At 34.1% G+C, this 110,520-nt stretch overlaps 14 protein-coding genes across 19 annotated transcripts; 6 read left to right on the top strand and 8 right to left on the bottom strand.

Annotated features, from left to right (window-relative positions):
• The first annotated feature begins 7,037 nt into the window (after nt 1–7,037).
• Nucleotides 7,038–10,224, top strand: LOC7481478 (vacuolar cation/proton exchanger 3). Its single transcript, XM_006378986.3, has 11 exons — nt 7,038–7,482; nt 7,720–7,787; nt 7,914–7,942; nt 8,027–8,223; nt 8,346–8,558; nt 8,743–8,859; nt 8,956–9,072; nt 9,164–9,217; nt 9,323–9,439; nt 9,552–9,642; nt 9,741–10,224. The coding sequence occupies exons 1-11, from the start codon at nt 7,171–7,173 to the stop codon at nt 9,785–9,787; spliced, it is 1,362 nt and encodes a 453-aa protein (XP_006379048.2). The 5' UTR covers nt 7,038–7,170; the 3' UTR covers nt 9,788–10,224.
• A 1,372-nt stretch (nt 10,225–11,596) lies between these two features.
• On the top strand, nt 11,597–13,384 carry LOC7481479 ((S)-8-oxocitronellyl enol synthase CYC2). The gene has a single exon (XM_002313346.4). The coding sequence runs from the start codon at nt 11,763–11,765 to the stop codon at nt 12,897–12,899; it is 1,137 nt and encodes a 378-aa protein (XP_002313382.3). The 5' UTR covers nt 11,597–11,762; the 3' UTR covers nt 12,900–13,384.
• Nucleotides 13,385–17,022: 3,638 nt separating this feature from the next.
• LOC7468564 (dehydrodolichyl diphosphate synthase 2) lies at nt 17,023–19,154 on the top strand. Of its 2 annotated transcripts, none has more exons than XM_024608923.2 (3): nt 17,023–17,532; nt 17,641–17,713; nt 18,447–19,154. In XM_024608923.2, exons 1-3 carry the CDS (start codon nt 17,097–17,099, stop codon nt 18,892–18,894), a joined length of 957 nt encoding a protein of 318 aa, XP_024464691.2. In that variant the 5' UTR covers nt 17,023–17,096; the 3' UTR covers nt 18,895–19,154. The 2 variants fall into 2 exon arrangements, with proteins under 2 accessions (XP_024464691.2, XP_002313383.4); XM_002313347.4 differs by having other exon boundaries at nt 17,026–17,498; nt 17,646–17,713.
• A 6,838-nt stretch (nt 19,155–25,992) lies between these two features.
• On the top strand, nt 25,993–29,135 carry LOC7481481 (E3 ubiquitin-protein ligase AIRP2). The gene is made up of 5 exons (XM_002313348.4): nt 25,993–26,263; nt 27,431–27,581; nt 27,802–27,868; nt 27,991–28,225; nt 28,741–29,135. Exons 1-5 carry the CDS (start codon nt 26,196–26,198, stop codon nt 28,949–28,951), a joined length of 732 nt encoding a protein of 243 aa, XP_002313384.1. The 5' UTR covers nt 25,993–26,195; the 3' UTR covers nt 28,952–29,135.
• Nucleotides 29,136–36,303: 7,168 nt separating this feature from the next.
• On the top strand, nt 36,304–41,351 carry LOC18102018 (DEAD-box ATP-dependent RNA helicase 51-like). Its single transcript, XM_006378982.3, has 12 exons — nt 36,304–36,782; nt 37,099–37,284; nt 37,971–38,156; nt 38,387–38,470; nt 38,975–39,016; nt 39,227–39,298; nt 39,410–39,709; nt 40,143–40,181; nt 40,276–40,380; nt 40,589–40,657; nt 40,745–40,870; nt 40,968–41,351. The coding sequence occupies exons 1-12, from the start codon at nt 36,399–36,401 to the stop codon at nt 41,142–41,144; spliced, it is 1,770 nt and encodes a 589-aa protein (XP_006379044.3). The 5' UTR covers nt 36,304–36,398; the 3' UTR covers nt 41,145–41,351.
• Nucleotides 41,352–41,699: 348 nt separating this feature from the next.
• On the bottom strand, nt 41,700–46,778 carry LOC7468565 (non-specific phospholipase C1). Its single transcript, XM_002314071.4, has 4 exons — nt 45,519–46,778; nt 45,184–45,360; nt 43,958–44,277; nt 41,700–43,327 (listed from the first exon to the last, which is right to left on the bottom strand). Exons 1-4 carry the CDS (start codon nt 46,624–46,626, stop codon nt 41,858–41,860), a joined length of 3,075 nt encoding a protein of 1,024 aa, XP_002314107.4. The 5' UTR covers nt 46,627–46,778; the 3' UTR covers nt 41,700–41,857.
• Nucleotides 46,779–48,639: 1,861 nt separating this feature from the next.
• On the bottom strand, nt 48,640–58,105 carry LOC7468566 (villin-1). Of its 3 annotated transcripts, none has more exons than XM_024608918.2 (23): nt 57,950–58,105; nt 57,786–57,858; nt 57,554–57,656; nt 57,386–57,454; nt 56,712–56,948; nt 56,144–56,321; nt 55,936–56,065; nt 55,374–55,539; nt 55,123–55,273; nt 54,914–55,002; nt 54,673–54,828; nt 54,005–54,073; nt 53,832–53,900; nt 53,551–53,688; nt 53,008–53,136; nt 52,206–52,511; nt 51,694–51,834; nt 51,207–51,332; nt 50,722–50,784; nt 50,030–50,243; nt 49,465–49,622; nt 49,057–49,182; nt 48,640–48,844 (listed from the first exon to the last, which is right to left on the bottom strand). In XM_024608918.2, the coding sequence occupies exons 2-22, from the start codon at nt 57,830–57,832 to the stop codon at nt 49,069–49,071; spliced, it is 2,853 nt and encodes a 950-aa protein (XP_024464686.1). In that variant the 5' UTR covers nt 57,833–57,858; nt 57,950–58,105; the 3' UTR covers nt 48,640–48,844; nt 49,057–49,068. The 3 variants fall into 3 exon arrangements, with proteins under 3 accessions (XP_024464686.1, XP_024464688.1, XP_024464684.1); XM_024608920.2 differs by having other exon boundaries at nt 48,640–49,182; nt 52,206–52,216; nt 52,364–52,511; XM_024608916.2 differs by having other exon boundaries at nt 48,640–49,182.
• Nucleotides 58,106–64,932: 6,827 nt separating this feature from the next.
• LOC7468567 (zinc finger CCCH domain-containing protein 25) lies at nt 64,933–67,912 on the top strand. The gene is made up of 4 exons (XM_002313349.4): nt 64,933–65,205; nt 65,449–65,558; nt 65,668–65,855; nt 66,884–67,912. Exons 1-4 carry the CDS (start codon nt 65,033–65,035, stop codon nt 67,463–67,465), a joined length of 1,053 nt encoding a protein of 350 aa, XP_002313385.4. The 5' UTR covers nt 64,933–65,032; the 3' UTR covers nt 67,466–67,912.
• A 1,036-nt stretch (nt 67,913–68,948) lies between these two features.
• On the bottom strand, nt 68,949–71,593 carry LOC7481484 (uncharacterized). Its single transcript, XM_002314073.4, has 4 exons — nt 70,776–71,593; nt 70,103–70,148; nt 69,853–70,013; nt 68,949–69,775 (listed from the first exon to the last, which is right to left on the bottom strand). The coding sequence occupies exons 1-4, from the start codon at nt 71,154–71,156 to the stop codon at nt 69,221–69,223; spliced, it is 1,143 nt and encodes a 380-aa protein (XP_002314109.4). The 5' UTR covers nt 71,157–71,593; the 3' UTR covers nt 68,949–69,220.
• A 139-nt stretch (nt 71,594–71,732) lies between these two features.
• Nucleotides 71,733–74,843, bottom strand: LOC7468568 (pentatricopeptide repeat-containing protein At2g29760, chloroplastic). Its single transcript, XM_002314074.4, has one exon. The coding sequence runs from the start codon at nt 74,672–74,674 to the stop codon at nt 72,458–72,460; it is 2,217 nt and encodes a 738-aa protein (XP_002314110.3). The 5' UTR covers nt 74,675–74,843; the 3' UTR covers nt 71,733–72,457.
• Nucleotides 74,844–76,156: 1,313 nt separating this feature from the next.
• Nucleotides 76,157–77,959, bottom strand: LOC7468569 (UDP-glycosyltransferase 71K1). Its single transcript, XM_002314075.4, has one exon. It carries the CDS (start codon nt 77,836–77,838, stop codon nt 76,423–76,425), a length of 1,416 nt encoding a protein of 471 aa, XP_002314111.2. The 5' UTR covers nt 77,839–77,959; the 3' UTR covers nt 76,157–76,422.
• Nucleotides 77,960–81,491: 3,532 nt separating this feature from the next.
• LOC7468570 (pleckstrin homology domain-containing protein 1) lies at nt 81,492–82,130 on the bottom strand. The gene has a single exon (XM_002314076.4). It carries the CDS (start codon nt 82,069–82,071, stop codon nt 81,640–81,642), a length of 432 nt encoding a protein of 143 aa, XP_002314112.1. The 5' UTR covers nt 82,072–82,130; the 3' UTR covers nt 81,492–81,639.
• Nucleotides 82,131–83,927: 1,797 nt separating this feature from the next.
• On the bottom strand, nt 83,928–87,242 carry LOC7468571 (probable NAD(P)H dehydrogenase (quinone) FQR1-like 3). Its single transcript, XM_002314077.4, has 5 exons — nt 87,082–87,242; nt 86,071–86,156; nt 85,905–85,998; nt 85,466–85,731; nt 83,928–84,262 (listed from the first exon to the last, which is right to left on the bottom strand). The coding sequence occupies exons 2-5, from the start codon at nt 86,094–86,096 to the stop codon at nt 84,037–84,039; spliced, it is 612 nt and encodes a 203-aa protein (XP_002314113.1). The 5' UTR covers nt 86,097–86,156; nt 87,082–87,242; the 3' UTR covers nt 83,928–84,036.
• A 1,980-nt stretch (nt 87,243–89,222) lies between these two features.
• LOC7468572 (anthranilate synthase alpha subunit 2, chloroplastic) lies at nt 89,223–95,885 on the bottom strand. Of its 3 annotated transcripts, none has more exons than XM_024609096.2 (11): nt 95,538–95,885; nt 93,078–93,262; nt 92,809–92,998; nt 92,269–92,420; nt 91,735–91,850; nt 91,392–91,638; nt 91,250–91,306; nt 91,009–91,161; nt 90,732–90,812; nt 90,395–90,481; nt 89,223–89,997 (listed from the first exon to the last, which is right to left on the bottom strand). In XM_024609096.2, the coding sequence occupies exons 1-11, from the start codon at nt 95,764–95,766 to the stop codon at nt 89,674–89,676; spliced, it is 1,821 nt and encodes a 606-aa protein (XP_024464864.1). In that variant the 5' UTR covers nt 95,767–95,885; the 3' UTR covers nt 89,223–89,673. The 3 variants fall into 3 exon arrangements, with proteins under 3 accessions (XP_024464864.1, XP_024464865.1, XP_024464866.1); XM_024609097.2 differs by having other exon boundaries at nt 92,809–92,987; nt 95,538–95,687; XM_024609098.2 differs by lacking the exon at nt 95,538–95,885 and adding an exon at nt 93,379–93,605 and having other exon boundaries at nt 92,809–92,987.
• Between the last annotated feature and the right edge of the window lie 14,635 nt (nt 95,886–110,520).

The following is a 110,520-nucleotide window of genomic DNA, read 5'->3' as shown; positions in this document are numbered from 1 at the left end:
TACCTTGAACCCTGTTCAAAGAGAAATTTATTAAATTCTTTTGAATACATTAGATAGATATTGTAGAGCATGCATGTATCTTAATTCATATGTATATAAACTGGTCAGAAAATATTTTTATGGTGGAATAAAAAAAATTATATGCATTAAAAGAAATGTATTTATAACTACGAAATTTATTGTCTTGAATATAAATGTTTTTTTATATGTTCAACCATCATTTTACCAAATTAAGAAAGAGATTAAATAATTAATATAATTCTTAAAATATATATAAAAAAAGCTTCTTGAATCACTCTTAACCCATTTTTTACCTTAGTAGCACTTCATGTTGACTATTAAGGCTCTAAAATTGCTATAAAAAAAAACATATCAACAAAAACCAATAAATAAAACTACACTGGAATTTGTGAAGTTAGTTTATATTTGTTTTCATTATATAATATAATATTTAGGAGGCGCTGTGCATGGATCAATTCGGTGGCGTTTAACAGATTAGCGTGGTCCTTTCTTAATTTATTTTTGGACAAAAAATTTAAATCACAGTCTAAAATCACTCTTACAGTAACAGAAAATGGATATATACGGACAAAACCCAGGTCAGAATTGGTACGAGGGCTGTAAGAAAATCTGTTCTTCTCTTTCAATCTCTGGGTAAAAATAGCTAAAAACCCGACAAGTGTAATTCAAGACCCGCAACCCCACGTAAGAATTATGCGATTTTCACGCAAGACAATTTCCCGTTTATAACGTTACCTTGACACTCCACGGATTAACTCCTGTCGTTAAGAAAGCCCCTTAAACGGAAGTGGAATTCAATGACAATTACGAAATCTCAATACTGCCCTCCAAAGCGCCACCTCACAACCCAAATTTATCCTCTGTCAACCAGTCGTTGACTTTTTTGATTTTGAGACCTCGTTTAGCTAGCTTCTGTTCATACGTTTTCTGGCATCAGGAAGATTCTTGATTTTGAACTGTGAACTAATAAAAATAAATCGAGAATTATAATTAATTAAAGATTAAATTGATAAATTGAGAGGTACAGATAGATTAATAACATGCTTCGCCGTGTGGTAGTGGTTGCTTTTGAAATAATTTTTTGTGTTGAAATACATACCAATGATGTTTTTTTTATTTTTTAAAAATTATTTTTAATATCAGCACATTAAAACGATTCAAAACATACAAATCATATTAATTTTTTTAAAAAAAAATTAATTTTTTTAGTAACGCGGTTTGCACCGCGTTCCCAAACGGTTTCTAAAACATATATGATCTTGTGTTGAATTTTTTATATTTTTTATTTAATATTATCTGTCAATGTTTGTTTTTATAAGAAAAGTACTAATTTAATACATTGAAACAAGATTATTTCCTAGCATAATTCCCTTTTTTTTTTTATTAACCATTCTGAAAAATATATGTAGTTTTTTAATTTTTTTGCTATGTTTTTTATTTGATAAAAAAAAATCAATTAGAATAAGTAAAAAAATGGATGATTTGAAATAAAGGTGAAAAAGATGTCTTTCTAATTAAAACACATCTATCTTATTAATGAGCTTCCTTGTTTTTTTTTATATATAAAAATACATTTTTTTAAACAACAACTTATAAGAATTATAAAAGCAAATTGTAAAAGAAAAGATTATAAGAATAACACACCTATCACGCATTGTTGCAGGGAATTTTATGGAATTTTTTTATTTAATTATAAAATAATAAAAATAGACATGAATATGAAAGTCTACAAATAAAATTTAACAAAAGAAATGACATGAAAGCCAACAAAAATAATAATTGCTAATATTGAAAAAAGAATGCCATATTCTTATTAAAAAAAGTGATTGATATTTAATAAAATAATATCCTTAATATATATTTAATTAATTTTTTAATGAATTTTAATTAAATCTATAGAAAAACATTGTCATATAATGCTTAACGAAAAGAGATTAGACACTTGAGATTGAATGCGTCAATGTGCCTGGTCCTTAACAAACAAAAAAAAAAAAAAAACAAAAAGGCCATGGGCACCCCCTTGAACATTTTTTTTTTTTTAAAAAAAAAGCTAACATCGTGTCATATACTAGTAAACTTTAGCCATATTAGAAGTCTAGAGAGTAGAATTCAGATCTCATGGACTTCAAAAAATATTTTCAATCTTTTTTTCATCTAAAAACATTCAAGAAATACCTTATAAAACCTCAACAACCCCATATCCAACCTTAAATAAGTTTTTAATCAATTAAAAAAACTAAAAAAATTCACCCCAAATAAAAAAATTCTTAAATCCCAATCTACTTCTTTAGGTAAGATGGGGGATAAAAAACACTTCAATGACACTCTTCTGATCATTAAATGAAATACATTGTCAACAAAATCAAATTTTTTTATTATTAAAATTTGGATAATTAACAACTTTCTCTCTCAGCTCTCAACCTCAAGAATTAAAACATGAATAAAACTCAAGAATTAAAACATAAATAAAATAAATTTATGGACCAAAACTAACAATCCTAAAACAAAAGGAACCAAAGGAGGAGTCAACATAAAAAACATGGATAAAAATACATTTTTTCCCACAAAATTGAGTAAAGCCATATTTTTTTATGGTTTTCAATTTGATTTTTTTTCTTTTAATTATATTTTCATGCTATGAATTAAAATAATATCTTATTAAATATTGACATCTAATCAATTTTTGAAATCTATTCAAAACTTTTATATCTCAAGAATATGCAAATAGAAGAGAATATCAACTCACAAAAGATTAAAAAAAAAACACACAAAAAATGAGTGATCAAAATTAAAAAAAGCACTACTATAATCAATAATGAAGTGTGAAAGTATGCATAACGCAAACATATATAGTAAAACCACAGGCTATTTTTTTTTTTATTAAAAAAAACTACAATTATAATTATAATAAAAGGCCAATTACTGGGCCTCATTTTAGCCCATATTCAATGCCCTGAAAAATTGCGTATAGCAAGAACCCAATGAGGTTATATGCAATTTCTTCTTAATTTAAAGAAAATGCTTAAATTAATTAGAGACATGTTTTAAAATAAAACAGAGTTAGAGATTAAGTATCTATTTATCATTTATTCTAACTCTTCATTCTCAGAGAAAAAAAATATAATTTTCTTTAATAACATAATTAGACGAGTCAAATCATGCAAGATGTCGAGGTTTGTACCCCATACGGGCACTCATGAACTATACAAAGAAAGGAACAAAAACGCACAAACCTCAAGTGGTAATGCCGCCTGCGGCCATCAAAAGATAAGGCAAAAATATCATAACTCGATCATGGAGAAAAAAACTAAAATACTCGTACTTGTCATAATAACAAGTGCCTCCTTCCTAACACGTAGCTATCAGGTGTTAATACAGGGATGCACGACATTTACGTAAGATAATATTGGATGGGAGGAAGAAGAGATCAGTGGTTGTTTTGGACGGTAGGGATGCGAAATTTCGACCAAATTTCATTACTTGTTGAGAATCTGACCAATCAAATGGCGTTTATGCATGCTCTTGTTCTTGTTTTACTTCATCAGCACTCGAAGACAGGTGAAAAAACCACAGCCATCTGATTGTTCTTGGGGAGGCCTTGAAAATTCCAGGAAGGTTCTAAACTTTCCTGGGTACGGATACTGCTGCTCCCTTCTTTAATATAAGACTTGGAAGATTAAACATTAAGTGATTTGGAAGGATTTAATTTACTTGTGCTAAGAAACTGGTTCGATGGATTTATTGTTTCAGTTCATTAATTCTTCGAAATTTCGTATATATCCTAGTACGACCATATTAATTCATTAAATGAGCTAATTATTTATATATAGTACATGTGCTTTTGCAAACATATATGTCTCAATTTTAACATATATTGTGGATGATTAAATTCTAGAAATTAGCAATGCAATTGGATGATAACAAGCACATGACATCCTCTCATGTTTGATGATCTATACTTCAAATCTTAGCAATAATTTTGAAATAATTAAATGGTTTCAATTAGGAGAGAGGATAGAAGGTAGTTAATTTGTTGTTGTGACTTGTATTTGCATTAAATCATGCTCATTTTTTTTTTAATTAAAAGAGAGACTATTTATATTCATGAATAATGTTCTATATTGTATGTACTAAAATTAAGTTAATTGTATTTCGAGTATTCATCGGATATTCATAATCAAAACTTAAAACTTGAATACTATAATTTAATATATAATTAGCTTAATATACATGTATTTTTAAAAATCTTTAAGTTTGTTTATTTATCTATTTCGGGTTAAATTCAGGGGTTAGATTGGATTGGGATCGAACAGACCAATATTCAACTTAAAACCTGCCTTTTTACTTTCAAATTCTACCGATCGAAAACTATCGATTTGTTTTTTTGACCATGGATATCCTTTGAATTCGGGGAAAATTGTCAGTGTAATATAAAAAAACATGAGATAAGAAGAGAAGATGAAGAAATATTTGATTCATACCCTTATTTTGGGATTTCTGAGCTTATTGATTAAATTTCATCATCATTTGAGTCTCCACGCACTCTATGATCTGTCCATAAGATTCCACGCTGCAGTTGACGTGTCTGTTTGTAAAACACATGTCTTTACTTTGTTCACCCATGTTTTGTTTTAGGTTCTTCTAACCTTAATTAGATATGGGTCAAACCGGTTCCAGGAGTTTTCCGACTTGTTCTTTCGAGTTTTGGTCTTGGTACTGGGTATCTTTCTAGGTCTACTAATTTGTTTGTTTTTTACTTGGCCTTTTTTACTGGCTTCTAGGGTTTTCAAAAAAAGTTCTTTTCAGTTGCGAGACTTGATTTTTGCTAACTCTACTTCTACAATGTCGCCTGACTTTGAGTTTCTTTCTGGTTAAACAAATTCCTAAATCTTAGATTTTACGGCTGAGATTTATTCTTGGCATGCATGCCTGTTGTTTTATCACCTTTTTCTATATCATTTGCTGTCTGCGTTTCACCATGCATGTATTGGCCATAACACTTGTGATGTTCTTCCAAACATAGCAGAATTCGACAAGAGGTGCCACGTGCTAGTTTAACCTAGCTAGCACATTTCAACGAAGCACACGTACGTAGTTCTCCATTCTCGATGATCCATCTTCTCCTTGCTATCATCGTCAAGTTATTCACACGCCACTGTAAGACTGTTTATTGGGAATGATAGATTTTGGGGGAGCTGGGTTGGATTAAGTGAAGGGATGGGTAGGGGAGATGATGGATGGCTTATTATCCCTCTAATTATTTGGCTAACTGGAAGGATAAGAGTCAATCTATCCAAAGCAAAAGAATTGAAAATTATGAAGAAATGGAAGGATAGAAATCAATCTACCTAATTCGAGTAAATTAGGAAGGATAATTTGAGGGATCTCTCCAATCCCTTCTTGATCTTTATCTTTCTAATTACCAGATGAAAGACGCATCCAGTCCCTTTTCTTAATTCCTCACGTCACTGTTCAAACTCGGGCTGAGTTGACATACATGTTGTGACTGAGTTTGAGTGAGATGTTAGAATATATGCATTCGCTGGTGGCTGTTCAATCATTAGTTAGGTTAACTGTAGCAATATCAATTGCTTCATTCAGACTACACGCTACAAGATCTTCACTGTGCATGCAGTTCTAAAATCAACAGGTTTGCAATAAAGCAAAGCAACATTTCTACAGTAGCTTAATTTGGCCTACCCAACGTGGTCAAGGAATTTCTTCTCCTTACTGCTCTCTTTTCCCTCTTTTAGTTCGCTTAAGAGAGAAAAACCATGGCCGTCGTCAATGAAAGAATCACCTCACTTTTCACTTCTCTATTTTTTCTTCTTCCTTTTTACCAAATCTTGATCTAGTTCCATACATATGGTTCTGGATCTGGTTTTGTTTTTAGTTTTTTTTATATCGTTATAATCTGATTTATATTTTCTCTGAACAAATGGTTTGCTATTAATTAAATCTTATGATTTAGAAGAGATTAATGACGATCATATAAAAAAGTGAAGTTTTCCATCAATGGAGTCTGATGTTGTAACCCGGTTCCTTCAGAAGTACTTGATGACAACTTGAGATTGTTCCACGTATATAAGCTGCAACAACATTCTTATTTTAGAAAGCTCTTGATAGAGAAGATTAGAGAATTCTATTTAATGTTCATAAGGGCGTGGCCAGGAAATCTTTTTACTGAGGGCAAGATTATAAAAGACTTTCTAGAGGACCATAACTTAATTAATTTTAATAGTTTTTATTCTAGAATTTAAAACTGTTTGGTTTTTTTTTTTCCAGAGACCCAGGCCCTGTCAGCCCCCTGCGTACATAGATGGATTAATATTAACCTGAAAGTTCATGTTTTCATATTATTGTTGGTTGTTTTATTTAATTCTTTTTAATTGGTAAGCTTTAATTATCATTGAATTTTAAAAATAGCCATGTATTTTATATTTTGTCGTGTTTAATGAAATTACTATATTCAATAATATATTGTTTTTTCATGATTCATATAAAATTAATATGATCAGCTAAACAACCATTTGGCTTATTCTCAAGTGTAATAATGGTTGTTTTTTAAAGTGTTTTTTACATATAAATATATTAAAATAATTTTTTTATTTTTAAAATTTATTTTTAATATCAACATATCAAAACAATCTAAAAACATAAAAAAATAATTAATTTTAAATAAAAAATATTAAGTTTTTATAAAATTATATTTGGAAAGGCAATTAGAAATTAAGGTGTACTAATCCTGTTATATATACAGCTATGGATGCAATTCCATTCCTATCTTTGCACTCTGTCTGATAGCTAGTAATGTATAACACATTACATGTGAAACCTCAGTATATAGTCCCAGGAGTGCAACACCTAGACAATTTCATTAGCAAGTACGTGGACTCCCATGCAAGAATGGCAACAAGCAGGGGAAAATTCCAGGAAGCTACACTAATTATAAAGAAACTGCACTCTCGGGTCTTTCTGCCTCAGAAACATTTAGCTTCTCTTGTCCTATATATATATATAACCTCCTCTTTATGATATCAGCCCAGGAATTAAAGCTAAAGGTAGCAGGGATCGCTTGGATTTTCACGTAGAAGTGAAAACAAACTAGGTGTATACTGGGGTGGTAGCTATACAATATTTTACCATAATATGGACCAGTACCACTCACAGGTTCATCAACAGGTCTCATCAGAATTGGAAAATGGAGATGTTAACTATAAGGAAGGCTTGAACAGCAATGACATTAAGGGGGGTTTTGTCAATGGGAAGACACCACAGAATGTTTCATCTTCAATTATTCGAAAGAAATCCGATCCAATGCTTGTTTCATCAAATGTTCGGTTTGAAATGCTTGGCTATTTCTTGACCAATCTTCAAGAAGTGATTCTTGGAACTAAGCTGGCTGTTCTCTTCCCAGCCATTCCTCTAGCAATTGCTGCTGACTATTATAAGTTCGGAAGAGTAAGTTGATTAGTTTCTTTTCGGAAGAATCATGGAACCTTTTTTTTGGTTACACAACCATGTCATTGATTTTTCTTTGTATATTTGCAATTGATTTTGTTACATTTAGCAACTCCTGTATACATATTTAATTACCAAATTAACGAAGATGATCATATATAGATATTGATTAAATAAATATATTATGATATTTCTTGTTGTATATCTTTTTAATTTGCATTATTCTGCCACACGTAGTCTTGGATATTTGCTTTGAGCTTGCTTGGACTCACCCCACTAGCAGAACGTGTCAGCTTCCTCACTGAGTAAGTCTGTAACCAAGCATAGTCATATAATTTTATACGCTTACTTGTGGAATATTTTATCCATTGATTGTTCTGATATTAATCTTTATTTTCAACTTTTGTTGTTCTTGCTGTTATTAATCCCAGACAAATTGCATACTTCACTGGTCCAACAGGTAATTTAAATTTGCCCACAGATTACTTCTAATTCTGGTTTTACACCATCATTTGAAAATTGAAGATGATTCGATCATTTGCAGTTGGAGGACTCCTTAATGCAACATGTGGCAATGCAACCGAGCTGATAATAGCAATTCTTGCTCTTTACCAGAACAAAATACATGTCTTGAAGTATTCTCTTTTGGGTTCCATTTTGTCAAATCTCCTTCTAGTTCTTGGGACTTCCCTCCTATGCGGAGGCTTAGCCAACCTAAAAAAGGAACAGAAATACGATAGAGTAAGACACAAACTCAAAATTCAAGAACAAATCCAATTAATTTTACAACTTGGGTAAGTAATTATTATATACGATCTAATACATTTCATAATCTTTTTTTCTTCTTTTTTTGGCTTTAACAGAAGCAGGCTGATGTGAACTCATTACTTTTATTACTGGGGTTGTTGTGCCACATGTTGCCACTGATGTTCAGATATGCCATAGGGGAAGGAACTGCCACTGCCTTCTCTACCCTTGAGTTGTCCAGAGTGAGCAGCATTATTATGCTTATAGCATATGTTGCTTACATCTTCTTCCAGCTAAAAACTCACAGGCAACTGTTTGATGCTCAAGAGGTGATTAATTAACTCTAGATGCAAAAAAGTTTTAAGATAAAAACTATATGAGGGCTCATTATAATTGCAGCACTTAAAAATGTTTTATTCAATTAGATCAGTATTCTATTAGGTCAAAAGGAAATAATTATAATCCAAAGTTGATATTAATGCATAGAACTTACTGGTTCAAGTTGAATGACAGGAAGATGACGAGGAGGAAGAAAAGGCAGTGATAGGATTTTGGAGTGCATTTACTTGGTTGGCTGGCATGACAATTATCATAGCTTTGTTATCTGAGTATGTTGTGGGCACAATTGAGGTACATTACACTTGAGAACTTCTAAAATATTATTTGTTAGCAATATTAAAGCATCTTCTAATATGCGGATTTCAAATTTTAATGTATCTCAATCAGGCTGCATCAGATTCTTGGGGCATTTCTGTCAGTTTCCTCAGCATAATTTTGCTGCCAATAGTGGGGAATGCTGCAGAACATGCTGGATCGGTCATATTTGCTTTCAAGAACAAGCTGGTATGATATGTTCGAACATGACAGTAGTCTTACTCCTATATTTTGTTGCCTGCTAAGTTTCAATAACACCAATTATCTGGCTGTTATGCAGGACATATCTTTAGGTGTTGCTCTAGGTTCTGCCACTCAAATTTCAATGTTTGTGGTAAGATTAAAGAATCCCAGGCAAACAAAATCCTTTGCCAAATTAACCTTGGAAAGAAATCATGATAACTTCTTCTTTTTTTTCTTCTTTTTTTGTGGGCTTCAGGTCCCTTTATGTGTTGTTGTTGCGTGGACAATGAACATCCATATGGACCTTGATTTCAGTCTCCTTGAAACCGGTTCTCTTGCTTTCACAATAATTATCACGGCCTTCACTTTACAGGTTTTGTCATCTGATATTTTCTTAATTACCAGTGTTGATGCATGTTATATTGGCTATTAATTATTTAGTTGGTTTGTAAATTCTCTTATGGTAGTATTTTAATTACTTACAGGATGGAACTTCACACTACATGAAAGGACTACTTCTTTTCCTTTGCTACATTGTGATTGCTGCGTGCTTTTTTGTTCACAAAATCCCTCAGAGTAAGTTCCTAGCTAGCGAAAATCTATGTTATAGAATGATCCAAGTTTCTTCATTCATTGACTGATCACTGCTAATGTTTCCTACAACTCTGATTTAGATCAAATCTCGCAAGGCAAACCATTCAATGGACTCTTTGCAGCTTAGCTGCATTTACATGCGGGGCTTGATCCCCAGCAAAGAATGGTCCACAGATCAATTTATGTTCTTCAATTCATCTGTGAACCACCTGCATTGGCATTCTGGTAAGAGAGGATGGTGTGGTAAACGAGAGCTTTCGAGTTACAAGGCCATCAAAAGTTGAGACAGGTTTTTTCGGATTTAGAAGGGAGCTCTGGAGAAGAAACAGAACTTCTCATGGAACAAGTTTGTTTATAGCTCTGTCTTTATGTCTTCCTAATAATGTTTTGGTACTGAGTTGAAGTACAAAGCAGTGTCAAAATGCATATAGTTTTTTACCTAGTAGCTGTGATTTTCCATGTATTTGATTTAATTCACTGTATCATGTTGCTTACGAGAATAATCTGTCTTCACTTCTTGCAATGTAATAATCAAGTTAATAAAGAAAACAACTTTGAATATCAGAGTAATTGTGCCTCAAAAAACTCAAGTTATTTTTTAATCGGGGAAGAGGAAGAGAAATGGTGTTATAAAATCATTTTGGCATTAAATTAATTATAATAGAATTTTTATAATATTTTTAAACTTTTTGTTAAACGAGTTCACGTGCGGCTGACTCAGTATAAGTGTTATCTATACAGTATGTAATTTTTAAGAATACAGGGGCAAAAGTATTATGAGAGGGAATAATTTTCTCAAAATTTAACTATCATGGCTATCTCTGGCTTTGTCCGACTCTTGTCTCTAGTTCTGTCCCGTATTCTATTAATTAATTAACGAGACACTCTAGGAATCAAAATTCAAGTGGCTGGCATAAACTTGGCAGGACAGCTTGACTGTTTACTCATGGAACAAATTGATGCTGCACCCCAAGTTGCACATAAATAACAGCAATATCAGGGTTGACAATAGATTAGTGGATTGATTACTCATATGTCATGATTCATGCATCCAACTGTATCTGCATTTTGCTTGGAGTAAACTAGCATTACAAGTTTTTGGATGCAGATTCCCCATACACTGACAGAATTAGCACCCTTTTCGTTGTTTATGGAGTATGAACCTGGTCTGGTTTTGTACCATTCAGTTCTTCATGCAAATCCAAAGCTCATGAATCTTAACCCACAATTCCAGCTTGTTGTAGCTTTCATTTGGGACATCCAGTTAAAGTGTAGTAGAAACATCTTGGGAAATTGTGGACAAGAATGTAAGATGACTGTTTCTTTCGTTTCTCTCATTCTTCTAATCCCTTGCCAGAGAAGGCATGAGATTAGACATGTTAGGTGCACTAAGTAACCCAGATGGGCCTGCCTGATATTTTTTTAATGTATCTCAGCTTTATGCCCAGCCTAAATTCAGGATGACTAGCAGCTCAACCATCAAATCAAACTCCAATTCTTCCGGACCTGGTGACAGAGATTCAAGGTGTTTCATGTGTTGTTGAAAATTAATTGAGGGAAAAAAATAGTAAGCTGCATCAATCAAGAAGATGGGGTCCTAAACCGTTCATGTCTCAGTACCAAATATAGTGCCAGGGCTACTTTAACCATGTGTGGACAAACTTGGAAATGATACTATAAGCTCTTATTGCAACCACAATGCCAGCATATTAACGGCCAAAGGTCACAATCTGCCGGCAAGCAAGGCGGTCTAGAAGCATTGACGCCGCAACTATTTGCCACTCGCCATGTGATCTTGGTTGATTTAAAACATAAAGTATTCTTGACATGAAAAGGAAGCTATTTAAATAATGATTTTGCTTTTCTTGATTTTGAGTAGCAATATATTATAAACCAATTATTGAGTCTTAATGGGCAAGCTTGAAACCTTGCCAGATATCCTCCCTCAAAAGAATAGGACAACTTGTTTGATTCGGATTAGGTGTCAGGCCCTTCTAAAACACTGTTAGAGGGTCATTAACTACCATGCGGGAGGACACAAGAAATCCTTTATTTATAGATGCTGCAAGGTTCTAAAATCTGAGCTAACTATACAATATCAAATGGCAGCTGAGGAATCCAATAATGGAGCTGAAGCTGCTGCTGATTGTGTTGCCATCATTTTTGGGGTCACCGGGCTTGTTGGGAGAGAAATAGCCAGAAGGCTAATCTCAAAAAACAAATGGAAGGTTTATGGCGTTGCTAGAAGGTATGAGAGTTTTCCTATCCTAAGTCCCAACTACCATTTCATCTCATGTGACTTGCTAAACCCTCAAGAGACAGAAATCAAGCTCTCTATGGTGCAAGATGTGACTCATATGTTTTGGGTCACTTGGACAGGCGAATTTCCTCTAGATAGCAGAGAATGCTGTGAACAGAACGAGGCCATGGTGTCCAATGCCTTGAATGTCATCCTCGCCAAATCTAAGGCGTTGAAGCACGTTTCACTCCAAACAGGAATGAAGCATTATTTATCATTGAGAGGTCCTTTTGATGTGAAACAAGTCTCTGTCTACGATGAAAAATGCCCAAGAACAAGTGAAGGTTATAACTTCTATTATGCTCTCGAGGACTTGCTCAAGAAGAGACTAGCTGGTAAAGTGGCATGGTCTGTGCTAAGGCCTGGTTTGTTGACGGGGAGCTCCAACACGGCTTTGTATAACATCATGGGTTGTTTAGCTATCTATGGTGCTATTTGCAAACATCTGAACCTCCCTTTTGTGTTTGGAGGGACTAGGGAGTGTTGGGAGGAAGTGTTCATTGATGGTTCTGATGCTCGGCTAGTCGCTGAACAACACATTTGGGCAGCTACCGATGATGGAATATCTTCCACAGACGGCCAAGCTTTCAACGCAATTAATGGCCCAAGTTTCACATGGAAGGAGATCTGGCCGGTCCTCGGAAAGAAGTTTGGAGCGGAAGTGCCTGAAGAAATGTTTTCAAACGACTTTTGGTTTGCAAAAGCAATGAGTGACAAGAAGGAGGCCTGGCAAGAAATTGTAGTGAAGGAAGGCCTGGTACACACAGAGATGGAAGATTTGGCTAACTGGGAATTCTTGGATATCTTGTTCCGCTTTCCGATGAAAATGCTAGGAACCCGAGGGAAAGCTGACCGATTGGGTTTTACGATGAGATGCAAGACATTGGAATCAATCTTGTATTGGGTTGATTTCATGAGAGAGGAAAAGATGATCCCTTGACTTGACTTCATTTGGATTGAACAATGGACGAGAGAATGCGGTGCACCACTAGTTGGCTCTCTCAGCAAATAAAAATTATAGTGCCTTTATAAGTGCTAGCTGTTTGGCTGACTGACTTAAATAGTTCTCTCTTATGAACACGAAATATATCGATAATACCATATGATATGAGTTGATTAAATTATGCAGATGTCCACCTGTTTTTACTCATTTTGCATGCCTTAAGAGTTAAGAGCCAGCTGCATTATAGATGCCATTGTTCATTTCTCATGTTCAATCCCACTCTTACGGAGCAAGCAGGGGGGTGCGCCGGCTTGGCTTCTCCATGTTTTAGGGACATGGAGCAATCTGGGTAGAAGTACCATGTACGGCTGTTTTATTTTGTACATGACATCTACGTATATCTTTTGTCATAGTTCTCTATTTTTGGAGAAAAAATTGTCCAAAGTAAGACAGCCGCTGCCCGTTTCTATGGCTAGTTTGAACTTGGATTTGTGAAACATGAAGAATGATTTCCATATCTTCTTATATGTCGACCTGTTACTAGAACAGAAGACAATTATTTTAGAACCGGGGATAACATCCTTGATAGATTCATGTCATAAAATTCCCAGGTCAGGTAGTCTGGTGGGATCGAGCACTAAAGAGAAATCTTCCTGTAGGTATTTTGCCCCTTTGGCATGCATACCCCATGATCTGAACTTGAAGTCTCCTGCACATTGTCTTCTGTTATGATTTTGATGCTTGCCTATGCAATCCATAAAAGCTCCTGGATTGTAAAGTCCTCATCGTTTCTGGAAGTTGAGGCCTTCTATGGAGACGGCAAAGATAATAAAGAAGAAGAGACAAAAGCCAACAAGTACTGCTACCGACACTCCGATCATACTGGGACCATAGCCGAAAGTAACATCCAAATACTTTTTCACAGGGCCTTCAAACCCTGCTCCAACAATTATTATGTTTTTTTTATTAATATTATGTCCGTAAAAGTTTATAAATATTTTAATTAATTTTATAGATTTTAAAGTTAATAAGTATATAAATCTTCAATAATCCTAATATTTGTATAACTTAAACTAGTAATTTTTATAAAATAAATTTAAAACATAATCAATTGAGCTATTCCCCAATATTTCTACCGCTAACAATTATTATTTTTTAGTTTAACGTGGGTGTCCGGGCCAGCTTGCGTGTATCTCGACTAATCCCACGGGCCCTGAAGTTAACGACCATGTAAGCTTCCAGTGGCCATCATGTGAGCAACCACATGGCTTGAATCTGAAATCACAGAAAGAGCAAACCTCTTGGTCCCAAACTCTTATCACTGAACCACCATGGTTACCGCTAACAATAATTGATTCCCATCACCTAGCTGAGAAGTAATAATACCCCCCCTGGAATACTCTGAAAAGGGGCAGACAGCAACCATAAAAGGTGGCTGAAAGGAAACAGGTACACCGTGCACTTTTCATGGATACGGGAATTTATCCCAAATCCTTCAACCTCCTTTCCCCTCATGTATGTGAAGTCAAATTATTTCCCAGTCCCTTAACTATCTGTCCTTTCTACCGTGTAACTGTGCTTCACTTTGGAGATGTTATGTGATTGGTCTTTACGAAAATATATTTATATATATAAAAGTATCTGGTCTTGAGGAGAAATCAAAAGTTGTTTATCTTATCGAGGAAAAGAGGCAAACTATATATCCACGAAACAAAATAGAATATTATACAAATATGTGGTCTTGAGCGAAGTACGTAACAAACCTCATCAAATGAACATTGAATTGTAAATTTTTTCATCAACTGCTCTTTTCCAAAAGAAGCTGCTATTTCTTCAGCACAGTGACAGTCACCTGGGCCATTGCATAGGATAATGGAGAGTACATTCCGGCTGCTTTCTCTCTGTAGAAAACAGTTCTCTCAATTGAAACTATTGGCTGTACTGTGGAAGCATTACTGACCCCGAGAAACATGCATGAAGAACATAGTGCTCCCATAACCAGAAACAAAGCTTGAGCTGAGTCCCTATCAAAAGTATCAGCATCGTGTGATTTAATAACATTCTGAGAGTCTCAACAGAAGGGAAATGAGACATCTTAAGCGCTATGATTACTTGCATAACGAACACCAGCAGATGTCAAATAACTAAACAAGTAAAAGAACGGCAGTCTTCTCTTTTTTTCGGCCTTCTCTTTTCTTTCCAATTCTCTCTTATGGTATCGAGATAGAAGTATTAACCATTGTCCGAGTTATCTAGAATTACAGCTACGGTTTTGTATCCAAAAACCAAAGTTATTTTTGCCAAAAAGCATGCTAAAAATATTAAAAAATGAGCTGATATGTCATGTGTCAGGGGTTTAAATTTTAGCACAAGAAAGATTGGCATTAGCCAAGAAAATTTTCTGTAGTTCGAGCTGACTTAACATTTTCATTCAATATGGCAAAGCAGTGATCAAAAGGACTAGAAGGGTAGAGGAAGGTATTCATAATAATAAAACAAATAAGATAAACACATAACTGAGTGGATCACAACAACGCATATCCATATGAAAACGACAGAAAAAGATTACACTATAAGGACGGGAATTTACCTTTCTGAACCAATATCCCAGAATACCGAGCCTAATAGAAATGCAGCTAATACAGTAAAAAATAGCCTCACACCATTGTATTGTGGACTTCTCCAGTATACAAGATTTTGTTTCCAAAGGCAAATAAAAAAACTGAGCCTGCGAGCCTTGAGCATATGTTGAGGCAAACTTCAAAGGTTCTGAACCAGCAGGCGGATTACTGAAATGGATAATAATTGAAGCTTCCACCTCCCCGAGGCAATAAAACAAAAAATGGTTCACTGGTGCAAATTAACGCTCTGATCAGTAGATAAACAAGAGAGTATTTTGCAAGATCTTCCTGGTGTAAACAAGACCTCAATTGGGAAACCTGTATTGATTAGATTCTCTGTATAATTCAGCAAAATCTTCACCGATTTTCTCTTCAATAGTAGGTATAGTAGCCACAAGCATCCAAGTTGCTGGGTTGTAACCATCGGGACATGAGGACTACAGAATCATCATGGTTAATTACCTCAATATGAGGAAATGAATAAAGAATATCTGCAGCTGACATGGGAATGCCAAATGATGATTACTTCTTCTCCTTTTTCTCTTCAAACAACAGAGCATGCGGTATCAAGTATAATGATAAAGGTAAAACAGGAAGGCATAAGCGTAACTGACTGAAGCTTTGCTCCAAGTAGCAAGCTAAAGAAAGCTAAGCCATGGCCCTTGAATTCATGCCAGTTAAAAAAAAAGGACTCTTTAGAAGAAATCATGAGTTGAAAGGGTTATCTTGATTTTCATTAGAAGTATTCTTCTTTCAACAACAATGAACCGTATAATCAGAAATATAACGTTACATGCATAGAAAATCTAACGCAGACTGTTTGTCATGAATCTAACTGGCATTTTCTACAACTTTGAAAAGATAATAGTGAGAGTTTGGACCTTATCTTCTCAATTTCCTTTTCTTTTTATTTTTTTTCCAAGAAAAAATAAGTATTCTTTCCTTTCTTTTTTAATAAAAACTATAATTATTAAACTTACCCTGATTTTGTGGGTTCGTGAGTTGTATTTTTTAAAAAATCAACTTAAATTGATTTATTTTCACTTGGTTAATCAAGTGAATTAAAACCTATTTAATTTTTTTTAAAAAAAATTAATAACTTTGTTTTGATCCATTAAATAAACCTGTCATGACCTGAGCTTCAAGTTAAGTCATGAATTGAAAATCACATCATTATTCATGAGAGAGACCACGTTTAATCCATTGTTGTAATTGAAAGGTACTGAACATGTAAAAGATCTTCCCTTATCAGAATAATTTTAAGAAAAGACAGAAAGGGAGAAATCCATCTCACATCCACACCAATCATAGAGCTAGCAGCTAACTGATGTTTGGACTCGACTTCCACTTGACTTAACTTGAATGAATAGAATTCTTTTTATTTATAAAAGATATAAATATTGTGAAATTCAACTTGAAATTAACCATAAAAATATATATTTATATTATATAAATATATTTATAGAATATTTAAATATTTTTAATGCAATATATATATATAGCAAGCACGCAGGGGGCGATGGAGCAACGAAGAGGTGCTTAAATACTGCTAATTCTAAACTTAGACCGGATAATGCAATCCTTGAACCTCCCAATACCAATTTACAACAACAATCTAGCTCCTCGAAAAGCTGACAAGCATTCTCTCTTTAGAAACACAAGAGACCAAACGCACCGTTTCCCTACTTTGCTTCTCGCGGCCAAACATGACTTGGATCTCAAAGAGGAAGAAGATAAAGGAGTGGCGGCTGTGCCTTTGCCGGAGGGGCTACTGAGGGAGGCGATGCCCCGTCACGTGGCGGTGATAATGGATGGCAATGCGAGATGGGCCAGGCAGCGTGGGTTTATAGCATTATCCGCTGGGCATGAAGCTGGTGCACGGTCACTTAGGGAGCTTGTGGAGTTGTGTTGTGACTGGGGGGTTAGAGTTCTCACTGTTTTTGCCTTCTCTTATGATAATTGGATTAGGCCTAAGGTCAGTAGCCTTCCCTCTCTCTTCCTTTCTTTTGGTAAGTATTTTAGTAGCGATGGAGTTCACAAATTCTTGAAGTAAAAGACTTAAACTAATTCACTTCCATGTTTCTTTACTTTAATTGTGATTGGAGCGTGTAATATAGTGCAGGTGGAGGTTGATTTCTTGATGAGTTTATTTGAAAGGATGTTGAAGTCCGAGTTGGATAATTTTGTCAGGTAGCAATCTATCTGCTAGAATTCTTTCTCTTACCACCGATCCAGTGTCTTCATTTTTTTGTGTAGTTTTCTTTCTTTGCATAAACAAGGGGAATTGCTGTAAAACTCAAATGATCTTGGTATGCAATGGCAATTAGAGTAGATTCTTTGGCTAATTTTAATCACATCAGATCAGAAACCACGTAAGATGAGATTACTGGTTTGGAGACCAAAATAGAGGACTAAAATTGCTGGAAAATCCCTATCAAATTTGTTGGTTTCAGAAAGTCCAAAACATTTGCGTGTGAGACTTTTATCAAGCTTGATTCGTGGGAATATCCCTTTTCTAAATTACTTCCGTCTACACTTTCTACAATGTTTTGCTAAAAAAACATGCTTCTTTTGTATATAAAATGCTCTTGAGCGTGTCTGTGTGAGCCTTTATATATATGATCAAACCAGCATGTTTTAATGCTAACCTGATCCTAGATCCGTTCTGGTTGTCAATAGTTTACTTGATTTGTGCGAGCGCAGTGTAATGAATGTTTACAAATTTGAACATCAAAATGTTAGAGAAGTCATCACATGGTAACCAGTGGAATATTATTTATCATGTATGGCATCAGTGCATCACTGCTGCGAAATGCAATACAATCGTGGCTATTTGAAAATATACAAACATTAAAATGTATGCAGTAGTTTGATTTATTGCCATCGCTTTTATTGGTCCTGATGCTTCTTATGCCACTCGCAGGCAGGGCGCTCGAGTCTCTACAATTGGAGACTCGTCCAGGCTCTCGGAATCTCTGAAGAAACTGATAAGTGACGTAGAGGAGAAGACGAAAGACAACTCCAGACTTCATCTTATCGTGGCAGTCAGCTATAGTGGGAAATATGATGTTACACAGGCATGCAAAAGCATTGCTCAAAAGGTAAAGGATGGTACTGTTCAACTAGAAGACATCGATGAAAGCCTACTTGAACAGGAATTGGAAACAAATTGTGCCGAGTATCCATGCCCTGATTTATTGATACGAACCAGTGGAGAACTTAGAATCAGCAATTTCTTACTGTGGCAGCTGGCCTACACTGAACTCTTCTTCGCAGAAGCACTCTGGCCTGATTTTGGAAAAGCTGAGTTTATAGAGGCCTTGACTTCCTACCAGCAAAGACAGAGACGCTATGGTGGACGACGTTCATAACTGCATGCTATTTGAACTTCAAGAATTATTGACACAAATTAATGCCTTCTGTGTCAGGCAAAGCTCTGTTCGCAATTTATTTAGCCTCGGCTCTGAAGCCCAGTGTTCGAGGATAGCTAGTCGAGTATGCACCTGGTCAGAGACGTGTGTGTATATAGCAGAGCAAGGGTATTCCTTGTATTCAATGCCCTTATATGATTCAGGGCACCGTATACAATACTCATTGATATATAGAAAACTTTATTTCAGACTTCTTCCTATCTAAAGCTCGACGACTTCAAACTCTGTTATTTTCTCGCGTTACTGATATAAAACCATGATTTTGTCTTTGAAATTCCTAACATTAAGTATTTCCATCTTTTTGCAGGTAATTTTGCAGCATTTCTATATTTCTTTTACCTTTTCTTTTTCTTTTTATTTATTTATCTGGTTTGATTTGGATGAGTTTTAGTTAGATTATTCATATTATTTAGATCAACCAAATTTGCTAGTGTTAAAGTCTTGGTTAGAAGCTCAACTCAAGCTTGGGGATCTAATTGCTTAAATCAATCCACTAAATCAAGTTGAATTTAACAATTATGATAACAAGGGGTAAAAAATTTAGTTTTTTTATTTGCTTTAAATTAATATTTTTTATATATTTTTAGATTATTTTATTGCGCTAATGTCAAAAATAACTTTTTAAAAATAAAAAAATTATTTTAATACATTTTCGAGTGAAAACACTTTGAAAAGTAACCGCAACCACACTCATAAACACCTCAATCTTATATAATAAGACAATCATTAAAAAAATAAAAAAATAAAATATGTTGAGTATACTGTATTTTGGTAATTTTATTTTTTTATTTTTTATTTTTATTTTATAAATTACAATTTATATTCTGGATCAGTGCAATTTTAAATTTCAATGAAAATATAAATTTACTCTCGTTTATAATATAATGTAAACACTAATACTATTCCCATTTCATCAATTTTCTTCTATCAATTCTCTTCTACGATTCCCTCTCATCTGCTAACGAGGACGACGGATGATCATTTCAAATTTAATTTCTCCGTATCCAGATTATTACAACACCAATACTGATAAGTATTTTCCTTCCCTGGCCTAGAATTAAATCTCCACCATGCCAATTTTTCTTTTTTAAAAAAAAGAAATTGAATCGATTGAGCAAGAACAGGTAATGTTTGCAAGAGAAGATGATTGGTCGGAGTCATTTATGGGCAGCAAGATCTGGGGGGTTTAATTGAGCTACAATGGACTGATGGAGAATGTCGTTTTGTGTTAAGTGGAAAACGTGAGATTTCGTAGCCCTAAAAAAAGGGAAACGCGAGTTCGCTTATTATTATTATGAAAAAAGAAAGGAAGACAGGTAGGGGGGAGGATGGTCGAATGAAGATTATTTTTAATGTTTATTATTATTATGAATTGTTCAAAAGAATTTCTCCCTGTGTTGCTTTTGATTGATCTTCCTGGTGATTATAGATGGGTGGTGTTTGAATTTTGTTATTACGGTGTGGAAAATATGGAGATGGAGAAACTCGAATTTCTGGTAATGGAGTTCAATAGGGCTTTGGATGATGGGGTTCAACAAGGCTTCCAAATTTATATAATTTTTAAATAGATCTTCAAGTTAGGGAATCTTTTCAAAATCAATTAAAAATAAGAATCTATTTGTTTGAAAGCTTGGTTGTAATTAGTTTTTAAATTATTTTTTATATTAAAATATATTAAAATAATATTTTTTAATTTTTTAAAAATATTTTTAAAATCAGCATATCAAAACAAAACAAAATATTAAACAAATCCAAACTCGCTATAAATCTATTCATACAAATTAGGGGTTGTGTCGGAAAATGTTGATAGAAATTTTTTTGTGAGGGTAACAATTTCTAGTTTTGATTTTGCCATCCTAATGAATAACACGAAATCTTCAATGATTAGTATATAACTCAATGTTTAATATTTATCTTAATAATGTTTAGATGCTTACAAGATTGTTGGTCTTTGTTATGTTGCAAGGTAAATTATTTTTTTAATGTAAAAAAATAAATGTTGTTAAAGTGTTTTTTAATAAAAAAATAATTTAAATTATATATAGGTTAACTTGAAGTGTTTGGTCAACTCGGTAATTTTAAAAATAACTTAGATGATCATAAAAAATAATAATAAAAATATATGCTTATAAAATTAAATATCAACAAATAACGAAATATTTATTTGAGATCTTGATAACTTTATAAAAAAATCGATTAAGTCACAACAAGTTTATTTCTATCAGGTTTAATTTGGAACTTGGGTAAGGTAAGAAGCAAGAGTATTTTACACCCCTAAAAATCAATTTTCAACCAATTTTTACTAAAAAACACACACAAAAAAACTTTTTAAATCTAAATGAACTTATTTATGGTTTCAAATAGCCTAAAAATAATATGAAAATAGAATTCATCTCATCGAATGAAACTTGTTCGCACCAATATTGATCATTTTTTATAATATAATCGGTGTGAATTAACATTTTCTCTATTTATCATCAAAATTTGTTGATTTTCTTTCTATCACCTCAAATTAAAGACCGAAAAATAAAGTTTTTTATCAAAAATAAATTTAAAAGATACTAAAAGTACTCAAAATAAATGATTTGCAAAGTAAGACGATAAAAGTCAATGTTTTGAGTTGATTTTAAAATAATCTTCTAGTTTCTCATTATTTTTTATTTTGATTCCTTGTTGTTCAATTTTTTTCTTGGTTGACAAATTAGAAGCACTTGGCCTCCAATCTTATCATAAAAGGATCATATCGCACGAAAAAAATGAAAAAAATATTCCATTACTTTGAATGCACGGTAGAAACACCAAGCCTCTTAATTTTTATTATTATTTTTTTAATTATATCATGTCATGGACTGATGTGGACAAATAAGAGGACTGTTCAAGATGAACATTCCTCATCCACCAACTACTAGTTGGTGGATAACTTTTTCCATAACAACAGTTGTTGAACGACAATCCCCACTTGACAATATGTAAAATGTCCTCAAGCATATATTTATTGCACGGGTAGTGTAGTCTTTTCCATCATATTCAAAAGCCGCCGGTTTATTATTAAACGTGAAAAGAATAATTGAAATAGAAATTATGAAAAATAAAATAGAAACGTTAGTTTCCTTTTTTTTAAATCATAACAATGATGGTTTTTTAAAATATTTTATATACATATATTAAAATAATATTTTTTTTTATTTTTTTAAATTTATTTTTAACATCACCATCTCAAAATAATTTATTTTAAATAGTTTTTTTTCAAAAAAAAAAATTATTTTTTATTTTGTTTTTTTCCAACCGTATCCCTCTCAGCTTCATAATTATCAAAGCAAAAGCATATTTAACATGCCAACACATCAGCATTGGAAAACACTCAGTGACTGGAAAAGCACCATTCTTCAACTATGAAAAAAAAAATCACATCAATCATCTAGTAAGTAGGTATAATAATAAAAGTTTAAGATAAAAAGATTTATTTTTCTTGTGTTCTGAAGTTCGAGCCATGTAGTTACTAATATAATGATTATAGTCGTTAACTTTAAGGTCTGTAGAATTAATTAAAATACACCCAAACTAACCCGAATATTCACATTAAAAAAATAAAAATCACATAGTTTTAGCACTCCAGTCCGTGAGTGCATAGTAATTGAAATAGTGAAACCAACAGTTGTTTTAGTTTTAGTTCTAGTTTCATTCGTAATTTACAATTGTAATTTAAATTTGTAATTTGTAGTTGTAATAAATAGTATAAAAATAAAATAGAAAAGCTTTAAAATGTTTTTTTTATTTAAAAAAAGTTAACTTGCCAGTCCCATATTCTAGGTTGACTTCGTATTTATAATAAGCTGAAAACCGAGGAAGCCATCTCTGCGTTAGAACCAAACGGCCAATACATCACCCCTTCCCATCTTCCTTTTTTTTTCCGGCCCCGTGTGGCCGTGTCCCTGTCAGCTTACAGTTATCAGAGCAATAACATATTTAAAATGCCAACACGTCAGCATGGAGCATTTTTGCTTTATACTTATCAAGAACAAATGCAATTTCATTTTCCAAAAATACCCTCTGCTTGTCTAATTATATGTATGTCCATGTATGTATTGTATTATATGTATGTACATGTATGTATGTATTAAGCTAAGAATTGATCAAGTAAAAGAAAAAAAACTAAAACGCCTAGATTTCACTGTAGACTCCCTCGTTATGCACCATTGAATGAACAGTGCCGTTATTTTCTTTGTTTTTCTTTTGTACTTTGAGTTTTTTTTCGTTCACTGATTTTTTTTTTTATAAATCTCATCAAATAAGATTTTGGGTTCATGATTTATTTTAATTATTTTTTTATAGGGTTATTGAGATATGAAAAAAGAATTGCTATTAAATTAGTATTTGATTTTGTAAGATAGAAATCGATTTTATTGGTTAAAGTAAATTGAGAATTTAGGGATCAAAACTGATAATAAAAAAAATTCAGCCAATCAAGATGAATTATTTGTTTTTCAACCAATTAAATGTGTTTTGAGATTAGATGCATGTCCATGTAGGGGAATGTTTGTGAACGCGGTTGCGGCTGCGTTTTTAAATTTTTTTTTACTAAAATTTAATATGATTTGTATGTTTTGGATCGTTTTGATGTGCTGATATCAAAAATAATTTTAAAAAAATAAAAAAACATCATTAACATGCATTTTAACACGAAAAATTATTTAAAAAACACCCGCAACTACACTGTCAAACACGCTCTTAGAAGTTTATAAGGTGTCTTCCGGTGAAAAGGGGATTGGAAACAATTGTTTTAAGCCAAGGGGCAGAATTTAACTTTTTGTCCACTTTCTAGCCACTCGAGGTGGTTAGAAAGTATCTAGTAGAAGACAATGAATCATTTGTTTTTTTTAAAAAGGACACAAAATAAAAATAAAACAAAACCAGACCCTAAGCTTGACATCACAAGCACACACGCCTAACATACTTGAAAATGGGCCAAGCATGCTTACCCAACCAGGCTCAACTGCCTGCCCTTCTACGTGGCTTTGGTTTTTTTAAAATTAAAAAAAAATCTATAAAATAAAATAAATTATAAAAAATATATTTTGCAGCATAGTTTTAAGACCTGGCCTTGTGGCCAGCCCGGTCCAAGACCCGGGTTCCAGGTTTTGACTGGGTTATCGGGTCTTGACTGGATCAGTTTTTTTAAAAAAAAATCAAAACAACGTCGTTTTAGTAAAAAAACAAAAAAAATAAAAGTCAACGGATTTGCAACCGGGTCTTGCCGGGTCGCCAGGTCACACCGGGTTTTTCCTTCCCCCGTTTTTTCTTCAACCCGGCCCGGTTCCAGTCCCGGATCGGCCGGGCCGGGCTTCAAAACTATGTTTTGCAGTGTTACTTTATTAAATATCATTAAGTTTTTACTTTGTTTTCAAATAAACTTATATATTATTTTTAATATTACCATGTGCCTATTTTATACAAAGTAATTTTTTTTAAAATAATTTAGTAGCTTTTCTTGCATGTGACTAATTTTATTATAATATAAATAAATAAATAAAAAATTTATAAATAAAGTTATTAAATTCGGTCGGGTTCATAACTCGGATCATAATTTTAGCGGATTAACATCTGGCGATCTGAAATGTTGTTTTATAATATTTTAAAGAAAAATAAAACGATTGATTTTGATATGGTTAGCTAGATCGTGTCTAGACTCCAGGGCCGAACACTTACCAACCCCTATCTCCACCCTTGATCATTAGTTATTTAGGGAGGTATGGATAATTGAATAGTGCTAATTATTCAATAAAAAATACATCGCTTATTATATAATAGGAAATAACTACTAACCAAAGTCCAACACTAACATGCACAGACCAAAAAATGATAACAAGTGTGATGACATGAAAAACAAAACAAAAGATAATCAGTTATGTTGCCATGCATGGATATCATTAATTATTCAATAAAAAATAGGTTGTGATTAAGAAACAAAAGAGTTTTGTAATAAAAAAATAATAAGAGGTATGATATTTAATAACTTCATTGCATGCTTTACAATTAATATTTTTTAAAAAAATTTATCACTAAATCAGCGAAAACAAATACTACTCCAGTAGTTATTATCAATAATTACTTTATAGTTCAGAGAGAGAATAGATATAAAGAAAAAAGAAAAAAATTACATGTTACCTAAGTTTTATAATAAAATTTTTGCTCCCCTCTCCCCTTTATTGTTTATTGCATAGTTTTCAGACCTGATCTGGTGGCTGGCCTGGTCCAAGGTCCGGGTTTCGGGTTTTGACCAGGTCGCCCGGGTCAAATTTTTTTAAAATCAAAACGACGTCGTTTTAGTAAAAAAAAAGTCAACGGGTTGCAACCGAATTTTTAACCGGGTCTTGCTGGGTCATCGAGTTACACCGGATTTTTCTTTTCCCTATTTTTTCTTCAATCCGGCCCGGTTCTAGCCCGGGTCCCGGGTTAACCCGTCAGGCTGGGTTTCAAAACTATGGTTTATTGTACTCTCTCTTCTTATATCTATTATTTTTTTATAATGTAATTATTAGTTATTATTTCTCAATACTTTAATATTTAAAAGTGTAATGATAATTGTTTTTTAAAGTAATTTTTATTTAAAAATATATTATATTAATATTTTTATTTTTTAAAAATTATTTTTTAATATTAATATATCAAAACATTCTAAAAAAAAATTAAATAAAAACAATTAAATTTTTAAAAACACAACAGCCTTATTTCTGTTAGAGCAACCATTCTTATCCCGAGTAGCAGTGAATTTTTTCTGTCCTTGACATGTCACCTCATGTAAAGCTTTTGCTGTAAATGTTAGTAATTATTTTTTCTCAAAAATGCCCTCTGCTTGTCTCTAAAAGCAACCGTGCACCTTGATAAATTATGCTTATATACACAGTACTAACAAAATAATAAAAGCGATACCGTACATTATAACGATCTAAATAAAAAAAAGGACAAACTTATCAGTATTTGTCGAGAGAGGGTAAAGTGGTAAAACGAGAAATATAACGGAGCTGCGTCTAGTTTTAAGGAGTTCGTAACCGACAAGAGCGGGGGTGTGTGTCTTAACTACGTGCAGGAGAGAGGGTTTATGATAGGCAATTTCTTTTTCTAATTTATCTGATTCTGGAGATAGAATTCTAGTTATCGAGGGGAGTGTTTTTTATTGATTGATTTTTCTGTTTGTTTGATGGGAATTGGTTTCCGAGAAATAATAATAGCAAGCCGAAGCCATGGGAAAGTTGTCTTTCAAGGATTCTCTCAAAGCTCTCGAAGCTGATATCCAGCACGCCAATACTCTGTACTCTCTCTCTATCTCGTACTTTTAAATTTTTTTTCTTTTAAAAAAATCTGGTATGGTTTAAGTGTAAGTTTTTGAATGCGTAATTGTTCTATATTAGTTATCAATCACTAATGCATGAATGATGCGTGTACTGTGATTTTGATCCAGTTTTGTTGCCTTTGCTTTATTTTAAAATAGCCAAACTAAGAAATTTCTGAATTATAAGAAGTCACAATGATTCTTGAATTTATTTAATTGGTGAATTGATTTATGGTCTTGAAGTTGATTTTAGAGGGACTGTGTTTCAATGAGAAAGCAATTGTTTTTTCTCTCCTAGTTTTCTGCTGGGAAAATCCTTTAAACTTGTGATCATGTTCTGAAACAAAGGAATAAGATTGTTGTTTTTACATGATTTTAAAAGACTATAGGCAAGTAGCTATTGTTGTTAAAACAGCAAGATGAATCAATGTCTGTACTTATGGCATTTTGATTAACTTGTGTTCAATTATTAAAGATGAAACTTTATCACTCACTTGGTTTTCTTCTCTTTTGCAAACTTGGGTCCCCCAAATTCTGCAATCAATATTGCTTTTTTTAGTTCTATGTCTTTAAGCTAGTTTGTTCATTAGAAACCTCAAGATTGGTAAAGCAGACCCTGTTACTGTTCATTGATTCAAAGTGTCTAGAAATTATATATTGCCAACCACAATGCTAGCAAAATTATACATGTGGCCCTGAGTAAAGCTAATGTGAACTTCTGGTTAGATACCAGTTATTAGCAACTTGTTTCTCATACTCTCTCTTAACAGCGCCTGTTTTAGAATTTTCTTTCATGCTACAAAACTGTCCTGTTAATAGAAAAATAGAAAAAAAGAAGGCAATGTTATTTATAATTCTGGAAGTATTTGCTTTTAAATAAAACTTGCAGTCATAAGTTTAACCCCAATACTACTGTTATTGCGTTTTTCAACTTTTACTGTATCATCGGTTAGAGTTGGACCTGATTTTTCTTAAGGGTTTATTCTGATAAGACTTTCTTATCTTAATTAGAGAGCAATGTCGATTGTTGTTGGTGCTAACAATTTCTTGTCCGTGATCATTGCTTCTCTCCTTTTTCAATGCAAGGGAAGAAAGAGTGAACAAGTTCTGTCATTGTGTGTCTTACATTGTATCTTGTTAATGCAGTGCTTTAGATCATCCAAGGGAGAACGACGGAGCTCGCCTTCAGATGCGATTATCCTATAGCCCAGCAGCCCAATTTTTTCTCTTTCTTGTGCAGTGGACTGATTGTAACCTTGCTGGTGCCCTTGGTTTGCTAAGAATTCTTATTTATCTTGTATGTTTCTTTCCACGTTTCTCATTTCAGTTTTCTTGTTTTAGATTTGCACTGTTTTCTGTCAGTTTCCCCCTTGTTATGTGCCCTTCAGTTTTCATTGCCAAGTTATTTATCCATTTAATTTGTCTGTTGTGACTCTTCATCACTCCATCACCTTCAAAAATGTAGTAATAATATTACAACTTCTTGTTGGGGTGTGACGGTGTGCTGATTGGTGCAGACCTATGCAGATGGGAAAACTACTATGTCTGTTCAGGAAAGAAAAGCTAGCATTAGAGAATTTTATGGTGAGTGATACTCTGAGAAGACTGAATCTTTTTCCTTTTTACCCAGACTCAAATTTTGGAGGAAACATCTTCAGTTTGTAGGGGTGAAATTCAAGCTTACAAATTTTGTTTTCTATAAACAGCGGTGATATTTCCTTCTTTACTGCAACTTCAAGGAGGAATCACGGATGTGGATGACAGGAAACAGAAAGAAGTATGTACTATGAGATATAGAAGAAAGGATGAGTTGGAGAAGGGGAAACTCTCAGAAGTCGATATAGAAAGAGAAGAAGAGTGTGGGATTTGCATGGAAATGAACAACAAGGTTGTGTTGCCTACTTGCAGTCATTCTTTGTGTTTGAGGTGCTATCGGGATTGGTGAGCTTACTGTCTTCTTTCTATGGGTCCTAGCGCAATTTCTGATTATCTCATCTTTACTGCAACCAAAAAATAAAAATATGTGGATGTGTCTTTAGTCTTTGCCCTGAAATTGAAGATTGGATTGGACAGTCACTTTATGCACTTGGTGATTGCTACTCCTTTCACATTCTTATGAAACTCACTTGTAATACCTATCTAATCCCACATTGATGTAAAGAGGACAGAGCTACTTCTTCGTGCATAATTTTCTGTTGCTCATGCATCCCCATGCTTGGAATTTTTGTCTGGTATCTTTTACCTCTGAACTTTTGAATCGTCCCAAAGCTGTTAGGCCAACCCTTCAGCCTCAGGAATGGAGGTCCTTGACTGGTTTGCTACATTTTTGAAGGGTTTGTTGGCCTATGGTTTCTCAATTTGAAAGAGTCCTCTCAATTAATGCTATCGTGGGCCTATGGTTTCGTCCTTTCCTAACTTCTATAGTGCCTTGATATGTTGTTTCGCTTTCATCACAGGCGTGGGCGGTCTCAATCATGCCCCTTTTGTCGCGGTAGTCTTAAAAGGGTCAATTCTGGCGACCTTTGGATCTATGCAGAGAAGTCTGACGTTGTCGATTTAGCCTTGATTACGAGACAGAATTGCAAGAGGCTGTTCATGTACATTGATAAGCTGCCCCTTATTATTCCAGATACTGTATATATGCCCTATGATTCTCATGTGAAGTAGCGGTTTATGCACTGGCGTGAGCAAGACTGTACATTTATTTAACTGTGACTTTTGAAAATGTAAATGTCATTTAGTTACCTACTTCACTGGTTAAAACTGAGTTTTCGAAAATGTAACTCAGGTTTAACTTGCATGTTGATTTTGTTAATGGTGAATGATGTGCTGGAAGTGGCTGCAATTTGTGGAGGCTGCGTGATGTTAATATTGAAGCCTTTCTTTCATTTATATATATATATATATATATATATATATATATATATAACTTTATTTTACCTTAACCGAAACTTATTTTCCTTAATTCTATTGATTTGGTGAGGTCGCTTCCCTGCCTTCCGTTTTTCACCTAAATATTCCCTTTATAATACGATGTTCAAAACGATAAAAAGCAGGGGCGGAGCAAGAAAAAATAGTTGGGGGGGGGGGGGGGGGGGGGGATTATAAATTAGAGGGGGCAAAGAAAAAAATTATTTAGGTAACTTTTGGATTTCACAATGTCAAATAGCATTTCTTCGCAAAATGAAAGATAAACTTCCAAGTCATTTTGAGTGCTGAGATAAACTTTAAATATGAGTGCGAAAAATGCAGTCTTTCATACCAGATTTATAATCAGCCTCTTCGCGTACACTACACGCGCGCATGTTAGGTAACTTCCCATGTTATGGGTCAAATTGATTTATTCTTTTTTAATATAAAAAATAAATATTCATATTGCAGGAAATTTTATTTCATTATCATTAAATCCAGTCTAATAAATTAAATTTAAAAATTCTTAATTAGACTTTTAGCACAGTCCTTGTTTCAAGTTAAATTATATAAAAATTATTTTAATATAACTCAATCCACTTAATATGCTAAAAAAAAATCAAGTCATAAGACACACCAAAAAAAAAAAAGAGGCTAGATGTAAGATTCAAATGCAACATGCATGCCTAGTAAAAAGTTGTTTGACTTTTTTTTAAAAAAAATAAGACCTTTTTTATTTTAAACATTAAAATGACGTATTATAGTAGATCATGTCAAGCCCAGTTAGCTTACTAAATTTATGACTCGAGTTATGAACTCTAATGGGTCAAGTGAGATTTCTTATTTAATTATATGATGAAAATGAAGACTAATCAACAAAAAATTCAACAAAAACTCAATGTTGAAGAATGAAATTGAAAAAAAATACAGGCCAAGCCAAGTGTGCGGGCCTTAAAAAAAGCCAGGCTCGAGTGCCTAGCTGAACTAGCTTACCAAACTTGTGACCTAAGTTATGGACCCCAATGGGTCAACTGAGATTTTTTTTATTTAATTATATGATGAAAAAATAAAAGCCAATTAAAAAACAATCAAATATTAAAGAAAAAAATTAAAGAAAAAAAATAGTACAAAAATTCAACAAAAACTCAATGCTGAAAAAAAGAAGTCAAGCCAGGAAAGCGAGTTTTAAATAAAGTCCACACACATGAGCCCATGTCAAACATGCGTGTCTAGGCTATATTTATTTATTTTTCTTTTATAAGGGGCATATGACATTTCATACGCCTCTTGTTTAAAAAAAAAAAGAAACAGGCTACGCATTGTGCGTTGCCTATTGTTGCCCAACCTAAAAACCTACCACCGTTGTGATGGCTGAAAAATCTAGGGTGTGATTTTTTGGGTTGAAAATCCATTGTTCAACCCGTTTTCACCCAAAATAACACTATGAAAACTTCCATAAACCACCCAGCAGCCCAAAAACACACACACAAAAATTAGCTCAATAAAAAAAAATCAAAACTAAACTCAATCTCTCGTTTCAGGCATGTTTATACAAAAAACTCACAATCATTGACCACTTGTTGAATGGAACTTGTTAACACCAATAATTGTAAGTTTCGTCGTTAAAAAATGGTCAAATTGTCAATTTTATACCTCCTTGCCATTTTTAGATAGGCTTTCTCTCTCATATCTCAAAGACATGGACCGGAAAAACAAATCTGGACCAAAATAAAAACTATCGAGAATTTGAGATTATACACATTTTATTTGTATTTTATATTTCAGTCCTGTTTTTTTTTTTTTAATTTAACAGTTGTATCATAATTTCAAAACTAGTTTCATTTAATTATGCTATAAAAAGGTTAAATTAAAGGGGAAAAAATAAAAAGAAAAAACGAGTTGCTTCACTATTAATAGGAGCTAAATCACAAGGAGATTCACTGTACTTTTACACACAGATTACTGTGGATTACAACAGTAAAATTACACTTTTACCCTTGAGTGACTTAAATTTAAGCCTATGATCTAGGGGTGTTTTGGTCTTTTCCCCTGGCTCAGTGGTCATTAAAAGATTTGTTTGGGGGTGTATGCATCTTTTCAATTTTTTAAACACAGTACAAAAACTTTTTTACCTCTAAAGTCAACAAAATTTAGAATTGTTGATCAGGGACTTTATTGGCTTTTCACAATATTCATAACAGTAAAAATACTCCTTTGCCTCCAAGATAAAAAAAAAAAAAAAGATGAGCTATTGACAAGGGTATTTCAGGTTTTTCTAATTTTCATGTACAGTAAAATAATGTTTTTAGCTTTAGAAAAAGTTAAAAAAAAAAAAAGCTTTGCCTTTGGAGGTATTTTGGTATTTTCACATAGGTATTTTATGTGATTAAGAGGATTATGAGGGGTGTAATGGCATTTTCACGCTTTATTTTTTAATCGATAAGTTGTTGGCACGTGTTCTACACGCACCAACAAGTGGGTGGTGTCCGCGTCATTCAGGTGGCGCGTGTGATGCCGCCTGGTAGCCAAATCTAGCAATCCACCGTCTCTTTGGATGCGCAGTCGTGCCCTCTTCCATATAGTGTGGAGCGTGTAGGCTTATAACGGTTGGATTGCCGTCGGTGATCGATTTTTTTTGTTTTTTCTTTTTTTTCTCTCTCTTGAGAATTAAAGTGCACAATTATCCTCTTTGTTTGTTGTTTTTCAATTTCAGTCCTCATTCTTTAAATTTCTTATTTCGTCCTTATTTCTTTTATAGAAGTTTTGTTTTTTTCAATTTTATCCTTCAATTACAGTTTCTTATATGTTTTGTTTTTCATTTTAATTCTCATTCTTTTAATTTCTTATTTTTTTTATTCATTTTATAGTTTCAATCCTCCTAAATCCGTCTCTATTTTTTGTTGGTGTTTCGGATTCCATCCTCTTTGTTTTGATTTTTGATTTTGGTCATTTTCTCTTTTGATTGAGTTTTATTTGTTTACAATTTAGCCCTTCAATTCTAATTTGTATATATTATGTTTTTCAATTTGGTCTTTCTACTTTTGATTTTTGATTTTTTCTCTTGGCTCCTTTTTCAAAGTTCTTATAGTTTTTAATTTTACCCTTCAAATCAAATGTGGTTTTTTTCAATAGTAATAATTTTTTTTCAAATTTATTAATAATTATATTAATAACAACAACAACAACAATATAGTAATAGTTAATAGTAATCGTGATTGTGATAATAATAGTAGTAGTAGTAGTAGTAGTAATAATAATAATAATAATTGAGGTTATAACAATAACAATAATAGTAATAGTAATAGTAATAAGAATAAAATGATGATAATATTAGTTATAATGGCGGTGATAATAATTATAACAATAGTATAAACAGTAATAATAATAGCAATAATAATAACAACGATAATAATGATAATGATAATGATAATGATTACGATAATAATACTAATAACAATTATGATATTATTTATTGATAATAGCAATAATGATGGTAGCTATAATGACAGTGATAATATTAATAATGATAATAATAACGATGAGAATAATAATAATTATTATAATAATAATAACAATAATGATAGTGGATATGTATCATTGCTAATAACGATGAGAATCAGGGGTGAGCAAAAAAATCGAAAAACCAATTTAATCGAGAAAACATAAAAAAAAATTAACCAAAAAAACCGAACCGGTAAAAAAAACCGATTGAAGCGATTAAAATATTTAGAAAAATGTCCGGTCCGGTTTCTTGTTTTGATGTGCCTGAACCGGCCAACCCGAACCAAACCGAACCGGTTCGGTTTAAAAATGAAAAAAAAATAAAGTAATAAACCAAGCGCGGGCCACCCCTCCCTCCCATTAGCCAACAACCCTAGCAGGCCTTTATCATTTCTTTCCCTTTCACACAGCCGCCCTCTCCCCTCCCATTAAGTCTTTGAATGCTTTCATATTGAAGGGTCCCTTCATTCACAGCCCCATGCTCTCTTTGTCTCTCATCTCTCAACGTGAAGGAAAAGTAAAGATTACAGATAAAGCTTTAATATTTCCTTTCAGCATTTGAGTAAAATTTGTCTTCTTCTCTTCCAATCTTCGATGCTTTCTGTCTCTCATCTCTCAAACTTGCCATGTCAGAGATGAATTGCTGATGATTCTTCCATTGATTTACTTGATTCTCCTTCATGGGTCACGACATAAAAAGATCCCACCTTGATTGCCAGAGAGGGATTATTTCGGATCTAGAAGCTGAAGAGTGTCCATAAAAATCAAAGCAGTGATTGCTAAGAACTGATACTGTTTTTTTGCAATTATTTTTTCCTTTGCAAGAAGTTGTAACAACGAGAACAACGTTGTTGATTCTTAGAGGATGGCATCTTGGCATTGCAGTTTGGTTTGAAAGGGGAAAAAACCGAACCGAAATTAATCGGTTTGAACCGGTTTTCGGTTCGATTCAAAAACTAAAAAAAAAAACGGTTTAGTTGTTTATTTTGGTCCAAAACTGAACCGAACTGAAAATGCTCAGCCCTAATGAGAATAGCATAACCGAATTCTGCTAAGGATTTGTGCATTATTTTTCTAAAAAAGAGGCATTGTAAAACAAATTTCACTGTAATATTAAAATACAAAGAATTGCCAATTTCATTACATTACAAGATTAGTGGATATACCATATTTATTCCTGAACTGTATTATGATCTTTCATTTACTTTTTATGTTGAGATTTAGATCTAATGAGATGACTTGCCCGCGCGCTGCCGCGGACTTATAAAACAAATGCACTTGATGGTGTTATAATTGTGAACCAATGCTAGATAAGTAATAAAAATTAAAGGTATGATGGAGCAAATATTTCATGAAGGAAAAAAAAGTTGTGTTGGTGATTAAAAACATAGAGACTGAACAAAATAATTTGTAGCAATCTACAGTGTTTTGTGAGGAAAGATACAGTGCTTTCGCCACATGATTTAGCTTTTCAGTTAATAAAAAGCAAAAAAAAAAAAAACAAAACTAAATTCTCTACCAACTTAATATTAAAAAAAATCAATAAAGATAATTTTGGAAGGAAAAAAACCCATGAGAAAAAATATTGCAGTAATTGACAATGTTTTGTGAGGAAAACTATAGCGTTTTTCCCAATAAAATAAACTAAAAAACGATTTAGAGAAATATTATAGCAATCCACAGTGTTTTGTGAGAAAAACTACAACGCTTTCCTCATATGATTTAGTTTTATTGTAATTATAATTCTTAACCAACTCAATATTAAAAAAAAATTGACAAATATAATTTTGGAAAAAATTATAAAAAAATCACATGAGAAAACATTGCAACAATTCACAGTGTTTTTTTAAAAAAATAAAGCTAAATTCTTAATCGACTTAATATTAAAAAAAATCAACAGAGATAATTTTTTAAAAAAATAACAAAACCAACACTAAAAAGAGGGAAAAAATCATGTTGGAAACACTATAGCAATTCACAGTGTTTTGTGATGAAGCTACAGTGCTTCCCCACATGATTTAGCCTTATTTGTAATGACTTGTAATTGTAATTCACAAACAACTCAATATTAAAAAAATAAAAATGAAAAAGATAATTTGAAAAAAATTATAACAGCAAAAAACTATGCGGAGAGACACTGTAGCAATCCACAATGTTTTATGAGCAAAGCTACAATACTTTCCCCACATGATTAAGTTTTATTACAAAGTTAAATTTTAACCAACTCAATATTTAAAAAAATAAAATCGATGAAAATAATTTTGGAAAAAAATATTATAAAAAAAGAAAACACAAAAGAAACTGGAAAAAAACCATGTGAGGAAAAACTATATCAATCCATAGTGTTTTTTGAGGAAAAACTTGTATTTACTTGTAATTACAATTCTTAACCAGCTTAATATTTAAAAAATAAAATTGACAAAGATAATTTTAGGGAAAAACATAACGAAAACAAAAAAGAAAAACGATGTGGGAAAAAACACTGTAGCAACCAGCAGTAATTTTCGAGGAAAGTTAAAGTGTTTTCCTCACATATTGTAACTGTAATTTTTAACCAGCTCAATATTAAAAAATAAAATAAAAAAAGATAATTTCAGAGAAAATCATTAAGAAAAATCATGCGGAGAAACATTGTAGTAATAAACAATGTTTTAAAGAAAAAAAATTACAAAACTAAATTTTCAATCAGCTCCATATTAAAAAAAATAAAAAATATGATTTTGAAAAATAAAGAAATAAAATAGAAAAACTATGTGGAAAAACATTAAAGCAATCCACAGTATTTTCAAGAAAAAATTACAAAGTAAAAATTTTAACCAGGTCAATATTTAAAAAGTAAAATCAACAAAAATAATTTTGGAAAAAAAAAGAAAAAAAAAGAAAATTAGAAAAGTTGAAAAAAAAAAGTAATTTTGAAAAAAAAAACAAAAAAAACAAAAAAAAATTGAAAAAAAAAATTAAAAAAAACAAAAAAAAAAGTGGGAAAAAATCACTGTGGATTACTGTTGTAATCCACAGTAAAATGTGTGTGGGGGAACAGTAATTCCCCCACACCATTTAGATTATGTTTTAATGACTCTTTTGATATACCGTATTATGAAATTATAAATTATAATTCATAGAAATAACACCATCCAAAACTAATTACAAGTAAATATTTTCATAGAAACTTTTTTGGAAAAAACACTTATAATATTAGAAAGGTAAGATTGATTTGGAGAAATTATTTGTAATTTTTTAATTGTTGCATGTATTTCTAATTTAAATTCGTATCATATATAATTAAAAAAAATTTAAATTAAAAAAAAGATTCATAATATTGAAATTTTAAGTGAAAATTATCTAGTAATTATTATTTCAAAGAGTCAAGCGTATCTAAATTTTAAAATCTTATTCAATTTATGTCACTGATACCTACTTAAAAATTATTTTATACTGTTAAAAAATTAATTAAAATTATTTTAAATTCAAACATATTTATCTAATAACTCTAAACAATATATTAAAATTTTAATAAATAAGCCAAGAAATCAGTGATCCCAAAAGCCCAAAGCATTCTCATATCTCTCTTATTGGGCCCTATTAGATTTGTATTTAGAGGGTTTAAGCGTTTGACATACGAAGTAACAAAAACCCCAAGCTCATTCATCGTCTCAATCCAAACAAAACCCTAGCTAGCTAGGATCAGAAATCAGTGGCCGCCATGGCGGAAGAGAAGCACAACAGATCAGCAGAAGAGGAAGAGATGAAGAAGAAGAGAAAGCGTAAGAGAAACAAAAATAAAAAGGAAGGAAAAGAAGCAGAAGAGAAGAACTCCAATGAAATCGAAGGAGGAGAAGAGGAGGAGGAGGAGGAGGAGGAGGAGGAGCTTAGGCAAGTTGAGGAGGTAAAAGAGAAGAAGAAGAAAAAGAAGAAGAGTAAGAAGGAAGGTGAAGACATGAGTGAAGAGGAAGATAAAGAGAAAGAGACGGTGAAGAAGGTGAAAAGTGGAGGTGGGATTATGAGCACAGAGTCTTTTGACTCTTTGGGATTATCTGAACCCACTCGCAAGGCTATTCAAGAAATAGGGTTTGAGTATATGACTCAGGTATATTGTTTTTTTTTTTTTTTTCCGGTTTTTGCCAAGGAACCTGATAGTTTTTGTTGCTTTTGTCTGCATCAATGTCCTATGCATTAGGTTTTTTTAGAACTTCAAGCTTTCTAAATTCTTGGCGAGATTTTTTTCTAACTTTGCAATGTTGCTGTCTTGTTGGGACTCCTACATAAAAAAAGTTCATATAGCTCTGCCTAGAGGAAGACCATAATGTCCACAGTAATTTCTATACAATGTAGGATAGCATACCTATTTTCTCCTTTTTATGCGATAAACGTGTCCTATAACTGATGTATCATTGCAAATACAGATTCAAGCCAGGGCAATCCCACCACTTCTAGTAGGAAAAAATGTTCTTGGTGCTGCAAGGACGGGTTCTGGGAAAACTCTTGCATTTCTAATACCAGCTGTAGAGTTACTATATAATGTTCATTTTGCCCCTCGCAATGGAACAGGCGTGGTTGTTATTTGCCCGACAAGAGAACTTGCTATACAGGTAAAGGAATCCTTGCACTGCAGATGTATCCTTGTGAAGCGGCATATCAATCCTCTTTTAGATAGTGTTAGACAAACCTGACTTCATCTTCAATTAGGAAGCCTATAGAAATTATCTGTGAGCCAGCAGTAGGGTTTCATGGACTAGTAGTTGTTACCTCTTTTCTCCCCATGTAATTATGAGATGATGCCAAGAAAAAAAGGAATTTATTCATGTACTTTCCTTCTTGTAAATTGATTTCCCCCCTTTGTACGACTTATAAATTATGCTTGCTGATAAATTCTAATTTTGATGGTTGAGTTGAAGCTTCTGTGATATTTTGAAGTTAGATGCTAAGTGTTTGATGTTTTTGACATGGAAATGTGTGATTTAATCCTGTACTTTGTGTTGACATACCCATGCTTCTTACCGTGTGTGATTACCATCTTATATTTGAATTGTAAATTAGTTGGCAGTATGTCACTTTGCTAATGGACTTTGCTTTGATGGCTTTTGCATTTTGAATTTACTTTTTTTAGCTTTAGAGGAAAGTGATGTGATTTTATATTGGTAGTGTGCTATAATTTGTTATCAACTTGCCACAGATTGAAAAGAGAAAAAAAATGTGTTTGTAAAAGAGAAAATTTCATGGCTCTGGATAGTTCACTTGCTGTTTTCCTTGACTAATTCAACAATCAACTCTGCAGACTCATGCTGTGGCAAAAGACCTTCTCAAGTATCACTCCCAGACTCTTGGCTTGGTTATTGGTGGTTCCGCAAGAAGAGGAGAAGCAGAACGCATTGTTAAAGGGGTAAATTTACTGGTGGCAACACCTGGTCGACTTCTTGATCATCTTCAAAATACAAAGGGATTTATTTATAAGAACCTAAAGGTAACTTCTATTAAGCTTTAACCGTGTTATAGAAGATGTTTTACTTGTTTTATTTTCAAACTAATTACATTGGTCGAATATCTTATGACTATATTAGCTATAATGTTTAGCAGATGCAGTATAAGACTCAAGTCAAATCTTAGTAATCAAATGCTGCTCCCTGTAGCTAAATTAGTTGTTTGGCGCTTAGAAGTCTGACCTAATTTGTAAACAACCTTTCAAACTTGTAGTGCCTCGTGATTGATGAAGCAGACAGGATATTGGAGGCAAACTTTGAGGAAGAAATGAAGCAAATTATCAAGCTTTTACCAAAGGTAAATTAGTTGTGGTAATTATATATGATTTTTTTTATTTAGAAGTAAAAAAGATATGTTCATAATGCAGAGGCATCTCTGAAAGTTGTGTAAAACTGGCAAAATCTACTTTCTTTGGATAAAATCTACATTCTTTGGATAAAATCTACTTCATGAAACAATGTATGTTAACCATGCTGATCCAACCTGTGTTTTCCAAACAGTATTAACAGCAGCACTTTGAAGTGAGTTGATTGGCTGCTCTTACAGTATTTGGTAGATTTGCACTAAATAAGTCTCATCAATCTCTTCTTGTTTTCAGTGCTGAGTGTTATCCTGAATTTTCTTGATTATGTTCCTTTGCTAAAACTTGAGCTCAAATGCTGATATTTGATAATATTCAGTGATATGGTCACTTTCAATGAGCCATGCTCACTCCCATCTGTGGTTGTAATGGCATTTTTTATTTCTTTTTGGCAATAGTTAATGCTTTTTAGCTGATGTGGTTTACTAATCAATGTGCAGGCTAGGCAAACTGCCCTATTTTCGGCTACCCAAACTAAAAAGGTATGTTTCCCAAGGCATCGCATTTTGATGTTGGTGTTGGTTCTGTTTACTCATGCTTTTCCTTTCAATATTTGAACCAGTTTTTTCTCTTTAACCAGAATTTCAATGATTAAGCTTGTAACACAAATTCAGCCTTTTTTCCTTTTTTGATAGTGAAATTCAGTATTTTGTTTTCTGGTTGATCCAACTAATGCTGGATTTCAATCTCAGGTGGAGGACCTTGCTCGCTTGTCATTTCAGACAGCTCCTGTCTATATTGACGTGGATGATGGTAGAACCAAGGTAGACATGCTGTTGCTTCTATGTCTCTAAATGTTTTCATACATATAAACATATGTACATACTAGCACAAGTTACCTGCCTTTAAACCTGACAAGATTTCGGGTATTGTAGGTCACAAATGAAGGTCTGCAGCAAGGCTATTGTGTAGTGCCAAGTGCCAAGAGATTTATTCTCTTGTACTCCTTTTTGAAGAGAAATTTGTCAAAGAAAGTGATGGTCTTCTTCTCTTCATGTAACTCTGTTAAGTTCCATTCTGACCTTCTGAGGTACATCCATGTGGAATGCTTTGATATCCATGGAAAACAAAAGCAACAGAAAAGAACCTCTACCTTTTTTGATTTCTGCAAAGCCGAGAAGGGCATCTTGCTTTGTACTGATGTTGCTGCTCGTGGACTTGATATTCCTGCTGTGGTATGTTTCTTTCTTAAAGTGACTTGCTAATATTTACCAGGATCTTACCCCTAGAAGTGAGTTGTGTTTGTGGGTGAGGGACACTGAAAATTTGAAAATGACTCCTGGACATCTGGGAGTATAGTTAGAATTCTGTTTTGCTTGAGATATTATATTTTGGTTGGCCTATCACAAGAACTAAATGATCTTCTTAGAAAAAAAAGAGTGAAAAATAATTTGGGTCATTAACGCGGTCAACTATTAGAGATGTTATACATTTGGATTTGTTTGAACTCGCCATGGTTTTTTGGGATTTTTGAAAGTCAAAATTTGAAAATTGCTCACTTAAAGGCTTCCACATAAAATAACAGCTTATCATTCAGACCATGGAAGCTGCATTTTCTTTTTAAGTCAGCTGATATTTGTTCCTTCTTTCTTTTTTTTCTGCTTCTAGGACTGGATTGTGCAGTTTGATCCTCCTGATGAACCTAAGGTGCTCATTTTTTGGCTAGCATGTTTCAGTTAAGAGCTCAATGTTCTTGTTCATGCATGCTTAGTAACATGTGCCCTGAAATTACTGCTTTCAGGAATACATTCACAGGGTTGGTCGAACAGCCCGAGGGGAAGGTGCAAAAGGAAATGCCTTGCTTTTCCTGATTCCGGAAGAGCTGCAATTTTTGCGCTATCTGAAGGTATATAGCAAATTCATCATGGCTGCTTATCTTACACATCCCCAATTCTTTTGTTTTATGAAGAGGGCACCACCTTAATGCAATAAATAGTTGGTTTCATTTCATCACGCAGTAGGATGTGCAGCATTAGGGTTTTGAAAAGCAAGAATACTTGAAAGAGTATGAATTTGCCTTTTGTGCACTCTAAAACTTATTGTCTCTTTTATAGGCAGCAAAAGTCCCTGTCAAAGAGTATGAATTTGATCAGAAGAAGCTGGCAAATGTTCAATCACATCTGGTACTTTCCTACTTCCTCGCTGTTGGATGTTTCATCCTAGTAACTAAAGTTACACTGAACTTAAAGAGAACTACTGGATTGTTTCAGGAGAAGTTGGTGGCCAACAACTACTATTTGAACCAGTCAGCTAAAGATGCATATAGATCTTACATATTGGCCTATAATTCACATTCTATGAAGGACATCTTTAATGTCCACCGACTAGATCTGCAGGTACCATTGTTGTTGCTTGCATTCTAGAAGGCGATTACATGTGAATGATTATATTTATTTTCTGAGCAATGAAATGGCTAATATTGGATATATGTAGGCTGTTGCTGCGTCATTTTGCTTTTCTTCTCCACCAAAGATGAATCTGAATATGGACAGCAGTGCTTCCAAGTTTAGGAAGAAAGCAAATCAAGGAAGCCGAAATGGTTTCAGTGAGATCAATCCGTATGGAAGGCAGAGTGATGGAGATGAAAAGCGACAATTTGTAAGGTATTAGCCAAGATCAATATCAGCATGTGACACAAATTTTGGTGGAGCGAAATGTAATATCAGCAATCTTATGATTTTGTTTATTGACTTGTGGCCTCGCCCAAAAGTTTTGCTTAAATGTTTCTATATCTGCTTCCAGTTTATGCAACTCCGAGGTGTAATGTTAAAGGAATACTTGTATCAATTCAGAGCTCTGAAGTCAGATTTTTTGTAATCTTTTACGGTAGGTCAGATCGCCACACCAGTGTGGTCTATGTCGAATCCCTTCACGGGCCATCTTCTAAACACTTCCTCTGCCCACCATTGCAACGTTACTAGCCATTAATAACAACCCGCTTTGCAAGGAAAAAACATGATCCACAGAGAATTTAAGCGAGATGGAATTGACTACATATTTCGGATATCAAGCCATTTTGGCCGAATTGGAGCGGTGTTAATAACCAAGTCTTGGTTACTACTAGCGTCCAGTGTCAGGACTCAGGAAGCATGCACATGGCGCGGCTGATTGATTGTCAAGTAATAGGTAGGTGGGTGCTTGGGAAAGTTTCGGCAGAGCTATCTATTTACAGCAGAAAGAACATGCAGGTTCTCTTTCTTAAAGAAGGAACAACAAATTAATGGGAAAGGAATCAACGAGCAGAAATACTTGAATTCACCAGAAAGAAAAAGGAAAAAAAACAAACCAAAGCGCCAATGATACAGTGGAGAAATGCTGTTGAATCATGAATGATTTCGACCTTGGATAGGCATATAATCTGCGTAGAAGCGAGGATGGTTCTCTTCAGGATGCGTAGTATAGGCATAGCCTCCATGGCTAGAGATATCAAGGCCTGCTACTTCTTCATCAATTGATATTCTCAACATCTTAAGCTTATCAAGTGCAAAGAAAACTGGTCCCATTGTTATGCTAACCCAGGCTACTATTGCCAACAACTCAACCACTTGGCATCCGATCAGACCCCATCCACCGCCCAATAAAAGGCCATAGGGTCTCACCACTCCCGCCTCACCTGAATTATAAACTTGGATCACAAATTCCTTTTTGGCAAATAATCCAGTGAATATCAAACCCCAAGCACCACACCCACCATGCAGCTGAGTTGCCTCTAATGGGTCATCAAATTGCAGCTTTAGAGCCAAGACGTTGAGCCCAATCAAGACCCAAGCTGCACAAAACCCACATACAATCGCGGCCCATGGCTCCACGACAGAACATCCTGAAGTAATGGCCACAAAACCACCAAGCAATCCATTGCAAGCATCTAATGCATCCCAGTGGCCTACTAGTAATCGCCGGCCAAATAGGGTTGTGAGTCCGGCGGTCGAACCAGCCAATGTAGTTGTTACCGCAGTCCGGCCAATACCGGTCCAGTTCCCTTGATAGGTTGTATTGGGGTAGGCGACAAGAATCTTACCAAATGAACCAGGATTAAACCCAAACCAGCCAAACCACAACAAGAATGTCCCAAGCACCACAAGAGTTGCATTGTGCCCACGCATAGGCACGGGCTTGCCAAACGCATCAAACCTGCCCACTCGAGGACCTTGTATGAAAGAGCCCCAAAGTCCAGCAATCCCTCCCACCAAATGAACCACGCCACTGCCAGCAAAGTCAATAGCACCAGAGCCGAACAACATATCAGAACTAGGAGACAGCCAACCATTTGATGACCAAACCCAGTGAACCACAATTGGGTACACAAATCCAGAAAGGAAAAATGAGAAAACAAGATAAGCACTGAATTGGGTTCTTTCGGCTATTGAGCCACTGGTGATTCCAGCAACTGCTATAGCAAAAGCCCATTGGTAAAGAAAGTAACTATAGTCGTAAGAGGTGTTGGGAATATCTTTGAGAGCAAAGAAGGTTGTACCTATGAAAGGGTTAGAATTGGTGCAATCACCAAATGCAAAAGCAAAGCCGAAGAGGTAATAAGAGATGCTCCCAACAACAGCATCAACAACATTTGTAAGCATAATGTTCATGGCATTCTTGGCCCTGACTGAGCCAGCACATAGCATGGCAAAGCCAAGTTGCATCACAAAGACCAAGTAAGCTGAGAAGAGCAAGTAAATGGTATTGATAGAGTCTGTCACACTTTGTTCCCATGAGACCTCCATTCGTATCGTAGGAGAGAGGGTTGGTTGTTGCAAGCGGGAGATGGGAGATACAGACTGGTTTGCTACAACTTGCTATTGTGTATAGATAGTACGTTGAATGGTAGGTGCTCCTGTGGCCAGTTATTCATTTCGATTTTTGGTAGGACCATCTAGAGGAGATTATTGACTGGCTGCTCGTTCTCCTTCAAAGACTCGTCTACAGAGTAGATAGGCCTAAAACTTGGTCGTTTTAACTTTTAATTCAGCTACATGGATGTTGAATAACATGAGATGACGCAAATCCGTTGATGGAGGAAATTGAAGCGAACGATATAATATGATGCTCTATTTCCGTAACACAAGTTATTTTGGTAGCTCGCCATCACCTCAGTTGTTAATACCACATGATAAGGCTAAACCACCGGCAATTTTTCCAACAGCAACTCAGTATAAAATGGCTACGAGGCCTCTTATTTCTGTGGTTCTCGCAAGAACAAGATGCAAGGTACACAATCTCCACTCTTGAGAATCTGACAATCAGATTAACTACTGCATATACCTGATAATACAAGCACCACTTGCACATGTAAATAGGAACAGTACTAGTATTCATTGTAACAAATAGCAGATTCATTTGCAATTTTACATTATATATTTACGGACACAGTAATTTTATATTTGTATTTAAATTCATATCTAAACTGGTGGTTTTGTGAGGAATCAATAGGCTTTCTGGTAGTTACCAGGACCCCCCACTGGAATTCGGCTAGTGAGTGAAGGTCGCATTGTAACAATAGCTGATTCATTTGCTCCAGCTCTTAGAGCAGCCCTGCCGGCTTCAAGGAACCTCCTAACTGCATCCTCGGCATATCTGTTGGCTTCACCCACTGTCATGCTTTTGCCAATATCTGGGTAAGCATTCAGTACATAATCACCATTGAGCTGTGACGCAAGCTGGATCATCTCAACCTGGAATTCTGAGAGGCTTGCATCTTCTTTTGGTCCCCATGGCCTCATTAATGTTGTCACCTCTGGCAGGGTTTCTGTATACAGATTTCAGGATGAATTTCAAATCATATGGTGTGGGACAACATATCAATATTTCTAAATAATGTTTGGTCAGAAGAGATTTATGTATGAACCAACGGTTCCTGCAATGCCATGGAAGATATGTGTCAACATATATCATGCACGACACCCGTGGACCATCATTCACATAGACTGAAACAAAAAATAGGGTCTCCTCACTCTTGACCGGCTTCTACATCTAAATTTCCAGATGCAGATAACTTAAAGGCTTAAATCTTGTCTCCAATCTCCATTATGGCTATAGACATACGTTCAAAGGAAGTCCATAAAAAGATGAAGAAAACAACGGACAAACTAATTATGTCTTCCTGCTCTTCTACCAGCAAAGAGACGCCAAGAAAATACCAATAAAGGTCTGGCATGTTGCCACAGAAACCAGCACCCAGGGCATAACATGCAGAAGACTCTATGTGCTCCCACATTTTGCACAGATTTAAGTCTCTCTGTCAGTTAGAAAAATATTACCTATGGATTTGAAGGCAGGTAACCTATTGGCGGATGCAATAAATTTTTCAAAGATTCAAGTCTCTGTCAGTTAGAAAAATGTAACCTACGAATTTGAAGGCAGGCAACCAATTGGCGGATGCAATAAAATCTATCTCGGGACAAGAAGGTGATCCCATTAAAGGTTGAAATTATAGGTAAATCAAACAAGAGCATTACAGGTCGAAATCAAATATAAATACCACCCAATTAAACAGGGGTCCCTGTGCACGACCATATCCTACTTTAATCCTCAAGCAATCAACAAAGTTCAGTAACATTTCATAAACTACAAGACAATGTAACTTAGTTGTTCAAAAGAAAGGCTAAATATAACTTAATATTTATGGTTGATGATCAGGATATTGATGCCAAACCTGGACAATCATCACGAGGAGTGTCACGTAGGTAAAAGTAATTCTCAAAACTACCAGCCCATGCATCCCTCCTTGTTAAGAAATTCGATTTCAAGTTAAAGAGCTTCTTCACCGTTGCAGGGATTGAAGAGTGCTCAAATTGAGAAGATGGTCTTGGCCCAGCTGGCTCATGTATCACTGCAGTGCAAAACACATTCACATCCACAATCATTTCCTAATCAATCCCCTTCCACACCACCCCCTCCTATTTACTTGTGCAAAAACGTTTTCTACACAGCGTGATCCTTAAGCAACCAAATAAACACTTACAAAACAACAAAGATTCAAACACTTACCAGTACCCTTGTCAATCCAAGGAGAGATCAAAAGAGTAGGAACCCGAACACCCAACCGGTTAAACTGGAAATAATACGGGTCACGTCCAACAATCCCATCAGGATTCGGCACCCCGCGCACGGGTGTAGGCACGTGATCATAAAACCCGCCATGTTCATCATAAGTAATCAAAAGCGCCATTTCTTTCCACTGCGGACTACTCCTCAGTGTCTCGTACACCTCCTTCACAAACCTCTGTCCTCTCGCCATGTCATGTGATGGGTGATCATCATTGGCTGGAAATAACTCCACATCGAAATACCTCTGCTCCACCACCACATAATTAGGTAACTTCCCTAGCTTCGCGTGCAATTTGAACTTCAATTGGTAGCTGTGAAACTTCATTGCGTGCTTTAATTTCCTCAACGACTTTAAGAAAAGGGTCGCGGGGATGTTTTGGTAATAAACTCCAAAACTGAGGCCGTTCTCGTCAAGTGAGTCGAAGATCGTTTTTTGAGGGAATCCATGGATGAGGTCTTTCCGCACGTTACTCATGGCTCCGTGTGAGGTTGCTGAGTGAACATAGAGCCGGTTCGGCTGAGTTGACGCGGGAACCGACGCGAACCACCGGTCAAAAACTGCGAACTCGTTCGCTAACTCGGTGTACACCGGTACCCGACTCGGTTTGAACCCGCTCATGACGACTTTCGACATGGTTTCACTCATGCTCTTCGCTTGTTGCGCAAACCCGCTCATTGGAGCCGGGTCAGCGAGGCTATCGTTTGAACCGAAAATCTGTTCTCGGATAGCTTGGAATGAGTGGCCAGGGTCCGAGTCGATGAAGACCGCGTCGTCGGAGACGAAGATTTCATCGGCGTTGGGGTCGGAGACAGAGATTCGATTCGATTCGGATCCAGTCAAGCCGTCGATTTCGGGTCGGGTTGATTTGAGCCAGCCGAGGACGTGATCGAAAGAGCGATTCTCCATGACTAGAATCACTAGGGTTTTGATGGGACCTTTGATTTTGGATTTGTGCTTTTTGTGTAAATCATCAAAGTCCAGGGAGTGAGAGGAAATTACCAAATATAGAAAGAACAAAAAGGCGAGCGGGAGTCGACGACAAGTCATTTCCGGTGACCGAGAACTGGGAAATTGCAGTGATTCGTTCGGGAAGGGAAAGGGTGGTATAATAATGGAGTAGGCGACGACAGGAAAGTAAAGTGCTCCTTGATTTATTTATAAATAAATGTGGAAGCAAGGAGGGTATGTATCTTGGAAGAAAGAGTATTAAAATGCTTGACTTTGACTTTTATTTATAATTATTATCAGGAAGGCGGGATTTAATTAACTTAAATTGAAGTAAAGTGGGTGTTTATGTGGTGCCGGGTTTTCTAAATTTAAACTCGTGACGACGATAATAAAGCCTAGCCCTCTCTACTTTCTTTCCGCGACGTGACACTGCGATAGAGATAGAAGATCGTAGAGGTAGAGATATCACAGGATTTTTTGGGGGCGGTGGAGAGGCAAATATTGTATTCAAATCATGAAAGGGTGGTTTCATATTCCAATAATTGAAGTAAAAACATTAATTTCGTCAGTTTTTTTAATAATAACAAATTGATTTTGTTTTCTGTGAATAGTTCTCAAGGTCTGAACGTTTGATTTACAAGTCAGGCCGTCATGATCCTTGCTTCTTGTAAAGATCAAGCTTGCTGCACCGGTAAAAAGCAATGGAAATGCAAGAATTGCAGTTTATTCACATATTGCTCAGCTTAGCCCTCAAGTAATTGCTCCGTGATGCGTTCGTGACAAGAATATTATTCTGAGCTTAGCGCTCAAGCGAGCTTAGCGGGCGGGCAGGCGGGCATCGGTCAGTCCTGTCCTCGAGCCCGAATCCAATTATCCATTAGAAAACAATCATGAACTTGATGAGCAGAAGTATTTAAAATTATAGTTAGTCAACCAACATCCCCTCCGCATGACCCTTCGATCACTCTTGAGACCCACATGATTTTCAGCCGGCTACGCCTTACATCAACCATTTGGCAATATTAAAATTTAATTACCTTGGTATGGTTATTAACCGGTTGTTTTGATTTTTTTTCATTAAAATAAATTTTCTATTAATATATTTCTTATATATTTTAGTAAACTCGAGTTTTTTTAACTAAATTATTGTTTATATTAAAAAAACATAAATATCAGGTATGATATTATGTGATAGTTTAATTTATTTACATATGTATACTAGAAATTAAAATATATATTAAAATATTTAGGGATTTCACTGTAGCAATTTATAATAACTATTTTTTTTTTCAATTTTAGTCCATAAAATTTTTTTTATTCGAGCCTTCTATAATCAATTTAATGATTAATTTGTTAAAAATTATTCAAGAAAAACAAAATTCAACAAAAAAAAAAATTATAATGTTTTAACATAGAGAGATCTCATGGCCACTCTCAAATATGCATAAGAAAGTACTTTTGGTCCATCTATTTTTCCTTTTTTATCCATGTAGTTTATAATTTTTTTTTAATTCAAAAATTCATCTTGTTTATTTTCAGTTCCTAAAGTTTAAGAGAAGTGAAAACATTACCTAATTATGGTGAAGGAGCTAGAAAATTATCGGTGGATCACATTTCAACAATAAAAAATTAATTTTGATGTCAACAACTTTCATTCGATAAAAATAATACCTGATTATGGTCCAAGTGCACTTGTCCACTTAAATTCATGTCTGGACTGTTTTTTTCCTTCTAATTTTATTGATTTTTTTTATATATTTAATTGATTTTAAGTTTATTTTTTTATATAAGATTATACTTAATTTTACATATATTTATTTTTATTATTATATAATTAAATAAAAAATAAAAATTAAACTTTATAAAATTCATGAACTAAATCACGAGTTTGATAAATTAGACCAGAAACTTGAGTTTTCTTTTTAAAAAATCATTTTAAATATTTTTAAAGATAAATCATTTTTTTGCTGGTTTCTTTAAAGTTTAAACCTATCAAATCATCATTAAATCACATTAATACAATTTTTATATTATTTAATTTAAAATTCTGAGTTAAATAAAAAATCAAGAAAAGAAATTACAAGGTTAACCTCTAGATTGAGATTAATAACATTATCAAAAAGTTCTAACCTTGGTGGTATTTTTTATACTAAAAAATTTTGCTGTCCCACAAGATATCAAACATCGATCATCTAGTACATTACTCATAATTATTTCATCAGAAGACACGTCGATTAGAATTGTTGACCAAGGCACTTTATGCCAGCTCTACTTCAGCAAAAGTTGATTCAAGTAACTAACTAAAAATCGGTTTCAACTACAAGAAAAGAAAACATGACTTAGAACAGGTACCTCGGAGGATCTTTTTAATATATAACATTTCTCCATGCATAATGATTATGCTCTGAAGATGGATAGTAGTCAATATAGCTGATTCAAGAAACCCTAGATGCCCCATCAATGCCCAAAACCTGTTAGCAAGAAGAAAAGATTTCACTTTTCTAAGATGGAAAGATGATATTTCTGTACCTCTGATCTCCCTTAAAAAAGATGAAGAGATATCTTCAGCTTGTTCTGTCTCCATTTTGGAAGCTCATAAAATGCTTTTTTCCGCATTCCAAACTTCTCTTGAAACTCCTCGTCGCATAAGTATCCCTAAATTCAGAAACTGAAATTAGCTGCTGAATAGAACTGATATTCAATTGCACCACAGCAATGCAATGGCAAACACAGCAGAATCAAATCCTAAAAAATAGCCACTTAAAATCTTAATTTGGTATTGTCATTGAAAAAAAATTCTTCGAAATTTTTACACGGCATTCTCAGTATAGCCAAAATGTCCCTGAAGTGAATTAAAATTGTAGCAGCTAGTTTTATAGTCAAATGGTGTGCTGAAACGATAAATGGAGAAGGTTTAGATGAAAACAAAATGGCTACCTCTCTTTTGGTTACATCAATGTCCGTTACTGGATCACTTGAATTCACTTTCAATCGCTCATAAGGATAGATCACTGAGTTCTCACTAGCATCATTGCCATCAACCTGAGATAAAACTGCAGCCTGAGAAGGGGATTCTGCCTCTGCTTTTGGAGAACCTGAAATGACCAACAATGAAGTTTTAATGAAAATTTCAATCAGAACATGTCATCAAGTTTGCAAGAGTAAAAAGCCAGCATCCAGCAGGATTGTATCCATCTCCATGTTTCATTCATACTTAAGTTCGTCATTCTTCCAACAGGTCATGCAATAGGATGACCAGGTCAAAATCCACAAAATTTTGTATGTTAATCGTGTCAAATTTCCATTATGTCATAAATATTTGGTGGCATAATCTATTCAATCTGATATGCATTTAATTAGCAATTATCCTATATTGATAGTTATTTGTTCCAATGACTACAATTGTGCATGCCAAGGTTTCACTATTATTACATAAAATCATGGGGGGGAAACTAAAATTTTGTTCGCTGCATTATTAACAAATTGAATGATTCTTTATTACCAGCACTGTCATGAAAGGGGGACCCAGGAAAGAGCTTTCTTGCTGTTGGAGCTGGGGTGGAGATTTGGCAGTTGGTTGAAGAATTAAAGTGCGTGACTGAAGCACTGGATACTGGAGATGTACTATTTCTCCCATTTGAACTAACAGACTTGCTTCTCAAACCATCTGGAGTTGTCTCCTTAGAGGATGCTTTCCATGATTTACTTGTATGAACCTGCACAACAAATAAAATGAAGCATGAATAAATTCAACCTTATATCACAAACAAAGAGGCCAAATGTTGTCCAGAACCTAATGTGCAAAAACAAATCTGATATCTATAAATACAAGGTTAAAAACTTCACTATCTTTTTCCACAACACCATCAACATTGCCTTCATCATCTCAAGCTAATAATAATGCATCCCACATGAGATGAAATGAGATTACATTGGGATAAAACAGTATGGCCGGATTGAGCCTGAAGCAAGAATCAGTTAAATGCATGCCATATCAATCCACATTGAAATTCTTAGGCTATACATTCCACTGAAAATTATTGAGCAATGCTCATTGGTCATTACTGATAAAGGAATATTTGGGCCAGTGACATTCTTTGGCTACTTCAGCATTTTACTAGAGCTTTCAGAGCCAGGAAATGCACCCGTCCAAATCCACAAGACAAGTATTGCAAAGTAAGATACCACACTTACTTCAAGATTTTGCTTCTTTCCTTTTAGAATAGCAAGCCTTCGTTCAAAGGAGTTTCCATGCATCTACAAGGTCCACAACCATGTTAAAATCGTTAACTAAAGTTCATTATGAATACACCACAAGGAAATTTCATCGCTATCTTCTAGTTTCCTTGAAGTTCACCATGTACTTCAAAATGTGAGCATGTCTAGTCATAAAGTAATAAAAAAGGAGACTGGGAAGAAACTGGGGGTGTATGTTTCTTTGTTTATGGAGAACGTTTATTGGCTGCAGTTTTGACAGTGATTTATTGAATCCCCACCACTACACAAATGCATCACCTTAACTGCAGAAGACAATTTATATCTCCCACTACCATTTTCGAGTTATGATACTTCCCATATAACACCATTAATGTTAGGAAAATTGTATTTGCTAGAACATCAGGAATTATCCACGCATTCAGTTGTCATCTGCAACATATGCCACAATTAGATCCACTTACATTTGCCTTTGATGAATCCCACTCAAAGAAGCGAGTGAAGAAAAGTGGCTCCCGCCCCTCTGTAATGACATAAATAGGAGTCTCGGAAGATAGTCCTTCAACCAGCGGGTCTGTCTGAAGGAATTTCTGCCAGTTTCAAGTGAAACTATGAGAAGAAATACACACACAAATGCAGATAGAGGTGAAAACTGAAGAACCTCAAGTGTATTCTTAGCTAATCAATGCACTTGAACAATGTCATGTATTGGACTATAAGTGGCATATAAAAAGCCATCACACATGAGACCATTAAACAATAACTGGAACCTTAAAACAATTCATGCCATATGAACCATCAGATTTTCTCGCACATCATTCAAATAGTTGAATGGAAGTGTTAAGGTCCATGTTTCATAAAGTGATTCAGAAAATGAGCAACCAATACTGTTAAATAAAGATACTTGTGTCCAAGAAAATAACTTGAAACAAGTTAAAACAAATAAGTTACCATGCCAAGCAAGATGGCTTGCTGCTTTGATTTGACATTTGAATGGCTTCCAATCCAGACATGTATTTCCTCGTGGCAGTCGAGTATTAACACATCTTCAGTGGTTAAATCATCCTGCGCAAAGTTGTATATCTCTTTCACCTGAAACAAAGGGAACGTGCTTAACACAATTTTTGCAGTGACAGATAAAAATAAGAATCATCTCCTAAATGTACCACACAGGAGTAATTTGCTAAAGTAGTTGACATGTTTATAATCACCAAAATGTACCAAAATCATGACCCAGCTATTGGCCTTTGAACTTAAAATTTGTGGAGGGAATTTGCAAACTACTTGAATTTACTAAGGCAGACTCCACGTGACTTCTATTTGTATCCGAAGCTTCTAATTTATGAACAACAATGCTTGAACCAGGCATTCAAAACCATTGTATACGAAGCTTATATAATATATCATAAAGATCCACCAGCTTCTAATTGCATATGTGCCTGTGAAACCACATTTAATTATACCTTGAAATCGCCTGCAACAAAATTCAACCAAGCAGCATAAGATCCAAAACCCACCATCAGAAAAAATTTGACAGCAATTAACACCTGTAATAATTCAGAACCAAGACAGAGCACATCATCTCTAGAATGAATGAAATTTGAAAGTGTATTTTGCATACCATCAGCGCATGTAAGCGTAAATAGATGTGGATCTTCAACATGTTGTTTTAACTCCTTTTGCCTTGGATACTCAGTTTTTCCACCAAGGGCATTCCAAAAAATATCAGGTTCACTCCCTTCCCGCACTGATATAGGTTGCCATGTTGGCTGCAAATGACCAGATGAAATATAATTCGCTTTACTCTTTTGGAAAGTTAAGAAGAGAATTCAATTCAAATAACTATGAGCTGAGTCATCAATCAGAGGGAAAATAAGAGAGGGATAGAGAAGATTTACAATGTGTTTGGTTTAAAAATTGAAGGGAAAGCAAGTGTAACAGAAGAGAAATTTTGTATCTGATGTATGTGTGTTTTTAGGAGAAGCAAGCACTAACATGACGTTTTAGCTGGGATGCAAGGCTTGCAAGCTACTCTTGACTTAATGTCCAGCTTTTACTGTAACATACTAAAGCTTGGAATAAAACCTAAAATATTTAATTATAAATGCTAAACTTTTACCGTGAAATCAAAGAACTTTACTGTAAAATCTAAAACCGTTTAGAAATTAACATCAAATTTTCCCACTTATCCCTCCTAAAAGCTAAACCAAATGCATATAACCATTAACATATGGCCACCTAGTGATGGCTCAACAGAGTACATACATTAATCAATTCCAGCATTCTGTCAAGAAGAGCATGGTCTACAGTAGAAGAGAGATTCCCTATCCATGTGAAGATGGATGTTCCAGTTTGCAAGATGTAACAATACGAGGAGTTCAAGGAATTTGAAACCTGCATGAGTTGCACAGCTCATAATCAATTAACGATCAAATTGCAACAGCATTTAAGAAGCAAATACAAACACTCTCTGTTTTGGCATATTATGTTATTCATTGATTCCATCCTACAGACCACATAATGGAATTAAAACCATGGAATTAAAACACAGCATACTTTTGTGTATTGAAAAGATTTATGGCATGATCAATATAGGCACACAACTGTTCATATCTGTGTTAAAAATATTATTGGTGTGATAGAGTCAATTACATGGTTTTGGTGTCAAAAGTTGACACTTGCATTTACACAGTGATTTTGTAGCATTACAATCACAAGGATTATTATTGTGCAAAAGAATGTCCTGCAAGACAACTCTAAGAGAGCAAGAGTGACAATAATTGTGTGGATTCCACTGTGCTAACTTACCTGGTCAACTTGGATGGCTTGCATGTTCTCTGGACTGATCCCTTGAACTCGAAAAAGTGCGGTCTTTTGTTCATCATAAGTTTCATCCAAAATTCCTTTCTCCGCAATCAAGTTCTTGTACCGTTTACTTAAACCTCCCTGAAGGAAATGACAAAAAAAGTAAGAAAAAAAAAGCACTGGGCATGTTTAACAGGACATTAACTTGGGAAATGAAGGGCAAAATACAAATGACAGAAAAGGAAAATAAAAAGAAAGAGCATAAAAGTTTACTAAGTACAGACCTTGAATATAATTACTGTCTGAAAAATTGAGAAAAATAGAAGTGGCTCCTTGTCTTGAATAACTTGAACCTAAATACAGAATATTAGTTCAGTCAGTAGTAAATCAGTTTCTTGAATAACTGGATGCAAGGTTTCCAATATAATGCATATAAATGCGAGAAAAAAGAACAAACCAGGACTGGATCCCTTTTGCTTGAGTCTGCTATAGCATTCATGTGGGAGATAGCATCTGCTCTATCATCCTGCAAGCAGTGAAGGATTGTTAGCGCATCAGATAGACACCATGATTATAAGTTTTTAAGGGGGTCTTTTCACTTTATATTGATTTTATAACATTAAATTAGAAAGTTCAAAGAAAAAGGAAAACCATTAACTGTTTCAGAAGGACAGCAAGCAATACCAAATGTTTTTGTGTTTCCAGGCAAATATGACTTGTTTGTAACTCAAGTAGAAACAATGTGCAATGAAAAGAAAACAACAGTTTTCATTTTCCTTTTTTAAAATTTTAATTTGAAGAAAGATTATTTCAAATGAAAAACAAAAACACTGATTCTTTTCCTCTCATCTTTTTCCCCTCTACCCTTAAGACCTCACAACCCACCAGTCAAAACTTTTAGAATTCCCAGTGAAGAAAATATAAAAGCTTTTTTATTTCAAAATATACAAATATATAGCAAATCATACATGATCTTATAAGAACAAAAGAATTTCCACCTAAATCTTGCCCCAAGTTCCACTATCATGTGTGAGCAGTTTTGGTAACATGTGCAGATACCAGTCAAAATATTATTCCTATGGTTGATCCCTGTCTTTGAAGTCTATCATAATTTTCTACACTTACCAGAACACTGTCACGACCAAGCCATGCATAAAACAAATGTTCATCCCTCCCATTGCCAGGATATGTATACTGAACAATGTAGCAATCTCCACTGAAGAGCTTTGTCTGCTCTGGATCAGGAATAAGGGTCGGCTGTTCACCATTTATCCGCCAAACCTGAATTATTAACATTGCATCAAACAGGAACCTAGGATAATATTTGGCTGTGATCAAAACTCAAAAAAAAAAATTGACAAACTACCTTCAGTTTTCCTCGGCAATTTATATATGGCTGGCAGTCTTCTTCATCAGGCAGTTCCTTCACATCATAGCCCTGTTGCTTAAATATTGCTGGAAAAAAAAAAAGGTGAACTAAATAGTTAGCATTAAAGCAACTAAATTAGTAAAACCACCCATTCTGCTATCGCCCTTTCTAATATTTCCTATAATTTAACTGCACAGGTAACAAACCTGCTACTTTTCCACGACCTTCTTCATACAACTTTGGCTCCACCACTTGAGGCCAATTCTTAAAATACGACCTAAATATGGAAGTCTCTAATCCTTCAGTTAGAAAAGTTAAATGGGTTGCCATTGACCTTCCCTGATTTCTCAGTAGATCCTGCAAAGGAGTAGCCAGTAAAAAAGGTAAGAATAATGCTCGTAAGAATCCCTATGGGCTAGCACGAGAAGAAAATTTGAAAGGGTGGTCATTTTTTTACCTCAGTAACTGAAATTGATTTCTTCCTTTCTGTAATTGAGGTATTTCTTCCCATCCATACAAAAATCTCAGCACCACAGTCAAGCATATAGCACTTGTTTGTCTCTAGCATTTCTTTGTTCAACGAACTACCTTCACACGGACACAGCTTAGCCTGTGCTGTTATCCTGTTAATAAGGAATCTTAAGTATTTTCAGAAAAAGAAGCAAGAGGTGTTATTTCAATGAAAGGAAAATTTTGGGGAAACAGTAACCACATACAAAGCATGCAGGCACATACTGGTAGACATGCACACACAACTACATCCAAAATCCAAAAAAAGTGAATCATCTATGAAATTAGGCAGGCTAAGGGCAAAGCATAATTATTTGTATTTGTAAGAACACAATACAGTATCCTTTTGGTGGCCAAATACAAGATGACTTCAATAGTTGAATGTTACCAATCCTAATCCTAGGCAAACTAGCCGAGCTTTTGAATGGCAACCTTGGACTTGGCAATATGCAGGAGTGACCATGTGTCCAAAACAGCAGAGAATGCCTGTAGATGAAGAAAAAACTCACCAGAACAATTGTGAGAATGGAGAATCAGATTGTTTCTCAACACAAGGTGAATCCCTAGGAATAGGAGCATATCCTCCAAAAAAACTCCAGAACTCACCAACTTCAGGATCGCCAACAAGTTTCCCATCCTCTGCAGCACCAGAATAATTAATCGCAGATTCTTTTTTTCTTTAGATAGAGAGAGAAAGGGGGGGGAAAGGAGTCTGACCTACAGTGGCCACTTCACAGGTTCCACCATGCTTGTTCTCCTTGATGTACTGAACAACCTCCAAAGCTTTAGCCCTTTCTTGAGTGCTAGAGTTGCACCCACTAAAGAGGAAAATTTTGGATGCAGTGTCAAGTATGAATACATCATTGTGGTTCAAGGATGACCGAGAAAAAGGCACCTGCTCGGAATGCTCACCTTTAAAACCATATTCACCAAAATCCAAACAGGACTAGGACATATGCAGGTGCATATTTATTGATAAATAAATCTTAAAAAAAAATCAATATCGATAATCATTCTACTTGTAAAAGTTGGTCTAAATTAACCAACAAAGAGGGAAGTGTGTAAACAAATGCTGACTAAAATTATGTTAGCTACACTTTTATAAGTATTAATTTCAGGCTCCATCTAGAAGAATCCATGCAATGGCATCAAAAATAGCTATATGCACCTATCTGAAATAACTGAGGGTTTTAACAGTAAATGAGTGACAAATCTTCAGCATCTCTCAAGTCATAGATGACTAATTCAGTTTCCATAGAAGTTTATAGAGTTGTTCGTGACTTACTTCTTTCACAGAAACAACATGCTCCCCTTTGCATGTTAACAAGCTAATTTTGTATGATTCACCATTTAACTGTCCAGAATCTGAAGAAAACACTCCTTCAATGGGTATAACACATGGCTTAAAGTATGACAAGAACTTCTCTGTTTCTTGGCCCTGAACTTCCCTATACTGTACAGTACAAGACCCTAGAGCTGAATCTAATTCTAGTGCTTTGTCTGATGCTAGGGTCGATTCCACCTGCAAATACCATTAAGCAACCTTAGAACATGTTGGACTGATCCAAGCTATCAAATGTAAAATTTTGCGCTCTACAAACCATTACAGTCAGAGAAGATAGGAAGACAAGTGTCTATGATTAATTTAAGATGGACGAGGCCTGCAGTCAACTAACTCAACAATTTTTCATCAATCTCCTAGATCAAATGCCACAGTATGGTAACAACAATAAATTGAGTCAACAAAAAGTTTTGACTCGGAAAGTTTCTTCGTTTAAAGATCTTGTGCTCAATTGATTGCTTTGTTTGATGCATTCATTCGGTTGCATATATTTCACATAATTCATTTGATCTTTATAATCTAAGCTGGCAATTCGAAATTTAGTGGTTCCCATATCAATGCAGGTCGACTAAATCCCAAGTAACTAAGATAAGAAGGCAAGATTAAAAAAAAAAGACCTCATTTGCATCTTTTCCCAACCAGTAATGTATGTCGTGCTGAGGAGGGCCGCTTCTTGGCAAAACCGTCTGTCGCACAGCACAAACAAGAAACGAAGCTCAATATTATCCAAAAAAAAAAATTGGAATTTCTATATTAACAGTGAAATGTGAGAAGCAACAACTTACACTCAAAACTACATATGAATTCCCAGAATAAAACTTGCCGTGCAGAGATTTTGGAACTGGAACCAACCGGAGCTGCTTCTCCACACACCATATTTCCAAGCCACTAAACACAGGACGGGTGGCGTTAAGGAAGAAGAAGAAGCAATTAACAACCTCAAAAAACATTACATTAATTAACCGCGTCTATTTCAGAGACAAAATCCAGTACGAAAACAAGCACAAAAAAGGATACGGTTTGGCTCCTGCGCCATCGAATACAGAGTCAATCTGCTTTGACATTGCTGCTCATTCTCTTCTCTGATTTTCTGCCATCCAAAGGCAAAAAAAGAGGTAAGAAAAAAATAATAAAAAATGTTCGTCATCAATCAAATCTAACTGCCATAGTAAAAGCCTCACCAGATTTGATGAATTTCGGCAGGTTTTATTTATTTTTAACTTTTAAAGTGTGAGTGATTGGTGAGGAAGAGTAAAAACAAACTAAAGATTGTTGAAGATGTAAGGGAGGAAGTGAAAGAGAGGGGAAGATGGAGAAGGGTAGGCAAGTTTGGCTTTATCGTCCAGCTAATTGAGGGGCCCACTCTGTGTCTGATGGAATGTAAAAGATGAAAAGGACAAGGCGGTGCCTCATGCCGTTCCCGCTCCTTTGATTTCAATCATGGACGGTTGGATTAGTGCGTTCATGGGCCCATTTGTGATTTTTTAAGCCGTTGATTGCTTAGTTGAGTCAGGAATGATTACCTGGGCCAACCAAGAGTTTTCTTTTTTATCTTTTTTTAGAGAGATGATGGTGAAACACCAAATGCGCGCGTTTTAGGAAAACAATAGATGACCAGAGGGGTGATGATTTTAGACAGTTTTATACTCTTTATTTTAATATTTATATTTTTATTTAATATCAACCTTATATTTTAGAATCTTGTTATTTTTACAACATTTTTTTTATACGTGGTGTATTTTATGCAGAGATATTTTTTTTAGTGTAGTTGCTGTTGTATTTTAAATAATTTTTTATATTAAAACATATGCTAATGATATTTTTTTTATTTTTTAAAAATTATTTTTGACATCAGTACATTAGAATAATTTAAAAACAATAAAAACATATTAATTTGAAGTAAATAAAAAAATAAAAAATTTTAATTTTTTTAAAACGCTTTTAAAACACAAAAATAAACAGACTACCATGAACTAGATTCTTGCATTTCGAACTCTGAACTACTAGATGGTTTTATGTTAAAAATTGACACGATTTGTGCTCATAGCATGGATTTTTTTTGTCGGTGTTTATTTTGTTTTTATTTTTTTTAATATTTTATTTTAATTCCTATATTATACTTTTCTTGCAAATAAGTCTTTAATTCCAAGTTTTTTGGTCATCATGTTTTAAAGTCTTATACAATTCAGTCCTTGAATTGATTTTTTAAGTCCCTACATGTAAGATATAAACTCAGTAAAATTAGTCGATTATTTAAACAGGTTGGTGAGTAAATAATCAGGTTGGTGAGTAAAGTAAGAATCGGGCAATTTAAATAGGTGTTCCATTTTAAAAAATATTTGTTTCCCCTATCATCTATACATTGCCAAAATTTTCTTTTCTTTCCTTTTTTTTCTTTTAATTCATTTTCTTGTTTAAAACCTAAAAATATAAAAATTAAGAATGGAAGAAATTCTCATACTGCATAATGCATATATGATATGAGAATTTTTCTTAACTTATTTTATTTTTATTAATTTAAATAAATATCCTTATTTTAATCTAATAAACTCTTACTTTATTCATCGATCCATTTTAATTATTGTTTGAGTTTGTAATTTAATATGTAAATAATTATTTAAAAAAAGTCATCCCGGGACTAAAATATATATGAGTATAAAATATGATGAACAAAAAACTTTTAATCAAGGATTTATTTATATAGAAATATATAGGGATCAAAATAGATTTAAAAAAAAATGTAGGGACCAAAACATACATTAGTGAAAAAAATCATGTTATGAGTGTGCGATAAGTATCAATTTTTAACGGCGTTAGTGAATCAATTGATGGAAAATGTAAAAAAGAAAAAAACGTGAAGCATAAGGTTTGTATTAAATTAAAAACAAATATACTAGGGGGGTGGCGGCAACCAACATGTCATCTACAACTACCTAGCTCAACTACAAAAATCATGGGTGGTATTTTTTGGGCTAAAAATTTATTTTTTCCAACCCATTTACCAAACATTATAAAAATTGTTATAAATCACCGACTAGCATTAAAACACTCTAAAATCACCAGAAAAACTAAAATCAATAGGCGAAAATATCAAAATGGAATTCATCGTCTTTTTTAAATATGTTCACAGAGAAAATTTGTTGTCATTGTAACAACCCTGATTTATTTATATAATATTCCATGTATACATATTTATATTATCATTGAAGGTACAAAAACTTTTTTTTCCTATCAAAAATCTGGCAGAGTTTTTTTAAATTTTTCAATACCAAGTTATTGACTTATTACAAATTAAACACAAAAATTCTATTTCTTTTCAACTCACTCTCCACATTTCAACATATGCTATAATAAGTACATACAAACGACATTCACGTTTCTTTCCAATTTTTCTCCTGCATGGCTAGCATCGCCACCTTCCATAACAATATGATTTTTTTTCTCTATTTGTTCATTACTCTAAGTTGTTTTTGTTTATTTTCATTCTAATTACATTAAATAAAACAAAAATCTCATTTTCATAAATTTTCTCAGGAACCTTAACCTATAATTTACAATTTAGACATTAATTATTAATCATAAACTCACACAATTGAGTCTAAAACATTTACATGGTGATAAAGTGAGTTTCGGTTTTCAACTAGTCAATTTTTCTTTATGCTCCTTCTTTCTTTTTCATGGCCAAATCCCTTTTATCTCTAAATCTCTAAACTTTTTTCACTTGTTCTATTTAGATTCTTGCCTTGATGTTATTTCTTTCGATATTTAGTCTAAATGTTACTCAAACCCTTTCAATTTGAAGTATTTCCACTCAATTTTAGTAAATGAAATCGAGAAACCCCCCCCCCCCCTCTCTTCTGCTACTGATTTTAGAGAGAAATGAAATGAGGTATATAGTGTACTATATTCATATTTACATATTGACCCTGTATTGCTTGGTTATTTCATTTTGTCCCTGCCTTTTCTTTTTTCTAGCAATTATTGTTGTAATTTTTTTTATTCTAATTTCATTATTTGTCATTTAATTCTATATCTTTAATTTAATTTAACTTATTTTATCTCCAAGTTAATATTTTAATATCTCAAAAAAATTAATCAACTCTTTAATACCAAGTTTAACCATTTTGGTTGTCGTTGCAATGATAACAATCTATTTTATTTTTATTTTACTGTTTCTGATTACTTTTTATCTCATATTTCTAACTCAAAAACCAGAAAATAAATAAAATGAATTTATAAATCAAAATAAAAATTATTGTGAATTTGAAGCTAGCTATATATTTTGTTCACTCTGTGCAATCCGGTCCTATTTCCTGTAACTTGGTAATTGGATCATATTTACAACGCCAAATTCATATATTTAAGGCACCGATTGATGTTGTCAAAGAAAACCATTTTAACGTGAAGTAAATATGAATAATTAACTTCAATTACAAAAAAAAACATTTTACATGTTTATGTCATATTATTTAGTTTTTATTTTTTTATAAATAAAATATTTATATTTTATACTTTTTTATTGATTTACTTTTCTAATTTTATTTAGTATTGTTTATAAATGAAAAAAAAATAATATCCTTTTAATGTCCCATGTATAAATATATAAATAATAATGTAATTCTTTGTGGATTGTTCTAACCATATAAGTAAATAGTTTATTATTTCAACATGAAGTAATAAATAAAAATAATTATTAACGTTACAAAACTAAATCATTTTATATTATACTGTTTATTTCATCGTGTAAATAAAATAATAACTGATTATTTTTTAATGTGTTAATTCATGTTTAAAATAAACCATCTCAAGTCATGCTATTTATTTTTTCCTATACAAGATAATTACTTGCTATATTTTTATTTGATTATTTATTTAATTTAACTTGGTAGTTTCCATCAATAAATAATTATTTATTTTCAATTAAAAATTAACTAGTTTATTAATTTATTAAAAACCACTTTCGTAAATAAGTGTTTGTTTTGTTAATTTTAAAAAACGATCAATTATTTTATTAGTTTTATTTTATTTCATAAATAAAATACATGAAAAAATCCAGCATAAAAAAAGAGGGAAAGATATTTTCAAAATTTAGAAAAGGAGTTTGGATAGTTTAAAAGGAATGCCCGTACAAGTCTGACCCCGTGGGACAAACATGAGCTTGTCCTAGGAGGGTGGTGAGTCATGACAAAAATAGGGATGGGTACTACATCCATATGAAAGTCAAATATTTATATCTTATTAATTAGTTAGGTTTTTTTTGGATATTTATACCCAACTCGTCCGGATTTTAGATATTTATAATATTGAATATAGATTAAAAATAATACACACACACATTAAATATAAAAATAACATGTTTCCGTGTGTATTGTATTAACATGGGTTGTGTATATGCTATTTTAAATGGAAAAACTGTAGATACTTTACACAAACACACACACACACACATATATATATATATATATATATATATATATATATATATATATATATATATATATAAAAGAGTCAAACAAAAATTTATTATTTTCAACCCATTTACAAAACACCGTAAAAATCTTTATAAACCACCAATTAGCATTAAAACACTCAACAATCATTAAAAAAAACTAAAATCAATCAGGGAAAAAATCAATTCTTTGTTTTTTTTAAATATGTTTACAGAAAAAACTCACCGTCATTGTAATAACCCTAGTTTTTTTTTTTATATATATATATATTCAAATAAAATTTAACTATGTTTATATCTTATTTATTACTTGTTATAAAGAATTTTGAATATTCATATTTAATTAAAATATTAAATGTTAAAAAAAAAATCACGGATTCAAGACAATTTAAAATATCATAAACTTCAAGTTATACTGCGATTCCCTGTACAAAAAATAATGTCGTACTCTTATCTCATGTATACATCTAATAACTTCACGAAAGAAAATGAGAATTATTAAAACACAGCGTATTGACTTTTTTTCTTTTCTTTTTTTATTATGCTCAAAGTGTATTTGTCACAAATACGAGAACATCCGGAGACAGGTTTGGTGGTGGAAAAGGTTTAATCCTTTTCTTAACTTCTTGAGTTCGATTTTCGAAATTAACGTTAAATAAACATTACTCCTTTTTTTTTTTTAAGACAAAACTAATAATGGGTTTGTTCATAAAGTCATATAATATTAATTGATGTACACCCGGTTCGAAAATATACCTCACCATAAATAATAATAATAATAATCACGCACAAGTTTGAGCAGAAAACACGGTGAATTGTAGCACGAGGGGCTTCGTTATATTTTTTATTAGACAACCATTCCAGCCTAAAATTTTAAGTATTCAAGTGAAGTCAAGTGATATATTTTATAATATATTTTAATATACAATTTAAATTTTTTAGAATCTTGCATACCTACAAACCCATTATTATATTATATTATATTTAATTTTATTAAATAAAATAAAAATTATAAAATTCAAACTCATATTTACTTAGTTAATAAAACTCTAATATTATATTAAAAAACTATTTCAACTTAAGCTATTACCAGAGAAATTAAAATATTATTTATATTATTCTAAAATATTTTTAGCCTTTAATCTCGGTAAAAAGAAGTTTATTATGATTTTTTTTTTATTAATGTCGGTGTTCGGGTCAACTTATGTGCATCTTGATTAATCCCACGGGCTCTAAAGATAACGACCATGTAAGCCTCTAGTAACTCTGAAGTTTGTGAGACTCGAACGGGTAATTTTTAAAGATCAAACCTAGAATATGATCAACTGAGTTATATCTATCAATGTTGGAATTTTCATTTTTGAGGAGTTTAGAGTCTTAGATGAGGTTATCAACAAGTTTATTGAAGTTTCAACAGTAATTTTTTTTTTTAGTTTAACGTGGGTGTCCGGGACTAATCCCACGGGCCCTGAAGTTAACGACCATGTAAGCCTCTAGTGGCCATCATATGAGCAACCACATGACTCGAACCTGAGACTACAGAGGGAGCAAACCTCTTAGTCCCAGGCTCTTATCACTAGATCATTATCTAGATGGTTTTCAACAGTAATTTTTAGGTGACCATTTGGTTGCAAAATGGGTTCTTTGGGTCATAAGGACCAGAGCCTTCCATTTCGGGCGCCCAGGATGATCGACCATCATACTAGCAGGCGATGCGTCATTTTCCGTTGCAGGTAATATGATGTCTTTTTTTATTTTTATTTTTTTTATAAAAGGATGAATTACATCTTAAAATTGTTTTGTTATCAACCGAGTTTGGACCATTAGTTTTCTTAAAAACAGGAACAATTTCATTGTTGTGTAATTAAAAAAAATTAAGAGCTCCAGCTTCTCGGCTCAATCCTCGGTTCGTCAAAGCTTTCTTGACATTTATGGATAAATATAATTCTTGATTTAGTATATATTAAAGACTTGTATTAACTTTTTATCATGTGATTAAAGTTTTTCTATGCACTGAAAAGCATGTTTGCAACACTTGCATATTTTTTTTTGGAGAAAAAAAATAGATTAATAATGTTGATGGTTTTATATCACCCATTCTTCATGTTTTCTATATCCATGAATCTTGAAATGAATAAACAATTAAAAGTTAAAAATAAAGAATAATTGATATGAAACCTGGTATAATATTGATAAAAAATTAGAAGTTTGAAATAATGTTTTTTTTTATTAATGTAGGTGTTTGAACCAGCTTGCATGTACCTTGACTAATCTCACAAGTCTTAAAGTTAATAACCATGTAAATTTCTAGTAACTTCAAGAGATTTGTGAGATAATGTTTTTTTAAAGTTTGTGATCGAAGTTGAAAATTTTATGAATTATTAGGAAAATATACTTTGCCTTTCTTCATTTTTATTTTGGTTACAATAATCAGCCTCTCCCATTCATCTACTTTCTAATAAATCATCAATATTCTTTGATTATTTCCCTTTTCACATCATAAAAGGGAGATTAAACACCATAATTACCTAAAAAACCCAATTTTATACGAGCAAGTACCCTAATAATCTCTTTTATTGGTTGTTATTCAGGAAAAAAAAAAAAAAAAACAAAAAACCCTTGTATTGGAACTTTGGAACCACGCGGGCGGGCTAGGCAAGTCGGTCCAGTTAAACCGTGTCAAAAAGACGAAATCACTTACCGGCCCATTAACGTTGGTGAAAAGAATCGAAGACAAATCGGGGACAGGGAGAAGGAGAAAGGGAGGAGAGAAAAGAGAGGTTTAGACTTTAGAGAAGGAGAGGGGGTGGTAGCTATGAATCCATTGACGCTGGTGAAACGAATCCAAAACATAAACTCAAAAGAAGCTGCGTTAGGGATTTCAGAGGAAGCATCATGGCATGCTAAGTACAAAGACTCTGCTTATGTCTTTGTGGGTGGCATTCCTTTCGATCTCACTGAAGGCGATCTCCTTGCTGTCTTTGCTCAGTAACTCTCTCTTTCCCTCTTCAATACTGTGTATTTTTATTTTTAATTACGGATTAAAGGGTTCAACATTCGTGGGTTTTTCTTTTTGGTCTCGGAAAAGGCAGCGTGTGGTTTTCTGTTGATTATTACTGTTCTTATTTTCGGAGTTGGCTGCTTAATTAGAAATGAGTTTGAAGGGATTAGCTAATAGATGATCTTGTTTTTTTCACTAATATTTATGTGTTTCAAAATGGGTTTTTCCAGATACGGGGAGGTAGTTGATGCTAATCTAGTAAGAGACAAGGGTACTGGTAAATCAAAAGGTTTTGCATTTATTGCATACGAGGATCAGAGAAGTACAAATCTTGCTGTAGGTTGGTCCCCCCTGTCTCTAATATGCTTGCAATGGACAGTAGTTACTACCTAAGTGTTTTTGCTTTCTAATATGCTTGCAATGGACAAATCTTTTTGGCTTTCTTTCAGATAATCTGAATGGAGCTCAGGTTCTTGGCCGAATTATAAGGGTTGACCACGTTACTAAGTACAAGAAGAAAGAAGAAGAAGATGAAGAGACAGCGCAGCAGAAGAGGGAGGCCCGGGGGGTTTGTCATGCGTTCCAGAGAGGTGAATGTAATCGTGGAGCTGGGTGCAGATTTTCCCATGATGAGCAAGTAAGGTTCATAGATCCCTGGGGAAGACATTTGTTGATATATCATTGTTTTTTGGATGGCTGTCCCTTTAGTAGCCTGCGTACTTTTATATGCAATTAATAGGTATGGAAGCTTCAAAATGAATTTAAAGGTCTTAAAAACTAACATTTGATTTTAATATTTTCTCCTTTTCAACCTCATTCTTTATTTCCTTTTGAAATTAATTGGATGATAATGCTCATTGCACAGTACTCATCTTACATAAGAGAATCATTTTTCAATTGTTTGTTTTTATAAGTTTTTCAGTATAATTTTACTGTCTTTTTTTAAAAAGTAACTCGTTGATGTTCTAAAATCTAAACCGTTCTTTCATGCAATCCACATGCAGCTGGCTGTTCTTTTTTAAAGGTTGCTCTTAGAAATTTGCCCATGAAATTGAACCTCCCTGTCTGTAGTTAGCTGTGGTCAAATTGGTGACAAACTGACTTGCATATCCATTGATTTGAAGTCTGATTATTTAGTAGTCAGTGTTTGTTAATGTGTATTTAGAATGAATCCTTGAATCAATGACCAGAGAAATTGGCCATGCCATGAAATAGTCCATGCATCGGAACTGCCCATCATAAGCACTGATATAATGATTCCAATACTAACATTGAGATCAGTATTGATAGCAGTTGATTGTGGTTTGAGATAAAATTTCTTTCTTGCTTACAAAGGTGGCTCATTGAGCTGGACAATGATGATTGAGAGTCTTTTCTACTTGCTGCTTTAAGCCTTCAAGATGTAGTTACTTCCTATTCACATACCTTCTTAATTGGCTGGGGATTTGTTTCTTTGATTTGGAAATCATCACTCAATCCTCTTAACTGCTTTGTTATTTTTTTATTTTAATTCATCTCCTGACCAAGAGAATTATGTTCTTGGTTTAAATTACTTTGTGGGGTAAGTTTGCTGAATGTGCTGTGCAGATTAGGTTCTTGCAACTCATTTTGCATTTCAATACAGCTGGCTCACATAATTATGCTTTGCTTTCTTTTTGTATCTAGAGAGCTGCAAACACAGGCTGGGGTGCTCAAGATAAAAGTTCTAGATGGGGACATGAAATGTTTGATGGTCCTAAGAAGAGTGAGGAAAGATCTAGCTATAACATGCCCTCAGAGAGCCACCCTAAACAAAATGATAGGAGGGAGGAAAAGAGATCAAGATGGCATGATGATAATGAGATTGTGCAGAAGCCAAGAGAAGATTATAACAGAAGGGAAGACAAGAAATTAAGAAGGCTCGAAGATGATGCATTTGTGCCAAAGCCAAGAGAAGATGATTATAAGAGAGATGAAAATAGATTGAAAAGGCACAAGGATATTGTACCTGAACCGAAGTTGAGAGGAGATAATTATAGAAAGGAGGAAAAAATACCGAGGAGGCATGATCGTGATGAATTTGAACCCAGGTCAAGAGAAGATGATGGTACGAGGGAAGAAAGGAGATCAAGAAGGAATGAAACAGAGTCCTATTTTAGAGAAGAGCAAGATAAGAGACGAGGGGACAAATTGTCTGCACATGGGAGGGATTCTTCCTCCAATCGTCATCGAGAAAGAGATGATCACAGGCGTAAAGCAGAGAGATAATGCTCACATTACTAGATATGCTCACTTTGCCAGTACGCAACCAGGTGATTCTTATCATGGTTTCTGATAGTGACAATGGCTTTTGTTTTGGGCACTAGGGTTGATCCCAGACTTTGTATTGTGAAACTTTGCATCAAAATCTGCATAGTTGCAGCTTGACAGAGCAGAGTGTCTGATGATATGTTTTTTCAAAAGGGATGGATTTGCAGAACAGTTTGACGTCATTTAGGAAGAGGCAATCTCACATCTATATAATACGTAGAATGTTAATTGCAATTGGTTCATTGTATTGTGGTGGCATTCAATCCCTTTTTTCTACTGTAAGATGCCAATGGGTACTTGCTAGTTCCAAGTACTTTAAAAACACCCTATGATCAGTCATATGGATGATTGCTCTGTTTTTCTTGAGTTATTTCTGAGCGGAAATTACCATAGATATTTGTGCTATGATTGGTTCAAATTTTTCACAGGTATATATGAGTGACAGGTAATTTGGATCGACATGCAAGGTATGGATGGCTTGTATTATGCATCTGATACTATTTCATTGTATTCTACAGGCCAAATGGCCGATAGCCCAAGTTTGGTCTCACTTACTTTGTCATGACACCATTTACCGTCAGGCACTCGGTACGCACGCCTCCTTGAGGGCATGATCCTTCTGACCCGGTTCCTGCTTCATCTAGGATGTTGGTTAGAGGGTGTCAGAGCTGATGAATCGCATAGCTTGTAGTCTTCGTAATCCTTTTCTGTAGGTGTTACGTGAATAGATCCCAACAAATCAGAAGGTTCCAGGAGGTCACCAGAGGAGACTAGAAAACTGAGTTCTTGCCTCCGATATTACCCTATACAGGCTTATATGCCTTTCACCAGATTGATACTGTTCTATCACATTTTATCTCAATTACAGCTGCTCTTTTAATTTGCACGAGAGAGCGGAGAGTTGCTCAAATCGATGAGAGTCGAATGGATTGTTCGACTCTGCAAATGGTGAATGAAAGTAACAATGCAATAGTCAGCCCAAGTTTCGATAGCAAAGCAGCTCGCCGATCCCTCTTCGATGAACCTCAAGGTTTGGACTTGATCCAGAGTCGAGCAGTACTGACTTAAGATTGTATTTCAACACAGAAAGCACGTCCTGCTCTACAGCGGTCGAACATTATGAAATGCTATCCTAGAAGAAGTACAGGAATGAAATGGCAGTATGCTTTTCAAGCCGTTTAGACAGGAAGCTGTTTTTGAAGCATATGTACTCCCAGGATGAGAGTCAAGTTCTTGAGTCATAGAGCTAGCAAAAATTTAGGTGTAGTCCTCAGAAACAGGAGTTCAACTTGACGGGATTCAGCTAGCAAAATTCTGGATCGGCAAATTAGCAAATTGCAAACTGGATCTCAGGTGCAAGATGTCTAAGACCTTAGCATCCTTCCATCGTGCAGCAAATTCAGTAGCATAACACTGCAAACAGCGAAGGGGCTGCGATATATATTTAATGAGAGGCAGTAAGTGCATTATTCAATAAGATAAAATTCAAACAGAAGCTATATTTACATAATCAAGTCCCGAACATATTTCAGCAGAAACAGGGAGAATGCGTGGATTATTGCTCCCAAAGCAGAAGTCTGAAAATAATAATAATAATAATAACAATTTGGTTCATCAAAAAGTTGCCCCAGGCACGTTCTGGGCTTGGTTGCTTAGATTCCAATTGAGGTTTCAGCAAAGATGGAGCCTAGTTCCTTGGAAAGTGCTTCTTCACTAGAGACTGCTTGTGGAGGATTTCAAACCAGGTACAAGAACAGTGCGTTGTTCACAAGTCAACAAGGTTTCTTCATCCTCCATGGTTACTGGGTTCTTGCAAGTTGGAGTTGCACAGTTATTCTTGTCTGCTGGCACTGACACCTCTTTTCTGCTACCAAAAGATTCCCCTGACTCAAGTTTTATGTCTGCATTAATTATATGTCCCTCCGCTGGATAGGCAATCCCATTGACAACCTCATACTTACCATTTGATTTATCTTCTGCACAGGCAATGTGCCCTGAAAGCATTAAATCCTTGTTGACATCAGACATAACTTCTCCCCCCTGAAGAGAAACATTTCCAGCACCAACAGGCTCCAAATCTGGAGTATTGATCATTTGCTCCTCCATAATTTTTTGAGCTCCAGCATTTTCCCAATCCTCTGCAATCACTACACTGCTACTGCTTTCCCATGTCTTGAATATTCTGTCTGGACCAGGTTGCCAAAGAATTTCTCCCGTGCTTCTTTTAAGAATAAACTTGTATTGCATCGTCAAATCAATGCGCACATCCTGCCATAATTCAGAGTTTGTATCTTATATCTCATTGAGTACCAGTAGATTAGTGTCTTTTAATAGTTCCTCCTTACCAGCTCAACACTCCATGTGTGTCCCTCTGACCAGTCGAGTGGTATGGCATTTGATGGATCCCACATACCAATCATTGGGTCTTCCCCAACCAGGAGAAATTGCTCACCGAACATGCACTCCTTCTGCAACTGGAACTTCACGTGAACAGTTTTTTCTGGTGCTGGGAGGCAGAGAAGCTACAATCAATATTTTGAGGTCACAGTAAGCACAAACTTGGATATAAGAATTTGGAACACAGTATTGACTTACTTATTTTTTGGTTCCCGGACACTGCAGTCTCGAAGCCAGTCAACACCTATTTGAAAATTTAAGTCAATCAAGATGAAACTATTATATGAACTTGATTAAGCTCCTATGTTGTGATAAAAACGAACTCCAGCAGAAAAAAAAGAACTCCAGCTTATCTTAATCTTAAGAGTGACCTCAGTGGAGCAAGAGCATAACTCATTACCAATTTGAAACAAAATATGAATGGTGCTCTTATACTACTGAAGTGGCACCATTGTTACACCTCTGATATCAGAGAATCACAACGATGACTTTCAAGTTGTTCACATCAGCTAATTGACAATAACTAGTACTCTTTGTCAACACTGAACCTGCGAGTATCTTTAGAGGGGGAAATGCACTAAGCGATACTGTTGATCAATTATAATCAAGGATATGGAAGTAATCAATGTTTAACATAGGTTTTTATGCATACAAACATGCTCATATGAGAAAGTCCACAGTAATGTATCCATTCTGATTACAATGCATAAATGAACCTGTCCTGTTTCTAAAGGCCATATGAGTTTATTTCTTATCCTGTTTATTGTTAAATGAAAAACATAATATATACAAACAGAACCAAATCTTCAGATATCAATACAAATACACAAAGAAATGAGAATCCAAGAAACTTATTAAAGAAACAAGGTACCTCTGCATTAGATGCAGGATGGGATTTCATGACCAGCAATGGAGCATCTCTGCGTCGACACAAAGCCAAATGATCAAAATGTGCTCTCTTTAGACTTGGAGATGGAGAAAAGCCAATATCAGATCGACCCAGTTGAGCTGATCTTGATGGTGATAAAGTTTTGTTATTGTTTTTTGTGAAGACCTTAGTGTACAAGCCAGTTAAAGTTTCCATTGCTAACAAACAAAAAGGCCAAAGCTTGGGTCTTGTTGAACTAGAAGAGACGTTTAGTATCTGTAGAGTGAGGAACTTGGCGGGGTGTATTATATACACTTTGGGAAGACCAAGGAATGAGAAGGCTTCGGATCTAACATCAAGTTGTGGGTTTTTGACATGTGGCATATCAACAAGAGCTTGCTGGTTTCATTTTCTGTTAAACTCAACAGACTGGAGGGTTTCAAGGATCTTTACCAGGTTTTTTAGCTTCATCTTTCATTGTTTTGGATTGGTGCTCGGTCAAGACTCAAGACTCTTTAGAGCTCAGAATATGAAGAAGAAGAAAAAAAACCTTTACCTTCTGCTGGCCAGGATGAATTTAATTTTTTACTAGGGTATTTCTTTAAGACGTGTCGTCCATTACTAAGAAACCTTGTATTTATGGGATTAGACGACACTTCATCTATCAGATCAATCTCGTTTCATGCTGCTGGATACTGGATTCTATTTCAGAAACTTCAACATTTTAGCTACTGTCAACAGTACATGTAAAGGAATTGATAGTCCTGGTGAAGAAACTATTGCAGTGTAGGTACTGAACCCTCAACAGCGCAGAGCTTCCCAATGGGAGGTTTAAGATGTGGCTGCCCCTGGAAGGACAAATGTGGTCAAGATATTCGAACTCACTTCAAAGAATCTGGAGCCCAAAATAATCATTGAACTTCTTCTAGCAACAAGCTAGCTTGCTGACTCTTTATGAAATCAGCAAAAAAGTAAGTCAAATTATAACTCCACGGTAAAAATAGCAAGTTCTACATAGTAACAATGGTTACTGCAGCACCCATCCCTGCAGTCAGGAGACAAGCTATCATCAACTAGAGGTTTGTACTCTTCATGTAGCAAAACAAAATGAAAGCCTCCAGCAGTAAATATGTTTCAAACTTCCCAAGGTTACAATATTTGCAAGTTCCTCCTAAAATCTACTCTTAACTGAGCTGGATTGCGATCAACTAAGCTTTACTCAAGAAATCGAATCCTCATGGCGCATTCCAGAAATGTAATGGTTGACAAGTTCCTCTAAGAGCCCATCAGTGTTCGTGAGTGTAATCATTTTCAGGGAACATAAAGTGCACAAAATAACACCGAGAATATAATTTCCAAGTTTTAAACTTCAATACTGACAACGTGCTGGGGAAAAGAAATACCTAGAAAACAAAAGCAAAATCTGGATTTTCACATTCCATACATTTGCTTTGCATCACAGTTAAAAACAGAAATACCATCCAAGTAAGATGCTTCTTTCTTAAGCTTGAAGCCCTGAGCAAACACCATGAGAAGTGCTGGAGACTTGATGAAAGTTTTTTAGCTTGGAACTCCCAGTTCTCCTACAACTCCATCACTCTTGCTTCCTCCCCAGACTACAATGAGGAATTATGTCATTCTGTAGAGAATTGAGGTGAAATCTTCAAACCATATTCCACCCTTATTTACCAGTAATCCATACACGAGCAATTCCCTCCACTGAAATGATGGAACCGATACCGATCTCTCAATAGTATATCTCTATTATAAAGTTTAGATATGATCTTAGCAACTGAATGACAGTCTCCACAAACACGAAGATTTTTCACTATCCTAATTGGTTGTGATGGTTCCATCCTAATAAGCCCATAGGCAATTGCCAATTTTTCACTGTGAAGGTTAAGGGCATGCTCCTTCATGTATTCTTCTTCAACAAATTGTAGAAGGTGGGACTCGTCAGACACATAACCAGTTGATTTTATTCTAGCTACAGTCTCGTCCAACTTAGAGTAGATTTCCGTGGAGAGAGGGTGAGAGTTATCTCCAACGAGAAACTCATGAATGATGCCATTAACCTCAATCGAGCTACAACCTGGTTCCTTCTCCAACCCAGAAACTTTCATGTGCTGCCTTAATCTAGAAACACAGTCCCATTTGCCTGCTTTGGCATATATATTGGATAAGAGCACATAAGCTCCATGATTATTGGAGTCTGTCTCAAGCAAACGACTACAAGCCATTTCAGCGAGCTCAACATTTCCATAAATTCTGCATGCTCCAAGTAGAGCACCCCACACAGAAGCACTTGGGACTATTGGCATTTTTTCTATTAATTCAACAGCTTCTTCAAGGCAGCCTGCACGACCAAGAATATCAACCATACAAGCATAATGTTTGCTACCAGGCACAACACCATAAACTGGCCTCATTTGATTGAAAAACAACCTGCCCTCATCCACTAGTCCCGAGTGACTACAAGCGCACAGTAAATTGGTAAATGTCACAGCATTGGGCTTTACCTTAGTTTCTTGCATCTTTGAGAACAAATCAATAGCAGCTCTCCCATGCCCATGCATTGCCAACCCAGCAATCATGGCACTCCATACAAACACATCTCTCCTTTCCACAGAATAAAACACCTCAAGTGCCTTCTCTAGATGGCCACACTTAGAATACATGTCAATAAGCGAGGTTGTGATATGGAAGTTTAACTTAATGCCTTGCTTCTTTATGTACACATGAATCCACCCACCTAAATCCATTGCTCCCAGCTGAGCACATGCTGCCAAGGTACTTGCAAGTGTAACTTCGTTTGGTTTTGTGTTCTTATTAAGCTGTAATTCACGGAAAATGGCTAGTGCCTCTTTTGGCTTCCCATTCTGTTGATAAGAAGATATTAATGCATTCCAGGCAGTAATATCTTCCCTGGGCATGACATCAAAAACCCTCCTAGCCGCATCATAATCACCCACTTTTGCATACCCATCAATCATAGTTGTCCACGAAACAATATCTTTCTCCTCCATCTTATCAAACAATCTTCTAGCATCTTCAAGGCTCCCACATTTCACATACATATCAAGCATTGCATTACTCAAAATCAAATTTATATCAATCCCATTCCTCTCAATGTAATCGCAAGCCCATCTACCAAATTCCAAATCTATCCTCTTTGCACAAGCTGATAAAACTCCCACCATTGTCACACGATTGGGCCTCGCATTCTCCATCTTCATTCTTTTAAACAACTGCAATGCCTCCTCAGGGCTACCCCCTTGCACAAACCCCGATATCATTGAATTCCATGATACAATATCTTTCTCAACAATCTTCGAAAAAACTAAATAAGCCGAATCCAAATCCCCCAATGAGGAATAGAAATGAATAAGTGAGTTCGAAATAAACAAATCCGAACCAAACGATGCCTTCATAACCATTCCATGAATAGCTTGTCCAGCAAGTAAACTAGAAACCTCCGTGGCAGCCTTAATAACAAAAGGGAAAGTGTAACTGTTAGGAAAACGTTGGCTCTCATGAAGCATCTGGATAAATACCAAGAGGCCTTGGATGGGTTTGGGGCTTGAAGCAAAAGCACGAATGAGGGTGTTCCAAGTGTAGAGATTTGGTCGGGGAATTTGGTCGAACACCTTGCAAGCATAATCGAGGCTCGAGGGAGAGGACAAAGCACATGCAGTGAAGAGCTTGGTAGCCGATGGAGGGTCGAAGAAGAGACCAGTGCGTAGCATATGAGCATGGAGTTGTTTCAGGTGTTTTTTGTTGGCACATTTGTCAATGAGTATTGGGACTGTGGAGGGATTGCTTTTCTGTTCGTTATTGGCAGTTAAGATGGTGGGGTTTGAGCTAATTGGGACAGAGGCAAGAGGGTTCCCTAGGGTTGCCATGGATGTTGAGATTATTTTTCCAATTTAGAGATTTGAAGACAGCATCCAGGTACCTGCAATCATCTTCTTTGGCAGACGTATCTCACTGCCGACATTTGATCATTTTGACTTGAAGCTGGCAAAGTACAGGCTGCAGCAGAAACAGTCAGCACTGGATGAATTATACCTTAGCCTCTGTAGTTAACAAAACTAATTAATTAGTCCTTGTAATTTTAAAACTTATTATCAATCCTTATTTCTTTTTAATTACATTTATAACATAATCCTTCTATTAAAACCTTGTGCTTTTCTATTTTTTTGTGTGGAATAGAATAAAAAAAAGGTGAATAATAAAATGTAATTAGTGATATTCTATTATTTATTTAATAAGATTCACTTTATAAAAATAAATAAATAAGAGTAGGTGTGGATATTTTAATTATTTTTATGGGTTATATATTTTAATATTTCTTTCACTTGTATTTTGTCTTCTTCCTTGAAGCGTATTCCATTAGCTAACTAATATGATTAGTTATAACTTGAATATTATAAAATCTTTTGATGATGTAAGTAAGTTGAGAAAATTTTAATTTGAAAATAAAATATTTTTAGAATATAAAATTACTGATTAATCCATTACAATAATCCCTCGTTAATTTGAAGACGTCAATGGATTTTAGCAATGATCTAATATTTTTAATTTATTTTATTGATCTAAAATTTGAAAAATTAAGTATTAGTTAAAGTTTATTATATTTTTCATAACATTTTTTTTGTTAAATTTTTAATCAATATAAGAAAAAAGAGAGTATCAAAATCATGTTATATTTACTTTGAAAAGCCAAAAAGGATCAATAATAATGGGCGAAGAGAGTATAACTATGGATGATTAACTTAGATTAAAAACTTATTTAATAATTTTTAATATATAGGGAATAAATTAATTATTCTTGATAGAGTATAAGGAATAAGTTATAATTTACTATAATTATATATTTTTAGGTGTTTTTGGATTGTTTTAATGTGATAATATAAAAAATAATTTTTTAAAAAAAAATTAAAAAAAATCTTTGATAGTTTTCACTAATGGCATATCTACAAAAGATTTGAAGAACAATTATAAGATGAAATTCGACGACCGTCAACATAAACTTAAAATTTAAAAGACGGCTTCACTAAAGTCTTTGGACTGGCTCACCTTTCTAATTGGCCAATGGACCCGTAATTATCTAAACAGCTCGGCAAACATGACCAGGTACATTGTCAAGTTGGGGCGAGCAGTAAACAGAGAATCCTAGAGCTTTTTTTGTTTTTTTTCCTTCTGAACAAAAATTCTAGAGCTCACTCCCCGAATGCCAAACAACAAACACAGAGAGCTTGCTAGTCTTGCAGAATCAAAGATTAATGGGAAAAAAAAGACTTGCAAAAATGATTTGGAGGTCCATATGACAGAAATATATAAGACAGCAACTCTGCAATCCTATCCTTGTAAAGACTGCATGATGAAATTTGAAGACTTCAAATCTGATATATTTGTTTCTGCAGAAGGAGCTATAACAGGACTCTAACAATATAGAAGATCAAGTTGAGAAAACATCACACACCTTGGAAACTAGAAGAACAACTAGAGAGATTCATGAGACAGCAAAATGAAAGGTTTAAATATGGAAAACATTGTTAACGTTATACATCCAGGAAGACCTTATTTTTCACACACAATTTCTTCAACTACAATGGAAATCAACCCTTACTAGCAGGCGGTATTCATATCAGTTGTTTCCTGTTATATCCTGGATGAGTTGTGTGATAGAAGTGAAAGAAGATCCACCATCCATCACAGCCTTCCTGCCTTTCTCGCTCATTTCTTTCACCTTCTTCCTCACCTCACTATCACTTTGCATAACACATATTACAGATTTTGCTATCTCATCTGCAGTCACAAGATCACCACCTACCCTGTAATCCAGTTTCAGCTCCACTGACAGTCCCAATTCCTTCACCATCCTAAATGCATTAAGCTGCTGTTCAGCATATATAGGCAATGTAACGATAGGAACACCGTACCACAAGCTCTCCAAGATGGAGTTCCACCCACAATGAGACACGAACCCTCCTATTGCCTTGTGAGCTAGGACTTCAACCTGCGGTGCCCATCCACACATAATTCCTCGTCCTTCTATGCGTTCCAAGAATCCTTCTGGTAACACATCTTCAGGATTCATGAACTGATTAGACGGAGAGCGTGGAAAACGCATGGACCACAGGAATTTGAACCCACTTTGCTCGATGCCAAGTGCTATTTCTTTCACTTGTAGGGGGCTAAAGCTCCCAAAGTTTCCGAAGCATAGAAACACCACAGATGATTGAGGCTGTTCATCAAGCCATTTCATGATTTTGTCCAACTGATCCTGGTTTATTTCAGGGTGAGGCTGACCCTTTAGGTGTAGCACTGGCCCAACAGGGTAAACTGGAGGGATTCGGTGATCATCAGAGAAGGACCTGAGCACAAAAGGCTCCAGCTCAGCAAATGTGTTCACGATTATACCTTTTCCATCCTTGAACCTTTGAGCAACCTTAACATAAGCAGCATAACCACCATGTTTATTAAATACAGCATCAGGCAAGACTCGTGCTGGAACAGGATTGAAAAAACCTGGTATTAACGAATCAGGATCAGACATTTGCATCACCTCGCTGATTTCATCATGGCGTTTGGGTAGGTTTAGCATAAGACCCAAGAATCCTGCGTTGGAGGTTATGAAGATATAAGGAGGGAGACTGAATTCATTTGCAATGTCAATCATGGACACGCAAAAGAAATCAAGAATAAACCCGGCAACTCGGACATCCGAGTTAGACAGGGATGATATAATATCTGTGACAGTAGTTTTGACATGGGGTATGTAACTTTCAATGAAATCACAGATATAAGCTTCTGGGGATTTCGTTAAAAGCTCTGATGGGGGAGGATCCACTTCGGGAAGATCAACGAGTTTGATGCGGGGTTGTGATGCAGTGAGTGATCTGGTGTATGAATTAATAGATGGAGTAAAGGGCATGTTCATAACAAGTATTGTGATTGATAATCGATCATCATGGTCGAGCAGGCGCTTTGCTAATTCAAGGCCTGATGCTAAGTGACCGATACCGGGGCCTGGAACAAAAATCAGCTCTTCTTGCTTCATTGCTTCTTGTCTGATATTCCTTGCCACCTATTTCTCCTTTTCGTTTATCTACTTACTCGTAGCCTCCTCCAAAAGTCATAAAGGAACAACGTATAATATCATCTGACCCGAAAATGAATGTGTTTTTTTTTCAAAAAGTAGCCATCCAGATGCTGAAATGCTATCCAAATTTCCCTATCGAAGACGACGCAACACCCACTAATTGTTTGCCAGCTCGCAAGGTATTTTCTCTAGTTTTGGGCCGCCTCATTTGTAAGATATTTTTTCTCGGCTGCGGCTGTATTTTATTGAAAACAAAGTTTGCAGCTGTTTGATTAAGAAAAAAATTAATTGACTATTCATTAGGCTCCATAGAAAAAGAAAAACAGTCATTTCTTACTTTTTTTTTTTTTTTTATTCATGTTAATTGTACTGTTTATTCATTGAACAGTGCAATTAACATGAACAGTGCAAAACAATTGCAGTGTTCACTTAAAAATAGTGAACAGTGCAATTGTCTTGTACTGTTTACTTGCTTGCGTGAACTTTTTTATTATTTTAGTGTGTTATTTTTTTAATATTTTTTTAAAAAAACTAGTTTATAGTGAATTTTATACCTGATAATATTTTATCTAATTTTATTACATGCTAAAAATATTATGAAAACTGTAATTTTTGTCGGATGTATATGTAATGGAATTATAAATGGTTTCATGGAATAATAAAAAATATTTTATATAAAGTATGATTTATTTCATGATATAATAGCAATAGTTAAATCCGTAATATTTAAATTTAAAACCATCAATATTAATATATTTTTTTAAAATTATTTTATAACCTCAATTTCAAAAGCATTCTTAACCAAACACATTAAACTATTTTTTCTTCAACCTCAATTTCAACCACAGTTTTAACCAAACACCTATTTTTTCAAACCAACCTCAACTAAAAGTACTTTTTATAAAACAACTTTTTTCAAACCATAACCACAACAGTTACCGCAATACAAAACACACTCTTTATCTGCCATAATGCAGAGGTCGGTTGTCCCACATATGGAATCGAGGTTTCTCAATTTTGATTATTAGTGATTTGGTAAAATTGCTTACTGTTGAAATTTGTTTTAGTAAAAACATGGTCAATAAATATATTTTAATTAAAATTAGATGGTTCGTGTGATACGATATAAGTTAGCTTAATTTTTTTTATATCATAAAAAAATGTCAAAACAACAAAAATGTTTCTATAAAAAAAATAATTCGGGTCATTAACTTGATTGAGTTTAATAAAATTATATGATCTTTATAACATGAAATAAAAAACACAACGACAATAAAATGAGCCGACAAAAAACAATTGACACCAAAAACAGATTAAAAAAAATTATAAGAGATTAACTGAGTTAACATGCTAAATCTATAACCCGATTGTGATATCAAGGCAACTTTGTCAAAAGCAAGTTGAATAAAACAATGAGACTCAATTATCAAACAATCTAATGTAAAAAAATTTAAAAAGCACATAAGTAATAATTAAAATAACAAGGACTAAATTGATACAAAAATCAAATAAAACAAATTGATGAGGAACTAAATTGAAGAAAAAAAATATTAAAAAAAAGATAAATAAGAAATCAAACATGAAATCAAATGAATAAGGACTAAATTGGACAAGAAAAACAAATAAGGAGAAGAGAGAAAAGGGGGAGAGGGGAAGAAAAAAATTCACTAAAGCCACATCGTATATCCTTCGCCGACACACGCCCATCCACCATAAAGATCTCGATGAGCCGCTCCCAACACCACGACAAATGAAGGTGTTTGTTCGTCAGAGAAGCTTGCATATGCCACTCAAAGGGCCCAAGTTTTTTCTACTCACTGACATGTGTGTTGCACGTGCTAACAACTTTTATATTTTTATTTTTATTTTAATTTCTTAAAATACCATATTGCCCCTAACCCAACATAATATCAACGACAAAACCAACATGAAAAAATCAAAAAGCCTTTTAATACAAGTTATATATTTTTTGTTTGTAAGGGCATTTTAGTAATTGCATTGTGCTTTGAAAAGAAAAAAACCAAAAATACCCCTAATCAAAAGTTAAAAAAATTTAATCTTTAAAAGTAATTAAAAGTAAAAGTACTATTCTAGCCCCTTCCAAACTTGCAATGAAAAATTGATCTTGTTGAAAAGATGTTTTTGCCCCTCAAAAGTAAGTTACATGGGTTTCAATATGAAGGGTAAAATAGTCTTTCCATGTGCGAATCTACATTAACATGTGAGACCTCAACAAAGAAATACTGATATCCTTTCGTTTTGTTAATGGATTTGGTCATTTTGTTGAAAAATATTCTTTAATAAAAATTCATTAATAAGATTAAAATAAATTATGAATGAATGATAAATTGATTTTAAAGAAGCATTAACATGTATGTTTTTTATGAAACCCAAGATCCTCTATCCATATTTTTAAAACTCAGACTAACCCAGCAAGTAAAATTGGGACTTAACCGAACCAAAGCCTAGATCAGTCCATATTTTTCCTGCCATCTTTGTTATGATTCTCATGTGCCAGTGCCTGATCAAGAAGTAACCCAAACAAAATTCTACAACAGAAATTTTGCACTTTTATCAATTCATACCCGCATGAAATGGATATCTCATGATTCAAAACTAAGTCCTGTGACAGTGAGCACAAAACTTCTCTCATCACAGCAATGACCACTCTGCTTGCATTGCAACTCAGAAAACAAAGTCAAAAGCATATAATCTTAAGAACTATCATGTCCAATGTTGAATCACACAAAGCCAACAGGACAAATGATTCAACAAAGTGGATCCAGTCAATCGGGTAACAAGCTTAGGGGGACTGAAACTGAATTCTAGAAACAAAACAAAACTGTCGTGCTTGAGAGTTGGGGTTGTTCTTGCTGCTAAGGTCTGAGCTAAGGCAAGAAGAACACATCAGAGTTTGCCGGCGGATGAGTTTAGATGTAAAACATACCAGAGCTAAAGCATATGTTTTAAATATCAGATTTGTTCACCTAAAGCTTAGTATTTCGAACTAACACAGTTTCCTAAACCCTTTCCAAGAAGCCGAACTCCCACCTGATCCCCATGACAACTACACAAAGAATTTCAAGGATCTGACTGAACCAGTAATATTAATGTACTGAAGTATCCAGCTGTGTTTTGAAGAACTAAGAAGTTCATCATCAATCTGCATAATCTGACCTACTTGGCCAAAACATATAAATTGACAGGAACCAAACTCCAATCTCTTGTAATCTGTTTCATTTCTTCTGATTTTAAACCGAAATCTCACTAAAGCCCTACAGCCTTAATGTGTATAATAACAATATACCATGAATTCTAAACAAATCCCTTCACAAAATCCCCAACACAAAAAGAAAAATCTATTGCTTTCCCGTAAAGTAACTGGAAATGCAGGCTATTTTCAATGAATGAACAGATTCCACAACCCTTCATTCTCAATCAAGCAAGAATATTAAAAAATCAAGAAGAATAAAACATTTATCAAAACCCCAAATGTAAATTCCTTTTAACTGAGTTTTCTAACAGCCAACTATCCACCTGATAATTGCAATCAAGCAACAAAGTTAAATCACAAAATAAGTAAGCAGATTCAATTACAAAACATCAAAATCTCCAAAAATCAACCGAACAAACACTCAGATTAAACCATAAGAAAAACACAAGATTCTTCATTACATACACAACAGCAGGAGCAACAAAAACAAACATAATATTTAGTTACCTTTTCTTTTAAAAATTGATACAAGAAGAACAGATTAATCAACGAGTGCTGTCATAATCAACAATCTCAGAATCAGTAACAGACCGTGAGTGTTGAACAATTGACCTCCCAATCGAATTGATCCACTCCTCTTTCTCTTTCTCCGAATCTGCTATAAAATACATTGTTTCTTGGCTCGTCGAAAGCTCAAAAGCATAAGGTTTGTTAAGCACATCTTCTGCACCTTTCACGGTCAAGCACTTGCCCACTGGGATCACCCCGCGTGGAATTGACCCTCGCGTCACGCTTCTCTCCTTGAACCAGAGAAGTTTCCCTTGTTTGAGAACGAACCAGCGACGTCGCCAGGTTTTTATGTAGTCTCCTTGCTTTGTTAGCCAACCGGACCGTTCCGGGTCTGACCAGAACTCGATGTTTCTGTAATCATCCGGGTTCGGGTCTTGACCCGTTAAGGATCGCAAGATGGACTCCATTTTCTTTTGGAATTGGAGGAGATGGAGATGTGATTCTGTTTGACTGTTTGTCCTCGTATTATTGTTGTTTATTTTGTCAGGTGGCTGAGATAAAACGAGGTCGTTTTTATTTTATTTTCTAATCTTTATCTTTTTTTAGGAGATATTTTATTTTATTTTATTTGAATCGCATCCACGCCAAGGAGATAAAAAGGTCGTTTTTAATTATTTTAAATCGGTGGAGTGTTGCTGATTGATGAGATTACTATTCCAATGCTATTTTCTCCAATGTGATTTTTTTTTCAAATTTAGTTTTATTAGATGGGAGCAATTAATTCACAGTTAATAAGAGTTAAAAATTGATCCCTGGAGTTGTAAAAAGTAAAAATAAAATAAAAATAGTACACCTGTAAAATGGTAAAAAGTCAAGATATAAAATCTCAGGATTAACACTTTCTAGCATCGTCTCAAAAGCCTGCTTCTCTTTTTTACACGCAGAATTATATTACAAGGGGCCTAGGATCTAAGCATGTCTGAAAGGGAGTTTGGGGTTTCAAAATGTTACCTCATTCTAAATACATAAATTAGATTTGTAATATCTTGTTCCTTTTATATATATATATATTGGGACTGAAAAATTGTGTTTGTGGTATCTAACTGTAGTTTTTGCAATTGTAGTTTTAAAAAATTAAGTTTTTTTTTTTAAAATTAGTTGTGGTTTTTTTTAAATAATTTTTTAAAAAATATATTTAATTAAAATCATTGTGAAATGAATTTTGGCATAAAAATAAATGAAAAACCATTGTGTTTTCTTTCTCTCTTATCCTTCTTCCCTAATATCCCTGCTTGACTAACGTGCACTACTTCCTTAATCTCTATAATCTGCCACCTCCATGACAAACATAACAAACCCACAATTTCATTTTCTCTCTAATCTTTTCCCATTCTTTGCCCTCAAAATCCTTTCTTTGCAAATGTACGCTGATTTTCACCACAAAAGCTCTTAATCCACACCCGCATCCATATCCGCATCAATTAAAATTGGATCGCCATCATCACCACAAGATCTGACCCCCCTCCAAACAACCGCTCAACAAACTCTCTCTACACTGCCAACACATTCATCCACCAACCCACGATGTCGTTTTCATCATAATATGGCTCTGCAGATTAAAGAGTGTAGGTTTTTTGTTTTCATGTTATAGATGTTTGACAATAAAAAGTTAAAACGGTTACGTTTTGTATATATATATAAATCAGTCGGGTCTCATCTGGGTTTACTGAGTCTTACAGCTTTCAGGTTCACTTATCAGGTCAAATCGAGTTTTAAAACCATGATTAAAATGCAAAGACTTGGAAAAAAAAAACTTGTTCTAGATAGCCCCCATCCCCTAGACAGAATTAATTCTAATGTTTTTTAATTAATTTAAAACATATTTTTTAAAAAATGTTTAAAACTTGAACATATATGTTTATGACTTTAAACAGTCTAGTTTCTAAACAAAAGAAATTGTTGAGAACTAAGATGAATTTCTCATGTTAAATATTTATATTAAAAGAAAATTCTTAACTCGAAATTTGAATGGATCCCATAATTGAGCTGGCCTCACATGTGATCATTAATCATGTTTTTAAACCAATTTTCTAACATTAAACGTATGAAATAGAGTTGTGAGGATCAACAATAATATGAGGGGTTAAAACCATCGGCGATATCACAAACGGATTACGACTTGCAGCGTTTACCATGGAGCAAGATATCATTTTGCTTCCAGTTCCTGATATCCATTTTCTTGGTGAGATGAATTCACAGATCAAAGTTTGATTCCCAGAAAGATATTCAAGAAAAGATCGTTGATGGAACAAGTAACACATACTTCTCTCTTGCATCAAGCGTCTTCTTTCATTAAACTTCAGTGAAATGATCATTTAGATCATGATCAGTTTTTACAACATTTTGAAGATGTTCTAGTTTGCTCAGGGAGGCTAACCTTTGAGCTTCTTCGTTATTTCAGAAACATACTTCCCTTGGTAAAAGGCCTGTTGGAGTTCTAATTCAGAGGGTTGACGGCTCCCATCTGCTGCAAAAGTTCCAGCACCATAAGAAGACCCACCTTTCACTTCACCCATCTCAAACATGCCACTGCCGAAGGTGTACCCCAGAGGAACAAATAGCATACCATGGTGTGCTAACTGCGTTATGGCTGTAAATCTGCAAACAGGAGGTGAACAAACAATCAAGTGACCGTCAGCTTTTCACAGCAAGTGGGAGATCACAGGACATCGTATGCACGCATGAATATGGAATAAAAAATGAAAAACAATAACTAAGAACATACATTTACTAAAACATGCCAGTTTCATACTAAATCTAATTATTCATCAAGACAATGATAGGAGGAGCATTGCAGGATAAATTGTACGAGCAGGAAGACAAGCGAGCTTCCAAATTTCCTTTCCCTCCATTCTATTCACGCAATTTTGTCAACTGTTTTGGCAGCATTTCTTTGCTGCAGAGCTCAATGGAAACAATCCTTTTTCCTCTTTTTTTATGGTTGAATGGAAAAGCTGCTCCTAGAGTGAGATGGACAAACCGACCTCTCAGCAAGATTTGATAACAAGAAAAAAGGTCTTTCTTACTTCTCATGCCTCTCATGTTGACAAAGAGGATGAGGAAAAACAAGCACACGGGGCAACGGGTTGAAATTGCTCAGCATTCAATGATATTGCATCTATAAGCTTAGAACATGTTAAAATTGATTAAGATTAAAAAAAATAAAGGTTATAAAGAATGAGTTTTTATTCTTTGTAGCTGAAAGAGCGAATTTGACTCTGGTTGGTTATTGTTTTTTCACAGATTAAAGTTGCCATTTTTAGTTTCTAAAAGAAATTTCAGAGGGCGGCGAGCATGAAATATTCCATGCCAATTCATTTCTCAATAAGAGTTGCCTTTTCTGTCTGTAACTGAACTTGCAGCTGCTGCACTATCTCTCAGAAGGCGTTAGACTACTTCAGCATGCTTTAATGATTCGGTATCTATTGCTATCATTGCTACAAGCCTGGTTATAAGTTAGCCATCTATGTTCTACATAAAACCTGAACTTCTTCAATGCCTTAAGGAGTGTTGTGTATCTTTCCTTAAACTTTACCATTGCCTCCTGGATCTTTAAAAGCATCCTATCTATGTTTTAACATAACCTATCTAAAGCTTGCAATTATTGACTTTGCATCTCATATTCAATTATGATATCAATTATTCCACAAAATCCTAATTTGCTCCTCTTACCCTGCAGCAATGAGTGAGGAAAAATTTACCACAAAATCCTAAGCTTCTATAAGCTTAGTCATGCTAAAATTTATAAAGTTATAACAAAAAAGGTTCCGAGAGTAGAGGCTGAAGAATGAATTGACTCACGCAGCAAGTTCCTGGCCTCCACCATAGAAACCAGTACTCCAGAAGAATCCAGCAGGTTTCCCAGCAAGAGCTTGGGTTGCCCATAGCTCATGGGTGGCATCAAAGAAGGCTTTGAATTGGGATGCCATCACACCAAAACGAGAAGGAAAACCAAAGAGAAAACCATCAGCCTCCAAAAGTTGTTCTGGCAGAATAACTGGTACATCATCTGCTTTAGGATTGGCCTTCACCTTGTTCAATATCGAGTTGGAAAGTGTCTCAGGTACCTGTTCCATGCCACCAAGTGAAATTTGTTGAGTATCTTATGAGTCTAATCTTCAACCTCCAACACGTTCACTCACACACACAGACACACGAGAATTTGAAGGCTGCTTCCTCTTGTTCACAAGTTTTCATTCCCTTGTAGCATTAACTGATCCTCATATACTACAGAATTTACCTGCCAAAGTGTTGCTTCAACACCCTGAACTGTATTAGCTCCTCGCTGGATTTCTCGTGCCATAATCTCTACATGTCCATGTAAGGAGTAAAACCTGGAAAAAATGGAAAACTTAACATCCAAACTCGTAGTAGCTAATGCACAACAAGGAAGGGGGAGAACTTACACTATGTAGATCTTTGTGGTCCCCATAGCTAAGTTGTAGACAAAGAGTATAATCCTAATTTACCAGCTACTACCACGCCCACTCCTCTGGATAAAGGCAACACACATTTTGTAACACGTTAACAAGTTGAAATATGTCTTCTGTCACAAACAATGACAATAAAATGGCTCATGAATTGCACGGAACCCATTTGTAATCGGAATAGAGAGGTGAAATCGGGACTGCAGTCTATCTACTTCATCAATATTTGACTTGAGCTGCCTCACATCACTCACAAAACCAAAAAGCATATACCCACCATTCTGTAAATTCCATTCTTTCACTCTAATCGAAATTCAACGTGATTAGAACACAACTAGCTATCCCAAGACACCGGTTTTATAGCACACATACGAGGATGGTCAAGATCATTACAAGGTTGATGCCGAAATCAATAGCTTTAACTGACAACATAAACACATCAACCATTAAAAACAAGGTGAAAGGGACCTAAAGAACGGGTTTCAAAAAATCAAATTGAGAGCCAGAGCTCCAAGTCAATCCTGTTTATCAGCAACCAGATCATCGTATACCAATAGAATCACTCGATTCGGTTGGAAGAACAGACTCCAGTATCTTTTTTTTTCGGCTGTTAAGAATGAACCGATTTTCAATAAAAAAAGATTTAAGAAGATGACTATTAGTAATTGGATTGGCTAGTTCATGAGATTTTCCTCCAATTATAATTACATGCTATACCCCACCAGGCAATAAACATTTATCTTCAAAAATGAAACAGTCAAGAGCACAAAGTTGGATTCTTGTTTTCCACAAAGAAAAAACATAGAAAAAGGTCAGCTATTGAATGATAAAATTCCAGCAATCAAGTGTCAAACAAAAAAATAACCGTGTAGCACATAGGCACAGGAAAGTCATTTCATCTACGTGAAACTTGATAAAATTAAATTGCAGCTACGTAATCTAAATATTATATAAGCAAAGGGAAAATATAAGAGATGAGATATATGTGACCTCAAGAAGAAGCAATTGCCATGAAAATGCAGAGAGCAGATATAGAGAGTATTGAATGAAGCATCTTTTAAAGCTTTCCGGTACGTAGTTGTCAAACTTCTTGTGTGTCAAAACGAATAGGTGTGGCGTGGCGTGACAAGCCAAAGATTTATCAATTATCATCATCTGTTTATATATATCTATTTGCGGACTCAAAAAAAACAGCCACTTGTCTCATGAATCTTCTTCCTTTTTCTTTTTTTTCCCCCCAACAAGGCCGTCTTTATTTTGCTACTTGCACTCTTCGCTTAAGGGTGATTAGTGTTATTATAGATGTTTTTTAAAGTGTTTTTTTAAATATATTAAAATAATAATTTTTTATTTTTTATAATATTAGTATATTAAAATAATTTAAAAATATAAAAAAATTAATTTAAATATAAATTTTTATAAATAACCGTTTAGAATATAATTTCAAAATGCAAATTACACTGCACAGCCCTCGTGACAACGTTACCAAAAATTTACATGTTATCAATTTGATAGCCACTGCAAGCTATTTGAGTAATTTAAATGAGAGTGGGTGGGCGGTTGAGTTTTTCTTTTGTTTATTAAATGACATGGGACCCAGACAGAGCTATTATTTGGTATTGTGTTTCTAAAGAAATTAAATAAATTTTTGAAATTTTTATTTTTTAATATTTTTTATAAACATGCTTGCATCAAGAATATTTTTTAAAAATAAAAAAATATTATTTTAATATATTAATAAATATAAAATATATATAAAAAAACAACTACCATATTCCTAAACTACCTCCATTATTATATATAGTGGTAGCTACGTTATCTTATCTGGAGGCTACAAGACTACAAGACGTTCGAATCAAGATTGTCAAAAATATTTTTTTAACATGCATAGAATATACAATATGAACTGAAATTGTAAACTCAAATCATAAAATCATAAAATTATAAGTAAAATATTTAAACTAATTATATATTGATAATTACAGTCAAGTAGTAAATAATAATATAACACAATTAAAATAAAAATAAAATAAACAATACAAATATCCAAATGATTTAAATAAAAATTTATACATGATTTAAATAATTTAATAATACAATACAATATCATTATGTTTATAAAATTTTGTTAACTAAAAATTAAGGGAAGAGAGATGACGTTTGCAGCAATCAAGCAGGAACTTCAAGACATACAGCAGCTAGCAAGTATCAAATATGTTAAAAGAGGAAATCATTAGTTCAGAGAGCAAATACAAAAAAAAAAATGAAGCAAGAAGACAACCGAAACTAATCTGCTTGCTAGCACCCACAGTTTCATTACAATGAACAGGAAACAAGCTCCCAACCGAAACAACAGAAGTTGACACTGAATCACAAATGATGGTTCCAGAACAAAGAATGCCACATCCTAGTGATTTTTTCTTAACACCCAGCAAAATTAATCTTTTGGAGAAGAATACATACCCACAAAACAGGTTAAACGCCATAATAGAAAAGTCATAAGAAAATAATCTTAATAAAAAATGATAATCTGGCTTAGAACTCTAGAAAGAGAGAGAAAAAAGAAAACAAGAAGTTCAACAGTCCAAAACTCGGAACTTCAACATCAAGCATCCAAGCACAGAAAAAGGCTGAAAAGTTGTTAAAAGAAGTACCTGAACCTCATAAAACAAGAAAGAAAAGAGATTTATTTTTTTAAAAAAACAAGTCCCAAATTCTGGAGGATGGATCACAAGCCAAGCTGAAAAAAACACATCATAACATAAGCTTAAACCACTGTGGAGCGTGGAGAGTGAACCACTGTGAAACCAGCTGCGCTGCTGCCTGCTGGTGTTCGTCTGCAGAATTTGAGAATTGAGATTTGGGTAAAGGAAAAAAGGAAAAATGGGGGGTGAGGACTGTGGGTGGAGTGTCAGGGCCCGGGGGAGTCAGGGACAAAGACTCACGTTCAAGGAGTAAGCAAATTTTTGAACTTTTAGTAAACTCCGTAAATCAGTCTGGTTTTACTGGTTTTATTGAGTTTAACTGATTTTAAACGAATTTAACTAATTTTGCTGGTTTTCAAGTTTTTAACCTAATTTTACACGTTATATACTCATAATTTTGACAATAATAGTCCAAACTAATGTAACTGACGAAATCCAGTGCCTTTGATCAACTTAAGAAGAATAAAATTGGTGTTGTGTATCAACAATTTAACCCTATAGTCAACTTGAAATGAGCAAGTAAAAATACCCCGAAGACGAGCACGACCATAGAAACAACAAGCTAACGATGAACACTGACGAACATGGCAGCGACGCGGCCCACGCCCCCATCTATCAATAACACAGTTTGGTCCATTTGGTTGAAGCTGCAGAAACTGGGAACCGGGCTATTCAGTAGCAGGCCGCTTTGAAAAATCAGATTCTTGTTGCCTTTATCATTTCCAGTCCCGACTGTACAATCTGACAGCATTATGGTTTCCTCATTTAACCAAAAAAAAAAGAAAAAAAAAACACTCAAGTCAGTACTCGCACGGATACTACACAGTACATTTCCTTTGAATATAGAAATATTGCAACACAAGCTACAAATTTTAAATCATTTCTTGAGAAATGCTGACTCTGCAAGATCAATGGCACGAGCAAGTGCGGCTGCTTTGTTCTCACACTCTCTCTGCTCGTCTGCAGGATCACTGTCAGCCACAATTCCAGCCCCAGCTTGGAGGTGAGCTACCCATTCTCGACGAGTGTTCACGTCCTTGTATGAATACATTGTATCATAACGAGTACTGGTGGGGAAGACAATAGTCCTAAGAGCAAGGGCGATGTCCATGTCACCGGAAAATGAAATGCCTCCAAATCCACCGCTGTAAGGCCCACGTCTGGTCACTTCCAGCTGATCGATCAATTCCATGGCTTTCACCTACATTCCACCAGAGTTGATAGTGAGAACAAAGAACAATCAACCAACGTGAAGGCTTAAAGTCAAATTTCCTTTCAAGTCAAACCAAGTGCTTTTATGTGAGTCCATGCGGAGTTAAGTAACTTTATACTTTAAAGTTGCACTTATTTTTTAAAGTGTTTTTCATTCAAAAATACATTAAAATATATTTTTTATATTTTTTAAAATTCATTTTTGATATTAGTGCACTAAAACGATATGAAAACATAAAAAAAATAATTTTAAGCAAAAAAGATGAATTTTAGCAAGCCTCCACTTCGGTTGCACTCCCAAACAGTATCTAAGTTTGAATTGAAGACACATCAGCAAAAAGAACATAGACGCAGATATAAGCAGAGGAAAGCTGATTTATATATACCTTTGGTGCTCCGCTCACAGTACCAACAGGCAGTGCAGCACGCAACACATCCCATCTAGTTAGATTATCAAGCAACTCTCCAGTGACCTATAAAGATGAATCAATTAAATGAAAAGGGCTTCACAAAAGAAATGAAGATCCCGACAGTCACCAATAAAAACAAAGAAAAGAACTAGCCAGTTTTTTTATTTGGCTAGAACCAACTTCATTTAATTCATTTTTTATGCATTAGCAGGAATAGCTGATTCATCAAAATGACCTATAAAACATATAGAAGATAACATGTAGATCTACTTACTGCCACCTGCAATCATAGAATGTGATAAGAGATACATACTGTTGAGCTGATGTGCATAACATGGGAATATCGTTCAATATTCATGAGCTTTTCAACTTTCACAGAACCAGGTTTGGAGACCTGCATGAAGGACCAGTCTTCAGCACTGATTTATTGGCACAAGTATAAAATTTTAAGAAAACATTCAGAAACTGCTGCCATGGCTCATTAAATGGAGCATTTAAGAAGCAGTGGTATTTGATACTATTCACACAATTGCATATTCATTTTCTAGTTCATTAACACATTCCATGCATGTAAATTAACAAGAACCAACCTTGCCCACATCATTCCTCCCCAAGTCAACAAGCATAATGTGCTCTGCACATTGCTTTTCATCATTCAAAAGCTCCTTTTCCAACATTAGATCTTCTTTAGGGGTCTTTCCTCTCCTAACAGTCCCAGCAAGGGGTCGGTTTGTAATCTTCTCCTGTCAACAAACATCAAATTCAAGTGAGAAACAAGAAAGATATAGAAAAACAACTCTGATTATTCATCACATTGTTAGTAAGAAATACCTTCTTCACACGTGTAAGAATTTCAGGACTAGAAGCAACCAGTATACATCCTCTAGCCTGATCACAAGAAAAGCAAAAAAATGTCAGATTTTAAAATTGTCAAAAATCTTGGAAAAAATAGTTTAAGGTTAGAAGAGCAAACTTGTAAATATGTCATGTATGGACTTGGATTGACGACCCTCAAAGCTCTGTAAATTTCAAAAGGATCTGCAAATGTCCGACGTTCAAAACGCTGACTTAATACAATCTGGAAAATATCACCAGCCAAAATATGGTCCTTTGCCTGTAACACTGCATCCTTGTATTCTTCACTCGTCATGCTTGAATTCTCCAATTTAGGGCCAAAAAGACGAGTGAACAACTTTATTGAACCTGCAGGTAGCCTTGGTCTGAAATTGAGAATTGAGCTAGAGATTTTAATCTTGAACTTGTACCCTAAGAGGAAAATATAGCATGGCAGAACAAGTGAGAAAAGGATTACTTACGGAGCAATATCATGCACTCTTGATAAGATATTTTCCAGTCGATTCATTCCATCCTCATAGGCCTCCTTGACAGAAGAAAATCGGTCTAATTGCACCCAGTGAATCACACAAGCTTTCTGTGGTCAAGAATATTACAAAATTAATAAAAGAAGAAAAGTATCACCAGAGAAACTATCAAATTAGAAATAAAAAAATTTATAATAAAAAATGACATGACATGTTGCTAGTTTTTTTCTTTTTGATTATGCTTTATGATGGGCATACATGCTTTGTTCCCTGAATTCTGTAATTGAAGTGTAAATATAATTTACTTGGATCCACAAGTTCATACATCTTAGTGCAAGAAAACATAGAGTGCAAAATTTGGGTCAGAAAGGAAGCTTCACCATGAGAAATTGCATTTCATTCAAATGAAAGAAAGGCTCAAATTAAAGAAGAGAAGACACCACAAACATGTCCATGTTTGGAGTTATAGGCAGAATATATGGAAAAAAAGACGGGCCCTGGATCAGTTTAAAAACAATATACAATCACCTTTTCCACGTGATCAAATACAATCACATCATCATAAAGGCCTAAATGGACATCAGGGAGATTCCTATCATCAGGTGGAGCACCAGAGAAAGGCAGCTTTTTCTTCTCTACATACCGCACTGTGTCATATGAGAAATAGCCTACCCATCCACCTATTCAAGAAAGGAGCATATCAACATACTATCACCCTTAGAATAAAGTCAACATAATTTCAAGGCTAAATTAGAGAGGACAACAAGAAAAAATAATTCATGGTCTATATACTCTTTGAAGCATAGAATTTCTCCAGAGAGAACACCTACAGCATGCAGAGAAATATATAGACAGGGACACTACCAAAAAAATTCTCCTTGATTTGTTCCAGACTTAAAGAAAATGTAAAGAAACATGAACAATGAACAATACTTCAAGTGCATAATACAAATGTATCCAAGGCAATTTCGACAAGTTATCCTTCCCGCAAACCAAAACAAGACCTAAGATATACATTGAAATGGAAGATTACAGCACGTCAAGGAGATAATTATCAACTTATCTTACCACAAAATGCTTCTGGAAGCTCGTCAATAAGTTGAGGTTCCCAGCCCTCCATAATTTTTCTAGGAACCTCCATTGGATCCTCCACAATCTCCTCCATCCGACGACCTTCATAATGGTCCATTATTGTAACCATGTTCTCTTTAGCTACAATCTCCATTCTTGGTTGAGCTCCTACGACACTATATCGCCCCTAGCACAAATATAAGGACTGAAATTACATAAAAATGCATTTTGACATGTATAAAAACAGCAAAAGTTGAAGGTCATACAATTGTGGAAGCATCCAATCCAGGCTCAACTGATTCAAACAAAAAGCTTGGAGCATCTCTATCATCTTCCCTAACCAGACATCGGTAAGCAAGCACTGGAGTTAGGTGATCTGAGAATATATATCGGTATAGAGGAATTAAATTCCCATTCTTTGAAGCTTCTTGAAATCTTGCTACTTGGTTATCTGAAAAAAAATTCAAACAAAATACTTAGCACTCGCTTTTTATTTTTATTTTTTTGAAGAAAAATGATGATGATACATTAACTCAATAAATAACTAGTACAGCGAGTAGTCGGTACATCGTTGAGTATGGAAAACTGGATGAACTTCCATCCAATTAATACAATCAGTTATTAGCTTGCCTAGCCAAAAGATGAGCAGCTCTGCTGCGGGAACCAGGAGCAAGGATAATATGCAATGAAGACACCTTCTGAGAATAACACAAAATCTTCCAATGAATGAGCCTTGACCACCTTGCATGGATGCCTTTAATCAGATTCAAGGATTAGATCTAGAAAACCACAACCTGCAGCAAAACCAAATCCTCCTTAACAGAACAAGCTTCGATAACAGATGGACCCAAGACAGAGGCTTTTATAAAGTGACCTTCCTTCCATAAGTTCACATTGAAATTTCTAAAAAAAAAAAACACCACCACCTCCACTTCTGCTAGACTTGAAAACAGTATCATCGACATTTATCTTCTTATAAGGATCTGAAGGAGGCTGCCAACACTGGACAGCAGATAAATGATTCCTTACTGATTGAGAGTGAACCGTTCCATGAAACTCAGCAAGATAAGAAGCTGTGAATATCATGGTGGATGGAGGGGTCTTTGACATGTTTGGCATGGGGTAAATTATTTTGATTCCCCCAAATAACCCAAAAGATAAATATATATATATATATATATATATATATATATATATATATATATATATTCCAACAAAACCTGAATCTGCAGGAAGAGTTACGGTCAATCAAGAGCATAAAAATGAGCAGGCACCCTCCCCAGAGATGAAACCAATCAAGTAGCTCTTGCATGACCACATTCAAAAAACGCATGAACAAGGGACTCATATGCTATTCCACACAGGCTACAACAAGAACCAGCATTAATACCCTTCCTGCATAAAGCTTATACTGTTGGAAGAATACCGTGACAGAACCCCCATAAGAAAAGTTTGATCTTGTTAGGCAGCTACAAATCCCAAAATCTTGTCAATAGAAAAAGCTCGATTACCTTCCCCTGAGCACCATTCGCAAACACATTGATGCATGATAGGCACTGCTCACAGTGAAGATGCCTTTGGAATTATGAGCTTGCACCATCTTCCTCACATTGTGTGCTCATAGGGATTTGACAAATTATAACAGCTTTGTGAAGTGAGAAAATTGGTCTTATAAGGTAGAGATCCCACACATTCCCAAACATATAAAATTTTCACTGGGGAAACCGCTTTAAAATACTAAGGATTTAGCAACCATCGATCCTCCAGAATCCAAATATTGCATCCATTACCAATCCCCCAAATCAAACCAGCTTCAAGAGCCTCATGACTTGTACTCCTTAAGTGTCCAGGATTTGCAATTAACAATTATGCACGAGGAAAATATTTTCTTTGAACCCAAACACACAGTGGAAAGGGTTTGTCAAAATCCTACACCCTTGATTGGCTAAAAGCCTCAAATCAAAAGTTTCCAAATCCCTGTAACCCAAGCCAACACCTTTTTCTGGGGTATAAGGTGTCTCCCCTGACAGCCATAGATGTCCCTAGCATCTGAATTTGGCCTCTACCATAAATTATCAAAGGCGAAAACAAGACCAGGGCCCACCCCAATTCTCATGCACAAGAAAATGAAGAAATATATGCAAGCAAATGAATTAATGCATGCACACACATGGTGTGTAGACAGCTTATTTTGATTTACGAGAAGCATTGCCTTAAAACCTTTAGGTTTCTGAGAAAATAGTAACAAAAAGAAGACACAGGGACCACTGGTTATTTGATTTTCCACATCCTGTACTCTCTTTACTTGGACCTAAGTACTTGTGCTTCACTCAGCATTGCAAAATTGGATTTTGATCAAATTAAAAATCAATAAATTATATTCTCTTTTGAAGCCCCGGCAATTTTAAGCAAACAGGATGTAAAATTGAAAATTTCGATTTATCTTCTTTTCTATTGCCAAGATTAATGTCTCAGAAACCAAACAGAACTTAGATTGACATAATCGACTAACCTAGCATATAAACTTTAACTTGTGTTGAGAAAATCAACTTGACATGAAACAAACATACCGAAGTTTCCAATCTCATTCCTTTCCTTCATTTCTTGACGACCAAACAGTACAATTCATTGTCTTTTCCACTTGTATTATTTTGTTCACACACAAACACAACACAAAAATAGCTAAAAGGAACACAATTCAGAAAGTGAAAATGAGAATAAAGTACCAAGTGTTGAAGCTGAGCATTTTAGAGTACAGCCATGCGATCTTGAACCAACGAGATCAAGAGACCTTGAGCTTGACCTTGAAAGTCTAACGTTGAAATTAACAGAGGAAGCTGCAGGCAAGCGGAAACTTAGCGGAAGCAGACGATGAGTGACGGCTAGGGTTTTGTCCATGGTCTTCAAAGAGAATTTGTTAGGGAGAGAAAAGGGAAACTGAGAGACTTCGCACATTGCGGCAGAGAGAGCTCAAAGTACTGTGCTTGTCAATGTGATTGCGCCTTTCTTCTAATTTTGATTCCTAGCAAGTTTGAATTGAGATATGTGAGTGTTCCTCGTGAAAGGAAGGCAAAAACAAACTTCTTTCATTTTGGGCTACTATTTATATATAGTTTGGGTGAGTTTTGGGCTTGGCTATATTTGGTAAGAAAGAAAACCCTAATTATGGTAGCCCATTAAAATGGGCTAAAAGTTTACCCTAAATCATGGTAATAATGAGAATCAAATGTGCCTCCTAATTTCAAGTAGGAAATTTTTTATATTTCCATAATGTTTTTTATGGTATCTGTCTCGACATGGCTGGAATGGAAAATTAAATTGAAATTTATTTATTTTCTATATTATGATACTACTATATATTTAATTGATATATTATCTCCTTTCAAAATTAAGCTATATGTCCATTTACGAAAAAGAAAAAAGCAGGATTCATTTGTTTAATACTATTTTTTAAAAAAATATATATATTATTTTTTATTGTTTGGTTACTTTAATAAAACTACTTGAAAATTTGATTATTATCTGTATATATATGTAAAATAAGTGTTAAAATGGAAAAATAGAAGAAGAATAGTTCAGGGATTGAGTACATGATTTAGTATCTGATTGGAAGTGTGCTAGAGATTGTATTTCAAAATGTTTTTTATTTGAAAATGTATTAAAATAATAATTTTTTATTTTTTAAAATTTATATTTAACATCAGTACATTAAACCAATCAAACAAATAAAAAATAATTTGAAGCAAAAATAATTCAAAAATAACTAAATGATGGTTCAACCACAACACCTAACAGATGCTTAAGCATATGGATTGTCTTGTCATAATTTTTCATCTCTTGATAATTATAAGTTTATTTATTTATTGTAAAATATTTTTTATTGATCAATTTTTTTTTAATTTACCTAACTTGATTTTAGTTGAAACAAACAGTTAGATATGGAATATTTACAAACATAACCTAACATATGGGACGTTGACCTTCTTTTCAACCATATATTATCCTTGCATATTTTATGCTTTAATTGGTTGTTAAGATACTAGAAAGAAAAAAGAAAAAAAATAAAGAAATTACATGTTACGATAAACTCATACATAATATGGTTATGTTTATGATGATATCTTAAAATCTAAGATATATAAATAGTAGGCTATTTAGTGTTTGGATAGTGGTTAATCAATATGTTCAAATAATTAAATTTCTTCTCTTTAGACTAAGGAATTCCAAGTTAATAATAGAAGTTTGAGTATCTGTAAAAACAGTCTCAACTGAGAAAACTTAAAAACATTCTAAAGATAAAGTCGGTATATTTATGAGAAAGATAATAAATGACTTAAAAAAGCCTTGAATTCAAGAAATAAATATGTTTGTTTTTTAGTTTTAAAATGGTTAATGCTCTGAAATTTATATAAGTTTATTTTAAGAGATAAAAAGTTCTGAACTCTTACCTGGATGGTTCAGGGGATATTTATACCCCCTTAACCTTATCGTTTTTAGATCAATGGTTCAGGGGGTATTTATATCATCTCTTACATGTACATCTCCAACCCTTAAAAAATTCATAGGAAAATTTTAAATGACCAACAGACCAATATGGATCATCATGGGTCCAACGCCCATAGTTGGAAAACATATATCTCCAATACTTAGAAAATTCTTTGAAAAAAATTTAAATGACTAACATACCAACATGAGTCAACACGAGTTCAAAGCTCATGGTTGGGAAACATATATCTTTAATACCTGAAAAATTTTCTTAAGTGACCAAAAGACTAATAGGGTTAAACGTCCACGTTGCCCCCTACCTGGGATAGAAATGGATTCTTTGTGTTAGGTAGTCTATAGGTTGTTGAGACCCGTGACGTTGGATAATAAGGTATTTTTTATAGTTGGAACTATTGTCTTTTGAGAGATCGCATATTAATCCCTTGGAGATTACCCTCAGAGAGAACACATATCATCCAATAAAACTTTGTAGGTGTTACTGTCCTAAGAAAGACCACATATCAATCCCTTAAAGATTGCCCCTAGGAAGAACATATATCATCCCTAGGGAATTTGTGAGGGCTACTGACTTGAAAGACACCACGTATCAATCCCTTGGATATTGCCCTTAGGGGGAACACATACCATCCCTTTATATTTTGAAAGGGCTACTGCCTTGAAAGAGATCACATATCAATCCCTTAGAGACTGTTGTTGGGGAGAACACATATCATCCCTTAGAACTTTATAAGGGTTATTGCCTTAAGAAAGACCACATATCAATCCATTGAAAATTGCCTTCAGAGAGAACATATATCATCTCTTGAGACTTAGAAACCGTTTAGGAACGCGGTGCAAACCGCATTCCTAAAAAAATCAATTTTTTTTTTGCTAAAATTTAATATTGTTTGTATGTTTTGGATCGTTTTGATGTGCTGATGTCAAAAATGATTTTTAAAAAATAAAAAAAATCATTTGCATGCATTTCGGCATGAAAAGTTATTTGAAAAGCAACCGTTACCACACTACCAAACATACTCTTATATGTATACACAATGATAAAGAATTGAAAATATTCATATATGAAAATATACATTCATATTTACAATGATACATTTTGAGGTGGTCTGAATATCAAACGTGAAGGAAATTCTTCCTTTCCATATCTTGTAAATTATAAGTATTGGCTTCGATCACTCTTATGACTTGGAAGGAACTATCCTATTTTGGAGCTAGTTTACCCTTACTCTCTCTGTTTTCCGTAGCCTCTAGTTTTCTGAGTAGCAGATCTCCAAACTAAAATTTTTTATTCTTGACCTTGGTGTTGTGATACTGGGTAACTCTAAACTTATAAACTTTATTCTTAACTGCAACTGTTAGATATGATTCTTCTAGGAAGTCAAGATTGGTCATAAGACCTTATTCATTGTCTTCTAAAGTGTAGTAAAATACCTGGTGGCTTGGACATTTAATTTCAATTGAGATCATAGCTTTTGTATTGTATACGAGGAGGAATAATGTTTCACTAGTAGATATTTTCTCATATTGACTTAGTTTTTTTATCTTTTATTTTTTTTTAAGTGCATTGAACAAGACTTTGTTATTCAGTTAAACTTGATCATTTATCCAAGGGTGTGATACCGAGAAGAATCAATGATCGATATGAAGCTTCTGACAATATTGAAAAAGTTAAGAAATATTTCATGTGAATATAGGTTATAAATATAACTATCTCACATGAAAAAATTAAGAAATATAGGTTATAAAAAACATAAAAGGTTAAGTATTCACAAATTAATTTCATATTATCTGGGTTTATTAAAAAAAATATATAAAAAAGGGTTAAGTCTCACCTGGGCTAAGCCGAATTATTGAGGTTTGGTCAGGTTAATTGCAAGTATGAATTTTGACTATTTAAAACTCGATCAAAACCCTAGATTGCTCGGGTTCAAGGTCAATCTGTCAGGTCAAGCCAAGTTATATATATATATATATATATATGATTTTAGAATTGAAAATATCTTTATTGAGGTTTTTAAAATATTTTAATGTATTTTTAAATAAAAAAATATTTTTAAAAATATTTTTTAAAAAATTATAAACACATGGAAGTAAATTTTACACAGTCACCCCGATGACCGAAAAATACAGCCAATTTAACTGAAGAATACTTGTTAACCTTGTTAAGTTAACCAACTGAAAATCAGCTTTGAACCGGGTTAATTTAAAGCTGATTTTTTTTTTACCTGGCTCAAGTGAACCAATAAAATTAAGTTTAATAACTATAATCAAGAGTATAATAGCTTCGAGGAATTACTTAAGCCGCCTCATTGGCATTTTTTATTTCCATTTACCATAAAGAAATATACAGTTGCCATGCATCTGCGTTCTTATTAAGATGCATCGGAGGAACAACATTTAACCGTAAGTGGGCAAAGGCACACCCAAACGTTAAAGGTTTTTGCAATTTAGTCCTAAAATTGAATATTTTTAATTACACTCTTCAGTTTAGGGTTTATTTTATATGAAATACGTGCTTTGCACCCCCGGAAAAAAAAAAAAAAAAAAAAAAGAGCTTCGCAGCTTTCCCTCTGTTATTAAGTGGGGAATCAGAAGCACAATCTTTATTTTATATCTACAATTAAAGCATAATAATTAAGCTCAACCAAACATTAATTAAAAATTATTATATAAAAGCCACTGAGTAATCAAGCAAAAACCTCTTGGATTCCAATTTGGTTTCTCGCTGAAATTATTTGACATTTTTTTCTTCACTGGTGATTTCCATTTCTTTTCCATTTAACTTGCATACTTGTAAAATGAAGTTCTATTAAAAGCTAACATTAGTAGGTGTGTTGGGGCTCGAATCAACGCATCGCCGAGGAGATTTCTTCTTCAAAGGAGAAGAAATCGGACTCTCATGGATCACTAGATCTGCATTAGATCTTAATCCCCGTTTCCGAGGAGTAGATTCACCGTTGGAACGGGAGATCTCCTCGGATTTGACGGCCATGATTGAAGACTTGAAACCTGCGATGGACGGAATTGGTAACTGAGTTTGCGTGTTCGCCGTTATATCTGGTGTTGATGGATAAATAGACAGTAGAGAGGAGGGTTTTTGGTGGGCTAGTGAAATTATTTTCGCGGGAAAGGTAACCGTAACAAATTCGTCTCCCGCGCATGTAACTGTTACCTTTTGAATCAATTCGTGTTTGGGCTGGATTCTGTGGATTTAAATGTTTTACTTGGGCCTCAGTGAGGCCTGATAAGAAACCACTCCAATCATCCATGCTATCATGCTTTACAATTAGGCCCGTTTGAAGTTGAGGTTGGGCTACAGTGATAGCAATGGAGATCTGTAGCCTTGAGGATGCATCTTCTATCTTTACAAAGGATTTTTAGTTTTTATATTCGTTTTCTTTTATATTAAAAGAAATTTGTTTTATCGGCGGCAAGACTTTAATAGACGTGTATTAAAAAATTATAAATTAGGAGTGTGGGTGTTTTAGTGTAGCACTGGATGTAGTTTGTTGTCTATTGTTTTGGTAATTATCATTTTGCATTTTAATTTTTTATTTTTAAAGTTGAGGATATAATAATTTTTTCACGTGATAAAATGGTTTTTTGTAAAATTTATTGGGGGTATTTTAGCATATTACTTTTTTTTATCTTTTACAATATAGTGATTGAAATACCCTTCAAAACATAATAAAATTGTAACTTAAAAACATAATAAAATTTTACAATCATTCCAAGGGCTTTATTGACTTTTCCTTTTTCTAATGCACAATAAAAATACTTGATTGTCCTCTACATAGTTTTTATAGCTTTGTTTCAAGGTCTTTTTTCTATTTTTACTTAAGTTTTTTTTTTGTTATCTTTACGATGAGCGAGCTAGAGGTTGTTTTATCTTTTAACATAAATATAGTATTATTAAAGTTAAAAGTTGCTAGGCGTGTACCAACACGCAGAGGTGCGTCGTCTCCATCTACCTTATTTGATCGGCATGTGAGACGTATTATGATGGCTTTACCCCCACATTCCATGACGATGTTAAAAAGTGTTGGATGTCCTCTTCAAGGTGATACAACGTATTTGGACAATAGAGTTACGGTTGGCCTTTGATCGAATTTTTTCTTCTTCGCTCACCTTTCTCTTTCCTTTTTTTTTTTGTTAGACTTTAATTCCATATTTTGAGTCTATTTTAGCTTCCAATATGATCATTATTTTATTGATTGTTGATTGTTTTGTTTTGTTTTGTTTTGAATCTTTTTTTTTTCAATTGCATCCCACATATTTGATTCAATTTAATTTTTCAAAATTTGATCTTTATTGTATTGATTTTTTATTGTTTTATCCTCACTTTTTTTTTTATTTTTTTCAATTTCAATCCTTTGAGTCTATTCTAGCTTTTAATTTGGTCCTTATTATCTTAATTGTTAATTGTTTTGTTTTGAATCTTTTTTTTTCAATTGTGTCCCTTGGCTTTTAATTCAAGTTATTCATTTTTTAATTTGGTTTTTATTGTTTTGATTTATTTTTATTTTATCCTCAATTCTTTTCTATTTTTTTCAATTTAATCCACCAACATTCTATTTAATTTTATTTTTGTTTTAGTTTTTACCCTTGTTCTTTTGATTATTATTTTTTTGTTATTTTTTTCAGTTTCATCTTTTAATATTTTTTTATACTGGGGGTTTAGTTTCATTATTTTTTCATGTTTGCTTTTTATAATTAATCCCAATCTCATGGACTGAGTGATAGTTTTTAAAGATTAGCATCGGTTGACTCCAGTTTTTTTTAGGTATTTTTTTAATTATTCTTTTGCCTATTTCATCATCCATCATTATGTTGTTTGAGAATTTAATTTCATTAATTTTTTTAGTTTTTTTATGAGGTTATTAAAGTTTCATGTTTAATATTGTAGGTTTTATAGGTTAACATGTATTGATTTAAATTTTTATTTTTTCACCGTTATTTTATTTAACATTAAAGTTTATTTTTCATTTTTGTCCAATAGATGGCTGGCCTGTTAAACATACCTATTTATGAATGGACCATGTGTCAAGGTCCAAGAGCACGTGCGACCTTTTTCTCTCTCTCTCTCTTCCCCCGTAGTTGCGTCCTTTCATGTTTAGCTTACTTGGAATTTAGATACTTCATTTTCTTTTTTATTTTCTACATTATTGTCATACTATTGATGTTGGCTTCAAAAAAAGATACGAGTGAGTTTTTTTAAAAAATGCTCATTAAAAAATATCATATAATTTGTTGTAACCCAATTTTGGATCCACCAAGATTTTCTCAAATGTTATTTTATTTCTATTATTATTTATAAAAATCCAAAAAAATTAAGAAAAAGGAAAATTCAAAAATATATTTTTCTCGAGTCAACCGCATCTTTCCATAAGAACCGATTCCACCGGGTCAATACAGGTCAAACCATGTCGGCCAAGTAAAAAATGAGTTTTCGGGTCAAAACCGAGTCCACCGAGTCAATACGGGTCAAAACATGTCGACCATGGTAAAAAATGAGTTTCAAGCCGTTTCGGGTCAAAACCGTCATTTTCGGTCAAAACCGAGTCCACCGAGTCAATACGGGTCAAACCATGTCGACCAGGGTAAAAAATGAGTTTCAGGCCGTTTTCGAGTCAAAACCGTTATTTCTGGTCAAAACCGAGTTCACCAGGTCAATACGGGTCAAACCATGTCGACCAGGGTAAAAATGAGTTTCAGGTCATTTTTGGTCAAAACTGTTATTTTCGGTCATTAAAATTGATTTTTAGCGGTTGAGACGGGCTTTTTCTAATACTGAATTGAGTTTTTAATTTTACCTATATAAATATATATTATTATACATAATAAAAAAATAAAAATAAAATAAAATAAAAAATTTTGTCAAAGGAGCAGGTGCACCGAAAGCAAGTGATCCATTTTTTCTTCAAAGCAAATCGGTGGTGATTTGGACGTCCCTGTCATTTGCTATAAATAGCCAGTGACAGTGCGCCAGTGAAGGGGGAAGAAGAAAAAAAAAAGAAAAGAAGAGAAAGAACTGATTTGATACTGTTATATTTTTTTTAGTTTTTCTTCACGAGAGTAGGATATTGTTTTAAAAAAAAACAATTTGAAAAATACAAAATATATACCGACACATCTCAGCCCTTGAAATATTCCAAGATTTGATCCCGTTGCGCCACGTCATCCGGTGTACCGAGCTTTCGATGCACCGCGTCACACCCGATCAACCTCCGTTCATCCGGACCGTCCGATCAACCTGCAGATCGGGCCAATCACAGCCGCACGATCTTTCCATCAGAGATCCAACGGATCACAGGCCTCAGCTGCACCGGTGTACCGTTCTAGCGTTCTCACCGTAGCGTAACCCAGAGCATCTCTCTCCTCTCGCCGGCGACTCCCTCTCTCTCCTCCGATCTCCCATCTCCGGCCATCTCAAGCTTCCAAAACACCACAGAAAGGTCGCTATCCTCATATAAAGCGAAACCCCGACTGGTTTCAGCGTTGTCTCCGCCCTATTTGGCCGGAAAAGGGTCGCGATCGTCGGCTGCCACCGAAGCTTCAAGTCGTCGATTCTCGCTCATCAGCCATCAACGACCGTCAAGACCACCACCATAAGAATCCTCAACATCAGATCTACCAGGATCGACCATCGGTTGGCCAGAAATCTCGCCGGAAAATCTCCCCGCCGCCAACAGTAGCCGCGCGTGTGCCACACGCGCCGCCAGTGGCATTTTCGCAATTTTCAGAGAAATTCGAGGGTATTTCAGTATTTTACCTATACAGTGACACTCAAGTAATGTTTTGGGTTTCTACTGATATTTTTGATATTTTTTTCATATATAAATGTTTGTAAATTTTCTTGCATGTTGTAAAAAAATACAAAAACCAAAGTCGACACGTCTTTTTTTTTAAAAAGGACCGATGTCAAAAATGTAAATACCAAATATGGATTATGTCCATTATTTCTTTTGGTAATCCAGACGTAATTCTCCTTTTAGGGTTAAAACGTCATATTTTAGACGAGTCTCCTAATTTTTAGGGACTGATAATATTTTTAACGCGTCTCCTATTTTTAGTGACCGACGTTAACCATTTGAAAAAAAAACAAATTACCAATAAACCCAAAATATAATGGATTATATCCATTATTTCTTTTGGTAACCCAGACGTAACTCTCCTTTTTAGGGACAAACGTCAATATTTTAGACGAGTCTCCTAATTTTTAGGGACTGATGTCATTTTTAACGTGTCTCCTATTTTTAGGGACCGACGTTAATCATTTAAAAAAAGAATTACAAATAAGCCCAAAATATAATCGCATTTGAATCAAACAAAAAACACACAAGTAAGGGTAACCTTTCTATTGAAAGGATGTTTTAAGGGTGGTGTCTACCTTCCCTTAATCATAACTAACCCCGTACCCGAATCTCTGGGACCAGTGTCTAATTTGGGATTTCTAGTTCCCCCAAATTACTAGATGGCGACTCCAATAAAATCTTTGTTTCTCCCAATCGAGAAAAAAACCCTTTTTGTTAAATAAACAAAAAAACGGGAGCCGTCGCCCGACGTCGTGTATCGACATAATTTATAATCTAATCTTATAGAATGCATAAATTAAATTTTTTGATGTAATCATGCATAATTTAACAAATATTTCTACACCTTTGAAAAAATAACTAAGGAAAAATAGTAAAAACTTAGTGATACGTCCTTCAAAGTAAATGAGCTAATCTCATAGATCGTGTCTAATGTTAAAGAAAAATCTCTTAGATGAAAGTCAATTCTTAATTTCAATTCAAATTAATAGGAGTTAAGCACAAATTATAATAGGTTTTTGTAAATAGATCCGCACAGCATGCGGGCCTATTTGCTGGTTAATGACTGATCATAATTTGATCTAATTGTATCTATATCAATGCTTTGTATTATAATATTTTTTTTATTAAAGAATAACTCAATTTAAAAAATAATAAGAGTATGAATGAAGCATAATTCAACTTCTACATCAGGATAAAAATTTTAAACAACTTAGTTTTTTTTAAAATGGATTAATATGATATTAGAGACAATTTACTTATTTTATATTAAAAAAATAACATGTAATGTATATTTTAAATGAAAACTTATATTGTCGATACACGACATCGTGGGACACCAACATTTTTTTCAGTATTTAAAAAATAAATTTGGGGAAAATAAAGATTTTATTGGAGTCTTTATTTAGTAATTTAAGAGAACTAGAAATCCTAAATTAGATACTGGTCTTAAAGATTCAAGTACTGAATTAGTTATGATTAAGGGAAGGTTGACATCACCCTTAAAACATCTTTTCAAGTGAAAGGTTACTCTTACTTGTGTTTTTTTTTTAATTTGATTCAAATGCTATAATATTCCGAGCTTATTTACAATTTTATTTTTTAGGGTTAACGTCGATCTCTAAAAATATAAGACACGTCAAAAAATGATATTGGTCCTTAAAAATAGAAGACTCGTTAAAATATTGACATTTTAACTCTAAAAAAAGAGTTATGTCCACGTTGAAAGGGGGGGGGCATAATCCATATGTATTTTTAAAATTTTGACATTAGTTTTTTTTTTAAAAAAAAATTGACGTGTTGACAAATAACGTTTATACCCGAAAATGAAGATTATGTTGGAATAACTAAAAATATAGGCATAACCCATATTTGAGAAATGGGCTTTAGACTTGCGCACGACAACGAGATAGACTAGGTGTTGGACCCATGTCGTTATTATTTTTTATATTTATTTTGGGTATTTTACAAAATACAATAAAATAAAATAAAATACCTTTAGAGGCCTCCCAAATTACCAGAGTGTAACTGGCTAGGAAAAAGACCGAAATACCCTTGAACTTATATGGAAATTATGAAAATACCCTTGTTGCATGTTTAGCTCAAATGCGACCATTGTTGGAAGGGGTGGTTTTTTTGGCGATATTACAGGACAAAAAAGGCAGAATCTGATAGATCTCAATGAGAGGATTCCAATGGTGATGGTCTTGTTGTTCGTGGATGGACGAGGAGATAGAATCGATGGTCTAAAGCTTCGGCTGGTCGAAGGTAATCACAACCTTTTTCCAGCGCGATATGGTGTCGACGACAATGAAGACTACCTAGGGTTAGCTCGATGTGAGTATAGAAGTCTTTATGTGGTGGTTTCGTCGTGAGATGTTGTGGAAGTTGGGAGATCTAATAAGAGAGAGAATCGTCGAGATGAAGAGCGGGATATTTTAAGAAGTGCTTCGGTGCGAACGCAAGCATGGTAATCGGGTGCACCTGGAGCTGGTAGACCATTAGATTACTTCTAAATTGATCCCTATGTTGTGTTTGGCTTGATGTGAAAATTGATCTAACGGTTTTGATTGATAGATATTTGCTTCAATGTAATAAGATGCATTAGATGCTTAGAATACCGAGTGACGTGGAAAAACAGGATCAAGGGACATATTTCTTAAAGACTATGATGGATTTATGTTTTAATTCAGTGTGGTAAGCCTTGTTAGATTAAATTCAGTTAGGGGTTTAGATTTAATTTTTACAACATCAACTAGTTGGCATATTTTTGGTATTTATTTAATTATTTTTTTAAGTCAATATCTTACTAAGGTGAAGAAAAACTAAATAAACATGAATAGTATCTTTCATTTCTTAACAGTCGTATTACATTCATCCTTCTTTTTTTATGCCAACTTTGCACTGTCTTTTATAACTAGTGGTTAAAAGACATAATATTTATATCTAGGAGATATGACACATAACATCTCAAACAAAATTTTCACATGCACCAACTACTCGTTGAAAGAAAAAAATTGGATGAACACATCATACATAATAGAGCCCCTTTAGAGAAAGTCTTCTTCATTATGTAAATCATCTTTATCTATCATGATCAATAATAAAGCCCCTTCAGAGAAAGTCGTCTTCACTATATACGGGCCCTCATAGCTTGGTGCCCACTAGCTTTAGTCTTTACTTAGTAATGGTAAGATTTTTCCTAGTACAAGATTCCTCTTTTTTGAAATCCCGGTCAGATATTCCGGTCATATGCTTTGGTCATCCTTATTTAGTATAACTAGTGATGGCAAATTGCAGCTAATCTCTTATCACTTATCATGTTTAGTTGCTCATATTTCATTTTAGTCCATTTAGCTTCTTTTAGTTCAGATTCTACTAGCACTTTTGGAGATGAGATTTCTACTTTTAGAGAAGAGATTTCTACTTTCAAAGGCATTACCGCTTCCATCTCAAATACCAATGAGTAACGCGTAGTTCCAGTATATGAAAATTGATCTGATAGTCTTGATTGACGTATATTTGCTTCAATGTGATAAAATGCACTGGATTCTTGGTACATCGACGTAGCAAGACAAGATCAAATGACAAATTTCTTAAGGGATGTGATGGATTTGAGTTTTAATCTAGTGTGCTAAGCTTTATTATATCAGATCCAATCAAGGGTTCAAAACTAATTACTATTACATCTATCGGGTGACATTTTTTTTAAATTGTTTTTTTAAGTCAATATCCTACTAAGGTGAAGGAAAAAAAAATGCACTTCTTAACTGTCCATATTACATTCCTCATCCTTTATTTTCCTATAATAGCCGGTAGTAAAGAGACGCAACATTTATATCCATGAGACACTGCAAGAGACATAGATCATCTTGATGAAAATCTTCACCTGCATCAACTACTCCATTAAAAAAAAAAAACTTTGGTGTTATTAATTTTTGTTTTATTATATATAATAATAAAGATATATACAAGTAAAATTTAAACTAAAAAAAAACTTGTTTCAATCGCTACAAATCAATTTTGATTACAAAAAATTCATTTCAAACACCAATATTTTTCAACTAGTATAACTCGATGGACCCGGTTTTGAATGAAAATAATGGTTTTGACCTGAAATAGCCTGAAACTCTTTTTTTTTATCTCGGTCAACATGGTTTGACTTATATTGACCTAGTAGACCCGATTTTGATCGAAAATGACGATTTTGACCCTAAACAACTTGAAACTCATTTTTACATCGGTCAACATGGTTTGACCCAAATTGACCCGGTGTGATTTGTTTTAACCGAAAATGATATTTTTGACTTGAAATTGCCTGAAACTCATTTTTTATCCCGGTCGACACGGTTTGATCCTTATTAACTCGGTGAACTCGGTTTTAATGGATAAAAGGCGGCTGACCCGAGAAAAATATATTTTTGAATTTTAAATTTTTTCTTAATTTTTTGGATTCTTCTAAATAAAAATAGAAATAAAATAACATGTGAGAAAATTTTGGAGAATCCAAAATTGAGTTATTACATATACTATGATCTTTTATTTGATAGAAACAAAAATAATTTACAATACATCTATTCTACATATGTACATATTAGTAGATAATTTACATGTTACATTTGTTGTCACATAGCTTTAGCAAGATTAATTATTTTATTTAATTTCTAAAAATAAAGCAACCGTTCATATATATATATATATATATATATAAATTAACATCAATGAAAGAAACAAAAAACAAGTTCCCCGGGTAAAACAAAATGGATCGAATTCCATTGCATGAAACCCAAGCGACAAAACTTTATCTTTTTTGTTCATATATAATAGCAGTATCCTGTTTATATACAGAGCAACTAAGGTTGTGGGTATCAATCGATGTGAAGAATATCAATAGAAAGGAAACCTTTGTCACAAAAATTCGTTGGCTCTCACAAGCAGAGCATACTTAAATTAACAACGTAACCACTTGAATAATAATTATCATTTATATTTTATGAAATAAAAATTATTCTCACGTGCAAAATAAAAATTGTCTAAGAACAGCCCTCCTTATCAAACATATATAAAAAATAAAATATTTTTTAAATATTTTTAAAAATCTCATTTATAATTTTATAAAAAGTCACCATTCTTATTAAGCGGCTATGCTCGCAAGTGAGAATTTGTAATTTATATTTTGTATGGACTTGAATGGCCATGGCTCTTGAACAGTACTAGTGGTGTGTGGGATATCAAACCATGGCCAAGGAACCACCATCTGTGGCGTGTGGCCACCTTACAACGACACGGTGGAAACGATCAATTCATGTCGAAACGCCCACCTCAATATATAAGATACTTTTCCTGCTCTATACACGCCTTAATTACAGAAATCAAAAACCCTTTTGTGCTCGACGTCCTCACGACACCGAACACTAGATGGTATGGAATTCCATCGGGTCGGAAAACCCCTCCTCTTCCATAACCGAATAGATCATGAGTTTTTACCCGTTTTCGTGGAAGAAAATTAAATTCCCTCCGTTATAATTATCATCCTTGCTTATGATGGATATTCTTGATTGTTTTTATCACAGAACCCCGTTAATATATTTTTTTAAATCTAAAAATCCTAAAATAAAAGTTTTCATACTAAAAAAAATCGAAACCCTGCGAATATTGTGATGAGTTTTTTTTTATATATAAAAGATTTTTTAAAAGGGGATTTCGTGATTATCCACTGCAGTTAATTATTTACCTATATGGTTAAGAAATATCTGTGCTCATAAAATATTAAAAAAAACATTTAAATTACATAATTTTCGATCTCTTGTGAGCTAGCTTCTAGCTAGACCATATAGAGACTTGAACAAGAAATGTAAGGTGTATAGCCTAAAAATTATTTGGTTCTAAAAACAATACGTGAGTATTTTTTTTTAAAAAAAATCATTAAAAAATATAAGATAATTAATAATCTATTATATTTTATTTTTTGTAATGTGCATAATTTAACAAACATTTTTTCACCTTAATTTGTAAAAATAACTAAAGAAAAAACTAAAAAATATTACCCTTTTGATATGTCCTTGAGAGCAAATAAGCTAACCTCGTAGATGGTGTCTAATGAGGCCAGATCAGTCAATTCTTAGTTTCAATTCAAATTAATAGGAGTTCAGCATAAACTGAAACAGATTTTTGTAAATGGATCCGCACAGCATGCGGGCTTACATTTGATGTGTCGTAGCTTTAATTAGCAGGATAATTAACTATTTAATTTAGTCTCTAAAAATATAGCAACCGTTCATTAAATATATATAATTAACGTTATGATACAGGCAATGACTTGGAGTGAAAGAAACAAAAAACAAAGTTCCCCGGGTAAAACAAAAATGGATGAATTCAAGCGACAAAAACT

Source organism: Populus trichocarpa, chromosome 9, assembly GCF_000002775.5.
Source record: "Populus trichocarpa isolate Nisqually-1 chromosome 9, P.trichocarpa_v4.1, whole genome shotgun sequence".
Taxonomy (NCBI): domain Eukaryota; kingdom Viridiplantae; phylum Streptophyta; class Magnoliopsida; order Malpighiales; family Salicaceae; genus Populus; species Populus trichocarpa.
Note: the sequence above shows the minus strand (reverse complement) of the source record. Positions and strands in the feature narration are given on the sequence as shown.

Coding starts and splice junctions, on each gene's coding strand:
- LOC7481478 (XM_006378986.3), top strand. CDS start 7,171: ATGGACCAGTACCACTCACAGGTTCATCAACAGGTCTCATCAGAATTG. Junction 7,483..7,719: donor ACTATTATAAGTTCGGAAGA/GTAAGTTGATTA, acceptor TGCCACACGTAG/TCTTGGATATTTGCTTTGAG. Junction 8,559..8,742: donor AACTGTTTGATGCTCAAGAG/GTGATTAATTAA, acceptor GTTGAATGACAG/GAAGATGACGAGGAGGAAGA.
- LOC7481479 (XM_002313346.4), top strand. CDS start 11,763: ATGGCAGCTGAGGAATCCAATAATGGAGCTGAAGCTGCTGCTGATTGT.
- LOC7468564 (XM_024608923.2), top strand. CDS start 17,097: ATGCAATCCTTGAACCTCCCAATACCAATTTACAACAACAATCTAGCT. Junction 17,533..17,640: donor CTCTCTCTTCCTTTCTTTTG/GTAAGTATTTTA, acceptor CGTGTAATATAG/TGCAGGTGGAGGTTGATTTC. Junction 17,714..18,446: donor GAGTTGGATAATTTTGTCAG/GTAGCAATCTAT, acceptor TGCCACTCGCAG/GCAGGGCGCTCGAGTCTCTA.
- LOC7481481 (XM_002313348.4), top strand. CDS start 26,196: ATGGGAAAGTTGTCTTTCAAGGATTCTCTCAAAGCTCTCGAAGCTGAT. Junction 26,264..27,430: donor ATCCAGCACGCCAATACTCT/GTACTCTCTCTC, acceptor TTGTTAATGCAG/TGCTTTAGATCATCCAAGGG. Junction 28,226..28,740: donor TTGAGGTGCTATCGGGATTG/GTGAGCTTACTG, acceptor CTTTCATCACAG/GCGTGGGCGGTCTCAATCAT.
- LOC18102018 (XM_006378982.3), top strand. CDS start 36,399: ATGGCGGAAGAGAAGCACAACAGATCAGCAGAAGAGGAAGAGATGAAG. Junction 36,783..37,098: donor GGTTTGAGTATATGACTCAG/GTATATTGTTTT, acceptor TTGCAAATACAG/ATTCAAGCCAGGGCAATCCC. Junction 39,710..40,142: donor GACTTGATATTCCTGCTGTG/GTATGTTTCTTT, acceptor TTCTGCTTCTAG/GACTGGATTGTGCAGTTTGA.
- LOC7468565 (XM_002314071.4), bottom strand. CDS start 46,626: ATGACTTGTCGTCGACTCCCGCTCGCCTTTTTGTTCTTTCTATATTTG. Junction 44,278..45,183: donor TCCTCGTGATGATTGTCCAG/GTTTGGCATCAA, acceptor ATCTGTATACAG/AAACCCTGCCAGAGGTGACA. Junction 43,328..43,957: donor GTAACTACCAGAAAGCCTAT/TGATTCCTCACA, acceptor TATACACAATAG/CAAGTTGTAGCAAACCAGTC.
- LOC7468566 (XM_024608916.2), bottom strand. CDS start 57,832: ATGTCAAAGCAGATTGACTCTGTATTCGATGGCGCAGGAGCCAAACC. Junction 54,074..54,672: donor TTGGTCGTGACAGTGTTCTG/GTAAGTGTAGAA, acceptor CACTGCTTGCAG/GATGATAGAGCAGATGCTAT. Junction 50,785..51,206: donor GGGATTCATCAAAGGCAAAT/GTAAGTGGATCT, acceptor TGGACCTTGTAG/ATGCATGGAAACTCCTTTGA.
- LOC7468567 (XM_002313349.4), top strand. CDS start 65,033: ATGAATCCATTGACGCTGGTGAAACGAATCCAAAACATAAACTCAAAA. Junction 65,559..65,667: donor AAGTACAAATCTTGCTGTAG/GTTGGTCCCCCC, acceptor GCTTTCTTTCAG/ATAATCTGAATGGAGCTCAG. Junction 65,856..66,883: donor GATTTTCCCATGATGAGCAA/GTAAGGTTCATA, acceptor TTTTGTATCTAG/AGAGCTGCAAACACAGGCTG.
- LOC7481484 (XM_002314073.4), bottom strand. CDS start 71,156: ATGCCACATGTCAAAAACCCACAACTTGATGTTAGATCCGAAGCCTTC. Junction 70,149..70,775: donor ATCCTGCATCTAATGCAGAG/GTACCTTGTTTC, acceptor ATTTTCAAATAG/GTGTTGACTGGCTTCGAGAC. Junction 70,014..70,102: donor GTCCGGGAACCAAAAAATAA/GTAAGTCAATAC, acceptor TCTGCCTCCCAG/CACCAGAAAAAACTGTTCAC.
- LOC7468568 (XM_002314074.4), bottom strand. CDS start 74,674: ATGGCAACCCTAGGGAACCCTCTTGCCTCTGTCCCAATTAGCTCAAAC.
- LOC7468569 (XM_002314075.4), bottom strand. CDS start 77,838: ATGAAGCAAGAAGAGCTGATTTTTGTTCCAGGCCCCGGTATCGGTCAC.
- LOC7468570 (XM_002314076.4), bottom strand. CDS start 82,071: ATGGAGTCCATCTTGCGATCCTTAACGGGTCAAGACCCGAACCCGGAT.
- LOC7468571 (XM_002314077.4), bottom strand. CDS start 86,096: ATGGGGACCACAAAGATCTACATAGT. Junction 85,732..85,904: donor TTGAAGCAACACTTTGGCAG/GTAAATTCTGTA, acceptor GGCATGGAACAG/GTACCTGAGACACTTTCCAA. Junction 84,263..85,465: donor GGAGGCCAGGAACTTGCTGC/GTGAGTCAATTC, acceptor TCCTGTTTGCAG/ATTTACAGCCATAACGCAGT.
- LOC7468572 (XM_024609096.2), bottom strand. CDS start 95,766: ATGTGCGAAGTCTCTCAGTTTCCCTTTTCTCTCCCTAACAAATTCTCT. Junction 93,263..95,537: donor ATGCTCAGCTTCAACACTTG/GTACTTTATTCT, acceptor ATTTTTTTTCAG/ATAACCAAGTAGCAAGATTT. Junction 91,639..91,734: donor AGAGTGCATGATATTGCTCC/GTAAGTAATCCT, acceptor TCTCAATTTCAG/ACCAAGGCTACCTGCAGGTT.